This window comes from Leptodactylus fuscus, chromosome 5, assembly GCF_031893055.1.
Source record: "Leptodactylus fuscus isolate aLepFus1 chromosome 5, aLepFus1.hap2, whole genome shotgun sequence".
Lineage (NCBI taxonomy): Eukaryota > Metazoa > Chordata > Amphibia > Anura > Leptodactylidae > Leptodactylus > Leptodactylus fuscus.
Genome location: NC_134269.1, coordinates 97,500,790 through 97,615,810, shown reverse-complemented (window position 1 = coordinate 97,615,810; position 115,021 = coordinate 97,500,790). Strand labels below are relative to the sequence as shown.

The 115,021-nt window shown below is 41.8% G+C and overlaps 3 protein-coding genes across 4 annotated transcripts; 2 read left to right on the top strand and 1 right to left on the bottom strand.

Annotated features, from left to right (window-relative positions):
* The first annotated feature begins 11,535 nt into the window (after nucleotides 1–11,535).
* On the top strand, nucleotides 11,536–48,363 carry LOC142203246 (uncharacterized). The gene is made up of 17 exons (XM_075273814.1): nucleotides 11,536–11,577; nucleotides 11,934–12,098; nucleotides 17,265–17,335; nucleotides 19,115–19,213; nucleotides 21,964–22,071; nucleotides 24,622–24,717; nucleotides 28,232–28,342; nucleotides 28,441–28,560; nucleotides 34,448–34,528; nucleotides 38,634–38,837; nucleotides 39,782–39,875; nucleotides 39,964–40,127; nucleotides 41,434–41,548; nucleotides 43,151–43,299; nucleotides 45,036–45,110; nucleotides 45,791–45,904; nucleotides 47,121–48,363. The coding sequence occupies exons 3-17, from the start codon at nucleotides 17,312–17,314 to the stop codon at nucleotides 48,339–48,341; spliced, it is 2,775 nt and encodes a 924-aa protein (XP_075129915.1). The 5' UTR covers nucleotides 11,536–11,577; nucleotides 11,934–12,098; nucleotides 17,265–17,311; the 3' UTR covers nucleotides 48,342–48,363.
* A 3,148-nt stretch (nucleotides 48,364–51,511) lies between these two features.
* On the top strand, nucleotides 51,512–72,770 carry LOC142203257 (protein tyrosine phosphatase domain-containing protein 1-like). Of its 2 annotated transcripts, XM_075273833.1 has the most exons (13): nucleotides 51,512–51,575; nucleotides 56,310–56,441; nucleotides 57,370–57,566; nucleotides 59,424–59,504; nucleotides 59,772–59,890; nucleotides 61,550–61,687; nucleotides 62,713–63,260; nucleotides 63,558–63,677; nucleotides 66,756–66,878; nucleotides 68,137–68,235; nucleotides 68,348–68,425; nucleotides 70,048–70,158; nucleotides 72,334–72,770. In XM_075273833.1, exons 3-13 carry the CDS (start codon nucleotides 57,391–57,393, stop codon nucleotides 72,499–72,501), a joined length of 1,761 nt encoding a protein of 586 aa, XP_075129934.1. In that variant the 5' UTR covers nucleotides 51,512–51,575; nucleotides 56,310–56,441; nucleotides 57,370–57,390; the 3' UTR covers nucleotides 72,502–72,770. The 2 variants fall into 2 exon arrangements, with proteins under 2 accessions (XP_075129934.1, XP_075129935.1); XM_075273834.1 differs by lacking the exon at nucleotides 56,310–56,441 and having other exon boundaries at nucleotides 51,517–51,575.
* Nucleotides 72,771–73,965: 1,195 nt separating this feature from the next.
* On the bottom strand, nucleotides 73,966–97,145 carry TYMP (thymidine phosphorylase). Its single transcript, XM_075273845.1, has 11 exons — nucleotides 97,103–97,145; nucleotides 88,731–88,761; nucleotides 87,276–87,401; nucleotides 84,984–85,186; nucleotides 81,905–82,003; nucleotides 79,363–79,492; nucleotides 77,737–77,855; nucleotides 77,480–77,642; nucleotides 76,375–76,587; nucleotides 74,411–74,551; nucleotides 73,966–74,163 (listed from the first exon to the last, which is right to left on the bottom strand). Exons 2-11 carry the CDS (start codon nucleotides 88,759–88,761, stop codon nucleotides 73,970–73,972), a joined length of 1,419 nt encoding a protein of 472 aa, XP_075129946.1. The 5' UTR covers nucleotides 97,103–97,145; the 3' UTR covers nucleotides 73,966–73,969.
* Between the last annotated feature and the right edge of the window lie 17,876 nt (nucleotides 97,146–115,021).

The window sequence follows — 115,021 nt, the reverse complement described above, 5'->3', positions numbered from 1 at the left end:
AATGTGGTATCACAAAAATCATATTAAAAAATATTATACAGTTGACATTAGCATTTGGCTGCACAGTGATGCCATAATAGCAAAGCCCATAAGAGAGTCGCACAAATGCACTTTATCTCTAATTCCATCCCATTCTGAATGATTTTCCAGCTTTCCTTAACCCCTTCCCGACATGCGCCGTAATAGTACGGCGCATGTCGGGTCTGTAACTATGGCGACCGCCCGGGAGCCGGGCGGCCGCCATAGCCGCCGGGTGTCTACTGCTTTAAGCTTTAAGCAGTAGACAACCGGCTTTAATGCCTCCGATCGGTCCCCGGACCGATCGGAGGCATTAACCCCTCCGGCGCCACAATGAAAGGTGCCGGAGGCGCCATTTTCCCGGCGGCGCATGGGCGCTGCCATTTTGGCCAGGATCGCCGGCTCTTGGAGCATGCTCAAGGGCTGATGTCCCGTTGCCATGACAGCTGGGAGCCTTGTACAGGCTCCCAGGCTTGTCTGCAAATCCTTTCTTTTGCAGGCTGGTCTATGCAGCCTGCAAAAGAAAGGATGCTTTTTTGCAATGCATTAGCATTGTAATGCATTGCATTATTGATCAGACCCCCTGGGGTTCAACACCCCTAGGGGGTCTAATAAATGCAAAAAAAATTTTAAAAAAAAGTTAAAAAAAATATAAAAATATATAAAAAGAATTAAAAGTTCAAATCACCCCCCTTTCCCTAGAACACATATAAAAGTAGTTAAAAACTGTGAAACATATACATGTTAGGTATCCCCGCGTCCGAAATCGCCCGCTCTACAAATCTATAAAAATATTTTTCCTGTTCGGTAAACACCGTAGCGGGAAAAATAGTCGAAAGTGCCAAACCGCCGTTTTTTCACTGTTTTGATTCTGATAAAAGTTTGAATAAAAAGTGATCAAAGCAATAACATTTCCCGAAAATGGTAGAACTAAAAAGTACACCCGGCCCCGCAAAAAAAGACGCCCTATGCATCCCCATACACTTACGTATAAAAAAGTTACGGCCGTCGGAATATGGCGACTTTTAGAAAAAAATTTTTTTAACACAGTTTTGGAATTTTTTTTAGGGGTCAAAATGTAAATAAAACCATATAAATTTGGTATCCCTGGAACCGTACCGAAACACAGAATATAGGGGACATGTCATTTTGGCTGCACAGTGAACGCCGTAAAACCAAAGCCCGTAAGAAAGTCGCAGAAATGCATTTTTTCTTCAAATCCACCCCATTCTGAATTTTTTTCCCGCTTCCCAGTACATTATATAGAATCATCATCATGAAGAAAAATTTGTCCCGCAAAAATTAAGACCTCATATGGCTCTGGGTGCGGAGAAATAAAAAAGTTATGGGGTTTTGAAGGAGGGGAGGCAAAAACGAAAATCAAAAAATGCCATCGGTGGGAAGGGGTTAATAATAAATGGTATCACTATGAAGAACAATTAAGCCCTCATATGGCTCTAAGAACAAAAAAAAGTTATGCTTTTTGGAAGACGGGGAGTCAAAAACGAAAATTAAATGTCACCAGCAGGAAGGAGTTAATTGTTAACTGTTTTTATGACTGGCTGGAGTGACATCACTTTTTGGAGTCAATTGCCTCCCACAGAAATTACCTTTAACCTTCCAACTAGCTAATAGTGCATTTTACAACTGCGGTGATGTCTATCTTAGTAATATTTAGAGAAAGTCCCTAGAGTTCCTCAAAAGATCAGAAAATTCCACACATAGTTTTACTTTCAGTTCTATATGTGGCATTGAAGCGTCCATTACAAGATAAATCAGAATAGCTTCACATGGCACCATCCTGAAGAGATAATGAATGAAGACCATAACTGTTGTGCCTAAAACTGACAAGCTTCAGTACTGTATGTATGACTCTTCAGTGCATTAGATAATAAAAGCAATAAAACTGATATAACTAGGGTCACAACATATTTTGTGTACATGGCTTTAGCTGTATACATTTACTGAATTCACAAATTGTAGGGAGTTAAAGGGCTTGTCCAGGATTCTAAATTTTAATGCAGACAGCAGAGAAGAATAAAAGCTCTGATACTTACCTGCATCCTGCGCTCTGTTCCTACGCTGTGCAGGTCACTAATTCTGACTCTTGGAATACAAAGCGGCTTCATCGGTGACCACTGTAGTCCATCATCGCTCTCGGCATGTACACCCGGAAGCAATGTTTGGCTGTAGTGGTTCTGTGAACATGACGTCACAGTGTAGCTGTCTGTGCAATCAATATGACTTTAAAAAGTTGTAATTTAAAAAAAATAATAAAAAATGTCGCAATCTTAGTCCAATAGAGGAATGGAGCAGAAAATAGAGTAACATACTAGGACATAGGTTTTAGACTATATTTTAGATTATACTATAGCGGGCTCCAGCAAACCTCAATAGCAAAATTTCAAGCCATTGATGGATCTCACAAGAGCCATGTCCTAGATAACAATGCCTTGTGTAGCTTTCTCTATGAGCTGCAATGATTTTACACACCACTCTACCAATAACAATAAACTTTATGGTGGTACATTTGATGAAGATGAATTGTTAAAAAAAAAATGTTAGCAATCTTGTTTTTCTTATTTTGCTTACCTATATAGCGCCATCAAGACTGAGCCACCATGCTGCCAGGGTTTCATTAATACATTATTTGTTGCTCGTTTACCACTTGCAAATATAATTTACCCAAAGGTGGCTGGAGACCCATTACCTACCTGTTTCATTTGATCCCTGACAATCTTTCTCTATGCAATGTTCCCCAATAAGGCCACTATAAATAGTGAACTAGTATTTACAAGTGTTGTTTCACATCTGCGTTTGGGTTTCCATTTGGGACGTCTGCTTGATGATATAATGGGGTCCGTGTGGTTATCGTGCAAAAAACGCTGCACTTTTCTCTCCGCATTATTCATGTGGAGAGGGCAACGGAATTCCCGAATGCAGATGTTAACCGAGCCTTAATCAGCCATTCTGATTCTGTTGTGTAATCAGGAGTAGATCCTGCTGTATGGATGCTACAAGGTGGGTGGCGTTAGTCATTGATAGGTTGTGCCTGCCTTTAGACGGGGGCCCACGTACTGTAAACATCGATTTTGTGGTAAAAACCACAGTGTGGACATGCTGCGATTTCCAAAACTGGCACAGTTTTGAAAATCGCAGCATGTCAATTATATCAATGGAAACGCTGGTGGCTTCCCTGTAGATATAATTGTAACAGAAAGTCTGCGGAGGAAATCTCTGCAAACTTTCTGTTTAAAGCACTGCGGGAAGAACCGCGATGCAATCCTGTTTCGTTTCTTTCCACAGTACTTTATAGCTGCAGATCGTCCCGTGGGGCCCCGGTCTTAGCCAGTGTTTAAGCCTGTTTGATTTAGTTTTTAGTCTGCTTTAGTTGAGTGCTGCTGATTGTGGAAAAGGATCTTTAGATCTAGAGGTTAGTTAGTGGTGGGAAGGCCACAACAGGCAGTCCCATGCCAATGGGCTGGTTTCCTTACACCATCAAACACACCTCAAAACCCCATGATGTAGTAGACTCACAGCAGGTGAGTGCCTCTAACGTGTTGCCCTAGACCGTTGCCTTAGTGCTTCCCTAGACCCTTTATTTGGCTGTAGCAATGATGTTGTAGCATCTAGCAACTGATGGACATGGACAACCAGCTATGCTTATTGGTTTACTGGCAATTAAAACTGAATTAGGCTATGGACCCATGTAGCGGGCCGCAGCGAAAAAGAGCTATGGGAAAAACCATGGCAGCAACACAACACGGTTTTTCCTGCAAAGCATTTCACAGATAATTCACAGAGGTTTCCTCTGTGAACTTTCTGCTTCCTTAACACCTATAGGGAAACCATTGGAGTTTCTGTAGGTATAATTGACATGCTGTGATTTGCAAAATCACGACTGTTTTGGAAATCTCAGCGTGTCAGCAGGGCATATTTTTTTCACAAGGTGAAAAACCTTGCATTAACTTTACGCCACGTGGGGCCCCGGCCTTACAGTGAAAAGGAAACAAACGATACAGAATACTTTATGCAGTATCTGCAGTACAGGTGAGCATGCCTCGTATGGCTCTCCCTCTCCTGCAGGGCTTTCCACTATAGCCTGCTTTGGTTAGCCTTCCTGGAAGCTCTTTTGTACTTCCACACGTTTCTTCTGCCAACTTCCTTCCTCCAAAAGTAGTGGTAAACCCAGCAACTCCTGATGGATTGGTGATCGGCTACAACTTCCCAGTTTATCTATGTAACTACTGCACTAATAAATGGCCTGAGGCTCCGTTCCCACGGAGTAACGCGCCGCTCATTCTGACAAGTAAATGTGTCAGAGTGAGGCGCTTCAAAACAGATCCCATTGCAAACTTTCTGTTTAAAGCACTGCGGGAAGAACCGCTTGCGCGCGCTACACATTGAACTGAATGGAAGGCTTTTTTACCTACTGCTATCAATGTGATACGTGTGTATGAGCGGCGCGTTACTCCGTGGGAACGGAGCCTTACACAAGAGACTACTGAGGACAATAATCAGCTGCAGAGGTAACAGGTAAAGAAAGATATCATAGCTGTAGCGAAGTAAACATACAGCAGGGTGCATTAACGTAGTAACTCTGAATAGTGTGGAGTTTAAACAGGTGATGTAATCCTATTAGCTAGATAGGGGCATTTAACAAATCGGAGAAATGCATTGGGTCTGTTTTGGGACCTGCCAGCTCTTCGTTGTTGCTTTTTGAATTATGTAAGTGGTGGAATTTCTATAAAGGGACTGAAAAAATTGCTCCAAGTAAATTTCAAAAAATTTCCCAATAACAAGGATTCAACATCTGCCTCTTATTATAGATATCATCAGCTCATTTGGAACATCATGTGTCTGTATTCAGAAAGTGCAATTCCCTGCCAAAACACTCCCTTATAAAAAATGCTGAGTGTGCCCTATTTATTGTTCAACTTCTCTAAACTGTCAGACACTTCCTACCAGTACATTTTAGTAGCATTTACATGTCTCTTTTCTTCTCTACCTGTTTCCACACCACCATGAAGACTTGCTTAGGACATGTCTGCACAAAACTAACCCTATCATTCCCATCCCCTGTGTTAAAGAAAAGGCAATGGGAATAACGCCAATAAGAATGCCATCTCCAAACCATGTTAAGTATTGTTAAAACACCACTGACCCCAGAAATGTTAAATGATAGCACTTCAAAAATATACAGTCATGGCCGTAAGTGTTGGCACCCCTGAAATTCTTCCAGAAAATTAAGTATTTCTTCCAGATAATTATTGCAATTACATATGTTTTGTTACACATATGTCTATTTTCTTTGTGGTTATTGGAACAACACAAAACTCAGAGGAAAAAAAGCCAAAAAATGGGCAGAATTATTGGCACCCTCAAGTCAATATTTGGTTGCACACTCTTGGGAAAAAATAACTGAAATCACTTGCTTCCAATAACCATCAACCAGCTTCTTACACCCCTCAACTGTAATATTCAACCCCTATTTTTTAGCAAACTGCTCCAGGTCTCTCATATTTGAAATATGCCTTCACCTAATAGCAATTTTAAGATTCCTCCACAAGTGTCTAATGGGATTTAGATCCGGACTCATTACTGCAGGGGCGGATCCAGGGCCGGGTGAGACGGGCAACAGCCCGGGGCCCCACGGCCCGGACCTAACAAAACGCAGGTCGGGTCGGTCGGTTAGAAGCACGAGGCCCTTAAGCTCAACCAGCCCTTAAGCAAGCAAAGAGTGAATCAATGTGAAATACTTAAATAAAACCACAATCTGGTATTTATTAGAGATGAGCGAACAGTGTTCTATCGAACACATGTTCGATCGGATATCAGGGTGTTCGCCATGTTCGAATCGAATCGAACACCGCGTGGTAAAGTGCGCCAAAATTCGATTCCCCTCCCACCTTCCCTGGCGCCTTTTTTGCACCAATAACAGCGCAGGGGAGGTGGGACAGGAACTACGACACCGGGGCATTGAAAAAAATTGGAAAAAGTCATTGGCTGCCGAAATCAGGTGACCTCCATTTTAGACGAATAGTGGATTTCAAATCCGGGTCATATGAGAATGTGAACTTTGTGACTATGAGACAGGGATAGCTGTACAGGCAGGGATAGCTAGGGATAACCTTTATTTAGGGGGGAATGTTATTAAAAATAACTTTTTGGGGCTCTATCGGGTGTGTAATTGTGATTTTTGTGAGATAAACTTTTTCCCATAGGGATGCATTGGCCAGCGCTGATTGGCCGAATTCCGTACTTTGGCCAATCAGCGCTGGCTCTGCTGGAGGAGGCGGAGTCTAAGATCGCTCCACACCAGTCTCCATTCTGGTCCGACCTTAGACTCCGCCTCCTCCAGCAGAGCCAGCGCTGATTGGCCGAATTCCGTACTCTGGCCAATCAGTGCTGGCCAATGCATTCTATTGGCGTGATGAAGCAGTGCAGAATGTGTGTGTTTAGCTCAACTACACGGGTGGAGTAGTTGAGCTAAGCACACAGATTCAGCTCTGCTTCAATCAGCGCTGGCCAATGCATTCTATTAGCTTGATGAAGCAGAGTGTGCACAAGGGTTCAAGCGCACCCTCGGCTCTGATGTAGCAGAGCCGAGGGTGCACTTGAACCCTTGTGCACCCTCGGCTCTGCTACATCAGAGCCGAGGGTGCGCTTGAACCCTTATGCAGCCTCGGCTCTGCTACATCAGAGCCGAGGGTGCGCTTGAACCCTTGTGCACACTCTGCTTCATCAAGCTAATAGAATGCATTGGCCAGCGCTGATTGAAGCAGAGCTGAATCTGTGTGCTTAGCTCAACTACTCCACCGGTGTAGTTGAGCTAAACACACACATTCAGCACTGCTTCATCACGCCAATACAATGCATTAGCCAGTGCTGATTGGCCAGAGTACGGAATTCGGCCAATCAGCGCTGGCTCGGCTGGAGGAGGCGGAGTCTAAGGTCGGACCAGAATGGAGACTGGTGTGGAGCAATCTTAGACTCCGCCTCCTCCAGCAGAGCCAGCGCTGATTGGCCGAATTCCGTACTCTGGCCAATCAGCACTGGCTAATGCATTGTATTGGCGTGATGAAGCAGTGCTGAATGTGTGTGTTTAGCTCAACTACACCGGTGGAGTAGTTGAGCTAAGCACACAGATTCAGCTCTGCTTCAATCAGCGCTGGCCAATGCATTCTATTAGCTTGATGAAGCAGAGTGTGCACAAGGGTTCAAGCGCACCCTCGGCTCTGATGTAGCAGAGCCGAGGCTGCACAAGGGTTCAAGCGCACCCTCGGCTCTGATGTAGCAGAGCCGAGGGTGCACAAGGGTTCAAGTGTTCAATCGAATCTTAAGTTTAGTAGATTTGTAACAGGAAGACTCTAAAACAGTACATTATTTAGAACCTGGTTTATCCAGACCTCGTTTATTTAAATCTCCAGATTATCCACAACCACTTACTATAAAAAAAATATATTTTCTCTGGTAATAACGTATACTTTTACAGACGATATGATGCACTTTTAAACGGCCATGGGTTTTCAATGCTTTGCTAAAATCAATAGTAAAAGTAAAACGTACAGATTCTTCTGTACATACCCTGTACTGTACTGCAGCTGTAGCTCTAGCTGTGGTACTGTATGTAGACAAGGGATGAGTGTGTCAGTGGTGAGTCACAGCGGCTGGTGGAAGGAAAGTGCAGTGGCTTTCGCCAACCTTCCTCCCCCAACCCCTCTCTCCACACACACACAGACACACGTTGGCGATTCACTCTCAGTGTCACGTATGCGACTGAGTAGTGTAGAGGGCGGAATTAGTACGCATCGCGCCCGTCTTTTGTTCTCGCGTTTGAGTAGTGCTGTTCACGTATGTAGTAGTGATTGTGTGAGTCAGTGTATGTTTATTCCATACCCCTCAGACCCCCCGGTAATTAGGACCCCGCCAAAGTCAATTGCCCAGGGCCCCGCAAAGCCTGGATCTGCCACTGCATTACTGGCCACTACAGAACTCTCCAGAGCTTTGTTTCCATCCATTTCTGGGTGCTTTTTGAGGTATGTTTAGAGTCATTGTCCTGCTGGAAGATACAAACTCAGCTTTCTGGGCCCCACATTGTGACCCAAAATCCTTTGGTAAGCTTCAGACTTCATGATGCGTTGCACACAGTCAAAGCACCCAGTGCCAGAGGCAACAAGCAATCCACAAGACATTTTTCCTGAAGGATTTTAGCTTACTCACATACATTTTGGCAAACAGCAACCAAGCTTTTTTATGTCTCTGTGACAGCAGTTTGATTGCATTCAAATGTCAATGGATAGTTCGCACTCACACTTACAGTGTTGGCCAAAAGTATTGGCACCCCTGCAATTCTGTCAGATAATACTCATTTTCTTCCAGAAAATGATTGCAATCACAAATTCTTTGGTATTATTATCTTGATTTATTTTGTCTTCAATAGAAAACCACAAAAAGAATTGTCAAAAAGCCAAATTGGATATAATTCCACAGAAAACATAAAAAAGGCGGTGGACAAAAGTATTGGCACTGTTTGAAAATCATGTGATGCTTCTCTAATTTGTGTAATTAACAGCACCTGTTACTTACCTGAGGCACCTAACAGGTGGTGGCAATAACTAAATCATGCTTGCAGCCAGTTGCAATGGATTAAAGTTGACTCAACCTCTGTCCTGTGTCCTTGTGTGTACCACATTGAGCATGGAGAAAAGAAAGAAGACCAAAGAACTGTCTGAGGACTTGAGAAGCAAAATTGTGAGGAAGCATGAGCAATCTCAAGGTTACAAGTCCATCTCCAAAGACCTGAATGTTCCTGTGTCTACCGTGCGCAGTGTCCTCAAGAAGTTTAAAGTCCATGGCACTGTGGCTAACCTCCCTAGATGTAGAGGGAAAAGAAAAATTGAAGAGAGATTTCAACGCAAGATTGTGCGGATGGTGGATAAAGTACCTCGACTAACATCCAAACAAGTTCAAGCTGCCCTGCAGTCTGAGGGCACAACAGTATCAACCCGTACTATCCGTCGGCATCTGAATGAAAATGGACTGTATGGTAGGATACCCAGGAAGACCCCACTTCTTACCCAGAGACATAAAAAAGCCAGACTGGAGTTTGCCAAAACTTACCTGAGAAAGCCAAAAATATTTTAGAAGAATGTTGTCTGGTCAGATGAGACAAAAGTAGAGCTTTTTGGGAAAAGGCATCAACATAGAGTTTACAGGGGAAAAAAAAGAGGCCTTCAAAGAAAAGAACACGGTCCCTACAGTCAAACATGGCGGAGGTTCGCTGATGTTTTGGGGTTGCTTTGCTGCCTCTGGCACTGGACTGCTTGACCGTGTGTATGGCATTATGAAGTCTGAAGACTACCAACAAATTTTGCAGCATAATGTAGGGCCCAGTGTGAGAAAGCTGGGTCTCTCTCAGAGGTCATGGGTCTTCCAGCAGGACAATGATCCAAAACACACTTCAAAAAGTACTAGAAAGTGGTTTGAGAGAAAGCACTGGAGACTTCTAAAGTGACCAGCAATGAGTCCAGACCTGAATCCCATAGAACACCTATCTCAAAATGTCAGTTTGGAGAAGGCCCCCTTCAAATCTCAGGGACCTGGAGCAGTTTGCCAAAGAAGAATGGTCTAAAATTCCAGCAGAGCATTGTAAGAAACTCATTGATGGTTACCTCTCCCTGCCTGCTCTCTGCCTGCTAAAGATGCTCGCTCCGCTCAGCCCCACCCCCTCCGCCCCCACCCCCTTCCGCTCGGCCCGCCCCCTCCTCAGGTGGGGGGGCAGCTTTCTGACGTCCGCCTCAGGTGGCAGAAAGCCATGGTTCACCCCTGAGAACATGAGTATTATCTGACAGAATTGCAGGGGTGCCAATACTGAGCCTGTAAAACAGCTTGAATTTCTTTGGAACTTGATTGGGGCAGCTTATCCACCACAGGTGAGTTTGCACAAGCATCACATGCTTCATACAAAGTTATTTATCCACAATTTTGAAAAGGTGCCATCAATTTTGCCTAGCCCATTTTTGGAGTTTTGTGTGAAACTATATCCAATTTGCTTCCCTTACAAGGGCCATCAGAAAGGACAAACCAAGTGTCCGACTGATGGAAAGGGTCAGTGAGAGACAAATAGACCCAAAATCACTGGACAGCATCCAGGCAGTTATTAGCATGCTCATGTGGATGCTAGGGGTTTGGAAAAAAAGATGGTACGACGATGTCCTTGATGTGGAAGGAAAAAAAACCCTTTTGACATGCCTCCCCCCCTGACCGACGCCGAAGATCTCGACCAACTGACCACTACACCCCACCCCCACCCCCCGCATTTCTGCACACACTATAATGCCCTATAGTGGCCCCTGCACACAGTATTATGCTCCATAGTGGCCCCTGCACACAGTATTATGCTCCATAGTGGCCCCTGCACACAGTATTATCCCCCATAGTGGCCCCTGCACACAGTATTATGCCCCATAGTGGCCTCTGCACACATTATTATGCCCCGTAGTAGCCCCTGCACACAGTATTATTCCCCATAGTGGCCCCTGCACACAGAAGTATTCCCCATAGTGGCCCTTACACACAGTATTATGCTCCATTGTGGACACCCATAAACAATTATTATACTCTGGGGTCTTTTCAGACCCCAGAGTATAATAATCGGAGGGGGGGGGTAAGTTACTTACTTCTGCTCTTCAGCCTTTACAGCGGTCTTGTGACTGGAGACCGCATAGGAGAGCAGGCACACGTCGAGAGGCACACATACCCGGCGTGTGAGGAGGAGAGAGAGATAGCGAGCAGGCAGGGAGATGACCTGCTCTCTGCTAAGGATGAGGGGCGGCTCCTGGAGCAGCGCTGCTGCTAATAGGTGAGAGTTAAAGCAGCGCTGCGTCCACAGGGCCGCCCCAATCCACCGCTCGCGCTCGCTTCCCCTGCTGGGCTGCCGTAACACTAAGCCAGTCCAGGACAGTTCGTATGCAGCTTGCCCTGGACTGGCTTAGGGTCAGTAAAAAGGCCGCCCCCCGGCATTGCGCCACCTGAGGCAGTTGCCTCAGGTCGCCTCATTAGAGGTGCGGCGCTGCCTGTCCCTTTTCATTTCTCACAGGAAGCTATGAGATTTCCCCATCATTATTCATCATGTCATTTTTGCATAGTTTTACTTCTTTATTCATCTTTTCCATTTAATTTGTTTTCATCGTTTACTATCTCATTTTTTACTGTGTTATTATTCTTCATGAGACATGTATTTCTGTCTTTATTATTATCATTTTATCTTTTGCCAATTTTTGCCACTCCATATCTCCCTTTTACTTTAACAACTCAGCCTTTGTACTATAAAGTACTGGTAATCTTCTCCTCCTCCTCCTCACCACATAGTTATGAGCAGAATAACATGGCTGTGCCTTCCACTGTGGAATGCATATTAATTATTCCCCTTTCTTTGCTCTAGACTTCACTGGCCGCCTCCTTCTCCCATCTGACGTCATCTTCCTTATATAACACAAGGGAAATGCTTCTTGACACCAGACAGCCCTGAAATCACACACAGGAGACAAGCTGAAGGTAAGATCATCTGATTTGTTATGTTCCTGTTTTGGAATCCTCCTCCTCCCTCCCTACCTCCGCCTCTATGTTCTCCAGTCCCTATTTATATTTGTCAGTCCTGACCCTATTAACTCCACAACCACCACATTGTTGCATTTGCCATTATTTAACCCCTTGTGACTATACTCTGGAAACTGCCCTACTGATGCACTATAGCATTTATGCCCCATTTAAACATCATTATATACCTACATCTTTGCACCTACACTTTAGGGCTTTAATATCTAGTCATACCCATCTCTGGTACCCACCCCCCTGTGATGATCACCAGTTTTTATTGATGACTTCTTATATATATTGTCTATTATTTTTAGCATCCTCACGGACCCTGCAGCAACACATGTAGAAGGTGCACCAGCCCAAACTCCCTGGAGTCTACCTTTATGGACCTTATGTTATGACCTGTTGTCTGTATGTGTCTCCACAAATCCGACCATCCGGGCTACCATGAAATTCATTACGCTTTAGAATTATAAGTGGTATGCATTAGCTAAAATTTCTTTTTATATTTTGTTAATTTCTCTCGTTGTCTGTGATGATTCAGTTCCCTCGTGAGGCCAATTATTCGGGCCACCTTTGTACACTATGTACATGTTCCATTGACAGAATGATATATTCATAGATACAGATCCCTTCTTGATTGTGTAGAATTACATATTTTCATACTTTAATTTGTACATGTACCTAGAATTTTTTGATTGTGTATATACATAACCTTATGAGATATTAATATACAATTGTATGTATCTTTTGATATTTTTTCAACCTGACAAAAGGTAATAACCCGAAACGTTATTTATGTACACCATTAAAAGAAACCATTTTCGGAGTACCATTCTACTTTCTCTTGTCCATGCTCTCAGTAACTGTCCTGCCTAGGAAGTGCATTATTTCCTAATCTCTTGTTTTCTATTGCAGCCATATAACAGGATGTACACATGACATACTTTGTGACATTATTATGGTTTACCACAGCTGTATACGGTAGTTACTTATAAGCGAGCAGCACAGGGTGTGAAAACCACACAAGAGCAGCAGCGTCTTGTAAGCGCTAGGGCCCCGCACTCATATCACTGTACAGCTGCGGAGGAGGACTTGAGTGGCATAGCTGGCTGGAAAGTGCACTATTGCTGTGGGGACCACCAGAGGTGAGGTAGGCGGTAGGGTCCCGCACTCATATCACTATGCAGCTGCAGACGAGGACCTTAGCTGTGCTGTGTGGACTTCCGCCTGTGAGGACGGATATTTTTCTCTAAGTTTGTGTGTGTGTCATTGTCTGTGTACATATAGAGAGCTGCAGCCAAAAACTGCTTTTCACGGAAAGTTTGCAGAGTTTTCCGCTGTGAACTTTCTATCGCTAATATACTTATATGGAAAACACCAGCATTTCTGTAGTTATAATTGATATGATCTGATATACAAAATCACAATGGTTTTTGAAAGCACATCATTTCCGCTGTGGATATTTTTCTGCAATGTGTGGATGGGATTCGCCAGAATCCCTTTGGCTTTTCAGGTACTTTAAAACGCCACAGTCTTTCTGCATTGCTTTCATGTTACAAATTACTGTGATAATACAATGTTATGTCACATTACAGCAGCACAATGTTAGATGACATTGTTTTTCACAATGAGTGAGCATAGTGAAAACCTTTTTAGGCTAAGGCCCCACATAGTGAGCCTCAGCCGAAAAATGCTGTGGAAAAGACAGTGGCAGAAACATATTGTTTTTTTCTGCAGCGTTAGTCAAAGAAAGTTGCAGTTTTTTCCTCTCCGAACTTTCTGCTTCTATTATACCTATACAGAAAACTCCAGCGTTTCCATAGGTATAATTGGCATGCTATCATTTACAAAAATGCTCCAAATTCTGTGGATGGTAGCAAAGACCGCACCTAAGGAGTTAGGGGGTACGCTATCAGGCAATATGGGATGCAGATAGACTGCCATGGCAGTAGGTTTCCTAGGAAAACTCCCACATTTTTGATGTACATAATGGTGTTAGACTAATGGCCTAATAGTAAAATACTGACAAACAGGAATAATAATACACTGCACCATATAAGAAGTGCAATGTATTACCATATGTAAGTGATCAAAAGACCTTGTGGAATTTTTCAATGACAGGAATAGTACACAACAATAATTATGAATGATCACATTACAAAGTTTTGTATCGTGGAAATAAAATGTAAAAAGTGAACTGTATATAATTGTTACCATTCATCCTGTACAATATAGCTAACACATTATATTTCCTGCACAGGTTCCAGCATAAAATCTTATGTTTAGGCTAATAAGATGCACTATAAGATGCACCCCAAATTTGGGCAAAAAACTTAAGGAAAAAAACATGACAATGACATATTAATTTAAATTTCCCTGGTAATCATATTGAGTATAGGATTTGGTAAGGGATAGATAAAGGAGGTTAATGACTAACATTTAAAGGAGTTTTCCGGACAAAAAAAATAAAATAATTTTTTAAAAAACTTAGTGCTATTAATGGCTTTATATGTGCAACCAAATACCTTCAGCAGTGTTTCAGTGATTTCTGGGTTTCTCTGGGAGCTTCTGGCATCTTCGGCATTTATTTACAGGGGTAGCTTCCTGTTTGTGTTCTCCTATAACTACCATGATGCCTTGCACTTCATTCAGAGCTGACTCCCTCTTCCTCCCTCTCTCATGCCCACCTCCTCCCTGTTTCCCTAGCTGGCCTGCCCATTACTACAACCCACCCTTCCTACACACACCATCATTACCTGCCTTTTCTGTCCGGATCTTCTGGGCTTGGGACGTCACCTCCTCTTTTTGACGTCTGCCAGCCATCCACGCTTCTGCAATAGACAGACATGCACAGTAGCACTCCGGCACCATTGCAAAGGTGTGAGTAGATGTCAAGAAGAGGAGGCTCCATCCGCCTACAAGGAAGTGATTTCCCATGCCCAGAAGATTCGGACAGAAAGACAAGTATGATGGGGGGGGGGGGGGGTTAGTATTGGTGATGTTCCGTTTCTGGAATGTTGTGAGATGTGCTTCTCCTGGTCAACTGGGCACTACTCTAACCTGCTGACTTTGGAATATAAGATACAGGAATTTATTAACAAGGTTTCTCCTTGCAAATAAGTGTCTTATCGTCCACAAAATGTTACTTATTTTGTAATAAACAGGTAGTTTCTGAAAACTGATGAACTAGTACATCACAAAGGTAAGAATCTCTAGTAAAAGACAGGGACTCTTTGGTACCCCTTCTAGACTTTCATTGTTCTTCCAATCACCCACTGTGCAGGGAACTGCAGCCAGCTCCATTCCTCTGAATGTGAACATACTGCAGGTCCTTGTATACTAAGGGGCTAGGGCTCTGCTGTGCAAGGAGATACAGTGAAGGTGACACAGTGCTAAATTAGTGCTGTGTCCCCTTCATTTAGGTTCAGCACTAATAACAGTTAATGGAGGCGGCGTTCCGATGTTGATGATGATGGTGTGCTCGGAGCACCCCCTGTACTCCCTGAGCATGATTTGCATATGAGAAATTTTTTTATTTTTTTTCAAGAATGACGGCGAACAGAAGATAAATATAGGTAGGAGTAGATTAACCTTTATAAAGGCTATTCCAACATGGCTTCAGTTAAAAATGCGTTTTTGCAATGATAGACGCCCTTTAAACAAATTCATTTAGTCTTATCACATGGATAAGATGGGGTTCCATGTCTCATTAGGGAGATGTCACCCTGAGGCAGGACTGTCCTGGGGCTTATTAGATTATGTATACCCTGCTAATAATAGTCTAGCAGGAATTAGTTTGCCATGTTCTCAGAAATACAACTTGTTCTGTGACATTTAGTAAGCTATTCTCAATGTACACACCCAGTTCTTACATAGATAAGCTTGAGAAAGATACACAGTTTACCTTGTTTCCGCATGGAAATCCTTTTTGCCTATCTGTCTCTAGACACCCTAGCAGAGCATGCCTGACCTCTAAAATGGTTTTCCAGGGCTTACATACTGATGATCTACCCTTGAAGAGTCCAGAGTATTCAGGTGAGTAATATGGCCTTTCACTGAATACCAACCACCAAACCGTACATTGCATAGGGGCTGAGCTTTGTTTTGTAGCTCAGTCCCATTCACTTGAATAGGACTGTGTTGCTACTGTACCATGTGACCAATGAATATGATGTCATCGGCACATGGAAAATGCTGCAAGAATCGGGAGTGTCACGATCTCTTCAAACAGTTGATGTGCGGGGTCCTCTGTATTGATTCCCCACCGTTTACACATTGATGACCTGTTTAGAGGCTAGTGATATGTAAAATCCCAGAAAACCTCTTTAGGCTGAAACCCCATGTGGCGTACACACCGCAGTCCCTGCAAAACCCATCCACACATTGCAGAAGAATACCCACTGTGGTAATGTGATTTCCAAAACACGTTTTGTGAAATCGCAGCATGTCAATAATATCTACGGAAATGCTGGCGTTTTCTGCATAGGTAGAATTGAAACAGAGAGTCTGCAAAGGAAAACTCTGTGGATCTTCTGTAAAAAGCACTGCAGAAAAAAATGCAATGTATTTTCAACCCCTTTTTTTTACTGCAGCACTTTTTCACTTTGGCTGTAACCTCAAAGGGGGTTGCCTACCAATCGACAACAGGAGGACCCTTCTCCCACTGCACATTCAACCTGACTGCAGCCAAGCTGAATGTGCGCATGGCTGGTGGTGAACCAGCCGAAGTAAAGTGGGAGCGCTGGAGATAGTTCAAGTACAGCACTCAGCTAACTGTAGTGCTTCCTTTGAAGTGTATCGGAGTGCTATCCACCACCATTCATGCCCATATTCAGCCTTGCTGCTGTTGCTGAATGTGCCTTCCGTTCTTGCCTCATGGTATAACCCCTTTAAGTCTCAGTCCATCTGGAAAGGTAATCACCACAAGGAGACACAGTACCCCTTGTGACCTACATACGTATGTTCACTGGTATGCGCTTCCTTTGTTTAGTCAGACTTCATTAAAGGGGGTGGCCACCCACATCTGCCAGCTCATTACCAGGTAGATGTCTGATTACTGTGCTGTGGCTATAACGAGCAGTGCACCTGTGTGTACATCACATGACCATGGACCGTACATCTCATGACCATAGACTGTACATCACATGACCATGGTCAGAATTTCATCAACTAGAGGTAAGCAGAATGAATGACAGCAAGCAGAGATCTAGAAAAAGGTGAGGAATTGATACAGAAAGTATATTGGAAAATTTTGTACAATTTTTTTTATTATACAAACCATAACATTTGTGTCTCAATATTGGTCTGAAAGCGGACAACCCCTTTAACTACCAGTAGTACTATTTAATACAAAATAACATGATAGACCCATAAATGGCATATGTTATACAGAATATCCAGGCAGTTCTCAGAAATACTTTACATATTGATCCTTTTATGGAAAACTCTGCTGCCTGTCATAAAAATGTAACATTAACACATTTGTTATTGTACATAAGTTGTATATAATGTTCTTTCTATGACATGTTTCAGGGATGTTAAAGCTTTGCAGTGCTTGTATATGAGAATGCAGAAGCAAAAAGCCTGTAATTTTTTTCAGTGTCAGCCATATTCTCTTAATTGTTCCTCTTTACCTCATCCAGACCATACATAGTGAAAAAATCTTGTAACTGGAAATATAAAGTAGAGCATGGACAGCACCAGCACTGATCAGGTGAGATTCTTCTTCTTTAAGGCAGAAGCCCCACATTGCAAAAATGCTGCATTTTACAGTACCTGAAAGTGGATGGGATTCTGGCTAATCCCATTAACACACATTGCAGAAAAAATTCTGCAATGGATAAGCTACATTTTCAAAAATGCTTGTGTTTCTGAAAATCTCATTATGGGAAGAGTACAGGAATCTCAGAAAATAAAATGGGTTAAATGGCTAATCTGAACATATGAAAACTCAGTACTAGCAGGGAGGTTAAATCTTGACCTGAGGTGCTGGTATTGGTTTAACCATAGGGAGGAATTAGGATGGTTTGGAGCTAGCCAGACAAACCGCAACATAGAAAGACCTGCAAAGACCATAGATCCATCAAAAGAACATAGAGCGGAAGGGTTTCAAATAAGTTAAGCAATTTAGGCAAAACAGTCATTTTAATTGTGGATATCCAGCTAAAGACTGACAAAGAAAGGGTCTGCCATCTAGTAATAAGTTAGCTCGGTATAGTAGGGAAAATGATTTAGTTGCCTCTTGTATGGGAAAGAAGCTTGGAGGTGAAGCAGTTCAGGCGGGAAGGGGGGGGGGGGAGATTCAGGTAGGTAGGGTTTAAGCAGATAACCACCAGAAGTTCAATGCACAGGATAAACAGTAGGTCATTTAGAATTTTATACTGGGTGACAGGACCTCGAGCTTCATGAGCTTAAAGAGGACCTTTCACCATATCCGGGCACATGCAGTGTTATATACTGCTGGAAAGCTGACAGTGCGCTGAATTCAGCGCACTGTCGGCTTTCCCGATTTGTGCCCGGTGTGAAGAGCTTACGGCCCGGTACCGTAGCTCTTCTATGGTCAGAAGGGCGTTTCTGACCATTAGCCAGAGACGTCCTTCTGCCTCGCGGCACCTATCGCGCTGAGCTGTGGAGCCGGGAGGAACGCCCCCTCCCTCTGCTCACACAGCTTGTCCGTAGACGAGCATTATCAGGAGAAGGAGGGGGCGTTCCTCCCCAGTCTTAGAGCACAGCGCGATAGGCGCCGCGAGGCAGAAGGACGTTCCTGGCTAATGGTCAGAAACGCCCTTCTGACTGTAAAGCGCTACGGTACCGGGACCGATAGCGCTTTACACCGGGCACAGATCGGGAAAGCCGACAGTGCGCTGAATTCAGCGCACTGTCAGCTTTCTGGCAGTATATAACACTGCCTGTGCCCAGATATGGTGAAAGGTCCTCTTTAAACAGGGTTTTACTAAAAATACAGCAAGATCTGCGGAAAGACAACTGACTTCACTCTGTACAAAAATGCTTTATAGGGCTACGTTCTCACGGAGTAACGCGCCGCTCATTTAGACACGTATACACATGTCAGCGAGGCGCTTCAAAACAGATCCCATTGATTTCAATGGGTGTCGGCTTATGCGTGCCACACATTGAAATCAATGGAAGACTTTGTAACCCATTGATTTCAATGTATTACACACGTAAGCCGGCATCCATTGAAATCAATGGGATCTGTTTTGAAGCGCTGCGCTCTGACATGTGTATACATGTCTAAATGAGCGGCGCGTTACTCCGTGAGAACGGAGCCTTATAAAGCATTTTTGTACAGAGTGAAGTCAGTTGTCTTTCCGCAAATCTTGCTGTATTTTTAGTAAAACCCTGTTTAAGCTTATGAAGCTCGTGCGTTCCTGGGATCCCTGGTGGTGGACTACTGCTTTACAGTATATGGGTACATTCACATCAATTATATTTTATACATGACAAGCTGACATATCTTAATTCTTTACAGTTCGGGAACTCACTTCTACACTATGCAGCCCATGCTGGCCATATAGACGAAATTTGTAGACTGTTACAAGATGGATATAGTGTACTGAGCCAAAATGCGGTATGTATGTAGTTATAATGGTGTGTAAAGCTGTAAATTAATGTATAAGGAGTATTTAAAGGAAACCTACAACATTTTTTCAAAACCACTTATATGCTATTTTAGCGGATGTTAGTGGTATAGTGAACATATCTTTTTTGTGTCAAAGGGCAGTAACGTGGCCAATAAAAACAATCTTTAGGCCACTGTCCCATGTTCTGAACACACAGTGTTTTGGCTGTGTTGGAAACACTGCAGACAAAAAAAAAAAAAGCTTCATTTTACGTTAACTGCAAAGTGGATGGGATTCGGGTTAATACAATGCACACATTGCAGAAAAAAATCTGCAGCAGAAGTGCTTCAATTTTGAAAACACGCTTGCATCTTTGCAGATTGCATCATGTCCACTGTACCTACGGAAACGCTGGCATTTTTCTTCTAGGTATATTAGAGGCAATAAGCTGCAGAGGAAAACTCTATGGGGAACATTTATTAAGCTACTTGTGCCTTTTTTAGGCCTTTTTCTGTGCCATGCTTAATTTATGAGGCATTTGTGCCTTTTTTTCAGGATGCTCTCACCACTTTCCTTTTTTGGCGAGAAAAGGGGCATGGCCTAAATGAAGAGCCTTTTCACACTCTATTTATGACTTGCATCTTTTCTTTTCTTTTGCACTCCAGTCCATGGGCAGCATAAAAGAGCCCGTTGGGTTACAATGCATTAGAAAGGGGCAATTATGCTTTTTCGACCAAATAAGAGCAAAGTGCACATGGACAAAAAAAAGGCACATCTAAACTAACTAACATGTGCCCAACATTTAACAAGGAGGTACGCCGACATCATAAATAAACACCACAGTAAAATTAGTCTAAAAAAAAGGTGCACCTGCGAAAAGTATGGCCAAAAAAGGAGCAGATGATAAATAACCCCCTGTGGACTTTCTGTGAAAAAAGCTGCGGAAAAAAAACATGATGCATTTCCACCGCTGTCTTTTACACAACCTTTTTTGGCTGCAGTTCACTACGTGAGGCCTTAGCCTTAATCTGTATGCACATAAGCTCATGATGAGTACATTCAGGAAATGGCTGCATCTTCTGGAACACTTGTTTTTGCTTGTGGCCGATTCTTATTGGGACCTGTCTGTGTGTATGTTAAGTGCAGCACTGGTTGGCAACCACAAGTAAAATCAGATACGTCAGCGCACATACCCACAATCTGGGTGCGCCAGGCAGCTAATCTCCATACATATTAAAGATAATTTTCATGACAGGATGATTGGGCTTTGACACAAACAAAAGTGTTCACATGTGGTTTTTGAGGCAGTGACTTTCAGGAAATCATACTGTGTCTTCTTCATGTGTAAATGGGTATTGGATATTCTCATCTTGTCATTTATAGCAATATCTGCAGATTATGCCATAAATGTCTGCTAGACATCAGACATTCTTGATCATGGAGCTCTGTTTGCAGCCACAATGAAATGTAGGAAGGTCTCTTCATTCACTTATACTGGACATCTGATAACAGCGATGGCTTTTAGACATGAGAAGCAGCGAGAAAATACCAGAATTTTTATTTTATGAGGAACGATAGCACATTAACATTTCTCCAAAAAACAGCATCTTAGAACTGACCAGACCATAGTCTCTGCAGTCTGCATGTAGCACACGTAAGACCGAACCCATTGAAGTCAATGGGATCCTGTTTTAGGGTGCTTTCACACAGAGTAACGCTCCGCTCATTCTGACACGTAAACACTTGTCAGAGTGAGCGCTGTAATACAGAATCCCATTGACTTCAATCGGTGCTGATTTACGCGCGCTACACATTGAAATCAATGGGTTAAAAATCAATGGGATTCTGTTTTACAGCGGTCACTCTGACACGTGTTTACGTGTCAGAATGAGTGGCGCGTTGCTCCGTGTGAACGGAGCCTAAGAAGAAGGTTATGGTAAACGTCAATGCCTTCTGTGGAAAGGTTTAGCCCTTTGGACACTTATACTATTACTGTTTTCCTGGGTAACCTGTGCCTTAAACATTATGTTATAGTACTTTGTGTTCATTCACACATTTGTCTTATCTGCCCCATTTTCCTAACTTATGGTAGTATCCCTGATATAGATTTATACTTACTGGGGCGAAATGACGATAAATTTGGTGGGGCTAATGTCCTCACCATCTGCACTCCCTCGCCACCCCCCTTTTCAGTAAACATGGCAAGGACCACACAGCAAATGAAAAGTTCTGGGGGTTTTTTTCTTGGTTCTACCCACACTTATTTTCATCCTATTTCCACTTCTGATGTGTTCTGTTTTGTTTCTCCTGCTTTGTAATTCATCTTTAGACATGAATATTTAAATAAATGGTTTGCTTAGGGGCATTCACATTGCACCCCTATGTGCTCTGTGTCATTCCACATGCAGGACTTTGTGTCCGGATAAAATAAAATGGTTTCCCTGCGGCGAGGCTGCATCCAGACACCAGCAGTTTGCTTGTAAAACCCATTCAATTGAATGGGTTTTAAAACTGACCGCAAGGAAGCCGTCCCCTATGCAGTGTACCCGGGGCATAGGACCGAATCCTGGCAGAATGACACAGGGCGCACAGGGGCGCAAGTGTGAACACCCCCTGGTCTAATTTATAACTGAATGCCGTCATGTGAAAATACCTATATTAACAAAAAAAATCTATAGCAATTAATATAATAATGTAATATGGAGAGTGATTTATAAATCGTCTTGTATCCACTTTATACACGTCTTGTTCCATACAGAGTGGTCTTACTCCTCTGCACATGGCAGCTTTTGGTGGAAATGTACAAGCACTAGAAATGCTTCTGTCTTCACAATCAATCAATGCAATCAATTCACAAAGTATTAAGGTATGAGGCATGATTTATAAAGCCTAGGTAACAACCATGAGGGATACAGTATATACTCTGGAGACACTTTTATATCTCCTAAAGGAATTGGATCCCACATACTGTATGAGAAAGATCAAGTATGATGGCAGGAAAATCTCCAGGCATTGGAATAGGCAATAATGATTTACTGGGCCAGAAGGCCAGTATAACAGAAGGTCGTAATACCTGAAAAGTATTAGGACCCCTTACTGCTGAACAACTGATTTGCCAATTTATTTATTGGGGTCATAGCTGTGTTTTTCTTTTACTTTCCTGCTTCATTTCACAGAGCCATGGCGTTAAAGGTCATTAATTTTTCAGACCGCTTATTCTCATTCAGTATAGCACGTGTACCACCATATAATGCACTTTATTTAAAATGAACCTGTTAAGTGGTTTTTCCTCCTTAAATTGGTCCCACCATGCGTGGCATCATGTGCTGTCTTTTGCTATGGTGCCCTCCCTAAGATTTGTGTTACTGAACAGTCAAGATTTTAAAAGCTTACATTGACATATGCAAATTTACCATAACTAACCAAAGGAGACAGGGAGCAGCTTCATCTAGTCCTGATGTCATCATAGTAGATCACGCCTGTGCTGCGTGATTGACACGTTTATCACTATCTGACATCATTCTGATACCCTAAAACTTTTAAAAACTTACAATTTGATATTTCAGCAACAGAAAGCTTATTGATAGGCACCATAGCAAATGTTAATTGATTCTTCATTCTGCACAAGCTGGAACAAACAAAATGGTAAATACATAGCATTACTTATCTTGCATAGAGTTTGAGTTATGGTCTGTGTTATATGCCAGAACTGTATTCACAATCATGCACCGTCAAAATCGCGGCGCAAACGTCCCGTAAACGCAGCGCATTGCGCGCCGCGTTTACTCCGTGTGAATGCACCCTTAGGGGGCATTCACACGGAGGAAGTTGGCGCTGATTCTGGCACGGGCTTCGTGTCAGAATCAACATTGAAAAAAAAGACTCCTATTGACTTCAATGGGTTCTATTTTCCACGCGGAACCCATTTAAATCAATGGGAAAAAAGCCTCTGCCAACTTCCGCCATGTGAATGCACCCTAAAAATGTTGCTGTTTTCTGTGTGAAGACCTTTCTGAAGTTACTGCCATTGGGTATCTCCTGTCTCAATAACCTTACTAGTAGTCTAGAGACCAATGGCTGGAAACAGGGAGTATAACAATATCAATGCACAGATAGACTTACAGTCCGTTCAATGGAAGGCAGGGAAGCTTGGCCGGAAGCAGCGGTCCTATTATCAGCAGGAGGGCTTGCTGGAGGCAGTGGTTCCACGGCTCCTATGGATCAGGTGGATGGCAAGTCTTTGGTAGCAGGAGGACTTGCTGGGGATAGTAGTTAGAGGTAGCAACCAACTTGGCAGGTGAATAACCAACTTGGAACAGTCAGTCAGAGCTTGAGGAACTTGGTAGAAGACAGACTTCTGGAACCAATACTCAAGCAAAAGGTAATCTCAACACACATGCTAAATAATCAAGAATCAGGAAACCAGAGTAAGTCACAGGCAGGAAACACAAAAAACTCCATCTTGACTGCTGGCAAAAAAAGAGTTCAACAAAACAAGATCCTGACATCTCCCTTCTAGATAATTTTGTGTTCACTCCCTGGTACTATGGAAGTTCCGTCCTCAGTTATTATTTTCAAGATGTGTTTACAATGAGTGGAGGGAGTAGGGGCTGATTTTCATCACATAGTGAGAGGAGGGGCTGGTTCTCCTCACGTCCTCTACATGTCTGCACACAGAAGGCATTGAGAGGATTCTGCAGGTTATACAATGTAAGGAGAGTTTACTATGTACTTTACTATGTCTCTACTTCTGTCTAGCTGCTTGTGTTATTGCTGATGGGATTATGATTGTGCTTAGATTTCTGTGTCATGAATCTGTTTATCTGCATCATAACTTGGATTTGGAGTCCAGTGTTCCTGGATCTCCTATATTGTGGTAAAAGCCTGTTGACCTTTCAGTAGAAACAAACAGTATCGTGAATACAGTTCTGGCATATAACACAGACCATAACTCAAACTCTATGCAAGATAAGTAATGCTACGTATTTACCAAGTTACTCATTTTTAAAGTACATTGTTTTTTAGTGCATGTTATTTCTGTATACTGTATAGATATGTGTATTATTTTCACAGACCCGTAGATGGGCAAAATGCACCAAAAAAGAGTGTGCCTCCATTTCATGTTTTACAGACCAAAGGTCAGTGGACAGAAATGGATATATGCAAAGACACGGTTTAACACCAGTAGAATCAAATTCTGTCCATGGAATACAGGTTAAAAAAAACTGGTTAAATAGGGATGATAAGCAGTTGCCAAATACCTTTGCCATTTTTTAATTCTGGAAGGAAAAAACATGGTCTAACAGAAAAAAAAGGTCACATCATGCCCAGTTGAGCTCTGCCATGTCCTGGCCAACTTTCAAGAGGAAATAGCTGTAATCTGTAATCAGTTACTGTAGCTATAATTTTGTTTTAGGACTTTACCCCCCTCCATGAAGCTGTTCGTGGTGGAAGCATTGAAACTGTTAAGCTTCTGATAGAAAAGGGAGCTGACGCAAACCTCCAAGACCAGGTATGGAAGCCACAATGAGAATACTAGTCTGTTTGCATAGCTTTTTACTTATAACGTTTATTCAGCTTTATTAACCTGAAGTGCAAAAACACTTTTAGGCCACACATTGCACACCTGCTTTTTTGTTGCAGATTTTGCGGCGTTTTTTTTTTTTTTTTTTTAACCTAAAGCCACAAGTAGATTCAGCAGAAGGGTGGAGAATAAGTACTTTCTTTGTATTTCCCATTCCTGTTGAGTCAAATTGCATCAAAGACTTAGACTGTATTATTCAGGCAAGCCGTCAAGTATTCTAGGTTGTGGACATCCTTAACATGGCAAGAAGGTACTATTACGTTCTTGGCTGCCCAGCCACTCACTATCTGTACGAGCGGCATCGGGAGTGGGTGTTAGCTATAACTGACAGCTAACACCCTGCTACGTAACCCACAGGTCAGAGATGAGCGCCAATCTTGGGTTTTAACCTCTCATATGCCACTGTCAAACATTAAAGAGTGAAAAAAAGTGAAGTGTATTTAAAAAACATGAATAAATAAGTCACAAAAAGAATTGTATGCAAAAAAAATTACACATTTGGTATCGCCACATTCGTAACAATCTGTACAATAAAACAGAAAAATGCTGGAAATGATCATTTTTTTGCTATTTCGTCTTACAAAAAGATATATAAAAAGTGACCAAAAAGTCACATGTACCTCAAAACAGTACCAATAAAAAGCACAGGTTGTCTCGTAAATTATAGGCCCTTAACTAACTCTATCAACCCAAAAATAAAAATGTTATGCACCTTAGAAGATGGTGATGCAAAATAACTTTTATGTCCCCAAATGGTTTTTGTTCTGCAAAATTAACACATAAAAAACAATATAAATTAGATATTGCCGTAATCATACTGACCCACAGAATAAAGGTAACATGTTAGTTATGCTGCAGACTGGGTAGAAAAAAGGTAAAACGCTATGCCAGACTTGATGTGGTTTTTTTTTTTAATCCTTCAAGAAAGAGTGAAATAAAATTTAGTCAATAAGTTATAGGTACCCAAAAATGGTGTCATTACAAAAATACATCTCAAATTTCCCTACATAATGGGGTCACTTCTTGGGGAATTCCAATTTACGGGCACCTCTAGGGCTCTGCAAAAACAACATGGTATCCAGAAAGTCCCTCTAAATCTACAATCCAAAAGCTAAAAAGCACAGTGCTCTTTCCCTTCTGAGCCCTGCTGTGTTCTCAAAAAGCAGTTTACATCCACATATACAGCTTTTTTACACCCAGAATAGCTCAATTAATGGTTTTAGGAATGAAGGTCTCTGATGACACAAAGTGGGTGCAACATATTGGGCACTGAAATTGCATATTTGTTAAAAAATTTTAATTTATCACTTTGTACATTAATTTTTGGGAAGCACTCTTGGCCTAAAAATGATAATACCCCTCAAGAAATTCCTTGAGGGGTGCAGTTTCTAAAATGGGGCCACTAGGGGTTTCCATTGTCCTGGTACTTCAGGGACTCTGCAAATGAGACATGGCACATGAAAACTATTCCATCATTAGGTCATGCTGTCACTAAGTTTTTGTGCCCCGCGGGTAAGCGTCGTGGACTTTGTTCTTCGTCGCTTGCCGGTGGTGTGTTTTGCCCCCCCCCCTCCTCGGCCCGCCGCTCTCTGCCTCCCACTGTGATGTGCCTTCAACTGTTGGTACCGTGGCTTGGATTGTAGCTGTGTGGTTTTCTCTTTTAACTCTGGCGGGCCGTGGTGCGCGGCGCTCCATCTCGGATAGGGGGCGCATGGGTCTGAAGGCGTTCATGGTCCTTTGATCCTGGCCCTGACCTCTTCGCTGCTACCTCCGATACATTTTATATTGCTGCTTGGGGAATGGTGGTTTTGAGCCTCTGAACTACCGCTCCCCCCTGTTAGTTAGGTTTGGCAGCTCTCCGAGTGTATACTGCGGTATGCCTCAGAGACCTGCATTAGTGGGTTTTCCCACTGTTTAATGTTTCCCATGTCCGGATTAGCTGGGCTCGGTCTGGTTGTGTTACCCGCCCTGGGATTGTCTTGGATCAGTGCTTTCCACATTACTTACCTTGCTTGTTTCTTTTAACTTGTCTTTCCCTGGGCGGTTGTTCCTTTGTGTTCTTACTCCCCTTTGACAAGCTCCTGCGTCATCTATCTGGTCAATCAGTGATGTTTCATTTGCTCTGGCCAGGGTGTGCCAGCCCTATCATGTCTACTGCTGTTTTTTGTGTCTTGTTATTTTGTTTATAAATAAAGAATTTATTTAAAAAAAAAAAAAAAAGAAAACTATTCCATCAAAATCTGCCCTCCAAAAGCTAAATAGCACTCTGCTAAGTACCCATACAGTAGATTATGACCATATATTGGCTATTGCCGTGTTCAGGAGCAATTGTTTTAGAAACTGTGGGGTGCATTTTCTTCTTTAACCCCTTGTGAAAATGAAAACTTTGGGGATAAAGTGACGTTTAAGTAATTTTTTATTTACACATCCCAATTTTAATAAAATCTGTGAAAAGGATGTGGGGTTAAAATGCTCATTATACCCCTTGATAAATTCTGTCAAGGGTGTCGTTTCCAAAATGGGTCACTTTTTTCTGGTTTCTATTGTATTAGTACTCTAGGGGCTCTGCAAATGAGACATGGCACTTGAATACTATTCCAGCAAATTGTTTTTTTTTTTTTTAAATCACGTTATATTTATTAACAATGTTTTTTTCATTTTACAATTACAAAGCTTTTTGACAAAAAACACACTTAAAAAGAAAAGAATAATCAATAACTCAAAAAATTACATATAAAACAAACATGGGCGTACAACATGGAGGCCCGCCCATACAGTAGATATACCTTGGTTAATATGAGGGCGGGTTCACACCTGCACCCGGTCTCCGCTATGCAGGTTTCCGTCTTCTGCCTGAGAAACTGAACAGTAGACTGAAACCGGCAGTTTTCAAACCCATTCATTTTAATGGGTTTGTAAAGTGTCCGCCCGTGAGCGTCTTCTGGACTCCGCAGCAAAAATGTGTTTTTTTTACTGGACACAAAGTCGGACATGCAGGACTTTGTGTCCGGTTAAAAGAGAGTGCAATCGTGTTCATGATAGAGCATCAGACAGACAGGACATCTGCAAAAACAGTAACATCAACTCAAGGTTCACTAAACAACATATATGGGTTAATCTCATTCTTAAGTCCAACAGGGTCCAGCAACATTTCTAGTGGTATACAAGCCATTTAAGTGAGTCCTTAATGTGATCACAAAGTACTTTGGGGCTGCATTTTAAGATCTAAGATTTATCGTTAGGATTTCATTTGATACAGAATCCCTTTCTTGCAGCATTTATGGTCCACAGGGACATAGCTTTAATCTTTGTATATTTTAAGGTATTTTTCATTATTATTCTGTTACCTTTTTCCATTCTCTTTATTTATTTTTAATTGTTTTTTTGGGGGGGGAGAGAAGATCTTCATAGTATTAAGAAAACAATTCTGTGTATTTTATAGGAGGGTAATACACCTTTACACTTGGCTTCCTACTTGAGGCCACCTTCCTTATCTTCTGCCATATGTCAAGTGCTTCTGCATGGAGGTTCAGATCCAAACATCAACAATTTGGTATGATTTAACACAAGTGATTTTTAAATCAAAGATGGAAAATTCAGCTTTAACCTAGTTTTGCATATGCATGTATCATTAATAAACTTTCTTCACAGGCCGGAGAGAATTTTATTTTTGCTGTTTTGAGAGGAGCAGCTATGGAGGGATGTAAGGATTCAGAGCTTCTCATTTCACTTGCCCTCAAGCACAACCCTGACCTCTTAAATCGAAACTCTGTAAGTAAGAGTATTACATCTTAGGCTTCTTTCATATGTGTGCTAGAGTCTCTGTCTCAGTATCTGAATAAGGTCCTTCAATGAGGACTTTTTCCTCTGGTGGTTTTAGTTTAAAAACAATGGACACCCAAAGGAACCCATTATAGACAGTGAGGTCTGCCAGGCTCTGAGTGTTACTACTGTTACAGCGGTCTACCTCTCCTTTGTTCAGGTTTCCCAAAAGACCTGACCAACAGAGAAGTGACTGTAGTGTGAACCTAGCATTTCTCTAAAGAACGCTGTATGTAAAAATCATGCCTATAAGCTGTAAACCATACATATGCTTAAAAAACTGTAAATCAAGCAATATCAAATTGTATAACCTTGCTTTTCAACCAAAATTATCTTTTCGTTCTACTAACATGATTTTGAAAAGATTGGGGGAATGTCATTACAATTGCATCACATAACATATTTGCACTAGGACTAGCAACTCTCGAAGCCCCTTGCCACTTTTCAATAAATACTAGAGTTTAGCAAGATGGCCGGGGCCTCTGCAGACCAACAGATTTGCTGTAACTTGTGCCATAAATTTGTCATGCACATCTTAATGAATTTGGCTGATTTAGAGTAACAAAATCAAATAAAAAAATCAAATCAAAAAATGCTTTATTGGCACGTCCGAATAGGTATTTGGCATTGCCAAAGCTAGTAAAGTGTGTGTGGGGGGGGGAGTTGGGTTGGGTGGGTGGTGGGTATGGGGGGGGGGTTTGGGTTATAACAGTCCATGGAGTCTCATCTTCCTCTTCGTTGGTGACTGCTATTAGGGGGGGGTTGGAGGTGGGGTGGGGCAGGGCGGTTGGTTTGGGGTATAACAGTCCGTGGAGTCTCGTCTTCCTCTTCGTTGGTGACTGCTATATGGGGAGGTGGGGGTGGGGGTGGGTGGGGCGGGTGTTTTGGGATAAATATAACAGTCCATGGAGTCTCATCTTCCTCTGGTTTGGTGACAGCTGGACACGTATTGGGCAGCGATCTCCACACTGGCTTCTTCTTCTCCCAGTAGGATGTAGAGTTTCCTCTTCTCGTCTGCAGATCTGAAGTCTGGGATGTGGGCAGAGAGTCTTTGGTAGTAGACGGCCCTCACAGCTGAGTATTTGGTGCAGTGTAGCAGGAAGTGGGTCTCGTCTTCTAGGACCCCCTGGTCACAGTGCTGGCACAGTCTCTTCTCCCGTGGCTTGTACGTCTGCCTGTATCGCCCCGTCTCTATCTCTAGGTTGTGGGCGCTCAGTCTGTACCGGCTCAGGGTCTGTCTGTGCTTGGGGTGGCGTATTCTCTCCAGGTAGGTGGCCATGGTGTAGTCCCTTTGTAGGGATTGGTACACGGTGAGTTTCTTGGAGTTATTTATTTCATTTCTCCATTCTTCAATGTACCGCTCTCTGTTTGCCTCTGTGGTCGCCTTTATTTCGGCCTTGGTTATCATCTGTTGGTGTTTTTGGTTTGGTGGTTGGCTGCTGTTTGGTTGGTGAATGTCTGGTTTGCTCAGGTGGCTTAGCCAGGCTTGGTGGTGGTAGGAGTCGGGCTTGCTCCCCTGGATGTGTGCCTGGAAAGCTAGCGCCCTCTTCTGTATGGTGAGCCATAGGGGGAGTCTGCCTAGCTCTGCCCTGCAGGCCATGTTGGAGATGTTGCGATGGACATGGAGCAGGTATTTGCAGAACTCCAGGTGGAAGTTCTCTGTTGGGCTGGAATCCCACTTTGACTGGTCTGGGTAGGTGGCTGGGCCCCAAACTTCACTGCCATAGAGAAGGATCGGGGTGATGACTGCGTCAAATATCTTCAGCCAGACCCTCACCGGTGGTTTGAGGTGGTACAGTTGTCTTCTGATGGCGTAGAAGGTTCTGCAGGCTTTTGCTTTCAGGGTTTCTATTGCTGCTTTGAAGCTTCCTGATTGGCTGAGCTCCAGCCCCAGGTAGGTGTAGCTGTTGGTTTTCTCCAGTGTGGAGCCGTTCAGTGTGAATTGTGGGGTGGTGGAGGCTTTATTGTGGCCCTTCTTCTGAAATACCATGATTTTGGTCTTCTTCTGGTTGATGGGTAGGCCCATGTGGTGCTGAATTTTTCCAGCACTGACAGGCTTTCTTGGAGGTCTTTCTCGGTGGGGGCCAGGAGTAGGAGGTCATCGGCATACAGCAGGAACTTCACCTCTCGATTGTTCAGGGTGAGGCCTGGGGTTGGTGAGGTCTCCAGGGCTGTAGCCAGTTCATTGATATAGATGTTGAAGAGCGTTGGGCTCAGGCTACAGCCTTGTCTGACCCCTCGGGCCTGTTGGAAGTATGCGGTCCTTTTCCCATTCACCTTCACACTGCACTGGTTTCCGGTGTAGGAGCTCTTGATGACGTCGTACGTTCTTCCTCCTATTCCGCTCTCTAGGAGTTTTAGGAGTAGGCCTGGGTGCCATACTGAATCAAACGCCTTCTTAAAGTCCACGAAGCAGGCGAATATCTTGCCTCTTCTGGTGTTGTGGACGTGCGTCTTGATGAGGCTGTGCAGGGTGTAGATATGGTCTGTGGTGCGGTGGTTTGGCATGAACCCTGCTTGGCTCTTGCTGAGGACCCCGTGTTGTGTGAGGAAGGTGAGGATTCTGTTATTGATGATGCTGTTGAACAGTTTCCCCAGCGTGCTGCTGACGCAGATCCCTCTGTAGTTGTTGGGGTCATATTGGTCCCCATTCTTGTAGATGGGGGTTATGAGCCCTTTGTTCCAGTCTTCGGGGAAGTGTCCAGCATTGAGCACGAGGGTGAATAGCTTTGCCAGTGCCGTGTGTATTGCTGGAGGGCTGTATTTGATCATCTCTGGTAGGATGCCGTCAGGGCCACTGGCCTTTTTGCCTTTCAGCAGGACAATTCTTTCCTGTATATCTTTTATGGTGATTGGTGAGTCCAGAGGGTTCTGGAAGTCTTTGATGACTTTCTCCATGTCCCTCAGTTTGGTGATTATCTGTTGCTGTTCTGGAGTTAGTTCTTCTTCTGGGATGTTTTTGTAGAGACCTCTGAAGTAGTTGAGCCAGATATTGCCATTTTGGATGTGGAGAGAGTTTTTCTTGGGCTTTGTGCCCATGTGGTGCCAGGTCTCCCAGAATGAGCTGTCCTGGAGGGAGTCCTCTAGTTGCTCGATTTTGTGGGAGAGGTATCTCTGTTTCTTCTCTCTGAGGGTGCCCTTGTATTGCTTGCATAGATTGTTGTAGGCTTCCCTCACCTCCTTGTTGTTGGGGTCCCTGTGTTTTTGGTTGGAGGCTGTTCTTAGGGTATGGCGTAGTGCTCTGCAGTCGCTGTCGAACCATTTGTGGGACTGTTTGTTGGTTTGTCTTATGGGTTTGGTTCGTTTCAGGCCTGCTAGTTCTGCTGTGGTCTGTAGGATGTACTTGAGATCCTTCACAGCTCTGGTGACTCCCTGTTGGTCTGGCTGATAGGTGTTTGTATGGAAGTTTGTGAGCAGTGTCTTGATTTCGGGTCGGTTGGTTGCGTTGGTATATTCTATGGCCTGGTGGTTGGCCCATGTGAAATGTCTTGGTAGGTTGTAGAGGCCGGACTGTTGGGGCTCATGTGTGGGTGTTTTGTTCCTGGTTCTCATGTATAGTAGGATCTGGTTGTGGTCTGATAGATGGGAGTCAGGTGCGATTGTGAAGTCTTCAATGTCTGACAGGTCTGCGTCTGTAATGGCATAGTCCACCACGCTGTTGCCCACTTGAGAGTTTAGTGTGAAGCGTCCTCTGGGATCGCCTGTGGTACGTCCGTTTATTATGTACAGTCCTAGGCTTCGGCACATGTTCAGCAGTTGTCTCCCACTCTTGTTGACAATTCTGTCTTGGCTGTTTCTTCTTGTCTGTGTGGGTTCTGGGTGGTGGATCTCACTACCGTGCGTATGTGGGTTGTCGTCAGGAGGCAGGTAGTCTATCTCTGTGCCTGTCCTTGCATTCAGGTCTCCGCATATTAGTACTCTGCCTTTGGGTTGGAATTGGGCGGCTTCCCTTTGTAGGACCTCGTAAGTGTCGGGGTGGTGGTAGGGGGACCCTGGTGGGGGCATATATACTGCACAGAGATAGATGTCCTGCTGGCCGCTGAGGATGGAGCTGCTTATTTTTATCCATATGTGATTGGTTCCACGTTTGGTAGCTTTTACGTGTTCTTTGAGCTCCTCCTTGTACCATATTAGTATGCCTCCTGAGTGGCGGCCATGTTTGGTGGTCTTATTTTTCTGGGCGGGCACTGAGAATTCCTTGAAGCCCATGGGTGTTAGGGACTCGTCATCTGCCCGGGTCCATGTCTCTAGGAGGATTTGAATGTCTATGTTTTTTAGTCTGTCTATGAAGTCTGGATCTTTTGATTTAGATCCAAAGGCTGAGGCGTTCAGCCCTTGTATGTTCCAACTACTGATAGTTAGTGATTTCATCTTCAGTGTGTAAACCTTGTAATGAGCTGTCCTGCAGAGGACGGGCTGGGTTCTTGGTTGGTTGCAGTGTGGCCAGGTATTGGTTTATGTGCATTGCTGTTGTGGCCATTGTAGTGACCGCATGCTCTATTCTCTTTATTGTCTCTATGTTGGTGCTCTGGGTTGCTCTGGTTGGCTTTTTCTTGATAGGTGGCATCTTTGGGGGGTTCTGTCTTGGATATTGGCGGTTGTCGGGTATTATTTCCATGGTTCTTTGTCTTGTTTGTTGTCTAGGCCCGGGGGCTCTGTTGAGCACTAAGTCTTTGAATTCCTTCGCTAGGAGGCTGACGCCATGTTTATTGAGGTGTTTGTCATCATATAGGTGACGCTTATCTATGGAGGGGTGTTGTGCCAGGGTGATGCCTGATGTTTGTCTGATTCTGGTTGCCAGCTCTTTGTTGATCCCCATGATGGTAGCTTCAGAGATGTCTTCTCGTGGGAGCAGAGATGACAGGATGATACTACTGTCTGGGAACTGTTGCTTTGCTTTCTCTGCTAGTTGGACCAGTTGGCCCGCTATCTGTTGGGGCTGGTCAGAGAGATCTTCTGTGCCTGTGTGTATGACAATGTGTTTCGGGGTAGTGAAGAAAGGCTTGCAGACTTTTGATGTAGGTCTCATGCACATGATGGATTGTACAGCCTGAATGTTTCCCATGCCTGACTTTATTCCAATATTTTATAAGACATGCTTTCGAAATATCAGAACAGAGCATCGAAAGACAGATTGGAAGGGCCTTGGGCTGCACACTTGTGTTACCTATTGTTTAGCTAGAACAGACAGTCAGCGACTGGTAGTATGTCACATACTGACAGACTCTCCTACATGAAGACTGCTTCTAAGCAGCGCAAGCAGTGATGTAATCAGTAACAGGTTTTACTCGTGCACATGCACGACACATACTCAACTGGCTGAATACTGTAGACATTACACATTCCGCAAGTCTAGAGAGTCTGCAGACAACAACCAACCAATACAGCAATTACCTTCTAGAATCTAGATTGACCAGACCTATTGTAGTTTGAAAATCCAAGTAAAGCTAAGGGCCCACGGAAAATCATTAAATACATAAAAATGGGATTTAAAAAAACCTGAATGTGTCTGGCAATTACTGCTAACTGTAGGGCCGCAGCATGTATAAGCACCCTAAAAGTAATGATTATTTTTCAAAGAAAATATTTTTGAATATTATTATTTGTGATAAGTATGGATAAAATATTTAATACTCTGGAACACACTGGTATAAGAATCTGGTACAGCTACTGCAGCTATTAGAACTCCATTGTAATTCTCTGGAACTGGTGGAAGACTGTAATAGCTGCACCAGAACTCCACCAGTATTCTTCATACAGTCATTTTATCAGAACGCTTCTTTTTAGCTTCTCAGTAATTGTACTGTTTGACTGTGATTCTTTCTATGATATTTAGATGGGCCTGACTGTCTACGATGAAGCAACAAAAATAACTGCTCCAATCAATATTATTAAATTGATCAAGAAAAAAACCCAGGTAAATTATAATATAGTATAATATAAGCTTGACATAATACATATTATACAGTATGTTTAACATGTTCTCCAACATAGTGTATGGACCTGTAAAATTCATTTTAAAAAATGCTTACGATTTTTGATGTGGTTTTTTCAAAAAACAAATTATGTATTTCCACCTCCCATTGATTTCAATGGCTTTTTCAAGGCGGAATCTGCCTTGCTTTTTTTCTAGAAGTAAAAAACCACAGTCCAGAAGTACAGACAGTGAGTTTGTGCAGGTAAGAGATTAGTACTAGAGATGAGCGAGTACTATTCGGATCAGCCGATCCGAACAGCACGCTCCATAGAAATGAATGGATGCACCTGGTACTTCCGCTTTGACGTCCATTCATTTCTATGCGAGCGTGCTGTTCGGATCAGCTGATCCGAATAGTACTCGCTCATCTCTAGTACTAATCTCTGGAGATTGAAGTGCCCCAGCAAAATAATGCTGCTTCAGGTGCTTAGGCCCTAAGCTTGGCTACTGCCAGGCATAATGGCTTTCTAATCCAAAGGAAGGAGCTGTCATCCTCTGGGAAAAACTCCCATGTATCAGTAATATATATGCTGTATATACTGCAGTTACATATGCAGCAGAATTTATAGGAGACATACATTTTATCTGCTGCCACATATCAGAGCCCTCATCATGGGGTTGTCTAGGGTTAAACCAGATGTGGCAGCTGAAAAACACAGGGACTTGTATTCCCATAAACCATGTGCCCATTCACAGCGAACAATCATTAAACTATAAATTCTTCATGACATAACAGAAATGAATGGCAGCTGACTTGGCTGAGTGGTTTTCAGTCTGGCCACATCAGTCATGTGTGTGTTGCCCAAAAGAGGAACATAAAAGAGTCAGCTGGTACATTAGTAATGCACTTGGTGTAAATAGCATTTCAAAATTATGTGCTCAGTTCTGGTCTAGCCTTATAATATGTGAACCCTGCACTGTTTTGCTATTCAGCAGGATGAAATGGTAAGTGTTGGGTAAAGTTGCTGTTGGGGTGTGATAAGAAGAAGGTCCAGAAGTTGAACTCTAGCACCAGGACCCATGAACCTTTAGCTATGCCCTTGATGGTGACATTGGTAACTGCCGATCTCTCACCAAAAATTTAAGTGTGACATCAGAGTTGTAAAAGGCAGATACGAGGATACATTTTAAAGATAATTTCCAGCAATATGGAGAAGCTCCGGCACTTTAAAGTGGACCCTTTCATACTTAGCCTTATTGGTCTAGGTAGTGCAGGATAGTTACCTGACGAACAAACAGTTTAGTCCCATGTACTTTATTTATAACCTTTCTGTCCTTGTTGAAGTGGAAATGAGTACTGGAAAACATTAACTGGATTTTAGATTATTTCATAGCATTCCCTATAGACTAGTGCACTTCAACTGTATAAAGTAACCTTTAGTTAAAAAAAAAAGAATAAATATATGCCTCAGCATTAAAAATAAGCACTGGAGCTGCACACTATAGCAACTTAGGTCCAACATTACTAACGCTACCCCTGCCTTATAGTGTGTATAAAGAGCTGCCAATGTGCTTATATGTCTAATCAGCTCCTTCATTCTTGAAAAGATATGCTTTGAATTCTGTGCCTGTTGTATGTTCCAATGGCACGACATTCATCACATGGTACTTTTAAGTGTATGGGGCAGAGCTGCAGTACCAAGCAAAGTCACCATACAATGTAGGATGCTGTGCTTGGTAAGCAGCAAATGGCTACCGTGCTCTTCCAAATGCTCCAAGCTTCTCTGATCTGGGGGTGCAAGCTGTCAGACCCCCACTGACCTGTTATTTATGACCCATCATAAAAACCATTGACACTCTTTCTGAAGGACGTAGTTTCAGCAGGGATACTTCATCACAAGCCATCTTAAATCCCAGACATATGTTGTAGTCTTCCCGTTCCAGTACAAGAGCTGTGATGCTGGGTATACTATCATTTTTTGGTCATTTATGTGTAAATAGTAATCATAGTATTATAGTACTTAAAGCGTAAGTAAACTTATATTTATTTATCCTATTAATATTATAAGTGTGAAAGTTTGTGAGTTTGGATGTTTGTGGGTTTGTGTGTTCGGATGTTTGTTAGTCAATCACGCAAAACCCGCTCGACCGATTTGGCTGAAATTTTCCACAAACATAGTTAATACACCCCATTGCGCAATAGGCTACTTTTCCTCACAATAGCGCACATACATTTGTGCCAGGACCCGCACAAAACCAAACACAAAACCAAACTCACACTACCATCTCTGCAATCTCACACACTTTGGACCATAGCAAGCCCCAAAATTCATTTTGCCCTCTACAGCCTAGCCCCTAACCCCACACAATCTCATATACATATACTTTACCACTTTGCCCCTCCCCTTAACGATACTCCAGGAGGCTCTCTTTAACGCTCCGGAGCAGCCATGTTTGCCGACCCCCACCACTCTGACAATCCGCGACACCGCCCACCCATGTCAATACTCCTAGGAGGTCTAATAAATGCAAAAAAAAAAGTTTTTAAAAAAAATAAAAAAAATATAAAAACAAATAAAAAGGATTAAAAATTCAAATCACCCCCCTTTCCCTAGAACACATATAAAAGTAGTTAAAAACTGTGAAACACATACATGTTAGGTATCCCCGCATCCGAAATCGCCCGCTCTACAAAGCTATACAAATATTTTTCCTGTTCGGTAAACGCCGTAGCGGGAAAAATGGTCAAAAGTGCCAAACCGCCGTTTTTTCACTGTTTTGATTCTGATAAAAATTTGAATAAAAAGTGATCAAAGCAATAACATTTCCCGAAAATGGTAGAACTACAAAGTACACCCGACCCCGCAAAAAAAGACGCCCTATACATCCCCATACATGGACGTATAAAAAAGTTACGCCTGTCGGAATATGACGACTTTTCAAAAAAAATTTTTTTAACAGTTTTGGATTTTTTTAAGGGGTCAAAATGTAAATAAAACCATATAAATTTGGTATCCCCGGAATCGTAACGAAACACAGAATACAGGGGACATGTCATTTTGGTTGCACAGTGAACACTGTAAAACCAAAGCCCGTAAGAAAGTCGCAGAAATGCATTTTTTCTTCAAATCCACCCCATTCAGAATTTTTTCCCTGCTTCCCAGTACATTATATAGAATAAATAATGGTGGCATCATGAAGAAAAATGTGTCCCAGGAAAAATTAAGACCTCATATGGCTCTGGGAGCAGAGAAATAAAAAAGTTATGGGGTTTAGAAGGAGGGGAGTCAAAAACAAAAAACGAAAATAAAAAAATGCCATCGACGGGAAAGGGTTAACTTCAAATACTTCTGTCCCAAAATCACTATGTACAGTATATACCAACACCGTATAGCAGCTCAAATACAAATTAACTTCAACACAAAAGTCTCACGTATTCTCTGAATTACAGAAAAAACAAGATACAAACTTACATTTCATATCCCATACCTTATACACAGTACGAAAACCTTACCCACCCTTGTATATACCCACTTCTACAATCACCGCAGACGAAGTCGCGGGTACCAGCTAGTTTTTTCATAAATCAGTGGTGCAGGTGAAACCTTGTAATATACTTCAGTAAAGAAAAATGCCTGTGTCTTTATCTTTACGTATTTCTCCTATCTTTACACCTTATCTTATTTCTTCAGTCCATACTCCCTACACAAAGCAGATCAGTTTACAATGGGTTCTATAAAGAAGGGAAGGGGAGAAGCAGAAAGAGAAAGATATGAGGCCATTTACAGCAATAAATGATCTGTAATTTCTGACAAAGCAACTGTATTGTGAAAAAGAACTGTCTTTATATAATAATGATGTCTCTTTATTTGAGGAGCTCTCCTTTTCTTCCCTCTCCATAGAGTTCTATTATACAGATTGATAAGAGGGCAGAAGGAAGCAAAGTATATTACAAAGTTTATCTAAACCTAAGTTATGTATTTATGATCTAAAAGCTTAGTTACTCTTTAAGACTCATAGTCATTCTGTACTTGCTAACATCTTAACAAGAAAAAACCAAGTGTGAATTGATTTCTCTTCAACCCCGGCACTTTATTCTACTTAGGAACAGCAAAATATGTTTCTTAACCAGCAATGCCAGAAGCTACCAAAAAAGGTCACGTTGCAGAACAGCTCCAAGTCAGAAGAATCTGCACATAAGATTCCTGTTATGGAAGATGGCAGTTGGAAGCCTGGTAAAAAGATTAGGCTCTTCATATGTGGACAAAATGGAGTAGGAAAAACTACCTTTGCCAATGCACTGAAAGAGGTATTTTATTAAATTACTCAAAGGGTATTTTTTATCTTATAACATAATAGCGTGATGTATATGGGTGTCAACTCCCGGACCCAAACCTATTCAGACTATAGGGTCTGTTTGTTGCTGCAGTCACTACGGAGTACAATACAGTGGTGGTTCTCTACATGTAAGTCTATGGATGTAATGGGAGTGACACTTCATTGTATCACTTTAACCCCCTTCACTCCTTGTGCTGGTTTGCATTATAATCCCCATATTGTTCCCTTTTGCTTGGATCACCTTACTTATGGCTACAGAGAGGACAGTGGCAGTTGCTGTGGAGAGAAAGCAGTACTGGCACTATCATAGCAGTGGTGCTTAGCAAGTTCTGAGCTCTATCACAGTCTGCTACTAATGGTTGGAGTAAGCCTTCCCTGATATGTATAGATCAGAATCCATCCAGGAACTACAGCATGACAGAAGAAAGGAGGCAGGAAGAGCAGGAGAGATACGTGGTGGGCAGTGTGGTGTGTTGGGATGAGCTAGCAGACACAGCCTGGATTGTCATCGGAACATTGAAACATAGTTCTGGTGTACTTGCCCAACTGTATAAGAGTTGGCTGCCATTGTGGATGACAGAGGGGTTTAAAGCTTTGATTAGTAATATTAAAGCCACAATGCAGCCAGGTACAGAGAATGTAGCTCTGATCTGTGGGAATTCTGTGTGGTGGACATAAACACTCTCACAAGGACACCCACCAGATTGATGCCACATAACATTGGTTTTGATGGCTCTGACATGTGCAAAAGTTGATTCAGTGTATTGCAAAAGTACTGGGACAAAATTTATTTAAAAAATATATATAAAATGGATCATTGGTGTCATTTGCTGGATTTGATCTTGTCAATTTTTTAAAGGATGTTCAAACCATACATATGTTTTAATGGTCATATTACCCTTCTTCACTTACCAGACAGGACCTCTGGCCTTTCTACAATATTATTTTACTGGTCCAAAGATTCCTTCTTCCACCAAAGGGGTGGCTTGCTCGCAAACTGGTTTGGAACGTGAGTTGGAATATTACAGTCAATATTCTGGTTAAGATTATTAATGTAAGAATTACCAGTTATTTTTTTTTCTGTTTTCATTCTTTAGGAACATCTTTGGTAATTTGGGATTTTGCAGGACAAATGGAGTATTGTTTCACCCACTCTCTACTGCTCAGCACCAGTGGCCCCAATACTTTATACTGTGTGATGTTTAGTTTAGAAGGAATTGAAAGTGATCTCTATGGAAGACAGAGGTGTGCTCTTGAACAGGTATAAAACAATGTAGATCCTCATATACCAAAATCTTTATCCTAAATAACTTCTATAGCTGGAGATTCTTTAGATGCAGAAGACATTTTTTAGTTTTTATCATTTTTGTAAAATATATGTTGTAGAGTTGAGAGAACTACATTTTGATAGTATTTATTTGTTGCTACAAAGTGTATTTATTTTACATTGAAGTACGTTAAATTAATATATGAGTATTCTTGTAGCAGAACTAGAAGAAATGTGATGTGCTCTAGTACTGCAGCTCCGTCCTGTTCAAATGAATAGGGAGGAGCTGCAATACCAAGCTCAACCATTATACAATGTATGGCGTTATGCTGGAACTAGTGTAGAGACCACAGTAATTAATATCATTTCATAAAGAAGTTCATAGAAGACTATGGAAAAAGGATGGGCAAGATAGAAGAGAAACTGAGTAAGTGAAAAGCAGAAATACACAAATATCCTGCAGCAGATAACAGTAGGATTTCTATCTCACCAGAGCTTTACTCACACCAATAGAGATCAGCACACATACAGATACCTGATAATTATTGTTCAATATAAAGATAAACTGGCGTGTGTAAATGGCCAGTTGATCTGACAGACATCTGTCTTATCTGACGGAAAACTGATCTGTGTGTCATGTGTGAAAACAGATGACAAGGATTGGTTCTAACCTATCAGAATATCTATGTGTGTAATGATCATCTTTCACCAATTTCAGTGTTTGCAAAATTGTTCAGAAATCTGTGTGTGTAAACCTAGCTTTTCTATCTGAAGCAGCATGTGTCTGTTTCTCTCTTACTTGGCTCCTCTTCCTCCCTCCATAGACTTCTATGTAACCTGATCTGCCTGTGTGCAGTTAGCCAGTCTTCACTAAAGACACATTTGTCTAATGATTTAAGTAGTGTAGTAGGGAAGGGTGAATAGAAGAAAGGGATGATAAGTGGAGAAAAAAAACATTAGCATCTCTTATAGGACATATTACAAAGTTGCTTATATTCACTTGTACTATTGATTTCTGAAAAAGTGAAACAGTTAAATCATGCAGGGACTAACCTGAGCTGAATGACAATATACAAAAAGATGACATGCTGCCGTTAGATTCCTTTATACTGTATTCATGTGTATGTTGGCTGATCAGCAGCACATTTACACTGGCCAGTTGTAATGCTGGTATTGTTTATAGGAGTCAAAATGTTATTCCATTTACAGAGTATCTCGGTCTACATGCAGCTTCCTGCAACTTACTTTATGTTCTGTGTTTCACTGTTCTTATATATTTTATACATATTCCACTTTTCAGTTGATGTTTTGGCTCAGATTTCTTAGTATAACTCACAGTTCTCAGTCCAAGCCACATGTTATTGTAATTGGAAGTCACTTAGATACTCTGCCACCTGAAAACGGAACATTAATAGGTAAGTTACTTCTTCTGTGTATAGTAAGATATACAGTAACAACATACCGTACAATTAGATACATCTGCCTATTTCCTTCCATTGTAAAAATATGTATACATTAACATTCTTTTCTCATTGTGTTGCATAGTTTAGATGACTCTTCTTGGTACAGCAAAACAAAATTGTATCTTGGGAGTAACCTGTGAAATGTAAATAACAAGGACACTGTAGGCGTTTTTTAACTCTTTTAAACATGCAGAGTCCTTGACAGGTTTTCGGGTTCCTAAAAACATGATGCGGCCATAAAGAAATATTTAGCACTGGAGTGGTTCATGCACTTCAGCTTGTAGTAGAACCCATTGCAATGGGGGAAACAGTTACAATGCCCAAGTGCACCAATATTGCTTAGTTACAAAAAGCGTTCTTTTTTATTATTACAATCAAGGCTGTGAAGTCGGTAGGCCAAATCACAAACTCTGACTAATATTTCTCATCTCAACTCATGATTTTACTCCTTCATAAATGGCTGACTGTCATGGTCAATGAAGAAGCAATAAAGATTCTCTACCTAATAAAAAATCTAATGATTGAATTCCTGGGAAAGTAAATACGCAACAAACTATTCAATAAAGGGATTCTATCATTAAAAAAAGTTTTTAACTGAAAAGCACATAGAAATAGTCTTTACAAAGGCTATTCATCTCTTACTTTTATTTTGCGGGCCCGTGCCACCTTTTTCAAATTATTCATCTTTTATTCTTTATGCTAGTTATGCTCAGAGAGTACAAGGAGCATTCTCCCTATGCTCGGAGCACAGTGTCGTCATCAAATCCAGCCCCACCTCTGACGTGTCCTATATGTTTCTCCTCCTCTTCACTGTGAACCCAAGTGGCAAAGCTGACTGCGAATACGTGGGTTTTGACTCCAGAAGCAGCACTCCTTGGCTGCTGAAGCAGTGAATAGGAGGAGAAATACAACGGTGGCGTCAGGAAGAGAAGACAGAAGTGGCGCTGGGAGCGATGGCGACTTTGTGCTCTGAGCACATGGGGAAATGCACCTGTACTCTCTGAGCACAATTACTACAGACCTGAAAAATAAAGGTAAAAGATGAATAGTAGGGATGAGCGAGTAGTATTCGATTGAATACCTTGCCGCCATAGGAATGCGTGTAAGATTCGATGCGCTTAACCCCTTGGTGTTCAGCCGCTTACACGCATTCCTATGGCGGTGAGGTATTTGATCGAATATTACTCGCTCATCTCTAATGAATAGCCTTTCTAAATTCAATTACTACGTGCTTTTAATTAAAAAACTTTTTTTTAAATGATAGAGTACTTTTAATTGTACAATAGTAATAATTTTCTGACTCCTCCCAAAATTGATCCCGACTCTATTACTCTGACTCCACAGCTCTGGTTACAATATGTGTTGAGTGTTAGATTGTGGAAAAAACATAATTTACCAGGACATTCCATTTTAAATAGGAATATTCTTTAGTATGTGTACAGTGCATTTACCAATGTTATCAGCCGTTGTATTGGCATTTTAAGTATTGCATTTTGTAATACTCAAATTAATAATTACTCATTAATTAGTTTTTTTTTATTAATTTCTTTACAGCTAAACAGTTTTATGACAATGTGATGAAGAGAGAGTATGAGCTGTTCAGCAGTTTCCAGTTGCAGTTTTTCTCTCTAAACTGCAAAAATATGGGTGATGTAAATGCCATAAGAGAACCTCTTTCAAAGACAGTTTTAGACGTCTTACAGGTAACACTGTATGCTAAGTTTTTGTATAAAAAAAAAAAAATTCAAAAGCAACTGCTTCCCTTGGCTGTAGAATGGTCACTCCCAATTTATCCTCCAAATCCCACTATCCTAGCTGTTTCTAGGCATCTCATAGACACGTTTCTAGGCATCTTGTATATTTGATACGTTACAACTAGAGATAAGCCAGTACTATTCGAAACTCCCGTTTCGAATTGCACGCACCCATAGGAATAAATGGAAGCGGTCGGCATGCAGACTTTTCCACTGGCCGGCCACTTAACCCCCTGCGTGCCAGCTACGTCCATTCATTCCTATGAGTGCGTGCTATTCGAAACGGGAGTTTCGAATAGTACTCGCTCATTTCTAGTTACAACTATATGAAGATAGGTTTACTTTAAATAGCACGACTAACAAAATTTGTATGCTCTGACACATTAGTAAGGTACAGTACTGTGAAAAGGCAGGCATAGAAAAAATGCCCTAAAAAACCCAGAAATCTTAATTGTTTATGTCAATTAACAAAATTATGTGAAATATAAGTATAATCTAAATCAAATAGATACTTTTTTCTATTCTGTATCACCCACGCCACTTTTCTGAAAAGGGTGCCATCCGCCCTTCAGATTTATCATCATTTAATGAAGAAATCTGGACTGTGGATATGCAGATAAGTGTTGCATATATGATATAACTGAAGACCCAAAAGGAGAGGATAACTCACAAATCCCACTAGTACAGAACATTCTCTTCACTGTAATTTTGTAATTTCCACCTGTCGGGATTTGTCAATGTTACTTACGTTACCAGCTTTTAATATACATAGTTATAATAAAACTTACCTATATAGTTTATGTCCACTCTAACATATCATTTAATCTTAGCCCCATCCGGACATCCGCCGCACTATTATGGCAGTTGTCAGGTCTTTAAAGATAGCGAAAAATCAAAAGGAAAAACCGCTACATCTGACTGCATGTATATATGCAATGACTGCAACGGACAACCCCAGACTGTAAGGGCCAACAACAGACAAAATAGAAAAAATTATCGTCCAGCAATCAAATACTTAAAATGTAACTTTTACTTCATTGATATAAAAAACATAAACATGTTTCAGGAGCAAGAAAAAAAGAGGAACAGCTTACGCGTTTCAGGACATGGTGTTGAGTCCCTTAGTCATTGCTATGCTTTGGAATGTACAGTGGAGACCCAGTGCTAATGTTCACAAATTATTTTTTTTTGGCAAAGATTTGGATTTTTTTTTTTAAGGGGTTAAAACGTAAAGTAAAATGATAGAAATTTGGTATCCCCAGAATTGTACCGACCCATAGAATAAAGATGACATGTCATTTTGGCTGCACAATGAACACCATAAAAACAAAGCCCTTAAGAAAGTTGCACAAACACAGTATTTCTCCAATTCCTCCTCAATTTTTTTTTCAGGTTCCCAGTATGTTGCACAGAATATTAAATGGTACCATTAAAAAGTACAATTTGTCCTGCAAACACTAAGCCCTCGTATGGCTCTGTGAATGGAAAAAATAACAAAGTTATGGAGTTTAGAAGGTGGGGAGTCAAAAACGGAAATCTATAAATGCCACCAGTGGGAATGGGTTACAGTTCTTATGCACCCTTTGACTGTTGGGCTTCAGTTAAGAGTTAGTTTGTACAGCCACCATTTTTATATAAAGAGCAAGTTCATATCTGTAATAGGCCTTTTATGTTTACAACCATAGAACTCATCAGAAGATATTGTTCCTGAGATCTGTCAGCTGATAATGGAACAAGTGTCTTATTTGCGCTCACAAACAGTAAGTGATGATGTGCTATAAGGCGTCTTAATTTGTCTATTTTTTTTGTATTTTGTAGCTCTCAACAGGTGTGGGCTGACTGATTCTGGACTTTGCTGTAGGGAAAACCGAAACCACCAAGTTGTTGCTTCTTGGACTGGTCCCAGTGTAGGTTACAGCATAGGTGACTGCCAGTATAGTACACTGAAGGGTCAGGTAAGAGCATGGTCAGGTTAGGGCAGGCAGCAAAGATACAGAAGTCAGGAAGCGGCTGGATCAGCAATGAGTAGACAGATCATTGTATATCTCTGTAGACATCAAACAAGGTCTTGAACTTGAGTCACGGACAAGTACACAGTGAGAACAGTCATAACGCAGGTAAATCTTACAGCAATAACTAGCAAACTAGGACCCTCTGTTCAGAAAGGATGTGGCAAGTGAAGTTGTTTCAGACTAAAACGGATAAGCTGGGAATGGATTGCAGGTATGCGCCCTGACTCTTTGAGTAACAGGAAGGAAGCGTACACCCAAACTATAGGTGTATACAGCATCAATAGCAGAAAGTGGTTGTACATAGTAGTGGGTAGGAGCAAGGATTACACAGCCTGGTAACTTAGGGCTGTGCCTGCTGTGAGAGGTAGTTTCCTCCACGTATATACAATTTACATTACACATTTCATCATATATTTCTTCTCTTTTAGGTACGCTTTCAGCGCTGGCAAGAGTTTGCTGAGAGGATTCAACAGGTGTTGCCAAATCCAGTCTGCTTAAGCACTATTCTAACAGCTGTGGAATATCTGCATAACATATCTGAGGTATCGTCAGTTCTGAATATATTTTATATTCTAGCCTGGTTCAGTTTAACATAAAAATGAAAATAACTGAAGACTGTTACAATTCCTAGAGGATTCAGATCCTCCATAGGTAGTCCCTTTTAACAAAGCACTTGAATACCTTCCTTCAAGAAGAATATGAGGTAGTCTTTGTTATTGAGGATACAGACTAGATGGAAAGGGAAACCTCAATGGTAATGGATCTGGGCTTTTTGAAGCACCAGGGTTACAGTACGTAGCACTCTGCATCTGTCTAGAGCAGCTGTAGCCAAGACTGCGAAGAGATGGACCAATGCAGATTCGGGTAAAGGTTGCAGATTCCAAGTTGCTGAGAGGAGTTGGTCATGGAACTCAGAGAAGTGCAATATATCTCAGGTATTTTTAAGTCTAGAAAAGTGATTTGGTGTAATAGAAGATAATCTCAGATTTCATATGGCACCAAGATCAAAATTCTACCTGTATTATTTCTGGAGAAATCACCTGTTGAAAACCCAGTCATGATTGATAGCTGCTGCAGTTGCACATAAATGTAGCAATCTCGACTATGTTTTTAACTAGTGATATCTCTGGAAAAAAAATACAGGTAGAGCTGTGACAGATCTGATAATCCCATCTTTTATATGACATCAGAATATCACTGTTCTGTGTTAACTTGCAGGAGATATAAATGTTTGAAGTAGCCCCTAATCTATAGAATAGGTCATCAGTATCTGATCAGTGGAGGTCCAGCAGCCACCCATCAGCTCATCCGGTTGCAAGGAGATGTATTACAGTGTGAAATGCCATAAGCAGCTTTGCTCCTGTTCAAGTGGATGGGAGCTTTGCTGCAGCTCCCTGACACCACCACTACAGTGATAGCTCTATGGTGGTGATGCTAGGGTACAGCAGTCTACTCTCATTCACTTGAATAGGAACAGAGCTGCTTTCTGTTGTATGCACCGACTAGTAATTTTGATGCGTAACTTCTTAGTATAGTTTATTAGAGAAAAGTGCCATCTTCCTCAGCTTTTAGCAACATATAGTGCTCCTTCCTCTGTCTCCTGGATTTCTGAAATCCTAGGGAAACAACCAATAGATTGGGATCTACACATAGATCTCTGACAGGTACTGAGTGAATCACAATGCCTTCATCTATAAATGTAACATGTATATTTAATATTTATGCTGATTTACTAATGTTTATTATTAATTTTGACAGCTATTATTTCTGCCTTACTGTGTTTTGCAAGGGAAACACTCAAACTCAAAGCCTTGCCAAAATGTCCCTTCTGAAGTGCACTGTAATGTTACTCTGAGTCCTAGAAATCTGGCATCCGATTTGGTTATCTTGGATTTGAACTGGCTACTAACAGACATCTTTGCTGTGTTTGGTAGCTTTGCACTTAGCCCAGCATCTGGAACTCATAAAATACGATGGAGTTCAGAAGAAGTTGCTGCTGCCTTGAACTTGACAAATGGTGAAGTTGATGGCGTCCTGGAGTTACTGGAAGCATTTCAACTGGTTTTTAAAACACAAGAAGGTGAATTTGTGGTTCCTGGATGGCTTACTAATGGAGGACCAGAAAGACATGGGGGATGTGAAAATATGCGAGGTATTGGATACCGCTGGAATGATGGCAGTAGAGGAATGTTTAGCCATTTTTTAGTGGGGCGACTTCAGATCCAGCTTATGTGCATGTTTGGAGCAGACAGATGCCAGCTTTGGAAGCAAGGAGCACTAGTAGTTACAAAGGCTCAGTTGAGGATTGAAGTCTCAGGAGACAGGAGAATTTTATACTTGATCGGGGGTTGGAGAGTGAAAGATGCAGAGGGAGACTGTTACCATCTCCTGGAGATGGTGGGGAAAGAACTTGAAATTCTTCTTAGGAATGACCATGAGCAGAGCTATCAGAAACTTCATCTTTGTCCTACAGAACTACGCAATTTGACTGTCACTTCTGAAGTGGCTACACTTGCAGGCTTTGTCAGGTCAGCAGGAATTGTAGAAGAAATTAGTGGATTTAATTTTAATCAAATCTTGGAAGCCGAAAAAAAGAATATACCCCTTTGTGGTAAATGGAATGTACAGCCATGGGAGATATTGTTCCCTCAGCATGACACAAGAATGTTAGCCAGTCTTGGAATGAATTGTAGTACTCGCTGGCTTGAAGGTGCTACACTAGTAGCACTTTGCACTTTGCTTGACACCAAAAGTCCCGTGGAGCTAAATTGGAAAATACTGGGAGAAAAGCTTGGGAAAGCAACCAATAGTATAGTAACTGAGATTGAAGATGAGGCAAGAAACAAAGGCTTGTCCCCCACAAACATTATACTAAATAAATACCCTGTTCCACTGTGTCGTCTAAGGGAATGCTTAACTGAAATGGGCAGGGAAGATTGTGTACGTGCACTTGATAACATGATGTTGCAAATAAACTGAAAATCTCTAAATATGTGATTAATAAATGTATAACAATATTTCTGGTCTCTGAATACTGCATTTTTTCTATAATTTCGTTTTTAAGGAAAAATCAGCTTTGTGTAGATTAGAACACCTTATATTATCACATCTTCTTCCATTACAAAATTATCTTGAATATCTTTGTTTAACTTATGTGCTAAAGTATAGTTATACTATATGGTAATATAGTTATACCGGACAGAGAGAGAGAAAAAAAATCTCATATTTACCCTGATGAGCAGAGCAGCCGGAGTCTCGCCCTGCTAGTTCAGCACTGGTGGCCTGATGTAATAATGGTCACACCTGCACCATGACTCTATCAGTCTTCTATGGCAGAGCAGGGACTTCACAGCTCCCTGCTTAGTCATAGATTTCAGTAGGGTAGTTGTATATACAGTTGTAAGTGGTGCTCCCTATCCAAGTCATCATGCCAAAAGCTTGGTACTTGAGATCCAGGGGAACCCCAGGAACGAAAAAAAAAATCAAGTAAGTAACAGGTTCAAACAACAAATGCAAATGAGAATCTATAGAGTGCAAATATTGCCCCCCCCCCCCCCCCCCTACAGTTCATTACACCTCCAGGGCTTAGCTAGATACGTAACAATAGGGTGACAGGCAGGGTGTAAAAGGAGGGAAAAAAAGTTAAGAGGTGGAATGGACAGATTCTGGGGAGAGATTTAGAGGATATCCCTGTTTTGTTCCTGCTTCGTTTGTGGGACATTTCAGTCAATACCAATCACCTTTCTGATCACCACCACCTCATCAACATAGCAAGGGCATGCATTTCTACACTGTGGAACCAACAAGAACCTCCCTCCTTGAGATTGTGGTTTCAGAAAGTTGAGGAAATTTGCGTTATGGAGGATGTTGACTGCCTAACTGAAAAACTGTGATCAGGCCTTTTGGTAAATCCTGGCATTACTGTTCTTTTTACCAGGACACTCCTGAATATAAATCCATAATGTCCCAACCTTGAGTGGTATTGCTTGGGGTAGCTGTGTCTCTACCTCCCACTCTTTTTAGCTTTACGTTTCCCCTCTCTTTCATTCTTCCTGCCTTACCCCTCTTCTTTTTCCTCTGCTGTTTTTTTGCCTTCAGTAGCATCTTGGTTTTGTCTAAGGGAGCCTTCACACGATGTAACGCTGCGCTCATTCTGATTGTAAAAACATGTTCAGAATGAGCACGTAAAAAGCAGCTCCCATTGACTTGAATGGGAACCGGCATACGTGCGCTCCCCATTGAAATCAATGGGAGGCTTTTTTTCCCTATGCTTTCAATGTATTACACGTGTAATACACTGAAAGCATAGGGAAAAAAAGCCTCCCATTGATTTCAATGGGGAGGGCACGTATGCCGGTTCCCATTCAAGTCAATGGGAGCTGCTTTTTGACGAGCTCATTCTGAACGTGTTTTTACGATCAGAATGAGTGCAGCGTTACATCGTGTGAAGGCTCCCTAAATTTGCAAGTTTCCTTTTCTGTGTGCTGATGTGTTGATATTTTAACATAACCCTATTTTGTAGGAGCCGTAAATCCTCTCTTTGGGAATTCACTGTTTTCTCTGATGTTTTGCTATATGCTTGAAAAATTTCAATAGAGTTTAGATAAAAGCAAAAGAAAGGGGCTGAGGATGTTTCTATATATTTTACTGGAAGAAATGCTGTTTCGATTACTATACCTTGGTATAGCAATTCTTAGCAATTATGTTACATGTTGCTTAGCATAAGAGATTAAAGCAGTTTTCCAGTTTTTCAAAAATATGGGCCAAACAACATGATGCATCAATAAAAAAAACACTTCCTAATATATCTCCTGTTCAAATTCAGCACCATTTATCTGTTTTACTTTCAGATCATTGACCATAGATGTGACATTTTGTATACAAGCTCACTTCCCCTCTTTGTGAGCAGTTCAGCCAGCAGACATAACAGCACAGTAGCACATTTCCTCTTGAAGCCACTCAAGGCAACTCATTGGCTGATTATATATGCAGAGGAGAGCTACCTCAAGGACTGAAGAAGTGAGACCGATAACAGACACAGTGGCACAAGACAGAGCTGGTAGTAGGGAGGAAATCTACACGCAGGGGGTTGTGGAGAAAGGAGGAGTACGCCAAGTGAGAGCAGGTAGATGAATCATGAGAAATGTACAGTGGCTTGCAAAAGAATTCATATACCCCTTGAACTTTTTCACATTTTGTCACCTTACAACCACAAACTTAAATGTATTTTATTGAGATGTTAAGTGCTAGACCAACACAAAGTAGCAGGTAATTGTGAAGTGGAAGGAAAATGATACATGGTTTCAAAATAATAAAAATTTTGCTCACTTGGGCCAGTTCCCACAATGACCTAAGTAGCTGAGACCTCTTCTGGTTTCTAAAGTCAGCAGCCCAGCTGATACCCCATGTGTGGTCCTTGCATCTGGAAGGTTGCAGAATTAAAGAGGTCCATGAGCTACGAGGGGATGGTAGGGCAGGGATCTGATACAGTTGAAAATGGTGCTTGCCCAGGAACCTTGCTAATGTATCCACCTGAAGTTGTGGTTTGGGGGTTGTGGATGGAAAGGACAACTGTCACAACCTCTGTAGCATCAGCACTGCCAAAGAGCTCAAAGTTCAGTACAACTACTATAAGTAGTTTTCCACCAGATCTTACAGCAGTGTTTGCATATAAGTATTAAATGGAGAGTACCAACCAACTCCCATGGTTTCTACTAAACTCCAGCCTAGAAGACCAGGCCTTAGCCACCAGTCTGTTTAGTACAAAAACTGGTCCTACAAGTGTCATAATTCTGTTATTGCTTGCTTACTAACGGCTTAGTGGAGTGAAGTCAAAATATGCAATAATTCTAAATTCTTAACCCTCTGTTGAGTCTATGCAAATAACATCAACAGCTTACTTTGTATAAAACCTCATGTAGACCATAACAATCCTATTTCAGCTTTACTATCCAGTATGAATCAACCATATAACAGTGGCAGAACCAGAGTGTATTTTTCAAGTAGTTTCTAGTAGCTACCTTACCATAATCTTAATGCGCTCTTTTGTGATCACTTCTTTTGGTAACAGTAACGCTGACACACTGAACCTAAAGGCTAATGTATTATGCTAAGGAGATTACTACAAGTCGGCTGGAGGTTGAGATTTAGACTCAATCGAAAAAGTGTCTAAGCAGAAAGTGTCAGATACAAGAAAACTACTAACTATTCAAGGTATAGTAACTTACTGATTTTTTTTTTCTTGATGTTTTTACTGTGCTTATACTTTCTTACTTGTTTTAAAGAAACTCAGGATTGATGCATACTTGAAATGATGCATACCTGAATTAAGCAATAGTATAATAATGTTCAATAGGTATTTTATTCTAACCAAACACTAGAAAATACTTATGACACAGGCTTTCTTGCCATATAAAAATAAATCTGCGCCCTTAGATGGGGTTTACACATCACATCATGTTCCTACCTCTGTTTTCTATCACCTTAGTGACTGAATGTGGATAGATAAGTATGATCCTTAATCATTATTCACATCTTTATTATACAGTTATACGGTGCATTGATATTCAGTGTCATTTAGATATTAGCTTTTTATTTTACAACAACTTTAAATGATTACAAACCCTGAAACTTATCAATGTTGAGAGCTAGTAAAATCGCTATTTAATTGGTATTATATTTTCCTGCATCATTTCCACTTCTTCATCCTATCTCTAAGCAATGGCATCATTCTCTCTTCATATAAAGAATCATCTGTCACACTCATCCTTAGAAAGGGCTATGCCACTAATGACTGTATAGCGGACCTCCACCACTCCAGATAGGGGACTGAAAATGCTTTGCCTGTGCTAGGTTTATTCAACTTTGTTCTCTTGATCTCTGGGGGCCCTAGTGGTCATCTGTGTTCAGACACTTATCTCCAATCCTATGGAACATGTTGAATTTTAGTTGCAGGTCACAAGTTGCAATACCATGTCTGCAAAATTTGCCTTAATGGGAATCTGTTACTGACCTGAATTATCACCACCGGAAACTGTGCAGGAAATAAACACTCCACTAACTGAAACCAAACCAGAAGCCACAATTATTTACAGGGCCGATCAGAAGCAGGGGAATAATCATCCAGGCAAAGGGTGAAAACCAGGAGAAGTTGTCAGAGGCAGAATCAGGAGACAAAACCAATATTCAATGAAAAGCCAAGGGTCAAATCTGAATGGATTGGCAATGGCAGAGTCAGCGGGTAAACAAATAGCCAGAAAACAAGCCAAGGGTCAGAATGAAGCAATCCAATACACAACAGGTTCACAGCCAAATTAGAGATCTAAATTATTAGGCACCTGGGTCAGGAAGGAGGGATTTTATATGTGCCTCCTCAGCTGCTGATTGGACAAGCCCAGGTTGATACAGTAACCTTAAAAGTATAGCAGCTTAATTGAGAATCCAGACACCTATTCTAATAGGAAAACAATATTTACCCTGACAAATAAAAGGGTAACAATGTTTTGAATTTTTGATCTTCAGGCTCCATATCTCACTATCCCCTACAGCTTTGAATGTAAAACTACCAGCATTTTATAGACAGTAATCTTGGCTATTTCAAACATAAATTTGACTTGCAACTATTTAGACTATAACTAGTTATGCAAATTCTTGACATGTAACTGCATTCTCACTATTTTGCTCCTAAAAAAAATCTATATTTAAATTTGTATTATTATGTAAATCCACCTTTGGCTTTCAACACTGCCTGAATCCTTCTGGGCATGCTCTCAGCCAGATTCAAGCATGTCTCAACTGAAATCTAATCCCAGGTCTCTTGTACAAGATCCCAGTGTTGGTGCATACTGGTTCACTCACTTGGGTCTGAATACAGCTTTTTCTTCTGCTCTACCCACAAGTGTTCAATTGGGTTGAGGTCTAGGGACAAACTTTATTTAGTATTCTTCCAACTGTAATGACACAGTTTGGCAATTTTCTTGGCCGAGAGACCACTATTGATGAGCTAGATGATGCTGTTTCTCTTTTTTGGGAAATCTTCTTCATGGCTGATCCTCAGTTTGAAACAGCGGGCTTTGCTTAGGAATCAACCTAATAACAAATTGAGATATTAAGGAGTGTAAGAGCAGGTTGTAATTTGTAGTATACAAGAAGAAGATTTTTCCACCACCAGGAGCAAAACAGTAATAATACATCTGCATAACTGATCATATGCCAAATAGTTGCAAGTTAAATTTGTGTATGAAATTGTTATGTCAGTCCAGGTAGCTGCAACGGGGCTAAGGGATAGCAGTAGGGAATCTCGCCCTGCACTACTCCCACTAGCTATCCCGGTCCCTGCCTCACGGGTGTAGGTCGGCTGTACTCAGGCTAAGCCTGACCCCGACAGCTCCTCTCTCACTGATTCCGTAGGCCTAGAGGGAAGTGGGAGAAGGAATGCCCTATAAGACCTCTAGGGACTGGAGACTAAAGGGGGTCACCCCTAACGAACAAGTGAAGCTGCTACTGACAGGGACTGACAAGGGTGTGCGCTGACTAACAACACAAGCAGCACACAGGAAAAATGTGGGAAAGGATTCCCCCAAACCAATATGGGAAGGAACCATACACTAGGAAACAAACACAGGGAAACTGAGTAGAAATCAAAGGATAAGGCAATTCACTCACACAGTCAATTATACACAGAGGGAGGATTGGTGAACACAGAAGGAAAAACACACAAACCAACTCGTTCACCCAAACCTCCCAAAAATCAACCACGGAACTTCCTCTATCCCAGAACACCACCTACTCCTCCTGCTAAGGCCTAGCTCTGTAAAAGCGACACTCAGCACAGAACCATGGGAGGCATGGGTTTAAATACAGAGTAGAGACCACTCCTCCCAGGTGCAAATGGGAGGACAGACTAATCAACCAGGAGATAAAGCTGCCTACCAGCAGTGCGCGCATGCAAGTCAGAAGGTGTGCACCAATACCCACGACAGGACAACCCCGCAGCGCCAGGATGCCACCTCAGACACTGCGCAGCCAAAAACTCCCCAGGTAAGAAAAATAGAAATTAAAGAACCTAAATACTCCTAACAGAAATAGCCAAGATGATTGTCTATAAAATGATGATGGTCTCACATTTAAAGCTGTAAGGGATGGTGAACATCTACATGGTTTGATACCTGGGATTACTTAAATATAAGATTTTATATTAGGGATCATCTTCTTAAACTTTTGAATAGACTTCTTTCAGATGCTGTGGCTCATTTTGTTAATGAAAAGTTTTTGTCTCATAAACTTGGATTGTCTTCAGGATTTGCAGATTGTTTACCTAATATAGGGCAGTTTGTACTACAGTATATTATCTGAAATATGCCTTCTTTGACAAGCATATGTTAACACTAGCTGGTACCCGCGACTTCGTCTGCGGTGCTTGTAGAAGTGGGTATATACAGGCGCGGGTAAGGTTTTTGTAGTGTGTATAAGGTATGGGATATGAAATGTAACTTTGTATCTTGTTTTTGCTGTTATCAGAGAATACGTGAGACTTTTGTGTTGAAGTTAATTTGTATTAGAGCTGCTATATATACGGTGTTGTGAGAAACTTTACATAGTGACTTTGGGACAGAAGTATTTGAAGTTAACCCTTTGCCGCCGATGGTATTTTTTGATTTTCGTTTTTGACTCCCCTCCTTCTAAACCCCATAACTTTTTTATTTCTCCGCTCCCAGAGCCATATGAGGTCTTAATTTTTCCTGGGACAAATTTTTCTTCATGATGCCACCATTATTTATTCTATATAATGTACTGGGAAGCAGGGGAAAAATTCTGAATGGGGTGGATTTGAAGAAAAAATGCATTTCTGCGACATTCTTACGGGCTTTGGTTTTACGGCGTTCACTGTGCAACCAAAATAACCTGTCCCCTGTATTCTGTGTTTCGTTACGATTCCGGGGATACCAAATTTATATGGTTTTATTTACATTTTGACCCCTTAAAAAAATCCAAAACTGTGTTAAAAAATTATTTTTTGAAAAGTCGCCATATTCCGACAGCCGTAACTTTTTTATACGTGCGTGTACGGGGATGTATAGGGCGTCTTTTTTTGCGGGACCGGGTGTACTTTGTAGTTCTACCATTTTCAGGAAATGTTATTGCTTTGATCACTTTTTATTCAATTTTTTATCAGAATCAAAACAGTGAAAAAATGGCGGTTTGTCACTTTTGACCATTTTTCCCGCTATGGCGTTTACCGAACAGGAAAAATATTTGTATAGCTTTGTAGAGCAGGCGATTTCAGACGTGGGGATACCTAACATGTATGTGTTTCACAGTTAACTACTTTTATATGTGTTCTAGGGAAAGGGGGGTGATTTGAATTTTTAATCTTTTTTATTTTTTTTATATTTTTTTTTACTTTTTTTAAACTTTTTTTTTTTTGCATTTATTAGACCTCCTAGAGGTATTGACATGGGTGGGGGGTGTCGCGGATTGTCAGAGCGGTGGGGGTCGGCAAACATGGCTGCTCCGGAGCGTTAAAGAGCGCCTCCTGGAGTATCGTTAAGGTGAGGGGCAAAGTGGTAAAGTATATGTATATGTGATTGTGTGGGGTTAGGGGCGAGGCTGAAGAGGGTAATATGAATTTTGTGGCTTGCTATGGTCCAAAGTGTGTGAGATTGCAGAGATGGTGGTGTGAGTTTGGGTTTTGTGGGGGTCCTGGCACAAACGTATGTGCGCTATTGTGACGAAAAGTAGCCTATTATTTAATCGGGTGTATTAACTATGTTCGTGAAAAATTTCAGCCAAATCGGTGGAGCGGTTTTTCCGTGATTGAGGAACAAACATCCGAACATGCAAACATCCAAACACACAAACCCACAAACCCACAAACTCACAAACTTTCACATTTATAATATTAATAGGATTATTTGATAAGTTTCTGTCTTTTCATCTTTCATTTAGTGACTGAATTTCTAATGCAGTTCTTTGAAGACACTAGCCATTGCATCAAATGAGCTTAGCTGGCACCTCAGAGTCACATTTGTGATACACCTGGAACATTTAGAAATCAATTTGTAAACTTAATGGAACCAAGTAAGTGTTATGTATTGGAAGTACTAAATCTACATTTTTGCTGACTCAGACTGGCACACCAGGGTACTGGTGAATCCCCCGGTGGGCACCTTGCCTTTTGAGGGCCTTACCGGATACCCACTGCTTTTTTAATAGGCAGTGGAGGTCTGGTCATGGCCCCTATTAACTTACATATCCCCGATCCAGCTCACTGCAGTCTTCTTTATCAGTCTCCAGGGGGAGCCGCGTAATTTTGCGCCCGTAATTTTGCGGCGTCAAAATTACGGGCGCAACATTACGCGGTGCATACACTCGTAACTCCCATTGAAATCAATGGGATCTTTTTGAGCGCACAAATTCTGACACGCCGTATACGTGCCAGATCGCGCTCCACTTTACTCCGTGTGAATTCCCCCTTACAGTACAGCTGATCTGTAGGAGTCCTGGCTGTGGACAGTGGGCCCCTACAATCAATTCCACCGTTAGACCCTAGACATCCCAGTCCGACACTGGTTGTTTGTACTTAGTGTACAGTGTCAGATGAGACCTTGTCATGTGATGTGCCATGGGGTTTATAAGTGTAACTCAAAGCTCATGTGCCCTATTGCAAAAACTGTAGTTCACCTCTCAGATAGTATGTCTCATTTATCATACTGGCATTTTATGTGGCAGAGAGCCTTTGTGCCTCCTTTTGATTTTCTAGGCCAAAAATATAGACGACTTTTCCTACAGTTATGTATATATATGGGCAATGCCAAGAGGAGTGGGGGGTTAGTGAGGCCCTTTTTTTTTGTTTTTTTACATAATTATTTAGGAAATCCTCAGAAATACCAGCTGTCCCCCCAAGTAGATCTTTAGTGTTGCCCAACTCCTCATACAGATCTTTATTATTTTCTGAAAGGTTGATTCAAAATTAACCTTTGAATTCAGTCAATGATTCTTCTTGCAGTAAGCCTCTTCTTCCCAGGCCATGAGCTCTCTGGAAGAACCACGTCCATCCTATTCACAGACCCGTGAGCGAATTGTGCGAGCTGTTCCTCCTCATTTAATATGTTCACTTACATGTGGAGGTCGAGATTGCCGTTATGAAGGTCCAGAAGATTGGACTCTGGAACAGCAAGCAATTCGAGGATTGTACTCGTCTTGGTGAGAAGCTCCGCAATAGTAGCAAGGTTTAAAGGTTTTTTTTCCATCTCTCAACAGTTTGTCTGATCTCTCTTCTCACTTTCTGTATTTAAGCTGGTGGGTGGGCTTTGACTGTTTTATGGACAGGGCACTATGAAGTATCTTAGTATATAGCCATTGCCTTTATCATAGGAGATTATCTGAACTTTAATCAGATATTGATTATATATACTTAGGATAAGTCCTCAATAATTTTACCCTGGAACACCCATTTACCGTAAGCACTGTTATCCATTCTCAGATTAAGGACTGTGCTACATGGTGCTTGAATGTGTACTGGGTACAAATATGGAAGCACCTTGCAACAGCTGCAAAAATGTCAACGGGCATTTTTCCATAGAAAGTCATTGAATTCATAGAAGTCCTGAAATTTTACTGTGAGTTGTGCATGGCTGGGAAACAATGTATTATGTTGGCCTAATAAACGTTACACATATGTGGGTATGTCTTTATTGTACGTGGAAATACCAGCATCTCTGCCTTGATGCATTTATACATCTAATATAAAATAGATAGTAGTCAAAGTTTTACAGCTCATACTAAATGAAATGTGTCACTAAAATACTTTGATACAGTCCAGAAAATATTAAAATTTAACTTCAGGATGACACAAATTCACAAACAGAAGTTGAACTACATTTTCCAGTTTTAACACTGTCCCACTACATTAATGCATAATCTGGGCTGTCACTTTATATGTATATTTGTGTGTTTGTTAGCACATATGTATACCAATAGCATATCCAAAAGAACTCAGCACTACCATAGAGTAATCAGGGATTTTGTTCATAGCAGAAAATACTCAAAAATTACAATATCTTATTCTTGCTTCCCCACTTGTGCTCTTAACCTGCCCAAATGCCTCCCTTTATTAACTTTATTACATAGATGCAACCATACCATGTCTGAAGCCAGTCTAGATCTGTACGTTTTAGGCCTTATTGGCTTATCCTGTAGCCTCCTGCCTCGTATACACAGGTATATGGGTTTCTCCATAGAGTATATTTATAGATTGGTACTTGCCCCATCATTGCAGCAGTATCATATACCGGTTAACCGCCTTTCATAGTACCAGAAATCCTTGACCGAGCACGAGTGGTAAGACGGACACTTTCCTTCATATACCTGTTTGATATCTTTCATTTGGAACATAGTACTGTTGTCCATTTTGTTTGTTTGTTGCGCTCTTACTTTCTGGCTTCTGCTTCATGACTGGACTACTACTATAGCATTCATACCAGTATATCTCACCTTGTTATTATGCCAACAAATAGTTCACTTGTTTTTCTTGTGTATGCCCAGTAATGACATAAGAATGATACGTTTCTACTACTCCACTCAGAGTGTAACATTCAGTCAACTTCTGTCTACATAGCCGGAGGGATTTACTTTCTCACGATGATTCCTACCCCCTTATTGCTACATGAAACTCCAGTTCTGCCTCCATGATGGGACTATATGCCATGAATCGTGAACATGGCTGATACACTCACATTCTATTTCTAATAATGTGATGTATAGATTCAATTTTATTGTTATTTTGTATATTGAAATGTCTTATGTAATATTCTGTCATTGTCCATGTTCCACGGTCTGCTGAAAGTCCAGAGGGCTGAATAATCAATTGTAATTTTGTTGTGATGCTTCTGCTATGGATAAAGTATCTGATTGTATTACTCTATAGGAGTGCTGATTTTTTTGGGTATATGCTATAGGGTTGGGACCCTACCCCAGCACCCTGTCCTTGACAATACAGAGCGCTGCACACATTTGCTCTCTTTTGCTATACCTAAATCTATATTATGCCTGTCGTTTTAGGATTACAGATGAAATTCTAGCAACCAGCCGACCATCTACCCGCCTAATTCGGGATTACAATATCACAGAGCAGTTTCAGAAGTAAGAGGAAGGAAGGATATTGGCGGATACATAAACCACATTCAAAGCTTTCTGTTGTAACATATTATATATTGTTCCTAACCATCTTCCGTATGCTGTGCCTGTTGTCCAAGGTCTGCTGCATAATGGTTACAGGCAACATAACATGACATTTAATAGCTTTTTATAACATGCATGTAAAATACACTTGTAAGAATGTGCATTAGAACTTTATGCCTTTTTATCTGTACTCTTATGTATTAGAAAATCTCTTTGTGTTCATTACAGGTATGGTATACGGTCTCTGGTTAATGCACAGCTTCCTGGGGAACATGGCCACTGTGGAGATTCTCTTGATCCCCAGAGTGGATTTTCATACAGACCACAAGATTTTATGGACTCTGGCAGTGAGTACATTTCTGTAGTATGTTAGTCTTTGTGTATTTCTATACTTTATGTTATTCTCTAAATTTTAAAATTAATCTCTAGTATACATAGTGTATAGTTATAGGTTCAGGATTGTCTCTCCATTAACTGTTTACCTACTGGTACCTATGTTGGTTGGGGAAAGAAATTAGAATAACACTGCAGCCAGAACATGTACTGTGTGACGTGTGGAATATTAAAAAAAGAAAATACACAATCCAAATATTTTGCACCACCCTTCAAGCTCTAAGCCAGGCATATAACATATAACACGTGGTACATTTCCTGATGCCATAATGTGCAAGTCAGTATACTGTACAAAGTATACTAACGTGCATGTGTGATTATTAACTTTTATATTGAGTCTTCCTGTAATATACCATAATTATTTGTGAGAAAGTATGCATTACCTATGTCATAGTTATGTCATTTATTGTGGCTGTATACTATGTGGGGTTTTACATTCAGAATTTGCTTCCTGTTGAATAACCAATTTTATTATATATTTGTTAAGCCCATTCCATCTTGTACTCTAATAGTAGATATACGGAAAAACAGATGTGCACTACTATGGGGTAGTATATAAAGGTGACTGCTATATTAAACAGTAAATACCCCACTTTAACAGCTGAGATTAGAGACTTCTTAATAGACTGCCTGTACACTGACAGTCATAATATATTGCACCAAAGAGCCAACGTGGGACTACAAAAATAAAAATTTCAATAAAGATAACAAAAAAAACTAAAGTCCATATATATGATCAGCATTGCCACAAATGTAGCAACCCGCAAGTTAAAACTAACCTGTCCATGTCCAACTTATCCCACATTGTGAACAGGTTTAAAAAAAAACAAACAAAAAAAAACAAACCCAAAAACAAACTTAAGAATCTGCCAGAATTGCTATTTTTGCACCCAATGGTACCAATGTACCGATGCAATACCGATACTGATACAATCTGTTATGTTATCCTCCTGAGAACAACATTGATTGTTTAAAAACATTGCACTTGGCATGAAGAACACAAATGCAATGCTATTTTTAGACTGGGGCCCCATGTGGAAGAACACAGTGGTTTGCCTGTGGCGGAAACGCTGCCTTTTATAGTCACAGCAAAGTGAATTGGATTTTAGTGAACCGTTGCGGTTTTGGAATTCGCAGCATGTCAATTATACCTATGGAAATGCAAGCGGTTTCTCTATAAGTAATTGAAGTAGAAAGTTTACAGAGGAAACCTCTTTGTAAAAATTGATGCAGGAAAAACTGTGATGCGTTGCCGCCGCGGCTTTTCCTGTAGCGCTTTTTTGCTGTGAAACGTTATATGGGGCCTTAGCCTTAAAGTATTTTCATTGTGCAAATGAATAAAAACATTAAAAAAGGCCAAAAGAATAAAGTTAACCTGATAATGACTCCTTGCTGCCTTTTGACGTTAGCTATAAGAGCACTTTAATGTTGACCATTTGTTTTGTGGAATTTCTTTTGTTTTTTAAATCTTTTAAAAATATTTGGGCAGGGGAATCTGTGGTGACTGTACTTTCCAGAACGTCCTCAATACTTCATGTGTGTGCTCTTTTCTCATTGCCACCATCAATTTCCATGATTGAATGGTATCCAATACGTCACTTTGTTCTTCACAGTCTCCTTCTATAATTTTGGGCTTCCTGATTTTGGGGTGGTCCCTGTGCCAAGAATTCTGGATGCTGTGAAAGTTATTGCATTTGCTCTGCGAGAGGGGAGAGTAGCTGTGCATTGCCATGCAGGACTAGGCCGCACAGGTATGATACACTGGTATTGCATTGTATAGATCAGGGGTAGGGAACGTACGGCTCTCCAGCTGTTGCAAAACTACAACTCCCAGCATGCATACTTGCTCTGCTGTTCTTGGAACTCCCATGGAAGTGAATGGAGCATGTTGGGAGTTGTAGTTTCACAACAGCTGGAGAGCCGAAGGTTGCCTACCAATGGTATAGATAATAATTCATACACATTGATGGCCTTTTCTTGACAGATGCCAAAGTAAAAATTCATTGTGATGATTGGTATTGGTAAAGTGATAAGCTAAGCGGTCACTATGGGCTGGTCCTCAATTTAGGCACAGACAACACAGAGATTGTGCAAACAAAGATGACATTTTCATTGTCATACATTACAGAATAGTGAAAGTGAATGGGGTTGTGTTGCAACTCAGTGGTTGCTGCAACTGTGTCACTATAGTTGCAAGAAATCCAGCATGGTTGGTCTCAACCATGGTCGCAACCTTCAAGCTCCAACACAACTGTTTACATTTTCATTATGGTATAGTGGAAGTGTGATCTACGGTTGCGGCCACAGTCTCTCTATGTAGTCCTAGCTTAAAATTTCCTCATTTGAAGATATGCCTCTAATTTACTGTACTTGCTAAATAGATTAGTTTTTAGACTACTATATGTGTATTTCAGTTAGGTGAGTTCTGAGTGAGCATGTGCTCTGAATGAGGAGAGGGGAGTAAACCTCTGGCGGCCATGTACTTTCCCAAAGAATAAAAGGATTGGGCATGTGAAATTCAACCCCATATACTGTATACGAGATAGTCGTCTGTCCTTGCTGAAATTGGAAGGTAGGGTCATCAAGAATCCAATGTGTATAAGCACTTTTAGTGAAATAAATACTAGTGTTATCAGCTGTTTACTGACACGTACAATCTGTAATATCAGGTATACAAGGTTTTTAAAATTGTGTGCTGGTCTGTTTGAGATTGCTGTGTCCTGGAGTTTTAGTTCTGTATGTACCTTAGTGACATTATTATAATCTATTTTTTCAGGAGTACTCATTGCATGTTACTTGATCTATGCATGCCGTGTAAGCGCTTCACATGCTATTCGCTTTTTGCGTCTTCGTCGCCCTGGGTCAATACAGACAGGATCCCAAGTTTCTGTTGTTTGTGATTTTTCCCTGTTTCTAAGTTCACAATGGACAGTTTTCACAAATGTACCTTCTGGCTGTCCTGCCTTTACATTACCTCAATACCTGGCCCACCAACGCCATCTCCTTCATGGACAAGAAGCTCGGAGTTTCCGCCATCTTCCAAAGCCTGTGGTGGTTATATGTCGCAGACTGGCCCAACTAGCAGGTGGTAGGAGAGCAAGAGGCCCATGGGTGGAATTGGAAAGAGAGACTGCACATAAACTCCTACGCCAGGTCATTATAAGAGCGGCAAATGATCGTCAGTGTAAAAAGGTTCACTCTCCGGTCTGTGATAGTGAAGATGATGAACAGGAAAGGAAAGGAAAAAGGAGACAAGGACTTCTGCAAAGTCAAATTAGCTGTGACACAGGAATCCTGCAACTTCTGCTGACAAGTGACACATCAGTAAGTAATAAGATTAAGGCCTTACTTATTGTACGTGACAAGGCCTTGTACACCAAGCCAGTATAGCAGCGCACACAGTCCCTATACCTTTTAATATGGTGCTGTAGGCACTCCATGTACAAGTGAATGCTGCCCTGTGTATGGCACCTCATTACAAAGTTATCCTCCCTTAGAAGATCTATAAAATTGAAAGCTTATTAAAGCACTGTACATCCTCACCGTCCTCTGTGAGTACAATTTGTGGCCCCGTACAACTTCTTGTGTTTTTGTGCATAACCTATCACTCCATTTGCCTAGGTGGATATAGTCAACAATGGGCCCTGTGAACCTGGTCTGTGTAAAATGTCAGAATCTGAAACAGCAAAGCAAAAAAATCCAGAGATTACACAGAAAAAAGTGGAAACCAATGGCCCACAGGTAATCTATGCATATACCATATATTTGTGAGTAAATTGCTTTTGCAGAGTTTTCAGGAATACACAGTTTTAATATTTTCCAAGCAATAAAACTTAAGTTCTCAATCTCATTGTCTGCACAAGTAGATCAGTAGCCATTGCAGGACTAAGTGCCACAGAACTAGAATTGCTTTTCATACAGAAAGTTATAAGCCCATAATATTGTTAACCACAGTGCAGCATTATAATGATACATATCAGTCCAGTCATACCTGTACTCTGCTGACTTTCTGTTCCTTTTATACATGTATGCAACATGCGAGCATTTCCGTAGGTATAACTGACATGCAGCAATTTACAAAAATGCAACGGTTTTTGAAATCGCAGCATTTCCACTGCATATATTTTTCTGCAATATGTGGATGAGATTAGTCAGAATACCATCCATCTGCAGTTAAAGTAAAACACTGCGGATTTTATTGTGGAGTTTTTGCAATGTGGGGCCTAAGGCTAAATCCCCACATAGCAAGCCAAAGCCAAAAGGTGCTGAGGGAAAAATCACAGTGGAGACACATCGAATCTTCCGGCAGCGCTTTTCACAGAAGTTCTGTAGAGTTTTCCTCTGCGGACTTTCTGCTTCCATTATACCTATACGGAAAAGGCCAGTGTTTCCATAGATATAACAGGCAACGTTTTTTTGAAATCGCAGAATGGCTGCTGCAGATATTTTGGCCAGAATTAGCCAGAATCCCGTCCACTTTGCAGCTACTGTAAAACGCCATGGTTTTCGACGTGGTGATTCCACCATGGCAAAATTGCGGTGTTTACGCTACATGGGGCCCCGACCTGGAGTTTTTGTGCAAGGTTTGGATGGGATTCGCTACAGTACACATTGCAGTAACTGTAAAACACTGCATTTTTTGTGGTATTTACGCCATGTGGCAGCCTTAAATGGGTTTTCCTGTGAACATAACTACTATTAAATGTGTAAACAAAATAAACTTAAGCATTTAGCAAAATTAACTAATTTAAAATTTTTGCTGAATTTTAAATATTTTCTCTTAAATATCTTGGTGGTGACAATCTTTTGTCTTGATTGGTTGCCATGAGATATGACAATGAAGTCGATGGAATTCTTATGTTCTGGCAGATGTCAGAAACTCTGCAATGATTTCCTTATTATGTCCGAGTTATTTTGTTGTGCATGCACTGTTCCTTGTAGAACTCCCATTTCCTATAACAGCACATGTGGCACATCGAGTAAACTACCATATATGTGAAATTCTGAATGAATAAACTACCATGAATGTGAAAGAAGACAGTGAATTTCTTACTGTAGTTAGGAATATGGATGACAGCTATTGTCAGATACATCTGTCCTTCATACCACAGATAATACATTCACACCATATTTTATACAGGAATTATATTATTGACCCATAGGCCATATATACAGGGTATATATGAGAAGCACAGACAAAACCCACTGCAAGTAGTTGCTTCTAATAATCCAGCTGTCCAAAGTGCGACCTCCTTGAGAAAATCACATCCTATTTCAGACCACATTTTTTATTTAATTTAGGCCTGTCCTATCATAAAGGGTTTTTTTGTATTTCATTTTCCTGATATATACCGTATTTTTCGGACTATAAGATGCACTTTTTTTCCCCAAAATTTGGGGGGAAAAGAAGGGTGCGTCTTATAGTCCGAATGTGGCGCCTGGCACCCGCTGTACTAGAGAGGCAGAAGCCGGAAAGGGATAGACGCCGGGGCCTGAGACATCGCTGTGCTCCTCTGCCCTGCATGAAGCCAGCAGCGGGAGGAGTGATGCTATTCCGCTCCTCCGTCCCCCCGCCGCTGGCTTCAGGCAGGACAGTGGAGCGCAGCGATGTCTCAGGCCCGGTACCTGTGCCAGCGTCTATCCCTCCCCGGCATCCGCCTCTCTAGTACAGCGGATGCCGGGTCAGTATCGGTGGCCCCTTCTCCCCCGGGGCCGGTCCCCACTGGCCCCGTACCTGTAGAGTTGCAGGCCGGCTCCTGCACGGCGATATCGCAGGAGCCGACCTGTTCGGGTGACAGCCGGGAGCCTAATGAGGCTCCCAGGCCTGTCACTGCTATATATTAGTATTGCGGCTGGTCTCTATGACCAGCCGTAATACTAATAGACAGAATGTCCCATAGACGGCAATACAGTTGTATTGCCGTCTATGGGACTTGCAATCAAGTGACCGCAGGTTCAAGCCCCCGGGGGGGAATAAAATAGTAAAAAAAAAAAAAAAAAAAAGCTTTAAAAATATAAATAAAAGTTCTAAATCACCTCCTGTCCCTAGAAAAAAAATAAAATATATATATATATATATATATATATCATAAACCACCGGGTTTTTTTTCAATACAAGGTGATCTAAGCAATAGATATTCCCCAAAATGGTATAACTAAAAAGAACAGCTGGCCCCACAAAAAAAAAAAACACTCTATGCATCCCCGTACAGCTGCAGGGTCACCTGTCAATGTGGCCTTGCAGCTGTTGCAAAACTACAACTCCCATATATTAAATATTTTACCATTTTTTGCTTCAAATTTTTTTTCCCCTATTTTCCTCCTCTAAAACCTAGGTGCGTCTTATAGTCCGAAAAATACGGTAATATTCTTTGAAGAGGATCTTTCAGCACCTCCACCAACTCAAACTTTTTGCATCCTTTAACAGATTCATTCCACTGATTCTGGCACGGTTGGGATATTTTCTTTCTCCCCCATAACATTCCATAACATTGATTTCTGTTACTTTCAGCACCCAGAATGCTAAATAGACGACTACTGATAGGCGGGTGGTCCTGGGCTGGATCAGGCAGACAGGTCCAGCCCACTTGGCAGTAGAGAGCCTAATTAACATAGTGGATGCTGAAACTAATAGCATAGATTGCTCAGAAATGAGGGGGCTGGAGAGTAACAAATTGCAGATAGTGTTGTTGGAGGCAGTAAAAGGCCCTATTTAAAGTGAAATAGAAGCTTTGTTTGACGTGTTCTTGCTGAGTTGATTTGCCTTTTTGGTGTTTGTAAAGTATGTGTCAGTGACTGACTTTTTCTGGCTGTTAACAGAGAGACAATGTTGCAGAGCCATGTCAACCTATTACTCCACACCATGTTTTGTACATTGCAGAAGCCATGGCTGAACTGGAAGTCCCAGAATCCATGGTAAAGCAGAGAGTACATCATCTTCAGGTCAGACTGCTCATTTATTTACCCTTACAGTAGCTACCTCAAAAGGGATTCTGGATCATTACAGGCCCTGCATAATGATCCTTAACAGGGGATGTCACTCTGTTACAGGGGTTTTCCCATCTATGGGTTTCACTTGTTCTTTTTTCTCTTCTCCCCCCTCACCTCCTGGAACCATCCTGGTTCACACTCCAGTTGTTAATGTCTGTTGCTGTCTTCCATCATAGGATGACAGCAATGGACATTAAAACGTTGCAGAGAATGGTTGGTCACAGACTGATTCCTGTGTCCGTACCCATGAACAACATGACGGAAGTCATCTTCTGTCATATTTATTAATTTCTTTAACAATATAATGTCGTGCATGCAGGACTGTATCTTCTGTTACAAAGGTAACCAAACATGACGGGAGATAGCTTTTCAATACAATTGTCCTGACACCTACCACCTGAACGTATTCTGAAGGGATACTATTCATATATTAATATATTCTATATATTGGGCATATGAAAGGCTATGGATATATGTTCAACTTAGGGTCATTTTACATGGGCAGATAAATTGCTTGTAACAATTTAGTTCCGCATAAACCATTTGATCACTGACGAATGAATGAATGAATGAATGAATGAATGAATGAATGAATTATCACCACATATGTTTACTCATTTTTTATTATGCTGCACACATTTACAAAAGACAATGATTGTGAACTATTCTTTGGGCAATAGTCCAAAAAATTGAAAAAGCAAACAGCCTTGAGTATAGATATTTTAGTAGCAAACAAAAAATAAAAGAAGTTTGTGTTTGGATGCGAGGTGCAGCGGTTGGAAAGTAGATATAGGTGCACGGATGATCTCCTTCGGCTGAGACGTGATGAGACAGATGCATAAACAGGGAAATCCAGCACTGAGAGTCCACCGCCGTGTATAAAACAACTTTTATTAGTTGGGAGAAGAGCTCCGAATTAAATATACATGGTCCAATTGCAGAGATGGGTGATTAGCCTACGCGTTTTGAAGCTGGGGATTCTTACTCATGGCATGTCATGCTGGATTTCTCTGTTTATGCATCTATTGTTTGGGCAAATATCACCCCATGAAAAAAGGGTCTTTATAGTGATATTCTAGCATTACTGACAAATACGCACCACAATGTGTGGTTGTAAGGTAACAATTAAGAAAATAAATAAAATAACAGTTATTACTGATGGTTAGTGTCTTTATTCATTTATTTCTTTTTATATACTTTATACTTGCAGAATCTTGTGAATGAAGAAGGGGCTTGGGCTGAAGTCTCCACAGAGAGCAATCCTAAAATCCTTAGCACCTTGCTGTGGGATTGGCTACAACAACTATTGGTGGGTTATTTGTTAGGCTATTACATACAGCTATTACAGTGTTGTGTTTGGTTGTACACAACAATACTACAGTATATGCTGTTCTATGTTACTTTTTGCTTTTGCATTCTAGGAGCCTGTACTAAGTCAGGATGATGTGAATGCCTTTTGTGATGGTGATTGGAGACAAAACCTGAAGAAACTCAGTAGGGTAAGACTATATTTTCTCTTTCAAACCTATAGATCATTGCTGTTTATGCCATTGAATACCCTAAACACTTCTAGACTGTAGTGATAACCAGTGAATGTCTACATACATGGTGCATATAGTACCTTTACTTTTGGTGCAATCCTTTAGATGTTCCTGACTGCAATCCCCAACGAGCAGTGTAGACCGAACTGTAATGTCAATACAGTAATATCAGTTACCTGAAATTTTCCATAATACTGGACCCAGGACACTGAATTACTCACAAAATTACCCCAGCAGCATACCAGTGGCAGCAATACATAAAAGTGCTCACAGTGTGGCTGCTTCTATTGCAATACCCATACAAATGGACCATACACAGTGTTCCTACAACAGCAGAACACAGAAGAACTCGAGCAGCAAATTGTGAGCAAACAGATGATACATGGTAGCCATGGGTATTGGATCTCGCTGATCCTAAGGGTAGGTGATTAACTGATATAGCCTGAAAAAAAAAACTTTACAGATCATAAATCAAAGACTGTCTCACTGAATTATTGAGACCTGGTGTTGGATCCAGTGGACTTAACCAAATAGTGATAGTGAGCCACAGTGGCCCACATTTACTAATAGTAAGACTGTGTCAATGTTAAGATGGGCAGTCTGAAAATGTGCCATATTTATCATAGTGGCTAATGCTGGATGATAAATCTGGTGTATTTTCACACTAGCGTTGGGTTTTCCGTCATTTGGATCGACATGGGGCCCTGAAAGATGGAGAGCCTGTCCACTTAAAATGTGGTTACTCTAGACATACACTATAATGAGGTCCTCCGGGTTCCCGACGGTTTTATACTGAAACCAGCAGAGAGGAAAGTCCTCCTTGCAGGACTTTTCTCTCCGTCGATTTTAGACGGAATCTGCGGTGGAGTCTCCTGTGGTTACCCCTTGTTCACATCTGCATTGGTATTGCATGCGGGGGAGTCTGCATGGGGACCCCCCTATGGAATACCAAACGCAATTGCAAGCACTGTGCAGTAAAAGCACACGGATTCCTATAAACTATAATGAGGTCTGTGTGCTTGCTGCCAGATCTCTGCGCAGAACATGCGGACAGGAAAGTACTTCACAATCTACTTTCCTGTCCACATGATTCGTGCGGACAGTGCGCGGCAAGCACACGGACCCCATTGAAATCTATGGGGTCCATGTGCTTTTACTGTACAGCGCTTGCAATTGCGTTTGGTATTCCGTTCGGGGGGTCCCCATGCGGACTCCTCCAGACGGAATACCAACACAGATGTGAACTAACCCTTAGATTGCCTATTTGACATTTATATCACTTATAGTTAGCTTACTTTGAGCCAGAATTTTAACCCAACATTTTAATGCAGTTTGGTGAATATTGTTGCATTTGAGACAGGCCTCTTTTCCAATGAAACCATGCCAACATGCCCTCTCATTGTTACCCCAATCTAGCTACGTCAAAAAGTTGCACATTTCAGCACATTTTATTCCAGGGTGGAGTTGTAACCACAATAGTAAATCTACCGCACTGTGTCTACCCTGGATATAGTTGATATACTTTTACTTAAAGGTTACTAAAACTAATTTTTTCTTCATAACTTGATTGTATTTTTCAGTGCCAGGGGGAGACCCTATGCTGTCTTCTAAAATGTGTTAGCAAACTGCCTTCTCTGCCAACTGCTTTAGAAGACCTGGTTTTATTGAGACTTGTCAAAGCACTAACGAAAGTGAGTCTAAAACGTTAAGAGCACTCCTTGTGTTTTTAAAAATTTCTCATAACCATGCATCAGCATTATTTAACTCAATGGAGCTCACCTTTAAGTGCCAGAGGAAATTTGGGCCTTAAAGAAGTTTTGTGGTGATATAACATTTTTACAGGACACTCAGGACACTGTATAAAGATGCTTACTGTATAGTAGACTGTCCCCTAGCATCATGGCAAGTAGCTATACATCGTACAGTGGAGGAGGTGGAAGTGTCACTCCTCAGCATCCACTGCTGCTGCGTGGCTCCCTGTGACGTCACTGAATCCATAGAATAGATCATAGCCTGTCATGTGACAAAGAGTCAGAGCATCAGCATTGGAGCCTAAGGAAGGCAATTTCCAATGACCCTTCCCTCCCAGGAGATCCAATTCTCCGCCAGGAGACTATGATTTATACAGTAAGCCAGTTTATACAGTGTCCTGAATGCACTGTAAATTATTTAAGGTCACCACATAATCCCTTCGAAATGATTTTCTCATGTCAGACATTTATGGCTCAGCCATATTATATGTCATAAATGTTTTATAAGATGTAGTTCCCAGCTTAGGAACCTGTGCCTTAAAATGGGAATCAGGGACCTTCCATCTGGTAGCTACTGTGAATAGAGAGGTGTCTGCACATGCTCAGATATGCCTTAAATGTCTGAGATATGGAACCCCTTTGAACCCAAGTACTGAAGTTGTCAGATATGAAAATTATCCACCAGCCATAACAGAGAGCACCTACAAAGAGCTCTTTTCATTTTAGACAATTCATTGAGATCAGAAAAAAACAAGTAATGTTTCGCAAGCGCCAGTGATGCTACAAAAAGTATCTTTGCTCTCTAAAGAACCCATGCTGTTTGTGCAACAGATAGAAGAATCAATTAGGTTAAAGCCCCACTTTGCAGAAATGCAGCTTTTTTTGTTTCGGATTTTGCTGTGGTTTTTTGAGCCAAAAGCCAAGAATAGCTACAAAAGGAATGGGACATATATAGTTCTGCTCAATCCACTCATGGTTTTGGTTATAAAAACTCAGCGAAATCTGCAACAAAAAAATGTGGGGGGTCCCACAATGTGAAAACACAGCATTTTGACCACAGCGGAAACACTACAGAAAAAAATCAGTGTTTTACAATACCTGCAACAGGGATGTGATTTTGGCTAATCCCATCCACACATTGTAGAAAAAATCTGCAGCGGAAAAACATGCATTTTTGAAAATCAAAGCATGTCAATTATACCTAAGGAAATCCTGACATTTTCCATATAGGCACAGGTGTCCAAGACAAGGACACAGACACCGGAACATGGTAAGACCAAGAGATGAGGCCAACTTCTGCCCCAGTGAATAAGTGAAGGGTTAGGGCATGACCAAAAAATATTCTAGTGTTATGGGGATATTCTGGAGGTTATAGGGATGGGAGAAAAAGGTGTAAAAGAGACCTGTGGGGTTGTCCATACACCACAAGTCATAGAGGGTATGGGACCTCAACAAGCAATGGAAGTCTCCAGCGAGCCTAGTAGGTGAATCCAGTGGAGGTCTGTCATCTACAGGTAGCCTGTCAACTCATTCAGAAAAAATCATGTTAAAATCTCCACCAAGTAGCCAGGCTGTGTTATAACAGGGGCAGAAAGTCCCCAGAGGAAAACGTTTCCATAACGCTTCACTATGTGGGGCTTCACCCTCTGAGGAGAAAAGTATCGGGGATTGCAGATGATTTCTGAGGGTTTCTGCAGTGGAACACAATGTGATCACCTTAGAAATGAAGACACCAGAAGAAATATATCTGACATTTCCCCAATGTGGGACTATTAAAGGATTATCTTATCTTATCTTATCTTATATGAATGACCCCTTAGAATACGTTAACCGTGCAGAAACTTTTAATGTCTTACTTCACTTGTGACATATTGGTGTTGCTGCTCATATTCTGATGCTGCAGTTATGTAAAATTTAGATCACAAGGTTTATGGCTAGAATTCCTTCTGGCACTGGATATAGGGAAGCTCTGGCTAGCATTGTAGACATAGTCTGGCACTTTTATCTCAATACACTTGGTATTTTTCTACTCTATATGGATGTTTTTAATGTTATACAAATATAGATGTCTGACTATGTAAAACTATGTTTGTCATTCTTTTCTTTCTTTTACAGCAACCACTAGATAGTCTCCAATTGTCCCCAAATGTTTTACTCCAGCTACGCTCTATTGTACATGAAATAAGAGCTCATGGTGTTACTTCTCGCTTACAACGCAGAAACGTAGACTCAGCACAACGGAGGCAACTAAATCCAGAGCTAAAAGAGGGAAATATCAGTTAATGGATGTATGGAAGACTTCATGTACTTTGGAGATAAGCATGTTTAACATTCTCTTCTTAGAACTATCTCCTTTTATTAGAATGGTATACCCGAGTATTAGGATCCCAGGGTCTCACCCTGCTCAAAACCTCATCAATCCCTTGTCATATGTGGGGAGACCTGTCTGCAAGTGTTCTTGTCATTTCATGCTTTGTTTTCTGTGTGTTGGTGCTACAAGGGAACTGAAATTCCCACTCATATCTATGAACTGTCTCTACTATGGCTCAGGCTAGGTTCACAACTGTGTGGGGTCTTCGCTGCAGATTCTGTCTAAAAACGGCAGAGAGGAAAGTCCTGCAGAGATCTCATAGACTATAATGGGGTCCGTGTGGTTTCCACATTTTTCATGCGGAGAGGGGACCGAAATGACCAGAACACAGATGTCACTTCACTTTTATTTTGCTATTGTGTAAGGAGGGGTATGCTGAGCATTTATGTAATATACTATTTGGACCTATTGTACTTTCTTTTGGCAGATTTTGCTGGAGTTAGTTCATATTTTTCCAGGAATTATCAGGTCCAACTCAACTGTAAAGTTTTGCTTATTTGTCACTGCCAATGAGGAGATTCCTTGCCGTCTGGCAGGTCACTATATCTTCCTGAGTGGGGGCTCCTGGTTTTGCAGAAAAAGCACCTTTTTCTTGTCCTCGAGCTGCGTCTGCTGCTCCCACAATGGCCATTGAATATTGCAGAAAATTTAGAAACTTCTAGTTATTTTAGGCATTTTGTCTAGTGTATTAAATGCTACATAGCAACCAAAGCTTTCCTGTAATGTTTTTAGTAAAAAAAAAATCTATGAAATAGTAAGTAGCTGTTTATTACATAAGAACATAACATTGGACAGAATTATTGTTATGGTATTAAAATGTGGAAACAAAATATGATCTCTATTTTTAAAAGAGGAGTTGCAGGTATATATATGGAGTTACAGCTGGTATAACTGTATATGTTAAAGCCAAACTAGTCATTTTAGGCAGAGATAAACAGATGGGTTTGCCTAACTTACCGGTCCATAGAATACAATGGAAGAAATGATTTGACAAAAGGGAATCTAACACCCAGCAAACTGATTTTCCCAATACATATGATGGACTGGAGAATCATGAGTTGGTGAAACTTTGTTATTTAATACACTTTTTACAACATTTCATAGGTCATTACAAGTGTGCAAAGTGAAACTCTAGGCAGTTTTCTGTCATTAGTATTATGGGCTTACTAGGGCCATGTAACATACCAGCTCCATTATTTACTTCTCTGTGACCCTATGTAGCTATTGGTTGAAGCTGCACTTTATATTATTCTGCCTGTCCCTGAATTCATTCTGCACTACAAATAAAGATCCGCCCAGAGGTTCACTTTATAAGTTATTTCAAGTTGTAAGCCTTTGTTATATAACTATATAAATAAAATAAAATGGTAAAGTAGACCCTCAGCTGATCTCCCCTTGTCTGCGTACAGTGTCACCATGCTCTGCCGCCTTGCGCTGAGCACAAATAATATCCCTCACACGAGGTGCAGGGATAAACGGGGGTTGCTCTGAAATACAAAGAGCATTCTGAAGGGTCTGCCGATCTTTGTCTTGAAGAAGCGGTTCGTCATAGTAGACCCGAATCCAGGGGGCTCCTGATGTGGAGAAAGGTATAGAACAATGTAAGTATTTCTCTCATATCGTATTATTACAATATTATAAAAATGCATGTATATTGAGAATATATTGAAGTTAGAAGTAATGGTAGCATCTGTTCATCACATGCCACTTGCACCTTTGCAGACTGGCAGCTGACAACAGCTACCACATAAGAATATGGCAGCCATAAACTGTTATGGATAATGGCAGATACATAAGAGAAGAGGACATTATACACTTTACCTTTCTCTACATGCTGCCCCTCTCTCACAAGCAGCTCTGCTCCAACACTATGGTTAATTGTATCTGTAGCTTTCTTTCTTCCAGCCCCAAGTGCATTCAGGACGTCAGCAATTGGTCTGGCCTGGATTAACCCCACCGTACCTTGATATAGACATATAATCAAATTATTAAATGAATTAGTCACATTCTATCAAATTACTTCAAAATTAAAAAAAAAAATACAAACAACAATAACTTACTGATCACCTAAAGAAAAAGTGGAAAAATATAGGGTTTGTGCTTCTGTTCCAAATGTTTATTTGGAACGTTTTTAATCAATGAATACACAAGACTTTTAGTGATACGAATAAAAGTTGTATTTTAGTGTGCACAAACCCCACTGGTTTATTTTTCTTTTGACTCTGAGCCTTGCGCACATACCTTTTCAATTATATATCTACTTTGTCAGTTTGTGCTGCTGTTGTGTTAAAAGCCTATTGCACATGATGTTTTTGATGGATCTCATCAATTCATCCATCAAAGGGAGGCTTCACATGGAGTTTACGCTCTCCCAATCTGAACGTTAAAAATCGTTCAGAGTGAGCAGCTTAAAAAACTAATCCCATTGACTTCAATGGGTGCTGGCATACGCGCGCTACCCATTGAACTCAGTGGGAGGCTTTTTTACCTATTGCTTTCAATGTGATACGCGCGTATGCCAGCACCCATTGAAGTCAATGGGATCTGTTTTTTATGCGGCTCACTCTGAACGATTTTTACGTTCAGAATGAGCGAGCATAAACGCCATGTAAAGGCACCCGAAAACTGATATCAATGTCTGTTTTGACGTCAGTGTGGCTTCTGTTCTGTTTTTCTGTTTTTGACAGCAGTTTCTTTTTTCCTGTTTTTGATGGCAGTTTTGGTTGTGATCACTTTAGCATTGGTTTTTAACTGTCAGTGAAAACAACGTAATTCCATTGGTCTTTTTTTTTTATTAATCCAAGTGATCGGTTTTTAACAAATGTGAAATGGATGACAGTCCATTTTGCATCAGTTAAAAACAGATCTGAGTCAGTGTTTTGCTGTCTTTAAAGTTACATTCACACAACTAAGGCTGCTCTGACACGACCGTATTGAATGCACAGTCCACAAGTTGCCGATCAGCAACACTAGTTGCTGATCAGCAACATAGACTCCGCAGACGTCCGTGTCCTGCCGCACTCGCCCATAGAATTCTATGGGCGAGTCCATGCAGTGCCGCAATTCACAGCCATTCCGAACATGTTCTATAAAATGCGAACCACGGTTGCGGCCTGGCCACACTACAGATAAAATACCCGGTGGTGTAAGAGGCCACATTGAATATAATGTGTCCACAAATAGTCCGCAATTGAAAACCCTCACTTACATTATGGCCGTGTAAGACCAGCCTAAGGATTAATGGCTCCATGACATCTGTTTTTTTAACAGACATTACATGACAGCATTGATTTCAACGTCAGTGACTGGATTGTTGGCATTTACGTCATGTACTATTTTTGGCTGTTTTCCTGGATCCCTCCATAAACTGAAATGTATGATGGATCAGTGCAAATGGGTATACATCGGGTGTAAGACAGCCATGAATAATGGACGCTTTTCATGGCTGTTTTACATCTCAGTTGCCTGAATGTAGCTTAACTTACAGTGTAACAAACCCACAGTTATGGAAGCTTTTTTTCCAGAGGTGTATTTTGAAGCTCCTAGGCCGCAATTCAGAATCTGTAATGGAGCCGCTATATATATTGTGCCATTGAGAATACTGGTTTACTTTATGGTCCATAGGGACCTTTAGGACCCCCACATTGTCCAGTAGCATCTGCTACCTCTACTATCCCTACAGCTCTGGCCCTGATATCCATGCTCTGATTCGACACTCTACCAATACAATATTTTCTATACATCTTTATACCAAGGTGTTACTATAAGCTTAACAATATACTAACCCGTTTTATAAACTTTAAGTTCTTCAATATGAGATGTCTTCCCCAGTTTGCTGCTAGAGCTGATAGTTCTTGCTATGTCAGGTTTCACACCCTGTGCTTCCAGCATTTTTCGGAAACACTGCAGAGCCGATCCATCACGTAAGACACTGGCAATTTTTTCTTCCCCTTGTATCTCTGATTCAGCCCGTCCACAAAGCCAGAGGAGATAGCCACCTGTTCATATATAAGGTCAGTACAATGTACTCATGCACTGTTATAAGTTTAGGAATTTCTTTACTACATAGGGAACACATATTCATTGAGAAAGTAGTAAAAATCTTGGTATTTCCTTTATGTAGAACATGTTGACTCTCCAGAATTATTCCCCATGAAAAAAGAGCTCTATGCACTTGTAGTTAAGCTGTGCCTCTGTTCCTCCTCTTGGAAATGTATAAATAAATTGAGAGCTGAGTGTTACTACTTCACTTTTTTACATACCATGTATCTGAATAGTATGACTAGGTCAGCACTTGTTGGACACACCATACAGCCAAGAGGTATAGCAACACTTAGGTGTATACTTTTTCATATTTTTCCAGGCGTAATAACAGAGGGATCAATGGCACCATGCAAATTTGTAACAATAGATACACCAGAACTATTACTGATGGGACTGTAAGAATTTGACCTGTTGGCTAGGCTGACGGGTTCTCTTAATTGTTTCATTACATGTATCATCTACTTTGAGGGTAAGGACACATTCAGTCAAAACCAGATTTGGATAATAAAGGGGAAGGTGGTAGATGTTTTCTCTCTCTCTCTTTTTTTTGTTTAAACCAGTCCTGGTTGTGGCTATAAATACTACATCAAAAAACCTAAACATCTGCCTAAGTTTTTTGGGAGTTACTTTTATACCCTTAGGATAGACTACAAATATCTAATGTGCAGGAGGCCGACAGCAGCTCCAGGCACAGGTCAGACGCTCTCTCGAACTGATCAGATATTTATGGCTAATCCTAAGGATAGGCTTTTAATAAACTCACAGAAAACCATTTAAGATGTATGGAGAACTTTCTGCTAATAAAGTGGCAGTTCTAGCAGAATACATTAGAATACATTATATGACCTGCACGAAGCACAAGCTCTCTGAGGTCTTCAGGCCCATGGCCCTCCAAACACTCTAAGGCTTCTATTACTTCAAGGCTGTTTCCCACGCAGCGACCAATTGGGGAATCCATGTTAGTAATAAGAGCAACGGTAGAGATTCCCAGAGAGTCGCCAACATTTACCTGTTAGAAATAAAAAGTCTTATGTGAAAACTGAAACAGGAAATTTATGTTGTTGAAAATAGTTGGAACGTCTTAGGTTCCTATACGCACTTACAAGACTATGTGCTAGATGCTTTGCTTCTTCTATGGTTGGACTTTGAGCTGCTGCACCAAACTTTACATCCAAAATTAATGCAGAAAGATTCTCGGCCACCTTTTTGCTCATGATGGAAGCTGCATGAAAACAAATTGGTATAAAAGACATTGACGAGTCTACAATGCTAGCAAATAGAGGAGGTGGCGGTGAGATGTTAAATGTTGAGGAGCATCACAGTCTCTCAATGCTCTAAGGGTCCATTCACACTGAGTTTTTTGGCCCTGATTTTGACGCTGAATCTGCGTCAGAATCCACGTGGAATAAAAGCTCCCTTTGACTTCAAAGGGTTTTTTTTTTCCCATGTGGATTTTGGTGCAGATTCAGTGTTAAAATCAGCGCCAAAAAACTCCATGTAAATGGACCCAAATGTCACTTATAAAGGGGAGGATGCTCAGGAGCCTTTATGGTCAGTGCATTCTTCTAAGGACTCGTTGTAGGTAATATTTTGTATTAGTTTATTATAAAAGGAAAATAATATGATGTTTTATTAATCACATAGTCATCTGCAATAAGGTGTTATCCCTGACAGCTGAAATACTAAAAGAACTTGCTATGAAAGATAAAGAAAATGTATAGTTTTTACTCCTGTACATCATATCGTACATAAATGTCAGAAAATGGATTTTTAAGGCTAATGTCACATGTTGCTAAAACCAAGCAGAGAAAATACAGAATTTTATAGCCCTAGAAAAGTGGATGAGATTTTGTTTAATCTCATTCACATATTGCTAGAAAAAACTGTAGGGGTGTGCATTATTGTTCATTTTACGCAAGAAATGTGATTTTATCATTGACTTGTAGAAGGTGAGGAAAAAAATGCAGCAAAAACAGCGTAAAGCTAAGGCCCCATGTAGCAGGCCACAGCAAAAAAACACTGTGGGGAAAAAAGCAGCGGCAATGCATTGCAGGTCTTCCCGCAGCGCTTTTCACAGAAAGTCCACAGAGGCTTCTATAGATATAATTGATATGCTGCAATTTCCAAAATCATAACTGTTTTGGACATCACAGCGTGTCCACTTCATGTATTTTTTGCAAGGTATGGATGGGATTTGCTAGAATTCCATCCACTTTGCACTGACTGTTATATGCCATTTTTTTAGCTTTTTTTTCTTCCTTTATATTTTTCATTCCTACAGGATCTATTTCTGACTTTGGTTAAAAAAAAAAACCAAAAAACAAAAAAGAAAACTACATCAAATCTGCCATGAAAACTGAGAGTTTTTTCTAAAAACCGTTACATTTAAAACCGCTCTACAGCTGATGCCCCACGTTTTGTGCCAAAGCTAAGAATGGCTACAAAAGGAATGGGAAATGTAAGTGCATCTCAATAAATTAGAATATCATCAAAAAGTTCATTTTTTTTTTAGTAATTCAATTTAAAAAGTGAAACCCATATATTTATTATACTAGCCTTTGCCCGCGACTTTGCGTGTTGTTGGCGTCGATGATCCAGCCTTCAGCTCGTCTGCAGTGTTGGGTCTGGTGTCCATTAAAGGCACAGACTTTACACGTCCACAAAATGTGAATACAGTGTAAGACTGGCTAAAACAGTAAAAATAGTGTGTCGAGCATAACATATTCTACCTGTTATAAGTGGCAGACTGTCCACTGTTGCTGTTACATCTCGCATCTCATAAAAGATTTTATCAGCTGGCACAAGGTTCTTAGATTGTCCAACTATACAGCAACCAACAGAATGTAGGATTTCCAGCATCTGCAAACAAAATGAAAGTTTAAATTTTTCTGCTATTTCAGTGCCCAATGCTCATCTTTTGGCACTGTACAAGGTCTGTTCTCTAGTTATGCTCCGTTTTCTGATTTTGGAAATACCCTACATGCGGCCCTATTCTTCTGCCTGGAAATAGGACTGGGCTCAGAAGTGAAAGAACATTGTGTACGTTTTAGGCCTAATTTAGACATTTACTTTGCACTGGGGGGCATTTGCAGAGGCCCGGGGATAAATTAAATAATTTACCCCTTAAATATGACTCCATTTTAGAAATAACCCTCAAGGAATTTCTCAAGGACTATTTTCCTTTTGAGCTCCAGAGTGCTTCCCAATAGAGATGAGCGAACACTGTTCGGATCAGCCGATCCGAACAGCATGCTCCGATAGAAATGAATGGAAGCACCTGGCACGTACGCTTTGCCGGCGGCCGGTCGCTTAACCCCCCGCGTGCCGGCCGCTTCCATTCATTTCTATGGGAGCGTGCTGTGAGCGTGCTGTTCGGAACAGCTGTTCCGAACAGTGTTCGCTCATCTCTACTTCCCAACAATTTAATATGCAAAGTGAAATTTTGAAAGAAATATGTCATTTCAGTGCCCAATATGTTGTGACCCCTTTGCGTCAATAGACCCCTTTATGTCCTAAAACTTAAGGGTTATCCCAAGTACAAGAAAAGTTGTTTATGTGGGAGTAAACTGCCGTTTGGGAACACAGCAAGGTTCAGAAGGGATGGAGCACTAAGTTTTTTTTTTCTTTTGGAGTATAGAGTTAGAGAGACTGGTTTCTGGACACCATATTGTTTTTGCAGAGCCCTAGAGGTGCCAATAAATTGAAATTCTCCAAGAAGTGACCCCATTTTGTAGGGTCCATTTTAGGGTCTCTGCAAAAGTGACATGGCATCCAAAAATCCAATAATCTAAATCTGCGCTCCAAAAGCTACATAGCCCTCCTTCACATCTGCTTCCCAAACAGCAATTTATGCCCACATGTATGACTTTGTTGTACCCAGGATAACATATTTAACAATGTCATATGTGGATATAAACTGCAGTTTGGAAACACAAGCAGGTATAGAAGACAAGGGGCGCTATTTGGTTTTTGCAGCACAGTTTGGTTTTGGACTTGATGCCACTTTTGCAGAACCCCAGAATTTCCAGTAAAGTTGAATCCGCAGACATGTCACCCCAATTTAGAAATGACATCCCTCAATTGATTTATGAAGCGGTGTAGCGAGTATTTTCAACCTTTGAGTGTAGCATTAACTTAGGTTCTAGAAATGAATGCACAGCTGATAAATTCCTTCAGGGGTGCAGTTTCCATGTCATGTGTCAGGGGATTCCTCATTACTGGCATTTCAGGGGCTCTGGAAAAAAGTAATGGCGGCCAAAAAGCAAAAACATCTAATTTTGTGCTCCAAAAACTAAATAACACTCCTTCCCTTCTGTACCCAGATGTGTTCCCAAACAACAGCTTATAGCCACATATAACATTGTTAAATACATTATTCTGGTTACAACAGTGTCATGTGGGCATAAACTGCAGTTTGGGCACACAGCCGGGCGCAGATGTGCAGGAGTGCTTTGTGGATTTTGGAGTGCAGATTTAGATTGTTTGGTTTTTAAGCAATACTCTAACAAACTTTATATTTTAATGTCCTAATCAGGCAGAGTGTTGCTACTGTAGATGGCAGCAGGTAATCTGGCTATGACCACATCCGGTGTGTCTGCAGCCTTATATTGACAGCGCTGATCAGACTGTGTCAGAATGTGCAGATACATCACCAACAGGCAACTCCCAGTTGTCAATTTATTTATACAGCTGAGTAGGGATACAGGGGAACAGGACAAGATAGAGTTCTAAGAAATGATATTCCAGCGTTGTTATTTCATCAGAAGTACAATTGCTTACAAAAACAGATATTTCAGGAGCAGTGACATCTCCTATTTCAATGGAGTCTGTCATTAGGGAAATCAATCTTAATCCAACCACCGAACATTGTAGGCACATTATGGTGACAACATCATATAGCAGAAGTACAACAGAGGTGTGTATCAGCCTCTAAGGGTTCCTTTCACAGATCTTAATCTGCACTAAAACCCAGTCGAGCACCATCTCTCTACACTTGATTGACAGCATCTTCACATACTTAGGCTATTGAGCTGATCGCTGTGTTCAATACATTGATGATTAGCGTATTAGCTGGAGGATGTGAATAGACTGTCATTCAGGTGTAGAGGGGCAGCACTGAGCAGAGTTTTCAGCAGAGATTCACATTCTTTGTGGGAATGGTACATCTATCTGGCTATATAAAGGCTCCGCTATATGATGTTCATCAGCAGAATGTTCCCTACAAGAACCGGTTCTAAACAATTTCTCTGCTGACAAATTTATTTCACATACCTGTTCAGGATTCTGCTGTGAGCTAAAACCTGGAATTGACTCCAACTTATCCAGAGTTCCTCCAGTGTGCCCTAGTCCTCTGCCACTGATCATTGGAACCTTACAGAAAGACAGCAAGATATTACAAATAGCATGGATTGTATAGGCAACCAACTATTTGGGCTCAAACAGATGACCCTAGGGATGATTTGTGTTATCTGTACATGAAAATTGTCTCAAAGATTACCTTTCACCACCTCCTCTTTGCATTAATAGGCGAAGTTCCACTTGTTCCCACACAATTTCTCTAGCCCCTCTGTTCCCAAGCAATACGTGCTGTTTTTGTGTCTCATATGCAGCATGACTAGGAGAGAAAGGGCCCAATAGAGCAAGCTTTTGACTGAGCCCCCTATACTGGCCTCCACACACTAAACGGCTGTTTACTGATCCCCCCCCACACACACACACACACACACTGCGTATTGTGTCTTTATTGGCTCTATACAGTATACTATCCCCATTGCAGGCCCCCATATGGTATACTGTCCCCATTACAGGCTCCCACTTTATCTCTGAACCACGCTTTCTTGTCTGCTTAGACCTGACACTGCCCACCAGACAGTACAGAGTTCATTACTGATAAACATATTTGGTAATATCTTGTATTCTTGTGGTATATCTGTATTCTGCTGATTCCTGTATTAATAACATTTGTTTCTATGTCCTTCTCAAGAATGTTCTGCTATGATCTAATTACTTATTATCTACCAAGTCCAGAAAACTTGGTTGTTATGAAACTAGTAGGCTAAACATTAGATAGATTACCATGAAGAGAGACAGCTCTGATGTTTAGGCCAAATAATATTGTTTAGAGTTAACTAATGTCATATGTATCATTATGCTAATTATTTTACGAGAGTGATGGCGATTATAAGAGGATGTACTGATGGCTGGTTGCCAGAAATTTAGCTTAAGAACCCGTTTTTGGGATTCTCTTCCTCTTTCGGAAAGCCTCCTTGGCCGCGTTGTTTTATTTCACTTATTTGATTATTTTTCCTAAACGATCTCTACCTCTAAATCTCTTTTTGCTGTGACATCGCTTCTACATAAACATTCATCTGATTTTATCCACCTGTAAGATCAATTGCTTTGATAAGTTCCATTAAATTATAGAAATAACAATAATGTTTTCCCCATAAGGGCTCGTTCACATCTGCGCCCGATCTCCGTTCTGCAGGTTTCCGTTTCCTGCACAAAACAGAGGCAGGATATGGAAACCTGCTGGACTCTTTCATGCCCATTCATTTGAATGGGTTTGAAAGATGTCTGGCCATGAGCGGTGGTGAGCGTTTTATGCTCTCCGCCGCAAAGCCGTTTTTTTAAAATCGGACACAGAGTCGGACATGCAGTACTCTGTGTCCGGTTTTAAAAAATCGGTTTCGCGGCGGAGAGCATAAAACGCTCACCACCGCTCACGGCCGGACCTGCTCTGACAGCTTTCCGTCTTCTGCCGGCAGAAGACGGAAAGCTCAGAACGGGGACCCGAACGCTAGTGTGAACCTAGCATAATATGTATAATTTATTATTCCTTTCTATCTGAAAATTGTTGAGACTAGAGATGAGCGAGTAGTATTCAATCGAAAACCTCCCCTACATAGTTATTGGTGTAAAAAAGGGCCAGGGAAGGTGGGAGGGGAATCAAATTTTTACTGCGTTTACCGTGTGGTATTCAACCGAGTACACCAATAACTATGCAACTAATCTCTAGTTGAGACCCTTCAGTTGGCTCAGGTCATCTTATTCTGACACGATGTCACGCAACTTCCTAAAACTGCATGGACCATATGCACAGACTCTTCACAGGGAGGCAAAAACTCATATCACAGCTGCGGCTGAAAACTAGACAGGCTCCTGTCACACACACACAGTGAAAGTGCTTACAACTCAGCCTCGCTGACCATATACTTCTGGCCTCTTAGATTATTTGGGGAAAATATAGACAGAAGGAACATTACATTGTCCCCCAGCAGGCAGAGATCATACTGTCTCTATCTGCTCATGTTATGCTGTGCCGAGGCCTCATGAGACTGGTAGATCCATAGTGGCAAATGTTATGGCCCTTCTTCCTCACCTGATGTGAGCTAAGAATTGGGACATGGAGTTTGAGGATATGGTCTAAGGTACACACTAAAATGTGTATAAAGCCTGTATGGTGACTTGCAGAATCCCTGTGAGATTTAGGATGGATTCATTTATGGAGTCATTTTAAGACATATCTGCCACAAATTCCTCCTGTTCTGTATGTTTCTTTGATGCAGATTAGGATATGTATTTGAAGTTGCTGCAATCCTGCAGAATAGCACTGGATTACACCTCAGCACAAGATAAGTAATATATTTACAGTCACACTTCATGTACTGGTAAAACAGTATTGAATAATGAATGGTTAGCATACACTAAACCTAGAAATGATTTATGGATGTAAGCCGGAGATATGTATGAGCCATATTTGTCAGTCTATGAGTAAGGGCTGTTTGTATAGTCCAAAACATGTCAGATAATTTTGTTTTTGTTCTATGATGCTGATACATTGCTTATAAATGGATCTTCGATAAAGCCATGGATTTTACAGGTTTGGTCTGACTGTTAGATTTCCACTACAACATCTGGGATTATCATACATTAAACCTAGAAATGAATGGTGGAAGCAAACAATATGCAGGACTGTCAGTCTAAAGCAGGGGTAGGGAACCTTTGGCTCTCCAGCTGATGTGAGACTACAACTCCCAGCATGCTCCATTCACTTCCATGGGAGTTCCCAGAACAGCAGAGCCAGTATGCATGCTGGGAGTTGTAGTTTTGCAACAGCTGGAGAGCCGTACGTTCCCTACCCCTGGTCTAAAGCATCATGGTAGTTGAAGATTGGGCAATATGAGATCTAGAAATATGGTGAATAATAATTCCTGAGTATTTATTTAAGGTGGTGTCAGCAGAATATTATTTGCTTCTTGGTTGTAGCACTCCCAATTTATGTTTCTTTAATACTTGATCTGATACAATAGATGCCTATCTTTGGTGGCAAGACACTGTGGACTAATACCTTGCAACCACAGGCAGCGAGTGCTGGAGCCAGTGGTAGGCTCACTTTGTCCCCAACTCCTCCTGTAGAATGTTTGTCGACCAGCAAACCACTCCATTCCTCTGGCCAATTGAGCACAGAGCCAGAGGTCACCATTTCCTTTGTCAAAGTCATTGTTTCTTCTGGATTCATTCCTTTAAGACGGATTGCCATAAGCAGAGCGCCTAGAAATACGAATATACAATATGGCTGACTAGTAGTAAAAGATACGTCATTTATCATTCAAACCCCCATATTTCAAGACACATATCAGTGACTCATGTAAACTAATATAGAACTTTTAACTAAATAAAAAAATAGAACAATGGATATTCAAAATCTCTCTCTGAATCTCTTTGTGATGCAAAAGGGGAAATGTACTTATTCAACAGTTAAACATTATCTTGGTAAGTATAGTCATTTTCTATCACTAGTTTGGTGAGGGTGACTATAGGAACTGCACAATTTGCTTCCCCTCCCTACCCCAAACCATTGACTCTTCAACCAAGAAATTGTCCCTGTTGCATCACTGGAGTGAGTTTAATTGTGGTGGAGGTACCACAGACCAATTGTCGATAACCATCATTCTATTTTATGTTATTATCCATTTAAAAGTTATGTTTAAGCTTCCACTAGTCTGTGGTATATGAGTTGTTTTCTTACAAAACACATTATAAAGTAACATACTGTATTAGGGAATTTAGAGTAAATAGGGATATGTGTGACATTGAGGTCCCAAAACTCAGGGCAACTATGAATATGGAAAAATGGTTCTGCCATCAATCTTCTACAGCTTTGTGTTTAAATAACAGCGTTACTCACTATATGGACAAACAATTGATTTCAGCAATAAATGTTTAGTGCTTTGTTTCCTCTGTGTTGGAACCACAAGAGAAATGAATAAGTATAAAGAAAAGTGTAATTAAAAGAAAAGTATTAAATAAAAAATAAAATAGGCATTTTCTCAATATTTTTACTGAAAAAATAGCCATTTTTGGTATTGATGCGTCCATAATACCCACATGGCAATACCATACTCATACTGACTCTCAGAATAAAGGTGACAATGCAGGGACATAACTACTGCCACAGCTTCCATAGCAGCTACTATGGGGCTTGTGAACTTAGCGCGCCCTGTCATCCCCCCCAAGTCTTTTTTTTTAAATAGGACATTACCCACTGGATTACTCCAGCAGGTGATTTTCACTTACCATTCCCAGGTCTTGCCCACTGCTTTCCCTTATGCCTATAGAGGTTGCCACCTATGACATCCTGGATGATGGCAGAATATGCATTGCCCCCTGAGGACCTAAGATGAGTCGGCCGTGGACAGGGGCAGGAAAAGGTAAGTGAAAATCACCTTTGAGGAGCACTGTATGGTGTGGCGGCCTGTCACAATGGTTATTACTGTATTAGGGCCTGATAAGGGGCATTATATTATTTTAATCGATTGTTACAGGGTTATACTGTGTGGGGGCTAGTAACGGGTGTTTTATACTGTTTGGAGAGACGGGCCCCAGCGAAAAGCTTGCTATGGGGCCTTATCTTTTCTAGTTACACCACTGGTGACATGTCATGTATGATAGACCATGCAAAACTTGAACATAAAAAAAAAGGATGGCAAAACTAATTTTTTATGGCCATTTCACTAAGTGAGAGTTAATAAAAATTGATCAATATGCTAAATTGCCTATTGCACAAAAACAATCACTCATATGGCTATATCAACACTACAAAGAAATAGTCATGGCTAATAGTTATAGTCTAACAATCTGTCTATGGTCTACAGACATATTCTCTCCTTATATATAGGACAGTAATAAGAGATAGTGGGCAGAAACAACATAAACATCTATTGCCACACTTTTGGCTTACCTAACCTTGACTTTGTGCCTCTTGAATTCTACATATGCCATTTTCCAGAGAAAACAAATCTAGCTGTAAAACCAAAAAAACACTGCAGATTTGTTTGAAGGTTAGGCTTCACCCTATACGGGAGACTCTACTCTATACGAGAAAGCTACTTCTGCCAAATATGTCCCCAAGAAGGTATAGAAAACCTACCCAGCAGCACCCACACCTGCTGAGAGCCCCGTAAACAGGGACAATAATCCCACTACTCTACACTATGGCGAAAAACTAAATAAACCAACGCAGATGTGGACAGAAACGTAATAATCTGTAGTGTGTGGATTTTTGTAGGTTTACAAATATCTTATAGAGATCCGCATGCTACAGCTATGTTTCTATCACACTTTGTATTGGTTTAGTTACCTAGCTGACAGTCTTGAGCTTGGCCAGTCATTGTTGCTTCTACCACATGTCTGATCTCTTGCGGAGACAGTGGTAAGCCCTCACGTTTCTTTGCAATGACATCAGCAATACGAAACTGGGACACATCTTGGAAAGAAACCAGAAAAATAAACAATATAAGAGGTAAAAATGTGTTAATGTTATACGTTGGTTATTATAGTAGTTCTGTTTTTACTTCTGAAATATTAGACTAGAGCGTTACTGTTCTCCTTTAACGTTCAATATGAGAATACTATCCAATCTATACAGTTTTCACCATGAAAATGGCCCCAAAATGGCGGCCAACAAAAATTATAAATTGCAGAATGAACCCTATTTACTAAAACTTACACATATCTTCCATATTGTTGAATACCACAACAACTGACTCTCAAGGTGTTCTTGAGAATAAAAAGTTTAATATTTATTTGGAATTGTATGTACACAAAAAATAATTGTATATGAAAGCCAATAACCCAAATGTATTAGATGTATTTATCTTCTATGCTATGATAGAGGTTAAATATGTTTTGTGGTATGGCCCCTTTAACAAGATCCAGAAACAGGGATATTGAGCCCAAAAAGCTTATTGTGAAGCATTGCAAAGTTAGACACAGCTAATACAGCTATAGCAAGCACTACTTAGTATTGTCAGTACTAGATCTTAATCCATACTGTCCTCAAAGGTGGATGTACATTATATAGAAATGCACACTATATAGCTATGCTCAAAATATAATAAATTTCAGCCATATCAATGATGTAGCAAATGTAGTGGGAAATGTAACACTTTCTGATGGTAAAAACAAGCTAATTTGTTATAAAGTACATGTGTATGAGAGTATACAAGTGTTACTGTAGAGATTCGCCAGTCAGCCCCCGATATTTGTCTGTAGCAGGGCCTTATTATGATGTGGTGAGCGCCAGATCTCTGAAACCTAGCTAGATGTAAAGGCTCTCTGTTGAAATGATTCACATAGGAGGCTGCTTAAGAAGGCTGGTAAGGACACTGTCATAAGTTATCTGCTATGAAGGTAATAAGAACAGTTTTATAGGGACTGCAGCCAATCTCTTATCTATCTGCAAACCGTACATGCTTAAAGCTTTCACTAACTTTTCAGATAACGGCAAGGTTCACATCTACATTGGAGTCTCCGTAAGAGAGTCTGCAGCAGATTCGGCCTCAAACTGTTGGACAGACAAGTCTTGCACAGAGGACTTTTCTCTCTATTGGTTTTATACTAAAACCAGACACCCAGTGGACCCCATTATAGTCTATAGTGTCTGCAGGTAACCGCTTTTTTAGCAAACGTTCTCTGATTCGTTTGGTGAGACCAATGCTAGTGTGAACCTAACGTAAGTCTAATTTATCATCATTTAAGAGAAATAGACTATAATGATGGTCATGTGAACTTAGCCTAATATTATAAATGTTACCTTCGCCTCCGTTAACTGATATAGACGACATCTGAAAAATAAGCAGAAACAAATGACATAACATCAATGTACATCAGGTTATAAGCTGTTTATTTCTATAGTGCTGGTGTGTGACAGTAAAATATTTTAATGACATTGAACATATAATACCTCAGCTTCCTGTGTAAGGGCTCGTTCACATCTGCGCCCGGTCTTCGTTCTGCAGGTTTCCGTTTCCTGCACAAAACTGAGCAGGAGACGGAAACCTGCAGGACTCTTTCATACCCATTCATTTGAATGGGTTTGAAAGGTGTCCGGCCGTGAGCGGCGGTGAGCATTTTATGCTCTCCGCCATGAAACTGTTTTTTAAAAATCGGACACAGAGTCGGACATGCAGTACTCTGTGTCCGATTTTAAAAAACTGGTTTCGCGGTGGAGAGCATAAAACGCTCACTTCCACTCACGGCCGGACTCGCTCTGACAGCTTTCCGTCTTCTGCATGCAGAAGATGGAAAGCTGAGAACAGAGACCGGAACGCTAGTGTGAACCTAGCGTAATATGGAAGCTGAGGTAACACACCATCCTATTTGAAGGATTACACATACGTCTTTTTTAACCTTGGCTAGACACTGCAGCCAGGATATCAGAAGCTGCATACGGTATTATAGTGATCTACTCATTACTGTAGTACACTACTCAGATTTAGAATAGCGCCACCGAGAGCGCTGCCCGCGATGGCAATGTATGAGTAAGCAAAACAAACGAATAAAGACTTTGCTCAATACCCATGCACTTGTGTGGTTAATGTATAAAATGTCAGTTTCCTGTGTCACATCCTGATCTGCTTACGCTTTTGCTCATTTATTTATCACCTCTATTCTCATTTAATATCGTAACAAGACAAGGTATATATTCCTGTTTGGAGTTTTTTGTTACAGTATTGCACCCAATTTCTTCTGATGTATGAAAAATAAATGCTGCTTTGTAACCTATAGAGTCAGGTGATAATGGTATGTTGCCATTAGACGCACCACTTTAGAAAACAGCCACATTTCTGTAGAATGAATTACTTATATACACTTATATATCTGTGTCATAAGAACGTATTCATATTTTTGCTATTACGGTCTGCTTCTTTTTCCTGTATTAGATATACTTTGCCAGCAGGCAGATATCACATTAGAAAATCTATGTACTTCATCAGTCTTCCATGCCCTCCTGATCCTCTATGGCAGTCTATACAAATCTTCAGAAAATCTCCTTTTTAGATTCTCTGCGTCCATAGCCAAAATAAATCTGTGGAACCTGAATCTGTGGCTCAGTTCACATCTGCGTTTGGTATTATGTTCTGGGAGTCCATTTGGGTACAAAGAGACAAAGCATCAAAGCTCATTTAAAGGGGCTATCATTGGAAAAAGTAATTTTTAACTAATCACATCCTTGCATCACCTTTAGAAAGGCTATTCCACACCTACCTTTAGTATGTAAATTGCCTCAGCAGATTTTGAATGTCTGTTTTTATTCATATGCTAATTAGACTCTCAGTGCACCCCGGAAGTCTTTTCGTGCACTGTCTTCTGTATATACAGCACAGGCTGTTGCTGACTCCTCCTCCCTGTTCTCACACATTGCAAACAGCATAGAGAGAACTGCTGCTGGTAACTTCCTGTGCTGGCTGGAGCCTAATTAGCATATGAATAAAAATGGACTTATTCAAAAACCACTGAGGCAATTTACATACAAAAGGCTATGCAAGGATGTGATTAGTTAAAAATGACTTTTGCCAATGAGAGAGCCCCTTTAAAGATGATGCTGACAAAACAGAATCATTCAGAAGAGCAATTGCAAGGTCCAGTCAACAAACACATGTTTGGTTCAACTTATCTGTGTTAGGTCAGGTCCACATCTGCGCCACGGAGAGCACAAAACGCTCCCCAGCGCTCACGGCCACGGGGATCGGGTGCAGATGTGAACGAGCCCTGAGCAGATTTCTTCTCTCATGAATTGTATCTTGTGGCCCTCAAGAAGTAGGCATACTGCAGAACATTCTGAAACTTGGATCGTTTTTGCAAAGAAAGTCAGGAACAAGAATCACATCCGAAATATAAGTTTAGCTGATTAGCTGGGGAGCATTGAGACCCCCATGTGGGAGTGTACAGTATGTAAATGTATGAAGAAGATGTATTCATGGATTCACAACAGAAACAACTATATGAAATTGGTCACACCCTGAACTGTCGGAACAGAGGAGTGATTTACTATTTTGAATGTCCATGTGGCCTCATCTAAATCGGGATGACCTCTGAAATTACATGTCAGAACATGTATGTGTCATAAAAAAAAGCATTGGAGATGTCTGAACAGGCTTTGACATTGAATTTGGGACCAGTAGCTTGCCACTACAGAGGCTTCCACAATACTGACACATTGAGGTTACAGTCCAGGTAAGAGCAATAGACCAGGTGCACTTGGGTAGTAGGGGTGCAGACATGGTGACCAGACTACTACAAGTGGACAGTACTATTACAAAATCTAGCACCTAGGGGGTCTCAATAAGAAACTAGGTTTTGGTTGCTGCTTTTTTTTTTTTCTTGGTTGTAGAGGTCTATAGGGGTCTATAGTGGAGTGTACTATAGGCAACAGGATTAGGATATTTTTGTTAACTGTGCCTTTTATTGCAGTTCGTTAAGGCATCATGTATGGATGTTGGGTTAGCTGGATACTAGGACATCTGGATACTGGATCAGTTTTTAAATATTTAATTACCGTACTGATATATCTGTTTATACAATTTTTCAATATAGTTTATAATTATTTAATAATATTTTTTATTTCCCTTTATTATATATTCGACTGATCTACATTCGAACAATTTTGTTTGCTTCTTGGTATACCCATTGACACATAATGTCGTCTAATCACTTTATATAACACACTCTCACCTTACTCCCCCTCCTTCCTCACTCCCTCCTCTTTCTTCACTCTCTTCTCCTTCCTCACTCCCCCCTCCTTCTTCACTCCCTCCTATATACCCCCTCCCTGTCTCTCTAGCTATCCTTCCCCTCCCTGCCTACTCAGTCCAACCCCTGACCCATATTATATACTTACCCTCCACGCTTCTTCCTGTGAGGTGGCCCTGCCTCCTGTACTGATTCTGCCTGTGCGTGCGTTTATCCTCCAGTGATGATCTACCTCTACTGAAAATGCATGGATGCACAGAAGAGGTGGATAATCGGCAGCAGTGTGCACAGTGTATGGAGAAAAGCGCAAACCATGCAGAATCAGTACAGAAGGAGGAGCTGTCTCGCTGGAAGAAGTAAGCATAATGGAGTGGATGGGAGTAGTAGTGACGATCCAATTACGGAAATGGGGAAACAGATCGTCTCCCAATAATCAGAAAATGTCCCTGGGGCAGTCACATGGGTAAATTTACATTCTTATTATTTATGTTATTTAGAAAGTAGGAGGGTGTTTAGATTAGTGTAGGGGTTTTCAGTTATCCCGGACAACCCCTTTAAGTAACAAACGCTTACCGTTATGAAACTTTTGTGGATTTTTAAAACAACTTTTAAGTGATATTAAACTGAGGCACTTGGAGCACTGGCGGCGGGCCTTCAGCTCCTGGAGCACTGATCTTAATGCTCATGTAGGATGGGTGATGTCATAGCAGTGGGAAGATCAGCTTCCATGGCAAAGGGTGGTGCAGGTAGGAGATAGTTGGGGTCTGCGCAGCAAAAGCAGAGCTCCAGGCAGTTGAAAATTCCACCCTCAGTGCACCAACTGCCTCATTTTCATATCAATTAAAAGTTGTTTTTCTCCAAACATACAAAAGTGACATACATAAGAGAGGTATGAGGTTCATCACTATAATATGCTCAGTAAGATAGTGGTGACAGTGTAACATGCTTTAAGGACAGCACTGTGGGCATTTGTTTGGGAAATCAAGGCTGGGGCTACACGGTTACTTTGATTGTAATATTTGTCATATATCTACAGTTCTTGATGGCAGCCTTCAACTAAGCAAAATTAATGATGTGTCTTGGTTGCTAATAACTAGAGATGAGCGAACAGTGTTCTATCGAACACATGTTCGATCGGATATCAGGGTGTTCGCCATGTTCGAATCGAATCGAACACCACGTGGTAAAGTGCGCCAAAATTCGATTCCCCTCCCACCTTCCCTGGCACCTTTTTTGCACCAATAACAGCTCAGGGGAGGTGGGACAGGAACTACGACACTGGGGGCATTGAAAAAAATTGGAAAAAGTCATTGGCTGCCGAAATCAGGTGACCTCCATTTTAGACGAATAGTGGATTTCAAATCCGGGTCATATGAGAATGTGAACTTTGTGACTATGAGACAGGGATAGCTGTACAGGCAGGGATAGCTAGGGATAACCTTTATTTAGGGGGGAATGTTATTAAAAATAACTTTTTGGGGCTCTATCGGGTGTGTAATTGTGATTTTTGTGAGATAAACTTTTTCCCATAGGGATGCATTGGCCAGCGCTGATTGGCCGAATTCCGTACTCTGGCCAATCAGTGCTGGCCAATGCATTCTATTAGCTTGATGAAGCAGAGTGTGCACAAGGGTTCAAGCGCACCCTCGGCTCTGATGTAGCAGAGCCGAGGCTGCACAAGGGTTCAAGCGCACCCTCGGCTCTGATGTAGGAGAGCCGAGGGTGCACTTGAACCCTTGTGCACCCTCAGCTCTGCTACATCAGAGCCGAGGGTGCGCTTGAACCCTTGTGCACACTCTGCTTCATCAAGCTAATAGAATGCATTGGCCAGCGCTGATTGGCCAATGTATTCTATTAGCCTGATGAAGTAGAGCTGAATGTGTGTGCTAAGCACACACATTCAGCTCTACTTCATCGGGCTAATAGAATGCATTGGCCAGCGCTGATTGGCCAGAGTACGGAACTCGACCAATCAGCGCTGGCTCTGCTGGAGGAGGCGGAGTCTAAGATAGCTCCACACCAGTCTCCATTCAGGTCCGACCTTAGACTCCGCCTCCTCCGGCAGAGCCAGCGCTGATTGGCCGAAGGCTGGCCAATGCATTCCTATGCGAATGCAGAGACTTAGCAGTGCTGAGTCAGTTTTGCTCAACTACACATCTGATGCACACTCGGCACTGCTACATCAGATGTAGCAATCTGATGTAGCAGAGCCGAGGGTGCACTAGAACCCCTGTGCAAACTCAGTTCACGCTAATAGAATGCATTGGCCAGCGCTGATTGGCCAATGCATTCTATTAGCCCGATGAAGTAGAGCTGAATGTGTGTGCTAAGCACACACATTCAGCACTGCTTCATCACGCCAATACAATGCATTAGCCAGTGCTGATTGGCCAGAGTACGGAATTCGGCCAATCAGCGCTGGCTCTGCTGGAGGAGGCGGAGTCTAAGGTCGGACCTGAATGGAGACTGGTGTGGAGCGATCTTAGACTCCGCCTCCTCCAGCAGAGCCAGCGCTGATTGGTCGAGTTCCGTACTCTGGCCAATCAGCGCTGGCCAATGCATTCTATTAGCCCGATGAAGTAGAGCTGAATGTGTGTGCTTAGCACACACATTCAGCTCTACTTCATCAGGCTAATAGAATACATTGGCCAATCAGCGCTGGCCAATGCATTCTATTAGCTTGATGAAGCAGAGTGTGCACAAGGGTTCAAGCGCACCCTCGGCTCTGATGTAGCAGAGCTGAGGGTGCACAAGGGTTCAAGTGCACCCTCGGCTCTCCTACATCAGAGCCGAGGGTGCGCTTGAACCCTTGTGCAGCCTCGGCTCTGCTACATCAGAGCCGAGGGTGCGCTTGAACCCTTGTGCACACTCTGCTTCATCAAGCTAATAGAATGCATTGGCCAGCACTGATTGGCCAGAGTACGGAATTCGGCCAATCAGCGCTGGCCAATGCATTCTATTAGCCCGATGAAGTAGAGCTGAATGTGTGTGCTAAGCACACACATTCAGCACTGCTTCATCACGCCAATACAATGCATTAGCCAGTGCTGATTGGCCAGAGTACGGAATTCGGCCAATCAGTGCTGGCTCTGCTGGAGGAGGCGGAGTCTAAGATCGCTCCACACCAGTCTCCATTCAGGTCCGACCTTAGACTCCGCCTCCTCCAGCAGAGCCAGCGCTGATTGGCCGAATTCCGTACTCTGGCCAATCAGCACTGGCTAATGCATTGTATTGGCGTGATGAAGCAGTGCTGAATGTGTGTGCTTAGCACACACATTCAGCTCTACTTCATCGGGCTAATAGAATGCATTGGCCAATCAGCGCTGGCCAATGCATTCTATTAGCGTGAACTGAGTTTGCACAGGGGTTCTAGTGCACCCTCGGCTCTGCTACATCAGATTGCTACATCTGATGTAGCAGTGCCGAGTGTGCATCAGATGTGTAGTTGAGCAAAACTGACTCAGCACTGCTAAGTCTGCATTCGCATAGGAATGCATTGGCCAGCCTTCGGCCAATCAGCGCTGGCTCTGCCGGAGGAGGCGGAGTCTAAGGTCGGACCTGAATGGAGACTGGTGTGGAGCGATCTTAGACTCCGCCTCCTCCAGCAGAGCCAGCGCTGATTGGCCGAATTCCGTACTCTGGCCAATCAGCACTGGCTAATGCATTGTATTGGCGTGATGAAGCAGTGCTGAATGTGTGTGCTTAGCACACACATTCAGCTCTACTTCATCGGGCTAATAGAATGCATTGGCCAGCGCTGATTGGCCGAATTCCGTACTCTGGCCAATCAGCACTGGCTAATGCATTGTATTGGCGTGATGAAGCAGTGCTGAATGTGTGTGCTTAGCACACACATTCAGCTCTACTTCATCGGGCTAATAGAATGCATTGGCCAATCAGCGCTGGCCAATGCATTCTATTAGCGTGAACTGAGTTTGCACAGGGGTTCTAGTGCACCCTCGGCTCTGCTACATCAGATTGCTACATCTGATGTAGCAGTGCCGTGTGTGCATCAGATGTGTAGTTGAGCAAAACTGACTCAGCACTGCTAAGTCTGCATTCGCATAGGAATGCATTGGCCAGCCTTCGGCCAATCAGCACTGGCTCTGCCGGAGGAGGCGGAGTCTAAGGTCGGACCTGAATGGAGACTGGTGTGGAGCGATCTTAGACTCCGCCTCCTCCAGCAGAGCCAGCGCTGATTGGCCGAATTCCGTACTCTGGCCAATCAGCACTGGCTAATGCATTGTATTGGCGTGATGAAGCAGTGCTGAATGAGTGTGCTTAGCACACACATTCAGCTCTACTTCATCGGGCTAATAGAATGCATTGGCCAATCAGCGCTGGCCAATGCATTCTATTAGCGTGAACTGAGTTTGCACAGGGGTTCTAGTGCACCCTCGGCTCTGCTACATCAGATTGCTACATCTGATGTAGCAGTGCCGAGTGTGCATCAGATGTGTAGTTGAGCAAAACTGACTCAGCACTGCTAAGTCTGCATTCGCATAGGAATGCATTGGCCAGCCTTCGGCCAATCAGCGCTGGCTCTGCCGGAGGAGGCGGAGTCTAAGGTCGGACCTGAATGGAGACTGGTGTGGAGCGATCTTAGACTCCGCCTCCTCCAGCAGAGCCAGCGCTGATTGGTCGAGTTCCGTACTCTGGCCAATCAGCACTGGCCAATGCATTTCTATGGGGAAAAGTTAGCTTGCGAAAATCGCAAACTGACAGGGATTTCCATGAAATAAAGTGACTTTTATGCCCCCAGACATGCTTCCCCTGCTGTCCCAGTGTCATTCCAGGGTGTTGGTATCATTTCCTGGGGTGTCATAGTGGACTTGGTGACCCTCCAGACACGAATTTGGGTTTCCCCCTTAACGAGTTTATGTTCCCCATAGACTATAATGGGGTTCGAAACCCATTCGAACACTCGAACAGTGAGCGGCTGTTCGAATCGAATTTCGAACCTCGAACATTTTAGTGTTCGCTCATCTCTACTAATAACCATTGAACACATCATTGTTCATGACTGATAACTGCAGCAACCTCAGGGACACACTACAAACCCTTTCAATATTTGAACATACAATGGCTTTTGCAGGAAAAGTAGCCTAGTCCTAGTCTCATACCAAAAGACAAACTCGTATATTTTACACTGGATGTAAAAAGTTAAAAAATAATAAATTAAATGCTATATGTATATCTGATACTACTATAGCGAAATATACTGGTCACTCTCACTCTTGTAAGGTGAAGAAATGTGTTTTTACCTGTAAAATAAGTGTGTAGTAAATGAAAGGAAGCAAAGTGGAGAAGAGGCTGACATTGTTTGATGCCTGTGTTAATGTGTATCGTTAAGATGTTTAGTTCTATATGATTTATAACAAGTTACCTAGCACAAACAGTGTATCCAGGATCACATATGGTATATCAACTCACCTCGGATCTTCAGGTAGACTAAATATATGAAGTCACTCTTCCTAAGTCGGACAAGGATTCGCCCCTCAATGATTTTTTTGCACTCTGTTTTTATTGGGAAAGCCTTTGACCAAGCACTTGTCTGTGTTTTTTCTTCTCCGCTGTGATCTTTGCTTGTTGTAAGCAGGTCACAGTTCTTTTTTTCTTTCAGTTTGCTATAGCTGACTTGTCGTGTTGTCTAACCAACTTTCTCCTGCTTTCTCCTTTTATTTTTTTTCGATAGTGCAAAAATTTCTTTAGAAATTAAGAACTCTATTTCTTCCTGTGAAGGTTTTCTGTCTGATTTCTTCTTCTGACTGCATCTTCCTCATATCATGGTTGGAGGACAGGGTTGCTGTCCAATCAGGAGCTGGAGGATGAGGGGGCGGACATCAGTGTGAATAGCACTCACTCGTTCGGTTGTCTATTAAAGTTGCTGTGGGTGAATTAACTGTCACACAGTTCTTACGTATATTTGTTTGGGTTTTTTTTTGTTTTTTTTTAAAAATATCTTTGAATTCTGTGTATGTCTTTCTATAGCCTTTGACAATCCCTCAACCATTGCCTTGCAAATCAATCAGCAAACTATGTATGAGCTTCTGTTATTACAAACCATAGTCTTCCAGTGGACTACAGTCAGCAGGCATATTACGATTTAAGGGAATAAAAGTTATCCTTATAATGAAAAGTTATAAAGTTTTACAATATTCTTTTTGCATAAATTTCTCAGTTTTCAAAATCTTTTATTCAATGGGTTCCTTCACTATTTGCTTACTGTGGATACAATCTGTCCTCCTGATGTGATGATCTCACAAGTGCAGAGATTGTTAGAACACAGTTATGTGGTAAAGGCACATAATCCTGAATTGGCTGCACATTGTATCGCTTATGGGGCGTTCACACTTGTGCCTGTGTCCGCCCCCTGGGACGGCTTCCCGGAGGTCAATTTTCATTTGAATGGGTTTTAAAAGCAAACTGCCAGTGTCCGTATGAAGCCTCTCCACAGGGAAACCTTTTTTTTGGCCGGACACAAAGTCCTGCATGTCTGATTTTGTGTCCACCAAAAAAAAAAACCCCTGACTGCTGATAAGCTATGCCCTATACAGTTTCTCTGGGGAATAGGACAGAGACCCGGTGAGCGGACATGGGTGCAAGTGTGAACGCCCCCTCAGGGGTTGTTCAATCAGTGGTCTTAGCAGTTGCTATATGGAATCAATGACGTATGTGAGTGCGGTCACTGGTCCCTCTCCAACGTCCTCTGAGGCTACTGATCAGTATCAGTGGTCAATTGGGGCGAAAGACTTTCATCAAAGAGTTGCCAGTCTGAATGGACATTAACAGGGGACAATGGTGTAATGGTGATATGTGATTATACCTTATTTTACTCTTCCTCTAGTCTCTAAATATGTATTGACTATTGTCTGGTACTTGTTACTGGCTATACAGTAACCTGCCAATCTGAGCTACTGGTAGTATGTACCAGGCAATAATCAATCGATGTTTCACCGGTGACCCTGTGTGTAGTCTGCACAGGATCATGTACCTTTACCCTCAGAGCAGTATCTTTTAACTAATGAAGCTAAGCATCTGGTTGTCCATCACATGACCACGGAATTAAACACGCATGCCTCCAAAGTAATATTGGAACATTATATAATTTTTCATTATACAATGTATGATCTTTATTTGCTGAACACATGGAAATCCTTTATGCTAGGTTCACACTGGAGCTGAACAGCACTTACACATGGACACCAGCAGACCCCATTGACTAAAATATGGTCCGCTGGGTGTCTGCTGGGTGTCTGCCACTACCAGGACTTTTTTCTGCCCTGATTTTCGGTGGTTTCAGCATCAGAAACCCTGCTGCAGATGTGAACCCAGCCTTAGTCTGATGATTTTAAATGTCAGGTGATTTGGAAAGCAGCTCATTGCCACTGCCTGCCATCCTCATCACTGAATATACAGTGCTCGGTGACCATGGATGGGATTCGCATTATAGGGACTGTAAAACATTGCATTTTTTTTCCACGGTGTTTATACCACAGAGGGCCCACAGCCGAAGAGAGCCATGAATGATCTGTAGCTAATAATCTGCTGTCACTCCAGTGGTTCTGCTGTTTTGGACACATCCTCTATCTATATGATAGCAGATAAGTGTTCAATTGCTTTTGGGCACACCAATCACAATGCAGCTTCATTTTACATGAGCACTATAAGAAATTAAAGTTTCTTTGTAATTAGTTGCTATGGGCAACAAAGCCAATTTCAATAAGCCCATGCACTACTGTCCTTACACAGGCCTTCTGTTATATGTGTATGTCTTAGGTAAGCCATGATGATATCACAAGTTTCAGACTGGTAGGTGGTGACTTTCCGTTAAATAACTGTATTTCTGTAAGCTAGGCGGCTGAGACATCAGAGTGGCTTTCAATCAGGTTAGTTGCTGTGATGTCACAAATATATTTTGGGTAAACTATTATTTTGCATTAAAAGTTTTATTGAAGTTTTTGTAACAAAAATATAACAATACAAGCTACAAATGAAGACAGGGGGGGGAGAGAAGAGTTTGAGGGGACGGAGAGGGAAACCGGGAAAGACAACAGGGAAGAGGGAAAGGGAGCAAGTAAATACTCTGACACAGCAGAGTCAAGCAGCAAACTGAGACAGATGTATACACCAAAGTTATAACAAACATAAAAAAAAATCGACAATCTACAAAAAGTTAGAGAATACTGAAGGATCGACAATCTACAAAAAGTAAGAGAATACTGAGGGATGGGAGGGGGGCTCTCTACCCACCACAGGGCCAGGGGCACAGCAGAGGAAAGGTGGGGTAGAGGATAACCAAAGGAAAAAACAGGGCTGGAAGGCACAGGGGAGGGCAAGATGGAAATCAAGTAGGAGAAAAAGAAAATCAAAAGGGAGGGGAGGTAAAGGCGGACTGGAAATCAGCAGAAAAGTTATTCCAAAGTAGCCATGTCTGCTGGTGGACACTATCATCCTGTTTCAGTTCAGCCAGCAGGTTCTCCATGCTACGTATGTCACTACTATTATATGACAAGTGACTTTCAGGCAGATAGGGTGCTGTCATGTTATGAGTGGGCTTGTATCAGTTAAGCTCTCTGTGACAACATACCATGTTTCATTCAGGTAAACTGCTGTAGTACTATAGTTACATAGTATGGTTGAAAAAAAGACATATATCCATCAATCTCAACCAGGGCAAATATCTTGATATTCTATGCATTACCATAACCTTGAGCTGTATTGCTCTAAAAAGGTATCTAATCCTTTTTTGAAGCTGTCAGTCGTGACTGCTGTGACCAGCTCCTGGAGTAGGCTATTCCACACATTCACAGTGAAGACACCTTGGTGGTTCTTGAAACTAAAATGAAAATTGAAAAATCCCTCTGGCAGGAAGGGGTTCACTTGGGATCATAGATGTTCACTCAGTCCCATATGCACACAGCTATGACAGGGCATACAACTAACTAAAGTCTTCCCATGTCAGGCTAGGTTCATACCTGTGCCTGCAATCCATTTTGGGTTTCTGTCTCCGAACCCGCTTAAAAAAAGGCAGAGAGAAAAGTCCGGGAACCATTATTTTTCTCTCTGCATTTTTTGGTCAGAAACCCACTGGACTCCATTATAGTCTATGGGTTCTGGGGGAAACCGCTTTTTAAGCAAGTTAGATTTCCGTTCTTCAGATTCCCAAGTGGTGTGGACCTAGCGTCAGCTGCATATGATAGAAAGTCACTGGTTAGTAGAAAACGTTTGTTGCATACTGATTCAATAACCAGCAAGACCTTGAACTTTATTTTCCAGTAGGTTTGTTTGTTTGGTGGGGTGTGAAAAGCTACTGTTGTTTCTACCTACTACATGGTTTGCTGTCCATGGTACTGACTGGCTGCCCTCTGTTTGAGATTCTTGTTCCTCTTCCCAGTGGATAATCTTACATAATGTGAAGGAACCAAGATTACTTATGATAAACATATTGACATACTTTGCCTGATATTGAATTGCAATGTTTTTTCTTATTTTATAAAAATCTGAATGTTGCTGGAAGAAATTACTGGAATTTTAATGAGTTTTCAAACAATATGTGTTTTATTTAACCATCTTTAATTAGCCATTGATTTTTTATTAACAAAATGCTTTTTATGTACATTTGTCAGGTATGAGCAGCTTATGTGGATGATTCTCCCACAATTGTCTACACATGTTTAATGGAAAGCAGATTTCCTGTAAGTAAAGATATAGCAACCATGGAAATGCGTGTTTCACAAACGACTACCTTTTACATGTCTCTCATCTGTGTACATTACTAGTGTGACATCATATGCGCAGGGAACAATGTCCATATGGATATAGATCCAGTGTACATGAATTCCTAGAGTGTTCTCCGAAACATACCAACAGGTCAATGACATTTGACTTGTACAATGTCACCAACTTTGTGGATCCGCCTTTTCCCTACATAAAAGATTGGTCTTGCTGTGCACATGCCCAGTAGGTGTTAACACATTTAATGTTAACATAAGGAAATATTCCCTATACAGTTAGCGTTAAATGATACATTTGTGGCAGCCACCACTTGGGAAGCACAAATGATATGCCATAAGTGTGTTATTGAGGTGAGTCCCACAACAGGGATCATAGAATTTGACTACGGAAGGTGTTGTGCATGTACTGTACCCTTTCTATTCACTGCAGTGGTGTAGTTCCTAAATAACCAGAAGATATACTAATATATGCTGATCTACAACGTCAATAACTATTGGGGGAGTAAATGTATCTAGGCTGTATTACCAAAGTAAGACTCCTCTGCCACATGAAAGTATAGTGGTGTAGAATGGCAACATTATATACAATACTGTAGTACTTTTATGAATGCAGGCTATATATGTCAGTCTATTATGTGGATGCTCCACAGCACATTTCCATACAGCATATAAAACAGCAGTCTCCTGATACGGTTGAGTCTTTCAGCATTATGTCTGTATTCTGGGAGGCCTCACACACTTCCTCCTCATGTCAACTGCTTGCTTAATACTGTACACGTAAACCGCAGCCAGTTTCAAATCTTCTTGTGACACACTTCTTGGAACTAAACCTGATTGCAAGAAAATATGAAATTTATACAGCACATTGTGGTGAGATTTTATTTATTTATTTATTTATTTACTCACTCATTTACTTAGATCTAATTCATAGGTATACTTAAACAGGTTATTTAAACTATTGGTGCCTTAAAGGGGTTGGCCACTTTCACACCAATATTGTGAGACAAATGTTATTGTTTGCATTATAAAAAGTTATACAAATTTCCAATATACTTTCTGTTTCAATTCTTTGCAGTTTTCTAGCTCTCTGCTTGCTGTCTTTCAATCTGGATGAAATTCTGACCATGGTCATGTGATTTAAGGTCCATGGTCATGTGATGAGCACACAGGTGCACAGCTCAGTACCAGGCAGATGCCTGATTACTGGGCTGTGACTATAATGAGCAGGGCATCTGTGTGCTCATCACATGACCATGGACCTTAAATCACATGACCATGGTCAGAATTTCGTCCACCAGTTGTGACAAAATAAATGACAGCAAGCTGAGATCTAGAAAACCGTGATGAAATGATACAGAAAGTATATTGGAAAACTCTAATGTTTATTATACAAACAATAACAATGGTCTCTAAATATTGGTCTGAACCCTTTCCCGACAGTCACTGTAATAGTACAGCGTATGTTAGGTATTTATATATGGCGTCTGCTCAGGAGCTGAGCAGCCACCATAGCCGCCGAGTGTCTGCTATATTATACCTCAGACATCCGGCACTAATGTACTACCTCCCCCAGCACCTAGGTGAAAAGGTGGCATTTTGCAAGAACAGTGTCCCATTGGCATGACTGCTGGGAATGTAATGAAGACTCCCAGGCTTGGATGTTGTATGCAGCCTGGGAGCTACAAAAGGAATGGGAAATATATAAAAAATTCTTATACTTCTCCTTTTTGCTCAATCCATACCTGACTTTAGCTCAAAAAAACTGCAACAAAATCCGTAACAAAAAAAGCTGCGTTTTCGCAATGTGGGGCCTCATGCTAGATAAGCTGCACAGCTGTGTATTGTCTCTTTAAACTTATTCACCAACTTAATTCCACAATACAGGTCAATATTTCCAATAAACTATCAATAATCTAACAGCATATATTATTTAAAAAAGGGACTATTTGATGCAAGTGGATAAATTAGCAGGACCCTCTGATCTTTGGGCTATGGTTTATAGACTTGTAAACTCTCATAGCTAGCCATCTACAGTCTCAGTTTCAGTCCATATTGCAAACGTTTGCAGCCCTGGTCTAATGTCAATTATCTATCTAACTGACCATGTGACCATGTCTGCAGAGTATATCCACTACTAATACTGGGGACATGATGCCAGGGTGTGGGGGGAGGGGGATTTATTTACAACTCAAACCATGCACGAATCTTTACTTTACCTCTGATGAGCTATGAAACATATAGCAGAAACATATCAGGTAGTGTTAGGAGGTATCAGAAGGATATAGTAGCACCTCCTGGTTAAAGGGACATTAACATTGGCAGTGGATATATTCTGCAGACATGGGTATGCTGATAGGTCTTAGACATTAGAGCAGGACTGCAAACCATGAACCCACAACAATTTACAATATGCATGTTCATTATGTTGTGGAAGAGCTGCAGATTTTCATAGCAGGTTTACCCTTTTGCAATACTTAGAATAAAATCAGTGGCAAAAATCCATGTCACGCCAGTGGCGGATCCAGGCTTTGCGGGGCCCTGGGCAATTGACTTTTGCGGGGCCCTAGTTACCGGGGAGTCTGGGGGGTATGGAATACCCCCCAGGGCAAAGGGGGGGTCTGGGGGTCCTCCCCCAGGATTTTTTGAAAAAATTAGCCCTAAAAATGCGTTTTTGAGGCTTTTTTTTACCCCCCCCCCCACTGTATTATATACTCCTCAGTACCCCTTTACTTTATTATATGCTCCTCAGTACCCCCCACTGTATTATATACTCCTCAGTACGGTACCCCCACCCCACTGTATTATATGCACCTCAGTACCACCCCCCCACACTGTATTATATACGCCTCAGTACCCCCTCACTGTATTATATACTCCTCAGTACCCCTTTACTGTATTATATACTCCTCAGTACCCCCCACTGTATTATATACTCCAGTCCTCAGTACAACAAACACATCATACTGTCATACACTGAATTACCCATGTGAAGAGCCACAGGCCACAGCCGAGCGTCCTCCTCCTTCAGACTGCACTGCAGGACTGGAGCGATGACGTCATTGCGCCTGCGTCGGCCTGGCTACACTGACAGCTTTCAGTTCTATGTCTGTGCATAGAACTGAAAGCACAGCAGCGATCCGCTCACTATCAGGGAATCGAATCGGACTCCCTGTTATTTAGTGAGCGATCCACACAGTGGCGTAACTAGGAATGGCGGGGCCCCGTGGTGAACTTTTGACATGGGGGCCCCCCGACACCGAAGATCTCGACCAAGTCTCTCCTACGCATTCCTGCGCGCTCTATTATGTCCCATAGTGGCCCCTGCACACAGTATTATGTCCCACAGTGACCCCTGCACACCGTATTATACCCCATAGTGGCCCCTGCACACCGTATTATACCCCATAGTGGCCCCTGCACACAGTATTATGTCCCATAGTGGCCCCTGCACACAGTATTATAACCCCATAGTGGCCCCTGCACACAGTATTATAACCCCATAGTGGCCCCTGCACACAGTATTATACCCCATAGTGGCCCCTGCACACAGTACTATATCCATAGTGGCCCCTGCACACAGTATTATGTCCCTTAGAGGCCCCTGCACACAGTATTATGTCCCATAGTGGCCCCTGCACACCGTATTATGTCCCATAGTGGCCCCTGCACACAGTATTATGTCCCATAGTGGCCCCTGCACACAGTATTATGTCCCTTAGAGGCCCCTGCACACAGTATTATGTCCCATAGTGGCCCCTGCACACCGTATTATGTCCCATAGTGGCCCCTGCACACAGTATTATGTCCCATAGTGGCCCCTGCACACAGTATTATGTCCCTTAGAGGCCCCTGCACACACTATTACACCCCATAGTGGCCCCTGCACACAGTATTATGCCCCATAGTGGCCCCTGCACACAGTATTATGTCCCTTTGTGGACCCTACAGGACTAAATACTGTCACGTCACCGCTGACCGCTATACCAGGACAATTGTGGATAAAAAATCTGGTCATGTGCATTACAATTTAGTAACTCCATGTGCCTCATATTAATAGCAGTTAACCCCATCATGTCCCTCACATTAAGCCTTGTGTACCTCACATAAGAGTTACTGATATGTGAGAGACATGGAGGTAATAATAAAGTATCTTCATTACTATTACCCCCATATGTCTCACATATCAGTAACTCTTATGGTGAGGCACACAGGGGTTAATGTGAGGGACATGATAGGGTTAACTGCTATTAATATGAGGCACATGGAGTTACTAAAACAAAAGTAATCACCCCAAATGCCTGATATTAATAAGTAACCCCAGTACGTACCTGTGGACCTGTTTTCTTTCTTCAGTTTCATTTTCCTGGATCAGCTTCTTCCTTTCTTCTTCCTCTCTTCTGGTGTGCAGGAGGAGCTCGGCAGGGATAAGCCCCGCCTCCTGGGCTCTCCTCAGCCCTCTCATTGGTGGGCAGAGGACAGGCAGAGAAAGGGAGGGGGGAGAGAGGGGGAACGTCCTGAAGCGCTGACAGGAGCCAGACCTGCAGCTCCTGTGTGTCAGCCATTGCTGCAGCTTCGGGGCCCCCTGTTGGTGGAAAGTATTCCACCAACAGGGGGCTCCGATCATTGTACTCCCCCTGTACCACCTCCCCCCTCTCTAGGTATCGCTGCGCATCAGATACTTGGAGCGGGCGGAGGTGGGCATCTGCAGGCAGCGCTGATGAGCTGACTGTCTGTCACTGTCAGTGTCTGATTCCGCGGGGCCTCGGGCTGCGGAGGTGCAGGGCGCTTCAGGGCCGGCTCGGGCCCGGATCTCATGAAGGCTGGCTCCAGCCTGTGCTTGGCTGAGGCCTGTCCGACCTGTGTCGTGCCTCGTATGGCGCGGGGCCCCGCTAGGCGCCCGGCCCTGGATCCGCCCCTGTCTCACGCAAGAAAATTTGTATGTAATACATGCCGATTTTGTCACAGATATATAGGAGATTTGCCCTAGATTATCCACTTTATCTGGACCCGGCCTTAAAGTAACATTCAATACCATACTCCGCAGGTCAAAAAATATTCTGTGCGCAATGACTCCATGCTATTGTTTACAATCCCAACAACTAAACAAGGCATTTCCCATAGTAAAACTGTATTATAGAGATGAGCGAGTAGTGAAATATTCGATATTCGTTTCGAGTAGCCCCTCAATATTTGACTATTCGACCGAATATCGAATCCCATTATAGTCTATGGGGAAAAATGCTTGTTTCAGGGGAAACCGCTATTCGATTAAGGAGAGTCACCAAGTCCACAATGACACCCCAGGAAATGATGCCAACACCCTGGAAAGCAACTGGGACAGCAGAGGAAGCATGCCTGGGGGCATATATCACGCCCAAGTCCCAGGATTACCCCACTATCACAGCCTATCAACTAGACACTCTAAACTCAATATGGAAAGTGGAAAAATACTTGGAAACCTTCTTTCCTCCACAATAGTATGGACAGAAACACTAATTTGAAGCTAAAGAAACATTAACATGCACCCCTTTAAATCACGTTGCCCATGACAACCACAGGTGGCATAGGCAATGGGAAATCCAACAGCCCCCACCCTTAACTGTCATTGTTTATGTGCGTGTGATGTGGTGAGACCTCCAAAAATTACTTTTCTGGCCCTTCACGTGAGCCCTTCCAAATGAAGTTAGAGGCTCTTAAGCTGAGCCATACAAAAAATTACTTTTCAGGCCCTTTGGGGTGAGCCCTCCTAAACTTAGCTTCAGGCCCTTGGTGTGAGTTTAGCCTTGTACCAGCAGAGTATTAAGCCCTTGAAGTGAGTTGAGCCTTTAACCAGCAGTGTTTTTGGTCCTTGAGGTGAGTTGAGCCTTGCACCAGTAGTGTTTTAGTTTTTGGCCCTTTGGGTGAGTTGAGCCTTGCACCAGCAGAGTTTTAGTTTTTGGCCCTTGGGGTGAGCCCTAAAAATTTATTTGTAAGGCCCTTGGGGTGAGCCTTAATGGGTTATTTAAATTATTTTTTAACGGTGAAGGTGGTGGTTTTGGAGGAGGATGAGGAACTTGTGAGCTGGCACAGAAACATGGAACTGTGTCTCGTCATTAGTACTGTTGATGGACATGCTGGTTGCGGGTCCACAGCCACTACATCGCCAGGAGAGGCAGACTGTTGTGTTACTACATGCCTGGAGGTAGTGGCTGACTGGCTGGTGCAAATGCTGCTGGAAGCAATATCTGCTATCTACTGTAACATGGGTTCCTGGTGCTCGGGCCTCGTTAGCGGGGTACCGTGCACCCTGCTTGATATTGTGGCACTGCTGGCTGTCCCTCTCCAGTAGCTAATTGGATCCACAGTAGCTCGACTGCAGCCTGGATCCCCAGCTGGATTTCCACATCCCCGTCCCTTTGTGCTATCCTGACGCATTTTCAGATGTGCACAGGTGATGACACTATTAAGCTTTCTTCTCACTCCTATGGGACAGTTAGAATGTATACCACTTGTAATGAATTTGAGCCGTAAAAAGGGCTTTTGTGAAGTTTTGGCAGGTTGAGTGTATATACGGTTCAGTATATATCCTCTTCCTGCAGTGTAGCTCTGAGAAGAGCTTTTTGTTTTCAGCTTTCCTGCCTAGCAGAAGCTAATTGCTATCTGACCGTCACTATGATGTCTCTCCCTATCTCACCAAACCGCATCTGACACAAATATGACTGCCACTATTCTTATTAATCTGAGGTCACCTGATTTAGCCAATGACTTTTTCCTATTTTTTTTCCGATGCCTACGTTTTCCTGCTTCCTGTCCCACCTTCCCTGCACAGTTATTGGTGCAAAAAAGCGCCAGGGAAGGTGGGAGGGGATACAAATTTTTACTGCGTTTACCACAAGGTATTCAATCGAAATTGAATATGTTGAATACCGTAATATTTGATCGAATACCTACTCGATCAAACAGTATTCGCTCATCTCTATTGTATTAGGCTATTGGGTTGTTTGATTTCAGTCACTTATTAGAGTTAAGAAATATTAAGATTTATTTTATACATTGCTTTCAAATTTTAGGGTGCATTCACACTGAGTAAACGCTAGCTTATTCTGAACGTAAAACACGTTCAGAATAAGCGGCGTCTAAAGCAGCTCCATTCATTTCTGTGGGAGCGGGGATACGAGCGCTCCCCATAGAAATGAATGGGCTGCTTCTTTCACTCCGTGCAGTCCCATTGAAGTGAATGGGGAGTGCCGGCGTATACGGCAAGCTCTGCTCATGCCGGAGCGTACACGCCGGCACTCCCCATTCACTTCAATGGGACTGCACGGAGTGAAAGAAGCAGCCCATTCATTTCTATGGGGAGCGCTCGTATCCCCGCTCCCATAGAAATGAATGGAGCTGCTTTAGACGCCGCTTATTCTGAACGTGTTTTACGTTCAGAATAAGCTAGCGTTTACTCAGTGTGAATTCACCCTTAGACTGCATTTTGTTTTGTTCATGCATTACCTAAAACAAACTTGTTATTCTATAAAATATCTAAGGAAAACTGTATCAATTCATTTATTGTATACATTGTGTTCACGTTTTAGGCATAATTCCTAAGCATTCTATACTCAGAATAGGTATTGAACCTGGAACATAATGTACATACACAGAATGACATTCATGCAAATGTCTTTTCAAGAACACATTCCACTCCAATAAAAAGCAAACAGGTAATTCTAGTGTTGTCATAGTACACTGTGTATTAATATTTAGCCAACCGGGGGTGAAGCAGGGAACAAAGATTAAAGAGTATGTGCACAGAAAGTGTGAGAAGTGACTAAAAGAGAAGTAAGTGAAAGTCTTGGGTCAGGGACAGTGCAAGCACTAAACAGATTATTTATAACTGCATTCATTCAACATGCAGATCTAGTTTTCTTGTTGGTACGTATGTTACTATCGTACACTTTCTCATGTCATGTGTATTCTCAAGTTATGTTAACTATGGCGGTAGACTTTGTCTTATATACCCAAAGTGAAGGCACTACTTTAACTCAATAGTTTTAGCTACAGTATCTGGTGTATAGCTAGATTCTTGTTGACGACTATTCTTGTTCTCATCTTGAACATTATGTAATATCATATTTATACCACTGATCTATGTCTTTGTCTGTATTTTTTAGCCTGAAGAAGGGTTTTAATACCTGTAACGTTGCATCCATACAATTTGATAAATTATTTAAGACGCATAACCTCCCGCAGTGCGGTTCTGCCTTTTCATTTATCTACTAATAGGAACTCTAACATATGGCCTCTGGATGCCACAGTAACTCATCAGCTACTAAAACCACATATGTGCTCCCTTCCACTAACTTACATTTTCTCATAGTTACTGTTTTAGTTGTCTGTTTCTAGATAACATCCCTGGTGTTATAGGGCAGTAAAGGAGTCAAAGGAATTTTCCAAATGCAGTTTTCACACTGGTGACCTATTCACAGAATAAGTCATCAGTAATAATAACAAATAATCAATTTGATTTATATAGCGCCAACATATTATGTGATCTGTAAGGATCTGATGCCCGGACCCTACACAGATCAGCTGTTCTGGTGACGGAAACTTTAAAGTAGACAGCGAGAGCCGTCAGATTGCTCCTTTTTAAGAGGAGTGGAGCTGCAATTCAACAAAACCACCACTATGTGGTGGATGGGGCTGCTACTCCACTCCTATTACTTGAATAGTAGCAACCTTCATGCATGCCCTATCTGATGCAGTGTTAGGATTCTTAGTATGTATTCCCTCACTGCAGAACTGCTTGCTACTGTTGCTTTAAAGCATATCTAAACTTTTGGACAACTTTTGATTTCTCACACTATTTATTAACAAATTTTGGATCATTTCTGTGAAATCCTGCATTTTTTCACTCGCTTCCTTGCATCTGTATTGAGTGCTATTTCTGCCATTCACTAAAGGTTACTGTCCACAGGAGTACTAGACTGTGTAACATGTAGAGGGTCACTTCAAACAGTTCTATCTCAGACATTAAACTGGGGGCAACTAGAGGCAGACAAGATCTCCTTCAGCTACTCCCACAGTTTAATGTCCTCCAGGACAGTTGGGAGGTATGCATAAAGCCAGTAGAGTTAGTTATATGTAGCTCTGCAGTTTCTCTGCAAGGTCAAAACCTTGGTGTGAATTTCCAGAGAGGGTCACTCCTAGAAAAACTGGCAACCAGAGCAGATGCCTGCACCTGGAAAACCCACAGGGCTGCCCTTAGGGACCACATACAGACAAATTCTGTGTACTCCATTGGGCATACGTCTTATGGTAGGCCAGGCCCCATGCGCACTGATGTACTATGGACTTAAAGGGAGTGGGAGGGTAAGGGGCTTTGTAACTGTGACTGCCTGGGAAGGGCAGACAGGCTACATGGTCTATGGAGACTGCTAGCTTTTTTTTTTCTCCTAGCGGTTTTTTTCTGCTAGCAGATAAAAGAAGCAACAGGACCTCTCTTCAGGCGGATTCCGCCTGAGGAAAGCAATAGAAGTGAATGGGAGGCAAAAAACGCGACGGAAAACGCCTAGCGTTTTTTTACCGTCCACTCACTTTAGGGCTAGTTCACACGGGGACAAGGAGGCGGATTTTCACAGCGGATTTTGACAGCGGATTTAGCCTCAAAATCCGCCTCCATACAATGTAGAGGGCTAACGTTTTTTTTTTTACTCTAGCGTTTTTTTCCGCTAGGTGAAAAAAGAAGCGACATGACCTTTCTTCAGGCGTTTTCCGTCTGAAGAAAGCAATAGAAGTGAATGGAAAGCGAAAAACGCGCGTTTTTTTTCTGTGCTGTTTTTTGCGGCCTATTCTCTTTACGGGAGAAGAAAACCACCTGGTGTTTTTAGAAGCGCATCAAGGTACGAAAAACGCTTCCTAATTAGGAAGTGTTTATTTCCGGGACCAAAATAAGCCACACGTAATTTACATGTGAACTAGCCCTTACAGCTAATATTCCTATTGGGGAACAACAGCAAGCCTCCTCTCCACTTTTCAGTTTATAGGTTTCAATTGTGTCCAGAAAACGCAACATAGATAAAAATGGTTCCACTTCCAGGGATCTCTGTACAAACTTGCCTTCTAACAGCGCCATCTACTGCTAGAGGCCCATATTGCAGGTTGGCCGGGATGCTAATTTAACAACTCTCCTACCGATGGGCCCCTTCTCCTGATCACTATGACTGGGCTCCTGATAGCAGTACCGCTACTACTGCCCTGATGTGCCCCACTAAGTCGAAAGACTACAAGACATTCAAATACTAAAACTTTACTAATCTTGAATGTAGAATTCCAAAATGTCACTTCTCGCAGAAACTTCAGATCCACAAGGTTATGGAAGGTTCGGATAACTCATCGTCTACTGTGTTGTCTTAGTCCTGCAGCTCCCTGAACACTACAGACCACAGAAGAGACCACAGACAAAGCAACAGTGGAGCTAGGAGAGGTGAGTATCAGTGTTTTTATTATGTTAAACTTTGGGAGAAAATTAAACTGGTGGCAGGTGATACCGCGCATGTCCAAGCGCCATTTTGTTGTAGAGAACTGTGCAACTGTGCAGTTCTCTTCAACAAAATGGAGCTTGGGCATGCGCAGTAGCTCTCAGAACGGAGCATTACTGCGAATGCACGGAATTTCAACTGCCAGGTACAAGACAACAGAAGATATAGGCGGTACAGCAAGTGTGGAGGAGGAAGTGTTTTTGAGTACACGCAACGGAGGGGCGTTACAGAGGTATGACGCGTGGAGGGGGGTGCTTGCTGGCCCTGGGGAATGCCCAGGGTGCTTAGTGAGCCCCATTAGCATATAGTATTTACCCATTTTTACTACAAATGGGAGGCTGGAGGTCTTTGGATGAACTGGAGGCAGCAACTGAATAGCCTTTTTAAAGGCTATTCAGGCACATGCTTAACTCAAAATCAGTTTTCTGAATGATAGAATTCCTTTAAACTGATGGAAGATGAAGGAGGAGCATGAAGCTGGGGGCAGAAGGAAGGGAGGCATTAAAATGGGGACAGATGAAAGAGGAGATTAAACTGGTGGCAGATGAAGGGGGACATTAAATTTGTGGTAAATGAAGGAGGGGCATGAAACTGGGGGCAGGTGGAAGGGGGGCACTAAACTGGGGAAAGATGAAGGAGGACATTAAACTGATGACAGATGAAGTGGAAACATTAAACTGGTGGAAGATGAAGGAGGGGCATGAAACTGGGGGCAGATGAAAGAGGGACCTTGGGAGTAGCTGGAGGGAGACATTATACAGAATACGATATGCCAGTGCGGGAGGGGTTTGTATTTTGGGGATCATCTGGTCTATTGTCAGTGTTTTACATACAATCTATTTTATCCATGCATTAGTTCAGTTGCTCTGGAAGGTCTGCATTTATTTTGGTGGTCTGTATTTTTAGGGGGCCTGGGGTCATATGCCGTCACAGGAATAAAACTCCAATACTGCTGCATCAGCAATATATAACTGTATGGTAAACGTGGGAAGGTAGCAGAAACAGTGGTTACAAGCAGCAGTTGTGACATGAGGAGAACTTCTTACAGAACAAGCAATGTTTCCTATGACTATTTCTGAAGGGTAAAGCACAGACACTCGCAGTGCACGCCGGGAGTGCTGGAGTACTGAGCCCCGGAGCGGTTGCGTCTAGAATGGAGTTGCTCCTGGTAGGTCCTCCCTCCAGCAACTCCAATCTAGTCACCTCACTAGTGAACCGTCTAGAATGGAGTTTCTGGAGGGAGGACCTACCAGGAGCAACTCCATTCTAGACGCAACCGCACTCCATTCTAGAAGCCAATTCAGTAGTGAGGTGACTAGATTGGAGTTGCTGGAGGGAGGACCTACTACAATCAACTCCAATGTAGTCTGTTCAGTACTGAGGTGACTAGAATGGAGTTGCTTAGAGGAGCTGCCGCCAGAAACTCCAATCTAGTCACCTCACTACAGAATTGGCTAGAATGGAGTGTCTATAGGGAGGATCCATTACTGGCCAAAAGAGACATTGTATATGTATATGATTATCAATAAGAATATAGGAAATACACATTCTTGGACATATATACATATGGCACTGATATACAGTATATATATATATATATATATATATATATATATATATATATGTACCATATGGTCTGAACAGGGCACTGATGCCGCAGCCTGATGTATTTACTATAACTCGCGTCACTTTCTTATTGTAAGTGATAATGGAAATATATGGCAATTAATAACTGATATAGAGGTAAATTCTGACATATCGCTGTGCACCTGATTTATCAGTATATAGTTACTGCTGGTAGGTTCATGGTCTCAGTATATTCTGTAGTTGCTATAGGTAGGTCCTCCTTACAACAACTCCATTCTAGCTGTCTCACTACAGAACTGACTAGAATGGAGTTGCTGCCGGTAGGTTCATGGTCTGGGTGTATTCTGTAGTTGCTATAGGTAGGTCCTCCCTACAGCAACTCCATTCTAGCTGTCTCCCTACAGAATTGGCTAGAATGGAGTTGCTGCAGGTAGGTTCATGGTCTGGGTATATTCTCTATAGGTTAGTCAGTATAGGACCTATATCTTATGATAAGCTCCGCCTACAGTAATATTAATAAAACAAACATACATTTTAAAAAATATACATTTTATTGAAATAAAACCATCCGCACAATCCTCATCCATTTTAAAAAAACAAAACAATAAACAAACAAAAAACCACCTCCACTAGTTATCAACGTAGTCTATCAACCTCCCCCCCCTTCCACCCACTTACCTGTCCTGGTCTAGTATTACCTGCTCTCATGGAAAAAACCAGCCACTGTCGTCTCATGTGATGGGGTTACTAGAGGAAAGATAGGATCACATGTGCGCCAGGCTGTACGTTGTTTAAAGAGGACCTTTCACCTGCTGGGGCACGTGCGGTGTAATACACCACTAGATTTAGCGCTCTATCGGCTTTCCCGTTCTGTGTCACCGGTGAAGAGCTATCAGTGCCGGTACCGTAGCTCTTCACTGTCAGAAGGGCGTTTATGATAGTCTGGAACGCCTTTCCTCCCATCAGCGCCTATAGCACTGGACTGCGAGAGCGGGCAGGAACGCCCCCCCCCCACTACTAGTCTATGGACGAGCATTATCCCCAGGAACCTTCTCCACCATCACATAGATGACAACCAATCAGGGATCTGACCCCATGCAGACAGGTGGCAGCCTGCCCAGGGACGCCCACAGCCTCCCCTCACATCAGTGCCTATAGTGCTGTACTGTGAGAGCGGGGAGGAACGCCCCCCCAGTACTAGTCTATGGACGAGTACTATTAGGAGAGGGAGGAGGCGTTCCTCCCCGCTCACACTGTACAGCGCTATAGACGCTGCTGCGAGGAAGGGCGTTCCTGACAGTGTCAGAAACGCTCTTCTGACTATGAAGAGCTACAGTACCGGCACCGATAGCTCTTCACCGGGGGCACAGATCGGGAAAGCCGATAGAGCGCTGAATTCAGCCCACTGTTGGCTTTCTAGCAGTATATAAAACCGCATGTGCCCCAAGTGATGAAAGGTCCTCTTTATACACCGTGGAGAGTGAGCAGTGCAGAATGGTTATGCGTACAGCTCACACCCT

Coding starts and splice junctions, on each gene's coding strand:
- LOC142203246 (XM_075273814.1), top strand. CDS start 17,312: ATGGACAGCACCAGCACTGATCAG. Junction 17,336..19,114: donor ACAGCACCAGCACTGATCAG/GTGAGATTCTTC, acceptor AATTCTTTACAG/TTCGGGAACTCACTTCTACA. Junction 34,529..38,633: donor TGATCAAGAAAAAAACCCAG/GTAAATTATAAT, acceptor TATTCTACTTAG/GAACAGCAAAATATGTTTCT.
- LOC142203257 (XM_075273833.1), top strand. CDS start 57,391: ATGAGCTCTCTGGAAGAACCACGTCCATCCTATTCACAGACCCGTGAG. Junction 68,236..68,347: donor ATTGGCTACAACAACTATTG/GTGGGTTATTTG, acceptor TTTGCATTCTAG/GAGCCTGTACTAAGTCAGGA. Junction 70,159..72,333: donor TTGTCAAAGCACTAACGAAA/GTGAGTCTAAAA, acceptor TTTCTTTTACAG/CAACCACTAGATAGTCTCCA.
- TYMP (XM_075273845.1), bottom strand. CDS start 88,761: ATGTCGTCTATATCAGTTAACGGAGGCGAAG. Junction 79,493..81,904: donor CACAGCAGAATCCTGAACAG/GTATGTGAAATA, acceptor TTTTGTTTGCAG/ATGCTGGAAATCCTACATTC. Junction 77,856..79,362: donor CAGTCTGCCACTTATAACAG/GTAGAATATGTT, acceptor GTTTTCATGCAG/CTTCCATCATGAGCAAAAAG.